We start from the raw sequence: 144,179 nt of genomic DNA, 5'->3' as shown, positions 1-144,179 counted from the left end.
GTGAACAAATTTGCCAATAGAATTGAGTATAGAAATGGGGAACAACCTGACCATAGAAAAAAACAACAGCATGGATGCATAACGCACACTTTTAAAGTGGAGCAAAGTAATTTCCCATAAAACTAGATACATTGTATGAATATAGCATTTTTACACCAATCAATATAATTATAAAAAATTCACAGTTTGATAGAAATGTCAAAATTTTAGTTTTCTTCATTTTCAAAATGCATATCATTGATGCGTTTTGTTTTAATCTGTGTAAAAAAAAAGCGTTTACCAGAACCTAATAGGTGTTTGCACATAAGGAAATAGGTGTTTGGACATAACGTAATAGGTGTTTGCACCTAACGTAATAGGTGTTCGGACATAATGTAATAGGCATTTGCACATAACTTACATGGTGTTTGCACCTAACGTAATAGGTGTTTGGACATAATGTTATAGGCATTTGCACATAACGTAATAGTGTTTGCACATAATGATGTAGTTTTTATACATAACTAATAGGTATTTGCACATAATGTTATAGGTGTTTGCACATAAGGTAAACGCTGTTTGTACATAGGGTGAAAGATGTTTGCACATAGGGTGAACGATGTTTGCACATAGGGTGAAAGATGTTTGCACATAAGGTAAACGAGGTTTGCACATAAGGTATTAGTTGCTTGCACATAGTGTAAAAGGCATTTGCACATGGCATAATGCATGCTCACAGAGAGAATCAAATGTACGGCAAAACGCATATGAATTATACCATGATGTATTATGCTTTTCACTGGAGATACATATGTATAAACGCAACATAACGCCAAAAGACCATTATATCATGAAATTTACATAGAACAAATGTGTATCAAAACAAAACGTTGAGAACAATTGACCTAACAATAACACTTGAGACAGGACGCAATTATTAACTGACTTACGTGAAAGAAGAATAGACACAACATAGATAAAATATGATAGAATTTAAAGGTGGTTGATCATAAAGTTCCGAAGTATTCACAGAATATATAGTAGTTACAGCATAATGTAATGCATATTTTACACAACAAAGTTTAGAAATGACATATCATACAATTGTTTGACCAAACAAATTACTAATTTGACATAACACAGAGATGCCATATCAGGATATAAGGGCATATGCACCTAACATAAAGAAGAAATGACAGGACGTAAAGGCAAAGCGACAAAACACATTAAATATTTACACTATAAGACAGTTCCGGCGTTCCATAATGATGATGATGATGATGATGATGATGATGATGATGATGATGATGATGATGATGATGATGATGATGATGATGATGATGATGATGATGATGATGATGATGATGATGATGATGATGATGATGATGATGATGATGATGATGATGATGATGATGATGATGATGATGATGATGATGATGATGATGATGATGATGATGATGATGATGATGATGATGATGATGATGATGATGATGATGATGATGATGATGATGATGATGATGATGATGATGATGATGATGATGATGATGATGATGATGATGATGATGATGATGATGATGATGATGATGATGATGATGATGATGATGATGATGATGATGATGATGATGATGATGATGATGATGATGATGATGTGAGCTTTGAACTTCATTCAGTGTACAGGATACGTTTGAAAGACCGAATCCACCTTGAAACTAAATAAAATAACAGCTGTCTTATCGGATAAAGTGATCCACGTAACTAGTAACCTCCCTCTTTAAAAAAAAGGTAACATCAATTATATAAGCATTAAAAAAGCTTATCAAAGATACCAGAGTTATGCCATCACGAGTTGGTTGATCGTTATGGAATAACCGTTTCACAGATGATATCTGATATGTTCTTTGTGTCGAAACTACAATGCTTTTTCCTTTTCACGAATTGACCTACTGAATAAGACTTATTACCAGATGTGTAATAACATAAGCTACACGACGGGTGCCACATGTGGAGCAGGATCTGCTTACCCTTCCGGAACACTTCAGATCATCCCCTAGTTTTTGGTGCAGTTCGTGTTGCTTAGTCTTTAGTTTTCTAGGTTGTGTCTTCTGTGTTATTATTTGTCTGTTTAATTGTCTTTTTATTTTTAGCCATGGCGTTGCTAGTTTATTTTTATCTATGAGTTTGACTGTCCCTCTGGTATCTTTCGTTCCTCTTTTGTGTGCGATTGGTCTAGACAAAAACTCATCAATGTCGCTTGAATTAAAACATTTTAAATACTTTTCAAATACTAAGTCTTAGAGCTTTAAAAGGAAAAAAAAATCCCCAAAACGGTGCTTATTACTGCTAAAGTAATATATACGTTAGCGGCAATAAGTGAAATGAGGTATTAGTCTTAAATCCTAAAACATGTGTGAAGGCATTAAGCTTTATGCCTAAAATATAAATGCGAGAAAGTAAAAGACATTTATGCATTTGAATAAACAATATATTTGTAAAATAATAACATTATGAGAACTGGGGCCTGTTTATCGAAACTGTCCTAAAATCGATCCTATAAGATATTCTTAGGTCAGAAATTATGATAGAGTTAGGACCGACTTACGATATGTCTCAGCATGCACATTGAAGCTATTTGATGATTAAATATCTTAGCTAGGATTCCTAACCGCGTATTGACGTGCAAAAAATAGCAAATGAAAAAAAATAATATTGTTTCAAATTTAGCCAACAACTTTTATTTAAAAACCGACTAATTATTAGAAAATCAATAAAAGTTTTAAATTATAATAATTTGTACATCGAACAAAACATAAGTAAAAAATACAACTACTTTTTATATTATAATTAAACAAACTAACTGCAAGTAGTTTTATATTTTACATATACTCAGTAAAATCATGCTTTGAGGGAGCTGAAATGGAAGTGTCTCAACACTCCACAAGAGACTGGAAATAAAATCACTAATAAGACAAGTTATCTATATTAAAATAATAATCTAAAAATATGAAAACTTGATAAAAATTTGTGTTCAAATAATTTTGTAATCACAAGTTGTGAAACTGTTAATAAAGAAAATTTACTTATCCTATATATTTTATTTTACAAAAATGGTGTGAGCAACAAAAATCACATTTTAATTTGTTTACCTTTGACCAGTTTAATTCATTTCGACTAGGGAAGTGAACAAATTTTCAAATAAATTATTAAAATATTTTTTTAGAATCTCCCCCTTGTTTTATTGGATTATATCAATCACTTTTTTAAATCTTTTTATTGTTTTGTAATATCACAAAAACATGAAAAAGTATGTGTAAATCTGTTTTTTAACTGCTAAAATTACTAAATAAAATACAAAATTTTTGAAGATCTGTCAAATGAATGTATATTTACACATGTTACATAAGAAATAAACTAAGAAACTCCGTTATATCAAGAATAAATCACCAAATATGCACTCATTCCAGATTTGACTTATTGACTAAAAATCTGTTCGGCAGTAGGATGAATGATCATTTTAAGATTTCAGGTTATAGCTTAATGCCTGAAAATTTCAGGCAATTACTTAATGCTTAGGCGTTAGCTTATTGCCTAGGATTTAAGCTTAATGCCTTCGTTGCAGAAAACGAACATGAATAACAATGATAACTTGTATCAACGATGTCAGCCTTTCGAAAGTTTCATATTACGGACGCCATGATTATTTGGTTGGCCGTTATTGAATATCTGTTTCACGTGATATGTTCTATTTGCCGTCACCACAAGTCCAACCTCTTTTCCACAATTGTGAAATCGCTGAATGAGAATTTTAATGAGAGTTGGATTCTCTTTAGCAACACGACGGTTGCCACATAGGAAGCTATAACTTCTTCCGGATCACCTACAGTTTTTGGTGGGGATTACCAGTATGTTACTCGGTTTTTAGTTTCCTATGAAGTCTTTCGTTTTGTTTCTTGTCGTGAAGTTGTCAGGTTATCTTCAACCAGAGTTTTGAATGTTCATTTGGTATATTCAGCATTTTTTTTATTTAGATGATGAATTCCTATTTTAAATATATTCTAATCATGTAAGGTATTGATAAGAAGGCCGATAACGATAACCATCGTTAAGATAACAACTCACCGAATTTGGTTGAATTTCTGATGGCTTTCTATATTATAATTGTAACTCACGGGTACAACTTTTATCGTTTAAAAAGGAAGTTTTGATGCTTACATTTTGTGGAGTAAATATAACTTTAAAAGATATATTTTACATCGAAATCTATAAATGATAAATATATTTTTTTTGTACATATGAACAACGCCAGTAAGCGTTAAACCATTTGTACATTAAGTTATAAAAATCTTACATTATTAAATGCTGTTAACCTGAACGGATCGATATAGAAAGTTTTTCCTGTTAAATTAATTAATCAAGGATTCAGGTAATTCAAATGTCCAATATGTTAATGGTAATGACAAAAACTTGTCAGTCAAGAATGGTAAATCTTTCGTTTCAGTTAACTCATTTTCAAAGAGTATTAATGAAGACGTTTCATGTTGTGAATGTTATAATTATTGAATGGTTATATATTAACACGTAACGACCGTGAAAATATTAAAACATATTTCTAAGAATTAAACAGAAATTACAAAAAAATAAAAAGGTGATATTTATTCTATCACTAATTGGATTATTGATGCACATCAAAGAGAAGCAGTAGTTTTTATAATTACAAATCATGATTTTTAATTAACCAACTTCGACGTTTTTTGTACAAACACATCTGGATCGAAAGGTGATTGTGTTGTTAGTTCTTTGGATTTTGATCTTTCTATCTTAATCTGCATAGAAAAAACTTTGCATAAAGATACCTCATTACATTTTTAATTTGCTCTCAAACTGGTTTCCCCAGTGCGCTTTACGTTTTTCGTGTTATTGTTTCATAGAAAAATTCATATGTATATATATTTTTCAATTTATCTCAATACTCTTCGCCCAAGGTTGCAACTGTAGGCCAAAAACGAAATATTAGGAAGGACTAAATATTTAATTACAGATATTGTTCCTATCATGGTGAAGTTTCTTTTTCTCAAGTTTAAAATAATTATGTCAGACTTTTCTAGCTGTTTTTCAAAATTCAGTTTCTGACACTATTCTTTGTTCTGCCCAAAATACTTTCTAGACTTTTAACTGTTTTTTTTTGTAAAGTTTGTATTTTCATATTTTTCTATACAGTGTTATGTTACCCTAGCCAAATACTCTCTGTTTTAAATCTGCTACGGAACCAAATGTTTCAATCGTGTTAAGAGCATTTGTTAGATTTTGTTTTGATTTGAAAAAAGTGTAGTGTCATCTGCTAGCTGACTTATCTTTTAAGTATGCGAGTGTCCATCCGTCTTGATTGCAAATCCTTTAATGTGATGGTCTTGCCTTATTTGAAAAACAAGCCTTTCATAACAATAACAAAAATTGTTGCACTACATGGACATCAGCCTTGGCGTATTCCAGGAAACATACTTTGTCGGTTTGAAATCCAACCATTGTATAAATTCAAACTTTTTGTGTTAGTACATAGAAGTTTTATCCATCTTATCATAGAATTGTTAAATCCATTTTTTTGAAAAGCAAAAATGATAAAATCCCGCTTTAATAAATAGCATATGCTTTTGAAAAATCTTAGAAAAGTAAAAACAACGACTATATCATTTTTTTTACATAATCTATGACATCTTGAATTTGTCCAATGCTATATCCTGTATATCTATTTTTAACTTTCAATTTTTTATCTGCATGAATAATTAAGGATAATATTTTGATAATTATTTGAGAAAACGAATAAGTTACACATTTTGTGTCCTCATTCATAAATGTTATTGATCAATAATTGGCTAATTCTTTTCTTATGTAAAAGAGAACCATTTTTTTTTGTGTGATTCATTTAGATTGTCACTAGGTAGTGAAGAGAAAACAGTAGAACATATTTCGTGTCGGATCGCGTCGTGTCGCATCGCATCTCATTACCTCTTTCCTCCTCCATTTATAGACAGTTTGCATTCCGTTTCATTTTTTCTACCGTTTATTAATGTGAGTGTGGTATTTCATTTTTCAATTCGGGGTGAATTTTCCATTTTCTGTATAGGAAACTGTTCAAAATAATGCCCATATAACATTTCTATTATCTTTACTTCTTATATCTGAATATCATTTATTCACATAATAACAAATCGCCGGCAACTTTTAAATTGAATAAACTTAAAACCAACAGTATATATATAATTTCACAATTTAAATGCATGGTAAGAGGTTCCGCTTTTGAATTATTCTGTAAAAATGTGCGTTTGCTAATGTGTCACACTGTCCCGATTTTTATATACGATGGATACCCGAATGCGAAAATTGTAAGTTCGTACGAAGTTGGTTCCGATCTCGTTAAAATACCAAAAAGTGACCGAAGCAAGTACGATGAATAACGAAGTCTATACGATGGTGCCGAAATTATATATGATAGCAAAAGATGGACATACGAAGGTTAATTGAAGACGGGTATTTAAGCTTCATATCTCAGCCGAAGCCTACTCGATGGATCACGAAGGCTACATAATGGATTACGATGATTGCGAGATTGCCATACGATGTCTTAACGACGTCGTGTACAGCTTACGATGCATTTAAAATTGTTATCGACACTCTAGAACCAAAATGCTCAAAACTTGGTATGGTGTTACTCGTTAAGAATATCTTAAGCGCTATTGACTTTAAAGGTCAAAGGTCAAGGTCACAGTGGCAGTTGAAATACAAGGCAATATCACTCTTGCGGACACTCTAAAACCAATATGCTTCAAAAGATTTTTACCACATTTGGTAAATTGCTCCTCCTTGTAATGATCTGTCATTTTTTACGTTCAAGGCCAAAGGTCAAGGTCGTGCAGTTGGAGTTTTTTTCCCTCCTTGAAATAGCATAAAACAGGAAATTGATTGCTCATTTTTTTACCTGCTGGTTCTAAAGACAATATTAAAGGTATTTCCAGTTACTTAATGTTTTGGTTGATTTCTACAAAAAATAGTTTATGTATCAAATATGCATATTCAATTTACCATTTTCTGCATGTGTCATATACAAATATAGTGTCCATATTTGTCCCCAATATGTTACATACAAGGGGATGACACGCTCGGCATTGCCTTATTTGAACTGTAAAATGTGTGCACTAGTCTAAATAATCACCCATAATTATGCCCATGTTTATTGATCTATCTTAAAGTTAAGGTAATGGGTTCGTTGATCCCTTTTATTCAGAAAGAGCTCTTACCAGGAGAATATCATAATAATATAGACAAAGGAAGGATGTGGGGGGGGGGGGGGGGAAGCAACAAATGCGGCAAATTATGACATATAGAAAACAAAATGGTTATGGATTAAACATTCGTGTGACAACTGTTACAACTCAGACGATACATGAAAAATCAGAATAATGAAGAAAAAGTTGGTTTCCCTCTATAAGTGTACCCGTACAGTGTTGGTGTACGAGACGCGTTTATGATTTTCATTATTATACTTGATATAAAAAATTGATAAAAAAATAACATTTTACTTGTAAAAGTAAATCCTGAGTCTGTAATAGGTGCTCTTCTTGTTCCATTTGAATTAATAGAAACAACGCTGTCGCCTTTCTAGTTCTCATAGAATCATATGATATGAGCTCCATGTTTTGTGAACGTCTTTCTTAACTGTCGTATTACACTGACCAGTGCATATCGCGCAGGGCACTTTAAATGTATTTTAACGCGAAAATTAACTTACATTTAGCTGGATTTATTGCCGTCGTAGTTCCATCTTGTCGCTTTCGTACTTTTATTCGATGGCAACACGACGGGATTACTAGGTCTTCACGAAGTCGTGTTGCCATCGTAAGAACTTCGGGTAGCTTCGTGATTCATTCGTGTAGACATCGTAATGTCAAAACTGCCCGATGGAAACACGAATGCAATACGATGTTCAAAGATGCATTCCCGGTGCCATTACGATAGTGAGGATGGTGATACGAACTCAGTACGAATCTTCAACATCGGACGCTCCTTCGGGGATTTTATAACATGTTAAAAAATTTAGAACCCTTCCCGAAGTTGTCCCCGAAGGCAATAACAAGTGGCCGATGGTTCTACGATGGTTATAGATGGCACTACGAATAGCCCGATCTGGATACGATCAGTCCCGATCTTGAAAAATTCCATAATCGTGTTGCTATCGGCGTAAAAATCGGGACAGTGTGACGCGGGCATTACCCAAGTCTGTCAAATTCAATTTACGCATTGGCCTCAGGTGATACAACAAAGAGTATAAGTTGCCTACCGTGTTTTATCAATTTATGAAATAATTAATGATAAATGCTTTTCTATATGAATATCAAAATTAGAAGATGTGGTATGAATCCGATTCTTATAGGTCCATTTATTATACTAGGGTATTTGCTTGTTAAAGCTGTAGCAGGAAGGCAATTGTTAACCTATTTAGAAAATATAATTTATTATTAATTTTAAAAAGAAATATAAGTCTTGTGTGGTATTTGAAAGACATACATTATCTTAAAAAGAGAGGAGGTAAAAAGCTCATTATTAAGTGCCCCTGGTAAAAATTTGCTACCAAGCATGTCTTTTGAAAGAATATGTTAAATGTAAAAACAACAAAAGACGCTTGTCAGTTGGAATCATGCAGACTTAAAAGTATCCAGCCACATCCACTTGTATTTTGTTCCGTCTGATGAGTTAAGCCTTTTTCCACTGATTATTATAGTTCGTTCTGATGTTGTACAGTTATATCACTGTACCAGGATAGAGGACGGTTGGGATCCCGCTAACATGTTTATCCGCCACATTCTGTAATTATTTGCCTGTTCCAAATCAGGAGTTTTTAATTTAGTAGCTGTCGTTTGTTTATGCGTTACATATTTGTTTTTCGTTAATTTTTTGTACATTAATAAGACCGCTTGTTTTCTCGTTTGAATTGTGTTACATGGTCATTTAGGACCTTTTATAGCTGACTATGTGGTATGGGCTTTGCTCATTGTTGAAGGCCGTACGATGACCTAAAGGTGTTTATTTCTGTGTCATTTTAGTCTCTTTTGGAGATTTTTCTCACAAGCAATCATACTACATTTTCTTCTTTAAATTTTTAATATATTTTCACTAACAGGTAGCATACGAATAAAATGTAATTAGAAAACTTGATGGAAAAACCTATATAAAGTATGGCGGTACATTCCTTTCAACAATGTTTGACATTCGGACTGTTATTTTTGCGATTTACAGTAGCTAATCGTTCCTTTACATCCTCTTAAAAACTTTTTTTATTAAGACACCGTCCATCCCCCCAAAAAAACAACAAATAATAAAAAAAATAAATATGAAAACAAAATAAGAATATCTGTAGACATTCATGCGTGACGTGTTATTGGTATACCAACTGAATAGTTTCTTCTCTCATACATTAAAATTCTTTGTTATATTGAAAGACCATTACTGTGGATTACTTATTAATAAATCTTAATTTGAATTTATGATGCGGTTTTATTTTCAAAGCATGTTAGCGGGATCCCAACCCTCTCTCTAACCTGGGACAGTGGTATAACAGTACAGCATAAGAACGAACTATAAAAATCAGTTGAAAAAAGGCTTAACTCATCCGATAGACAAAAAACACAAGTGGACGTGGTCGGGTACTTATAAATCCCGACACAAAAAGACACAATGAACAGATCTGAGAGTACTCGCTGTTATCTGCCAGCTAGTTCAAACCCACTAACAACTAATAAAAACATCATGCATCTAAGACCAAACAATCAATCAGTACACATCCAAAATCCAATGGATTTATTGTAAAGACGTCATAAACAGCAAGAGAAAAACATGACATTGTGCAATGCCAAGTTACATGTATCGACAGATTGTAGATCCATGAACATGTATATGTATATAACATACTAGTACTATTTAGTTAGCTTTTAATCTACTGATAACAATATCAATATTTATACCAATAAAAACAATATTCAATGATCTTATTACAGTGTTGAATAGGTAACCTTTTAGAATAACTTTATTTAAAGGAGCGACAAGTTTACATGGATCATTTCTAAATTTCCGGGCACGGTTAACAACATTTCCGTAAAAATGAGGATGAGCTATCCCGTTTGAAATAAGTTTTCTACAGGTACAACCAAACTTCAAAACCAAATCTTTATATCTATGGAAAAATTTAGTAAAGGTTTTAAGTAATTTTTGGTAACGATATCCCTGGTTTAATAATTTACCAGTTATACATAGGTTGCGTTCATTAAAAGCAAATACGTCACAACAGACACGGGCATAACGAACAAGTTGTGAAATTTAAACACCGTAAGATGGTGCCAAAGGAACATAAGACTGGTTGCCATTTATTTTCAATCCTAGGACTAGTACGATACAAATGATCATGAAGACGAATTTTACAAAATAACAGAAGGCTCACAAGGAGTACCTGCTCAACCTGCGGAAGTTCTTGCTGTCGAATATTTAGTTCAGCATGTATTGTCCTAATTACAATGCCTTTTAAACATTTCATTTCAAGCCAAAACCAATGCATTAAATGTTTCTGTGTGAGCAAACATTGATGTTCAATCACTCAAAGAATTCCATGATTACTCAAATTTGTCTATACAGTCCTGGATAAAGATTTTCCGGAGCATTAAAAGTATTGTCTTTCAACCAATGCAATCAATAGAACATACATGTTTTAAGTGTTTAAACTTTACTCGTAATGACCTACGTCATTCAATTTGTATGAATTTTGACAATGCAGCAGTTTCTATAAGGACTTGATTGTAGTTGTCTTATATGTTCAAAACGTAAATCATTTAAAGTATTAAAAAAAAATCTTTTTTTTTTAATCCTTTATGATGATAATAAAATGCAATCAATTTACCGTTCCGAAAAACATATAAATGTATGCATAGTACATCTTTTATTTTAAAGTTTTGGGTAATTCAACCTGTCCTAAAACTTTGACCTTAAATATCTATTAAATGTATGCACCCGGAGGCGCTATTCAGCTTGTCTATTATAATTTCATATTTGCTCTTTTTGAAGAAGAACTACACAATAAGCATCTAGACAATCGTCATGAAAGAAAGGTAAATTTCCAATTTACATGCTGCAGAAGGCATGCCAAAAAGAACTATAGACTATATTCTTTCATACTTTGGACTACAAAATTATTTTATATCTCTACCTGTGTGACGTTGATTCATTCTGTCGTCAAACAGGTAATTCTACGCTAGAGTCAATGTTAAAGCAATAAATGAAGTCGTTAAATATGATATATGACTTTGTGTGCTTCTTTGTCAAACATTTAGATATAGGAAGATGTGGTGTGAGTGCCAATGAGACAACTCTCCATCCAAATAACAATTTAAAAATTAAACCATTATAGGTTAAAGTACGGCCTTCAACACGGAGCCTTGGCTCACACCGAACAACAAGCTATAAAGGGCCCCAAAATTACTAGTGTAAAACCATTCAAACGGGAAAACCAACGGTCTAATCTATATAAACAAAACGAGAAACGAGAAACACGTATATATTACATAAACAAACGACAACAACTGTACATCAGATTCCTGACTTAGGACAGGTGCAAACATTTGCAGCGGGATTAAACGTTTTAATGGGCCCAAACATTTTCCCTTTTTCTGAAACAATAGCATAACATCACAACATATAAAAACATACGATAAAATATCAATTAGCAGACTTAACTCAATCAAAAAACGTATGATTACACAAAGAACGAATAAATTTGATCTGTGATTTCTGAATACAAATGCACAGTTAATTAAATATTAGAGACAAACAGTCATGACCAAAAGGCTATCAAACAAATTCAAACACACTGAGAAATATTTAACCAATCAATGTTCACTTTAGAAAAAAACCATTTTTTTATAATCTTGAAGTTTATACAAATGTTGTAAGAATAAGTGAAAAATTGAAGATATTACAAATAATCAAAGCTGGTATACAGCCAAGATCCATATAAATAAAAAATGACAAAAAAGCATTATAAACAGTATCAACAGGTCGAATTAACAAGAAAATACGATTTGAGAGTACTCGCAGTTACTGACAGCTAGTTAAAAGCCAAAACCAATTAATAGTAAAAAATCATGCATCAGAGACTAAAATCGACTAAAACACATCACAGGGATTTAGTATTTTAACGTCATTAATAGTCAAAGAAGACATGACTTGTGCAATGCCAAAAATAAATGTATCGACAGGTAGTAGTATAGTGAAGAGCGACTTCTATAGAAATAAAAGTTAACGTGGCTGTGTCCCCTATACATCTCGCCTCAAAAGATAATGAAATTTAGTTATGTTTTAATTTGCTAATGACAAAATCAATATTAGTGCCAATGTGAACTATATTCAGAGATCTAATTACAATATTGGTACGATAACCCTTACTTATAAGTTTGTTTAAAGGTTCGATGAGTTTACAAGGATCACATAGTGATTTCCTCGCTTTAAGTACAATATTACCATAAAATTTAGGATGAGAAATACCATTTTTAATAAGCTTTCTACAGGTATAGCCAAATTTACTAATCAAATCTTTGTATCTATGAAAGAATTTAGTAAAAGTTTTAAGTAATTTATGGTATCGAAATCCCTGACACAACAATTTACCAGTGATGCATTGATTACGTTCGTTAAAATCTATGACATCAGAACACACACGGGCAAACCGAACGAGTTGCGATATATAAACACCGTATGATGGAGCCAAAGGCACATCGCCGTCTAAAAAAGGAAAATTAACAATAGGAAATGAAAAATCGTCTCTTTTGTCGTAAATTTTAGTGTGAAGTTTCCCGTTTGAAATTGAAATGTCTAAATCTAGAAAAGGACAACTGCTGCTGTTTATGTTAGATTTAGTTAAAGTAAGTTCGTTTGGGTAAATTTCTGAAGTATATTTAGAGAACTCTGGATTATTCAACGAAAAAATATCATCCAGATAACGGTAGGTATTTTTGAATGTATCAACCAAATGTAACAATGATGGGTCTTTACTGAGTTTGGTCATAAACTGAGATTCATAGCAATATAGAAATAAATCTGCTATTAAAGGGGCACAGTTGGTGCCCATAGGAATACCTACTACCTGACGATACACTTTATCGCCGAAACGTACATAAATGTTATCAAGCAGAAAGTTTAAAGCTTCAATCATATCCTCACATTTCCAGTAAGTGTATCTAGCATACTTTCCTTTTTCGTTACAGAAAAAGGCCTTAAACGAGTTACAGCAAATAAAATTACAATGAGATTTTTCGAAAGACCATTTTATCAAATACAAAAACTTTTTCTTTATAAGATTGTGTGGAAGTGTAGTGTACAGAGTAGAAAAATCATAACTGTCAACAGAATTGTAAGGACCATTGAAAGCATGTATTTTATCTAAAACCTCTAAAGAATTTTTTACACTCCAAAAATAATTAATACCATTATTTTCATAAGCTTTATTACAAAAGTTAATAACCAGTTCTTTGATAGTAGTAAGGGAGGTGGTTAGAAGCACTGATAGATTAGTAGTAGAATACTTACTCGAAGCGGAGATGAAACGGAATTTAAATGTTTTTTTGTGTAATTTCGGTAACCAGTACATGGTAGGGACTTTCAAATGTTCGGAAGATGCTTTAAGCTGGGCAGTGGCAGTGGTATGCTTGTTAACGATTTGACTCTCTGTGGTGCGCACTGACCTGAATGTAGAGGAATTTATTATTTCGTTTTGAAGAACTTTCGTGTAGTATATGCGTCACACCACCACTACATTATTTGCTGCCTTGTCTGCCGGTACGAACACAAACCGCTCTGCGAGTACCTTGAGTTTGTTTTTTATTCTAGAAATGGGTATATCATGGTTCCTATTATTAATTTCAAAATTGTTTTCTAAATGAGATATTCGTTGTTTTCATTGTGAGTAAGATACTTGTGATACTTTTACATCCTGTCATTATGTCATTGTTTATGCAATTTTCTTATTCTTGTCTTTCAATTTTGCTAATGTGCTATGTCTATATGCCTTTTGGTGTTACTTCGATACATATTGCATGGCTCTGTACTTAAACAGCCCGTTATTGTGCTATGATACAACATTTTTGTATGCTTGTCGTTCATTTTTACTGTGTGGTTGGTCTTTATGCATTTTTATGTTTCTTTTATACATACATGACGTGGCTCTGTGCTTATACATCCCGTCATTTTGTTATTGTACTTAGGTGAATTTGTGTATTCTTGTCTTTAATTTTTGCTAATATGCTTGGTCAAAATGCCATTTTGTGCTTCTTTGTTACATTTTTTTCTGTTTTTTAATGATTAAGATTATAATACAATGTTGACGGCTGTACCCTTATTTTTGACATTTTTACCTAATACGTCTGTTTGTTATGTTCACGCGTCGTTCTCATTATAATAGAATTTGATGCGACTTTCATGCAAGCGAGAGTTCAGTAATTTATGTGATTTTATTTTTTTAATTATTTTAACGGACACTCTTATAATTAGAAAAGAACATATTAAAAAGGATTGTTTTAAAACTTTATTTTTATTATAATAAGGTCTATACTTTAAATAAAGTTGTGGCGAGGTAAAACATCCGGCTTTAGAAAAAATAAGAAATCAATACATATTAAATTATATTTAAAATTTAACAACAATTAATCGACAATAAAATATATTCAAGTTTATAAATTATTAACCTGTTTTTTGTCATTATAACTTGAATTTTGCCATCAGAACACTTTTTATTCTGTACACTATTAGTATCCAATGGCTATCTTAAATTAAATCTAAGTGTTTATCAAACAAATAAACGGCAAAATCTCAAATGAGTGTGGATTTAAACATATTTAGGTTTATAATCAATTTTATTTTTATTTTAGATTTTTTTAGACAATTTGATACATTAATCAACAAAGAGCTTTATATTTTGTTATAATTTTTAATAATAAGATATTATCTATAAGTACTTTGTTTTTTTTTGTACTAACATAATGCACATATTTTAATACACTTGGTACATTGTGTCATTCGGTCAATACATTTTAAAAGAACTTAAATTGCTTTCTATACAAATTATTCTGAAATGGTCATTTATTGCAGCTCTCCAAAAAGTATGTTTGACACTTGATACCTTTAATGTGTTGTTGTCTTTTTACACCACTGGATCGATTCCTCTGCTGGTGGACTATTAGTTCCCGAGGATATAATAATCGAAGTGTGGAACACAGCAAAATTTTGATTTCAGAAAAAAAATGAAATCGAGTGGACATAAGGACAAAATTAGTTTATGATAGCTTACATTTCAACACGATAATGGCCTCATACAAATTTTTAAGACAATTTAGTTTAGTTGTATAAATTTAATTCAAAATTTGATATCATATGATAACGTATCTATTAACATTACGTTTAAACTTTGATTTTTTTTCTGCATGACAAACGATGCAGCTACCCAGCCTTTACATTTAATAAAAAAAAAATATATATATTTCAGTTAATTCTCAGCACATCAGTGTTAGTACGACAGCCGTGAAAGGTACATCACTTTTAATGTCATGATAAAATTGCGCCACCTATATTATTGAAAAATGAAATGCTTTTGTTGTAGTTATAAGAATCACAGGCACGTATTATCGAAACATTTATATGATTGCACACATATGTTTTACATTAAATATGACTCTCTTTACAACCACAAGTTTATATCTCGTTTTTATTCTGCAGTCTCCGAGTGGTTCATCAGTTGAGTGGTCAGTGTTTCGCTTATATAGCTTTCTTATATTCGCGGTTAACAAACTTATTAAATCAAATATTAAGAAACTAATGGACAACTCTAACAAGCAAAGTTGAATTTCGTGGATATTGTAATTTTATTTCATTTTGTTTTGATCCTCAGATCTTTGCGTATTCATCACCAGTGTTTGAGCAGAAAGTTCATGAACAAGGGTTATGTCAAAGAACGTTTCGTCCTTTTACAAAATAAAAAGCCAGCAAAATTAAAGATATCAAGACCATGTTGATAAATATTCCGTATTAACTTCGTCAATAATACAAGATTTTCTTGAAGTATAGATTCTAGATAATGACTTTGTTTATCATCTAAATTACGTGTTGTAGTTTCAGTTTATTTGTATATGTAAATGAATGACCTTAACCGTGTGATACATTTTTGTTAATGTTATTTGATCTTTTAAACATGTTTTTATTCGAGCGTCACTGATGAGTCTTTTGTAGACGAAATATTAACTGCTGTTCCCTTATTTTGACATTTTTACCTTTTATGTCTATTTGTTTTTCTCAAACAGTGTTGTCAATATAATGTGTGTTATGGTTGTGTCATACAAGTAACAGGTTTTGCTAGCTATAAAACCAAGCTTATACCATCATATTCTACTTATTTTTTGTGATTTTACTTTATTCTACTTAAGGAAATGCCTACACCAAGTCAGGAATATGACCTTTTCCCCATTAATTTTCCATTAGTTTGATTGAAGTTTGATTTAGAGATTTGATATGGGACTTTCCAATTCGCATTTCCTTGGAATTTGGGATATTTTATGTTTACCTTATTTAAATTCTTTTCGCTTTTTGTGATTGTCTGGATAAATCTTCAAAACTATGGGTAGAAGATTTAGCTTTTATCCAATTTTCCCTTGTATTTGAAAAAGTCTCCAATTACCTTTGCAGTATATCAGATATCAACGGAGTTTCTATGAGTATAATATTATATATTGCTACTGTACTTTCATAGGTTATGTTGTGGTATGTATATATATAAACTCATCATTGATACCAGGATTGAAATTTTGTATTGACGCCAGACGCGCGTTTCGCTTACAAAAGACTAATCAATGACGCTCGAATCATAAAAAAATGTTAAAAGTTGATATGTATAATATATCATTATAACCAGTATATTATATATTCATCAAGTTTATGCATATGATTTCAACAATGCGGAAAACTCTTTTTTAGGTTTTAGTAATCAACCTTGCATTCATGATTGATTTGATTTTTATTAATAAGAATTTCTTTTATTCGCACCGATATAGACCTGTCATTTTATGCATAATTGCACACTTTCAGAAAGAAATTAAGTTGAGAAAAATGAAGAAATCAAACAGTTAGAAATTTTATCAATACGCATTCGAATTGATATAATAAACAGACCTATACACGCTTATCTCATTAATCAAATGAAGCCACAGTAGCTTACCGACATTCTAAAAGAGGGACGAATTATACCAAAGGACAGACAAACTCATAAATCTAAAATAAACTGGAAACGCCATGGCTTAAAATGAAAAAGACAAACAGACAAATAATAGTACACATGACACAACATATAAACCTAAAGAATAAACAACACGAACCCCACCAAAAACTCGGGGTGATTTCAGGTGATGCGGAAGGGTAAGCAGATCCTGATCTATTACGTGATACTCTAAAAAAAAACATCATTGAAGCAGTTGTGGAAATAACAGTAAGAAACAGCAAAGAAATTCGTTTTCGACAAATGTTTTTTAATTAATTTGAATATATTATGCTGCATAATGTTTCGATGAATCGATAATTAAGAAAAATAGGTCAATTTTGTTTAGACTCTCTTTGTTATGACACAATTACATATTATATAAATCGAGGACATACTAGTACTGAAAAGCACAAGACAATGAAATAAAAAAATGTTGTTAAGTTACTTAATTGTGGAATTTAATTCCATCTATATTTAACCGATTGACCCTAAACGGCAGATTGAGTTTAGTCTTTAGTCTTTATTTTTCTATTTTGTGTCTTGTGTACTATAATTTGTCTGTTTGTCATTTTCCTTTAAAACTTGTCGTAGTCAGTTTATTTTCGATCTTTGAGTTTTACTGTCACTCTGGTATCTTTTGTCCCTCTTATGTCATACATTCATGATCTTTTCAAAACTTTACCCTCTCTTCTGAAAATATAAACTGAACTTTAACCCAACGTGGTAGGAATAATGTGTAAAAGATCAACCATTTTATCCACATACATAAAAATAACCAACTAAAACTATTGGGTCAACTCTTTTATCTCTTTTAAAAAAAAAAAAAGGAAGGACAAAAGTTTTCGTAGGTTTTCAATTTTTGGGATGATGTCAAATGATGCAATGTTAATTTGATTTAACACTTTTAAAATATTGCATTATCAGCTTTACTCTTTGCAATTGCAGCTTCAATCATACCTAGACTAAGTACAGCAATTATTACTACATATATTAGTTCTTGAAATCTTGTAGTACGAATTGTCTTTTAAAAATGATATGATATTGCTATTGTATTTTTTTTAAAGGAAAATTGTGTCATCGATTTCTTTAGTATTAGGGACGACATCAAAAGTCAATGGAGGATAAAAAACGTCATTCAAATATTTTGGGGTTGGGGTCAAAATTGCTGCAAGTTTTGTTTAATTGACATCAATATAATGGTTCGATTGCTGTTCGGGATGAAAATTTCAGGAACTCAATTTTCGGCTCTCCCTTGACACCATTTGCGAGGATGGTCTTAAGGAAACGATGATAGTCCGTCGGAAGGGGACGATAAATGGCTAACCTGTTTCAAGAGAGAGCCATATCTCTTGCACTTTAAAGACAACCTTGTAGATTTCGAAAAAGAGTAGGCTAATGCCGCTACAAGGCAGCACTCGCACCCGCAAAGTGGAAAGGGATTGATATAAGTTGCAAAACTTGTTTCCCAATCCACTATAAATAAATATGTTTAAACTAAACTAAACTAAACTAAACTAATCAATGTTATATATATCCTTATTGGTCAATCAATTTTTCCCAAACTAAGTTAAGAAAGGGGAAGGGGGTCAGTGAAAGCATAATATGGATTAAGTTTTTTATCCTACATTGAACTTTTGATGTCATCCCTAATAGCAGTTACTAGTAGATCATCTACACAGCGCGAAAACAAACAGCACAAAGTGGAAAATATAATCTTGACGTCTACATTTAATTGTGATTTGAGTTCTTGTTTTTGATGTTTAGAGAAATCATTGATGCTTTAATGATTTATAACAAGTACGAAATCGGTCATCTTCACTGTTCAATACAATAAAATAGTTAGTGGTAATAACACATCGTTTTTATGAAACATCGTAGCACATAGTTTTCAGAAAAAGGCAACTGAAAAGATTTATGATAATATTTGGCCAAATGTCCATTTTGGGGTGAGGTGGATAGTTGTGTAATCGACATTTATACTACATCTTGTTAATTCTTATATATACGGCAAAACCCATTTGGCTTATAAAATAACTAATTCAGAAAAATTCAGATAAAAAAGTGGATTACCGAAAGCATTTTCTGATCCGTATTAAGTTGTCATATCATTTACCGTGCATTCATTTACCCCTCTTGTTATTCTTCCAGTGGTATAAAACTAAAGAGATGTAAAGTAATACTGACATTTTGTCTAATGATTCATTGAGCGTCGCCTTATCCCAAGACTAATATCTCGGATGCTCACGTTTAGATAATAACACATTCGACCGTGATTTTTTTTATTATAAATCACCTTCTCTTTATTGATGAGCTTTAACATTTTATACAGAAGTTGTTAGGTATTCATAACATTTGCACGAAGCTTTATTTAACATCACATTGTACAGTTTACGTTTAAAAGACCAAATCCACCTTGAAACCAAACAAACAAACAGCTGTCTTATCGCATATAGTAAGTGATCCACGTAAAAAAAGGTATTATCAATTATATAAGCATTAAAAACTTATCAAAGATATCAGAGTTATTCCATCACGAGTTGGTTGATCGTTATGGAATAACCGTTTCACAGATGCTATCTGATATGTTCTTTATGTCGTAACTACAATACGTTTTCCTTTTCACGAATTGACCCACTGAAATAAAATAATTAACGGATATGTAATAACATAAGCTACACAACGGGTGCCACATGTGGAGCAGGATCTGCTTACCCTCCCGGAGCACCTGAGATCAACCCCAGTTTTTGGTGCGGTTCATGTTGCATAGTCTTTTGTTTTCTATGTTGTGTCTTCTGTAATATTATTAGTCTGTTGGTTTTTTTTATTTTTAGCTATGGCATTGTCAGTTTATTTTCTATCTATGAATTAGTTCCTCTTTTTTGTGCAATTGGTCTAGACAAAAACTCATCAATGTCTCTTGAATTATAACATTTTGAAAGCCTTATCAAATACTAAGTCCTAGAGTTTTAAAAAATGGAAACATTTCCAAAAGCTGTGTTAATTACTGCTAAAGTAATATATTTATATACCCAGAAGACGCACTTTAGAATTTCGAATTATTCAAAAATGCATATAAAATTTTACAGAAAATGAACACGATTATCAATGATAATTTGTATCAACAAAGTCAACCTTTCGAAAGTTTTATATTACGGACGCCATGATTATTTGGTTGACCGTTATGGAATATCTGTGTCACGTGATATGTTCTATTTGCCGTCACCACAATCCCGACCTCTTTTCCTTGATTGTGAAATCGCTCAATGAGAATTTTCATCAGAGTTAGGTTTGTATGAGCAACACGACGGGTGCCACAAAGGAAGCTATAACGTCTTCCGGATTACTTTTACGGTTTTGGTGGGATTTAATAGTATGTTGTTCGGTTTTTAGTTTCCTATATTTTACATCGAAATCTATTAATGATAAATATAATTTTTTTTTATAGAAAGAACAACGTCAGTAGGCGTTGAATCATTTTACATTAGGTCATAAAAATCTTACATCATTAAATGCTGTTAACCTGAACTGATCGATCTAGAAAGTTTTTTTTCCCTGCTTAATTAATTAAACAAGGATTCAGGTAATTCAAATGTCCAATGGATTAATGGTAATCAAAAAAGCTTGTCAGTCAAGAATGGTAAATGTTTCGTTTCAGTTAACTCATTTTCAAAGAGTATTTAATGAAGACGTTTCATGTTGTGAATGTTATAATTATTGAATGGTTATATATTAACACGTAACGACCGTGAAAATATTGAAACAAATTTCTAGGAATTAAACAGAAATTACAAAAAAAATAAAAAGGTGATATTTATTCTATCGCTAATTGGATTATTGATGCACATCAAAGAGAAGCAGTAGTTTTGATAATTACAAATCATGATTTTTAATTAACTAACTTCGACGTTTTTTGTGTACAAACACACCTGAATCGATAGGTGATTGTGTTGTTAGTTCTTTGGATTTTGATCTTTCTATCTTAATCTGCCTAGAAAAACTTTGCCTAAAAATACCTCTTTGGTTACACCACATAACAATTTTAATTTGCTCTCAAACTGGTTTCCCCAATAACAGTGCGCTTTACTTTTATTCATGTTATTGTTTCATAGAAAAATTCATATGTATATATATTTTTCAATTTATCTCAATACTCTTCGCCCAAGGTTGAAACTGTAGGCCAAAACGAAACATTAGAATTGACTAAAGATTTAAGTACAGATATTATTCCTATCATGGTTAAGTTTCTTTTTCTCAAATTTAATATAATTATGTCAGACTTTTCTAGCTGTTTTTTCAACATTCAGTTTCTGACACTATTCTTTGTTCTGCCCAAAATATTTTCTAAGACTTCTAACTGGTTTTTGTTCTGTAAAGTTTGTACTTTCATATTTTTCTATACCGTGTTTTTGTTACCCTAGCCAAATACTCTCTGTTTTAAATCTGTTACGGAACCAAATGTTTCAATCGTGTTAAGAGCATAGTTTTTTTCAAAAGGTGTATTTTTTTATTTATTCTTTTGAGAAAAAAACTTTAAATAGTTATCAAAGGTACCAGGATTATAATTTAATTCTCCAACGATTCATTGATGACGCCCAGATCAACATAGTTATTAAGCCAAACAAGTTCAAAGTTGAAAAGCAATGAGGACCCAAAATTCCAAAAAGTTGTGTTAAATATGGCTCAGGTAATTTATTCCTTGATAAGAAAATCCTTACTTTTTCGAAAAGAGTTTTGTCAACAGAAAATTTATTTGAATGACCATATAACTGACATTCATGTCAACACCGAAGTGCTGACTACTGGGCTGGTGATAGCATAAGATATTCACAAAAAAAGTTATAATTGAGACAGTATAGATTTTATGAGGCAATTCAAGATATATCGACCAAAAGAAATTTATAGACCTCGGACTTCGTCCTCAGTCATTATACTTCTTTCAGGTCAATATATCCTTGAATTGAACTCATACGAAGGTTATATTGTGCATGATAATAAACAAGATAGTCTGATTTCTGACCTTGTGGTTCTCAACATTTCAATTATCTCCCTGGGAGGCAGTCGTTATGATATTCGATTAATTTCTGTTATATAATTTGCGGGAAATTACATATAATTTTGTCTGCAAGAAAAAATTCAAATCAGACTGTATTTTAATTATAATCATTATGAAAGTACTGGACATTTATCATGTTATACCCTTAGAGATTGGAAGTTCACCTGCAATGTTGTCGAACTTGTGGCAGTAATTAAAAATCAAAGATACTAAGGTTATTGCGTATAATGTAACTACTAATTGGAGATATTTTATGAGTCTATTGGGTTTATCAAGAAGTAGTTAGACAACGTCTGAACAATCCATTAACACAAGGAACACTACAAATTTTAAAAATGGTATCATCCCCAATTACATTTGATATACACCGGGTTTTGGAATCTACACAAAGCTCGTTCATGACGATGAACGCTATGTTGTTACATTCCCGATTGTTTAATTTATTAATGTTTTAATGCTTGCAAATACATACCTCAAAATGTAAAATTTATATCAACAATGATCAATTTATCAACACTCATGGTCCTGTGTTCTCGTTTGAAACTTTCAAAGATCAAACAATTCAGTAAACGTAAATGCAATTTTAATTTTAGGGTTCATAATTTGTATTGGTTGTGTTTTCGTTTAATGTTATATACTTAAATCTGTATTTAATTTTTCACCTTTGAATAGCTTCATTTTTGTAATGTCGATCCTCTGTGTTTCTCTATTGTGAGCGTTCGTGGGTGTGTGTTTGCTGTATTTTTGTCACGTGGTGTTGTTATTTTAACGATGTTGTTTTAACATTGCCATAAAAGAGGGAGTTTTGGCTAGCCATAAAAACCAGGTTCATTGATTCTGTTTCATAGTTCATGTATTTCCCTCGGTTTTAGTTTGTAACCCTGATTCTGGTTTCTCTCAATCGATTAATGACTTTTAAACAGCGGTTTACTACTGTTGCCTTTATTTTCTCTTAATGGTCATTTAAAGTATGTGTTTTTAGAATGAAAAAGCTGTAGAAAGTAACTGTCTATATCCTTGTGCTGTGTTCTATCCAGTATCTATATCATATACCTACATGTCCTTATCTTTATATAGTCACGTTACTTTGATATTAACGGTGTAACTGACCTTAAATTGACGGTCTTTGATGTATTAATCAAATAAAATTCGTGATCATCTTTATCGTTTGAGTAGTTACGTATCGTTATGACAATATATCAAAAGGGATTATCAATTCAAAGATGTCATTTTGAATTGATTTTTACTAATGATCTTGTCAAAAAAAAGTGAATGCATAAATTTACTTTTTTTTTAGAAGGAAAACTGTCTCATAAGTTAACCTATTGTTCTCAATCAAGAGTTATATTTCTGAAGTAAAGTTCAATAGGCGAATTACCATTATCTCTTACGAATCGCTACTCATACTTCAAAGATATCATTGCATCCAAATCTTCAATGGTTAATCTAATTTAGAATGGTTCTGAAAAAAACAAAGAAAATATTTTAATTATCATTTGTACAAGAACTGTCAGCAGTGTTGACCATTGAGAAGTACGTCCCCGAAGAAGGACATATTGCATTCAACACGCTACTACAGAGGAGTAGATATATGATACATGGGTTTAGGTCGCCATGGTATATGAAATTTGTATCCATATACTTATAGCACTAAAACGGTTCCAGAAAGGTTATGTGGAAGAAAAAATGAAAAATACTTCACAAGTGTAACGGTAACGATAAATAAGTTGACCGATACAATGCGTATGCGTTTCATCTCACTATGACATGTTTACATGGTTTCATATCTATGATAGTCTACTGACCTGTAAATTAATCAAGTGTGTCCTATTCCTCGTTCCTGGCATTTTAACAACATCTTGACTTGGGGCTGAGTAATGCATGAATAAGTCTCTCTTTGGAATTCATATATAAAATAAATTCATCATAGATACCAGGATTGAAATTTTATATTTTACGCCAGACGCGCTTTTCGTCTACAAAAGACTCATCAATGACGCTTGAATAAAAAAATGTTTAAAAGGCCAAATAAAGTACGGTGTTGAACAGCATTGAGGACCATGCAATTTCCTCACTTGTGTACTTTAAGATGTTATCTTTAAAATCAATTTGCGATATTTCATCATCGATATACTGATGTTGTCCGTCATTTGAATCTCGATTCAACAGAGATACAAGTTATCTATGATAAAGGATATTTCAAGTTGCATTTACTTGTCTGATTATGATGGATACTATAATGAATAATTGAATCTTTCCTAGATGTTTCTAAGGTGTATATGTTTTTTGTTTTTTTTTATCTAAATTCATCTCCTTGAGAGGCAATGAATGCAAATCTACATGAAAAGGGGCTATTGTAAAAAAAATTAATTTCATTTCATTTATATGTTTTGAAGTTTAGTACGACGTCCACTGATCTAGTGCACATTTTTTGTTTGGGTGCCAGCTGAACACCTCCTGATGGTGCTGGCTGCTCTCGCTGTGATAAAAACCCATCGGTGACCTCCGACTGTTTCTGTTCTTTGGTTGGATTGTTGTCTCTTTGACACATTTCTTATTTTCATTCAAAAGTTTACTTTTTACATAAAAGTATTTTTTAATGTCTACCCATAACGTGTTAGTGATTAAATCATTGTCCCTTTCAAAGTATTATTGAAAGCAAAATATAAAAATGTAAACATTAAAAAATGTAATCTTAAATGAATAATAAGCAGGATCATTCAATGTTTTAAAATAAAATAACGTTGTCTTCATAAAAAATAAATGGAAAATTAACATCAGAAAAGACAAATATATAAATATGCTTATCCTTCTTTAATTTTTTTTATACTTCTTAAGTCACACACACACACATTTATTTGTTTGCGTTTCTATTGGTTAAAGTTATCAATGCATGTACATGTTTTAATTGTCCGCCTACAGTCAGTAAATCCATAAAATTGCTAAAAACGCATCAATTCAGTATGATTGATTTTCATTATTAGTACCAACACATATCCGGTATAAATAAATTATCTCCCTACAAATCACCAAAAAAGTAGGAGTTTTACATCTTCTAAGATTGTTTCATATGAATCTTTTCAACAAGGAAAACGCTTAATGCACAAATTCAATTATCCTTTGCTAAACTTGAAATTAATTCTTTTGTTCTTATTGAAACAATGTTTAAAAAAAGGTGGTTTGAATTCTCTCTCTTGAATTAAATTAAACTCATTATATGTACCAGAATAGAAAAATTATATTTGCGCTAGACGCGCTTTTCTTCTACAAAAGACCAATAATGTGTGAGCAAAACGAACAGACGTTAAAGTTAAACTGTAAAAAAAACCGGGATGCAACTGTCAACAATGTGTTATTACCCTAACCACTGCTGGTAGAGATTTGTTTTTCCCGAGGGTATCACAAGCCCAGTAGTCAGCACTTTTTGTGCTGACATGAATTGTCATTGATATTGTTATATTTATAAATTTACTGTTTACAAGTTTTTGTATTTTTTGAACTACTAACTTAGGCTTTTCTACCTCAGGCATAGATTACCTTAGCTGTATTTGGCAAAACTTTTAGGAATTTTGGTCCTCAATGCTCTTCAATTTCGTACTTTATTTGGCCTTTTTAGCTTTTTTGGTTTCAAGAGTCACTGATGAGTCTTTTGTAGACGAAACGCGCGACTGGCGTATATACTAAATTTAGTCCTGGTATCAATGATGAACACATTTACAACCACTGGGTCGATGCCACTGCTGGTGGAGATTTATTTTCCCGAGGGTATTACAAGCCCAGTGATCAGCACTTTTTGTGTTGACATGAATTGTCATTGATATAGTTATATTTATTAATTTATTGTGTACAATTTTTTGTATTTTTAGAAATACTAAGGCTTTTCTACCTCAGGCAAAGATTACCTTAAATGTATTTGGCAAAACTTTTAGGAAGTTTGGTTAAAGCAGGTAGATTGCTGCTTAAGTAGAGGAATTTTATAATTTCAATATCTAAATCGTCTCGTTTATAAACGTTTTTGGTAATGAGATGACCGCTTATGTCTGTCAAATCGAGATATAAGTCTATAAATCAGGCTGAGGAAGCCGTGTCTGTTGTTGCTATCATTTCTGGTTTATATCCTGGATACATTTAAACTTTTGATTGCTGATGAACTTTAGATGAGCTTTCAATCTAGTGCTAGCAATACTATTAATAGTGGAGATTTTATTGCATTAGATGCGCATTTCGACAATTAATGTCTATTAAACCTAAACAGACAAAACGAACAGTACATGATATCTAGTGCAGATTTCAAGTCTAACTGATGGGTGACCGTCAGTCTAAAAAAAATGGATAAACTATCAAACCACATAATGAGTGTGTATGCTCATGGAATCATGAAAAGTAGGAGCAGTCGGTTTCGCTTCTTTTTAATTTGGTGTGATTTCTTTTTGGTTGGTTTTGAAACTTGTTTTTTTCTTCTAAAATCAATGCATTTATGATATTTGCACGTCGGTTAATAAAGTCAACAGCAGTATACCGCTGTTCAAAACTCGTAAATCCATTGACAAAAAACAAAATCGGGGAAACAAACTAAAACTAAGGGAAATGCATTAAATATAAGAGGAGAACAACGACACAACATAAAAATGTAAAACACACAGAAACGGACTAAGCATTAGACAAAATCCGCTGAGAATAACAAATATAACATCAAAACCAAATACCTGAAATTTTGGATAGAAAAGTACCGTGACACATCTTATAGTAATGTGAATTCACACTCAAACACAAGAGAAAACAAAACACAACGGAAACACACCGTTAAAATGTAATACACAGAAACGAAATATAACATAACAATAGCCATATTCCTGACTTGGTACAGGACATTTATAAAGAAACAAATGGTGGGTTGAACCTGTAAATTTTATCAAATGAATATAGAAGATATGCATGATAAAACTGAAGTATTAACTAATTATAGAAAACAAAACCCTGATACATATATAAACCAACACAAAAAATAGACACATCCGACTTCAAGGCCTCGGCGCAAAAAGTGAAAAAAAGTGACGTCACATACGAAATGGTGAAAAGGCACAAAAATTACGTCATATTTGAAATTCTAAAACAGCACAAAAATTACGTCACATAAGAATGACTGAAACTATATCTCAAAAATAATATAGAATTAGGATTGGTTTAAGATTATATTTGAACTAAATACTGATATTAAATTTAATAACAATGAACATTGCATCTAATTTGAGTTTAAGATTAAGAAATATCATAGTTTGGATACGATTATTATTATGGACTTTCATAGAGAGGAAGTTTTTAACGTGCATTCAAATAGTCATTCTAGTTGTGGAGCCAAATTACACATAGAAATGTAATGTTTTCAGTTATCTTTATTCAAGATTGAGATTAACTTCTCTGTTTGTGACTTAAACTAAAGTTCATATCATACTCGATAACTTATGGATGGTGTTACGTTCTTTCGCACAACTTAACTATTAAAATAAAAAACAATAGTTATATACGATGACTTAATGTGTAACAATTCTGAACCCAAAAATATAAATAACTTTAGCTTAAACAAAACAACATCTTAACCAGGGTAATGAACTTTAATGTGTGCTACCTTGCTCAAAAACGTAAGAATGAGTTCAGTCTCAATAGGTTCATAAGTATATGATGAACAGTAGGATTACTGACACTAAGTAAAAATGTATCAACAAAAGATAACATGGCCTTACATTATTGGCAATGTGATTTAAAAACAACAAAATATGATTAAAATCTGTTTATTTATAAGTAAAAATAATAACAATATAACAATTTCTATTTATAATAAACTTGACCCATCAGTTACAGAAGAAATATGTAATATTTCAACAATTATCGTATGCATGAAAAATGATAGAAAACAAGAATGTGTCAATAGTACACGGTTGCCCAACTTTCACTATCATTTTCCATGTTCAGTGGACTGTGAAATTGGAGTTTAAACTTTAATTTGGAATTAAAATTAGAAAGATCATATCATAGGGAACATGTGTACTAAGTTCTAAGTTGATGTGGCTTCAATTTCATCAAAAACTACCTAGACCAAAAACTTTAACCTGAAGCGGGAATGGACGAACGGACGAACAGACGGACAGAGCCACAGACCAGAAAACTACTATCATAGGTGGGGCATAAAAATTGAGTAACACAATATTTTCACGTTGTAGTATATATCAAAGATATTTTATCGGCTGTCTATCAGTCTTAAGTTTGTTTTCTATGTTGTGTTTTGCATTCTGCTGTTTGTCTCTTGCCATTGTGTCTTTTCAATTTACTATGGGTTAAGATGTAAATTTATGTCTGATCATTCTTTTATTACGTTTGAAGAACGTATTCTTATTTTTCCTAAACATTTTTCATAAACTACATCTGACTATTGATACTGAAATATAATCTATTATATAATAAATCTCAAAATCAATTATTAAAGTCTTGAATTTTTAAGCAATGACATTCTTCCCTGGAAATTATTACTATTGGTCAGGTGACTACCACCGTCCGCTATAACCGTTGTTCCTGTTAACAACTGTGCAGCATCACTGACAACATACATTACTGTATCTCCAATGTCCTGTCTAGTTCCAAGGCGCTGACAAGGTATCACATCTATAAAGTCTTGTGTTAAATGCTTTCCACCTGGAATATTAACATTGATTTAGTCATTTAAAGACGAAACATTTTTTTTGTTTGCCTAAACATGTTCAATTGGTAACTTCAGTTTTTGTCAGCAAAAACTTAGTATATGAAAGAGAATGATTATTCCTATCTTCGTGATTAATTACGTTTGTAGATCTCGTCTTTAAACTGTATTTGTTTCACTGAACTACATTTTTTTTGGTTATAGACCAGCCGAAACCTTACTCCGGCTGCGGGATGTCCTCACTGTATTCAAGAATCATTAGTGGCATTAGGCTGTTTTCCTGCTTATATCGGGTTTTTGACTCTTTGACACATTTCTCATTTCGATTCTCAATGTTATTCTTGTCTGGATATGTATGAATAACTTCCAACTGGCCATTAAGCAAACATTGGTAAATCAATCAGATAATGAATTATCAATTAAATACTTTTTTAATTCTGGTATCTACGATGAGTTTATTTATTATATCAATGTAACTTTAATAGATGAGGAAATTATTGTGCTATATATTCTGTTGTAACGATCAAAACATTGACAATGCTTGCAGATCAGTCTAAGGTATAATCAAAAATGAAATTCCAAAAGACTATTTTAATTGTTATGTTCTCGACAAATGTATATGGAATGGTGATTTTATGGAAGAAACCAAGAATCTTTTAGAAAAGGGACATAATTCTTAAATCATTCGTAGGCACTTGAAATGATAATACTATTTTACTATCTATGGACGTTATTAACAGTGTCATGGGTGGGATGTAAAGGTTATATGAAAAAAACGTGCAAACAAAAATATATCAATTGTCTGCAATTCAAACCCACTCTTTAAAAAGATTGGTAACTACAAACTAAAGTATGATACCAAGTTAGTTTGTATCGTTGAATAAATCAAATGAGTATCTGATAGGAAATAAATATTAGTAACACCATACTAGAAGATGAACCTATCTGTATGTCTAGTCGAGTATTTCTAAACCAAATCTTCCAAGGTCAATTAACTAATTTGATTTTTAAGTTGCAGTTGTTATTATCAAATCTAAAACATAATAACGAACTTTAATGTGTGCTACTTTGATTAAAAACTTACTGATGAGTTAAGTCTCATTAGGTTCATAAATATATGATGAACAGTAGGGATACTAAAACCAAGTACAAATTATCAGCAAAAGGTTACATGGCCTTACATCATTGGCAATGTGATAAAAAAACAAAGCAACACTATATGATTTATATCTATTTATATATTTTTTTTTAAATCATCAAATAATTAAATAATTAAGAATAAATTAACGATATGTATTATTATTCAAATCTGATTACTAGAAATCAACCCATTTATTACAAATATAAGCTCTTAAAATAATAGGATGACTGTATAGTAATTAAATATAATGAATAAAAGCTTAAGTGGACTAATCTAGAAGATTCATTGCTTTGAGAGTTATGCTGCTACAAATATTACAAACATTTTGAACATTATGTAGGTATATATATATACAGGAACATTGCACTTGTTTTCTATTCCTTTCATTGGTTAATTATGTTGATATTGTAGAGAATTTGATTTTGTTAGTATCTATGGTCTTCAACTTTTATAATTTCACTTTTAGTTCAGTATTTCTGTTCATACTTTGTTTTCAAATGTCTTTATACAACTAAACATTATTATGCATCAAAACAAGATAGGTATAGAAATTAGTAGAAGTTGAATGAAAACGATTTTGAAAAAATAAATTGATGGAAAAAAATGATCATGACAATTTATAACTACTTATAAGTGGAAAATAACAAGTGGTGAAAAAAGAACAATAATTACATATCAAATCAATCACATGAAAATATAGAAAAAAACTGTTTGTGAAGTTACCAACCATGGCAATCAACTCACTGTTGACCCAATGACTAACTGTCATACAGTAGTCTAAGGTTGTCCCTATATCTAATTAAAGTTGAAATTTCCTTAATTACAGGTTGAAAAGATAAACATTTATTACTTATTTTAGCTTTAATCAAAAATACAAAACTTTTACTGTAATTATAAACATTAAGCACAATAGGTGTAGAAAATAACTGATTACAAAACATTGTATAAAGCAAATGTTCTTTTAATATTACACTTAAACAGTTGCAGATTTCCAGCAAGATGTGGACAATTGCAAAATCTTAAAAGGCAAATTTCGTTTTTGGTATACTCAATAACTAACTTGTAGCAATTTCTCTTCTTCTAATCTTCTATTTGAAAAAAGTTGATAAAATTACCTAGATATATGCATAAATGTTCTGAAAATATGTAGAAATGTGTTTACAAATACTATGTTATTGTTAGTGTATGTACTGTTTCCAAAATACATATAAATGGCAAACATTGTTTTATTCATAAATATTTTAGGAATCAATATATTCTCTTCCATGCATGTGTTAATTTCCCATTATAATCATTCATTTTTTTAAAAACTTAATCAAAGTCAATCATTTTTTATCAATCATTTTGATCTATTTAAATACTGCTAAGAAACATGTCACATTTTAGACATTTTTTTAACCATTGCCATTCTAGCTATAAAGTTATTGTCCTCAGTTAAACAACTTCCTCCGTCAGCTATAATTGTAGTACCAGTAAGTAGCTGTGCAGCATTGCTCACCACATACAGAACTGTATCCCCTATATCCTGTCTGGTTCCGATACGTTGTATTGGTATTACTTTTACTATATTATCAGTCAAATTCTTTCCACCTGAAAATCATGAAAATTTACAATAATTCAAAAAAAAATATTTGCATAGAAAATTTTCTCGAATACAATCTTTTAACTAACTTCATTAAAGTGAGAGGGTTAATGCTATAGAACCAGGTTTAATCCACCATTTTCTACATTTGAAAATGCCTGTACCAAGTCAGGAATATGACAGTTCTTGTCCGTTCGTTTTTGATGCGTTTTGTTATTTGATTTTGCCATGTGATTATGGACTTTCCGAATTGATTTTCCTCTAAGTTCAGTATTTTTGTGATTTTACTTTCAAAAGTTTTGTTTTTGAAATAATCTTAACTTAATAACTGTCCCTCTGGTGTCTTTCATCCCTTTTCTTTAATAAATTATTCAAAATAATTGGTGAATCATTTCGTGAATGATTTTGATACATACAATATTTCTGAGCATTCACATCAATATGACTAGCTATATGTATATTTATCAGAAGATGTTTACTCTTATTTAATGTACTAGTATCTATCAAGTTTGTGCAGTTCACCAAACTATTCATTCAAAAATAGTTTATACAAATTATTCTGAATAATAGTAAATACAAATAGTTATGCTTTGTAAATTATTTGGCAGGAAAAATTATTCATTTGAATTGACCACTTACCATTTAAACTGTCTCTTTAATGTTGTCTGTATACCATTTTATATCAGTCATTTTGTATTAACATTTTTACCAGTTCAAAATTAAAAAAATCTGCTACAGCAGTACACAAAACTTTGTTTGAGAACTATTTATATCATTGTAGAAAACCAGATTATATCAAGTGACAAATTTGAAACTGTAAACTTTAAATATAAATTAGGTAGCATATTGCAAGTGCATGTTATTGGTACACAAACTTGTTCAGAATGTAATTGCAATAACATTACATACACCATTTTAGTTATTTTAGAATTGAGTATTAATTAAATATTCCAAAGAGTTTAAATCATTTCTGTTGTATCTTTACTTTAGCATCACTTCCACTAATACTCATCATGAATATCTCTCTTCCTCAAACCTTATTCAAACCTGTGAATCAATTTGTTCAAGGAAACTGGTGTCAATTTATCAATATAAAAAAATATCAATTTATACATGGAATGTTTCACCTCTGTTAAAAACAAAAGTTTTTAATGTGATTTGTATATCATATAAAATATAGACACACAACTGCATAACCTCACAACTGTGCATCTTGCACACACATAATAAGTTATTATTACAATTAGAATTACCTAGTCTATTCATGCCCTCTGTATCACCTATTGGGCCAGGAGCAACACACATCACACGAACTTTATCAGGTCCCCATTCTACAGCTAAATGTCTGGTCATTGCCTCTGTTCAAATTAAAATACATTGTAATAACAAATCCTTTTAATATACCAATTTTAACACTTATTAAAAAGAGTACCAGATTCATGAGTAGTTCTCTTTAATCATTCTGAAACAACTGATATAATGAAACAACATGGAAATCCTATTTTAAGTTATAATCATGCTCTGAAGGTATGCTTTTGCTTAACAAATTTATAGTTTACCTTTATTTCACACTTTTCCAATTTCATAAAGCTTTATATTTCTGACAATTTTGATTATTCTGAAGATTAGATTTCTTTTACTTCAAATAGTCTATTGTTTCTATTTTCTTGTTTCTTCCACATATATTCATTAGAAACGTTAATATTTTTAGCGATTATTAATAAAAGGATGGTAGATAGCCTGTAAAGATAGGTGACTTCTTGGAATCATCCCTTGTCATGGTGCTTATGATGTACTTTAGAATCTTTTTATCTAATATCTTTTTCAGCTGATAAAGGTAGCCAATGCAAATAATCAATATGGATGAATGCAACGTCGTGCTGCAGACCAATAATTTTGTCAGTATCTCACATTTTCACTGGTATCTTGAAATCATGAGATTTTGTTACACTGTCCACTGTTAATTTATGTATTATTCACATTAATATGGTGACAGTAAGTATGCTTACCAATAGCAGCCTTAGCAGATCCAGCATGCGTCTGTAAAGCTGTTCCCCTCATCTGTAGTGTGGCTGTTATATTGACTATCATACCTCCATGGTCCTGGGGTTAAAGCAATGTTCATTAGTCGTTTCATAAAAGTTTAAAGACAAGAACTCAACTACTTACTTGCGACTGATGAGTCTTTTGTTGACCATAGGCATGTATGACATACAAAACTATAAGCCATTGTTGATGAATTTGTTTTACAACTTACTTACTTACTTACTATTCTCCTTGTCCTAAAACAGTAAAAAGTGATACCTGAATGATTTAAGTTCTTATATTATTTTTCGCCATATACAAAAATCCATAAAAAGTCTGTTTATGTTCATATAATGTGTTTGTATCAATGTTCAGTTGAAGACTGTACCATGAAGTTGTGGAAATATGACAGAAATATACATAACAAAAGACTGTGTGCTTGCATCATACATTTGTGTTAAGCGGTAAAACACTGACAACTTGTACAAAATATCTGTACAAATTATAATTTGTACAATATTACAACTTGTACAAAACATATACATATTACCTTGAAATACTTTTCATACACGACTTTGCTGACATTAAATGTACCATGAGCATCTATTTCCATCACAGTTTTAAACGCATTGAATGAGAGTGAGGCTGCAGGGGCAAGAAAGTTTCCAGCAGCACCTACAAAGAGTTTTGTATTTAGGTAAAAATAAATCTACCTTTTCCTACATTTATAGATTATCATCTATGTGAAACAATTTACAAAGTGTCCAATAAATGACTAATCCTGGAAAGTGCTGAAACATACTTTTGAAAACTTACATAATTTGACAGATAGCTATACTGAGCTAGATCATTAGAAGTTAAATTTTAATAAAAAAAATCATTTCAGGACCAATTTAAATTAGTAAAGCTTGTCAAATTTGTCAATATTTTTTCTTAAATCTTCAAAATAACATATGAGCACAACGGCTCAAAAGTGACCCAACAAAATGACTTTTAACATTTGGTCCGGACTTTTCAAAGTGAAATATAATAATTATGTTTTTTTCTGCTTTGTTCATTACATGTTGATTGGTTGTGTATACATGTATAATGTTAAAACAATTAGTTTCGTCCCCGAGGGTATCACCAGCCCAGTAGTCAGCACTTCGGTGTTGACATGAATATCAATTATATGGTCATTTTTATAAATTTTCTGTTTACAAAACTTTGAATTTTTCGAAAATCTAAGGATTTTCTTACGCCCAGGAGTAGATTACCTTAGCCGTATTTGGAACAATTTTTTGGAATTTTGGGTCCTCAATGCTCTTCAACTTTGTATTTGTTTGGCTGTTTAATTGTTTTGATCTGAGCGTCACGGATGAGTCTTATGTAGACGAAACGCGCGTCTGGCGTATTAAATTATAATCCTGGTACCTTTGATAACTATTTACACCACTGGGTCGATGCCACTGCTGGTGGACGTTTCGTCCCCGAGGGTATCACCAGCCCAGTAGTCAGCACTTCTGTGTTGACATGAATATCAATTATATGGTCATTTTTATAAATTTTCTGTTTACAAAACTTTGAATTTTTCGAAAATCTAAGGATTTTCTTACGCCCAGGAGTAGATTACCTTAGCCGTATTTGGAACAATTTTTTGGAATTTTGGGTCCTCAATGCTCTTCAACTTTGTATTTGTTTGGCTTTTTAATTGTTTTGATCTGAGCGTCACTGATGAGTCTTATGTAGACGAAACGCGCGTCTGGCGTATTAAATTATAATCCTGGTACCTTTGATAACTATATACCATTGTCTAACTTTCCTAAAATGCCTTAGGATAGAAATTCATATACTAATACATGTACTAACCATTTATCAAAATATCAATTCTTCCCATCTGTGCTAAAGCCTCGTCCACAGCCTTAATAATCTGTTCTGGCTGAAAGCATCATGAATTTATTAAATATACATGGTATGTGTTTTGGTCAATTTTAAAGGCCATATAGATGGTGACCTGTAGTTGATTGATCCCTGGGAGAGATTTGTCTTGTCGGCAATCATTCCTCATTTTTCTTGAATTTATATTGTATGTGCACAGTATTGATATTAACATCCTTTTTATAAATACAACTTAATTAGTAATCATAGCCTATTTAACCAATATCTGAGAATAACTAAAGCTGGATTGAAAGCTAACCTGTAAGTGAATAAAGTTAAGTAATCAGCTTTGAGGCTGTTGAACTATTATTTGGACATATGGCCACTATTTATCTTACTGGATTAGACTCATATCTCATGTAAAGTTAAATGAGGTTAAGCTGCCACTGCAATTATAAATATTACACGAAAAATCGTAATAAAATAAACAATTATTTTGCAATAACATCTTCCAATAGATGATTGTTAACTAGAAACATATGAGCAAGATAAAATAAATGTGTGGTGTGTATTAAAATAAAAATTAAAAAATGCTCACTAATTCCTATATATTTAGCATGTTAAGATGTAAAAACAAATAGTTCACTGTGTGATCCGTTGTATGATATTTTTTTAATGTGATTTTCCTCTTGGCATCTAAGAGATTACATACTGAAACAGTAGATTCCAGCAACTATCATCCGCAGTAAAATGGAAGACAAAAAATAAAGACAACAATTTTATAAAGAAATAATCCCTTTTATTAAGAAACAAACTAATAAATTATAATAAATATTCTTGTCTGCAAATTGTTTTTTTCGTAAATCAAAGCTTCATAACAAAATATATCTGACAAAACATAGTTTTGATAGATTTTTCATGTATATTCCTATATGATGTCTGCTTAAATTATGCTGTTACTTTCCTATTACACTTTAAACCTAACCAACCTTTCTAACATCCATCTGTATAGGAACACATCGTCTCCCTGTAGCTTTCATCAATAAGTCAGCTGACTGCTTAAGTTTGTCCATACGTCGACTTACTATAACAGTATCACAACCATGCCTGTAAATTAAAGAATAATAAAAATTCATATAAAGCAAACTCAGCTTTTTAGACTTATACTAATCACATGTATAGAATGAGAAGATACATTTTGAAATTTACATTTGCCCAGCAAATTCACCAAAGTAAAACGTTGTTGTAAAACTTACATTTTAACTTTAAGGTCATAATACTAATTTCATTAGAAGACATGCATTTTTTTGCCATGAAAACGTAAGCTGTTGTCAGGAATATTTGGCCAATTGATGTGGCAACCAACATAACTTCCCTTTTTCAGTGTGAAAATAATAAGATGTAACTTTTTGTGAACATTTTGTAAAATTACTGTAAAATATAAGTATTCTCAAAGGTATGAGGGAGAAGAGTAAATAAAAAATAATATCATCATGGTATTTATTTACCTCATGAGAACCTCAGCAATGGTAAAACATATTCCTGAAGCTCCACCAGTGACAAATGCAACCTTCCCTCTGAAAAATAAACAATCTAGATAAAGGATAATATAAGACAGAATAAACAAAAGGACAGTATTACTGTTGGATCCTTTGTTCTGTTCAACAATTCACTGCATTCGCCTTACTATTCAGTTGCATAAAGAACTTATGAGTAGATTCAAACTCTATGGAATCTGCAACTATATATTTATAGTGCAACCTGATATAACAATTATTTTACATACATTAATACAACGTCAATCAGCCAGCCTTCAAAGGCTTACGAAGCACTGTCAATTAATATCTATAATTTGCGCTAATATAGAAGATATGAAATTAATACTTCAAGAACATTTTAAAACAAGATTATTTAAATATCACAATGAGAAAGTAACTGAGTTCTGATTTTTATATATAAGACAATAAAAACAATCAGAACGACCAAAAATAAAGCCAAACCAAAGGATCTAAATGTGTATCATTAATGCAAAAGCGTTCATGTTGTAAATGATAGGATATTTCTTGGTTTATATATGACATTACTAGAGGGTTATAATTGTCTTTAGATATAAAAAGATTGGGCATGAGTGCCAATGAGACAACTCTCCATCCAAGTCGTAATTTGTAAAAGTAAACCATTATAGGTCAAAGTACGGTCTTCAACACAACGGACAGCTAGCTATTTGGAGATGTACATGTTATGTTTATAACTGTACTAATCACTGCTCATAGTAAACACATGCTTTGGAAACAGTCACAGCAGCAAAAGTAGGAAACGTGATCAGACCGGTTATATCAACAGCTGGTATTATTGAGGAATGAATCACGGTGGTCCGATTATATTGAAGCTACGAAAATTGCTGGCCGTTACAAGGTAGTTCAGCTTGTTGAATGACGTAATGAGCAGCTGCTATGCAAGGACATGACACAATCAGCAGTCGGTTGTCTAAAAACCAAACATATTCAAGAACTGAATGCCGAAATCGAGAAACTTGCTGTTCGTGAGGAGAATACGATGGTGGCCAGAGTCACTTCATAATATGCGCCGACGACGATTCAGATGTCGTTCGTGTGCACGTTTGCGAGGACAAGCGGCGTGTGCAAATTCTTTATAAAGTGCGCCCTACTTGTAACACAGGTGTGAACTATATAGACACCATTATTCGGGACGTTTTTGCTCGAGCATTTCCTATCCAGGAATCCAACTTGATCTCCTGGGTGACAAAATCAAAACATGACCGTTGAAGAAGTCATAGCAAAATAGTCGAGAAAACGTTCAGCATCTGGTAAACTTGATTCTCAAATGATTCTTGCAGCTCTTATGAAACTGCAAAGCAGACAGCCGTGAGTGACAAAAATTTAGTTAGTTCATATTGTGGAAAAATGGGAAAGGGCAAAAATGCATAAGCTAATCGTCGGAAATCAGATTGCCCTGCATATGCCCATTAGTGTTGATAATGCAACCTCGAACACCTTCATAATGTTTGAATGAGTAAAGAAAAACCAAAAAACTTGTATATATACTCACATATATATAAGTACGTCTGAGTCAGTGACAACTCTACAACAGATATATCCATCGGATCACCAGCAATGATGATAATACATGGCTGTGTACATTATGTATATATGTCGTGTACATTTCATTATTTTGTACAGGTTATTTATTACTTGTTCAAAACTTTGTATGAGTAATTACTTGTATGGTGCCATCATATAAGTTATTACCTGTACAAAAATAATTGTACCAGCAATTACTTGTACAATTTTTGTTGAGAAAAAGATAATAACTTGTACAACATAATGTCTTTGACTGGTGTGTTCTTCTACTTTTGCACATTTTTTTTTTAGTAAGTCTGGGATTGTTTTCTCAATTGTCGGGTATTATTTTTCTTTAACTGTTTTCTCGTATTTATTTATTTGTTTGCTTATTTTTGTTGAGCCTTCGTTTTCAGTCGAAAAAACAAGACAGAGCTATTATACATTACGACGGTGTCGTTGTTGTCATTGACGGCAGCGTCCACAAATATTCACACTGTGTTTAAAATTTTTGAAATTTTGATAAAAAGTAAAAATCACAAAAATACTGAACTTAGAGGAAAATCAATTCGAAAAATCCATAATCACATGGTAAACTCAAATAACAAAACGCATAAAAAAAAACCAAATGAACAAGAACTGTCATATTCCTAACTTGCTACTGGCATTTTCAAATGTAGAAAATGGTGGTTTAAATCTGGTTTCATAGCGCTAACCCTCTCACTTTGGTGACAGTCTCTTCAAATTCCGTTATATTTACATTGATGTGGTAACTAAATAGACACAATAAATTAAATAGTCAAAATATGGGTACATCAGTCATCATCGTATAACAATTTTTAATAATTTTCTTAAACTATGCTGGAATTCTACCAAATTTGGACAGAAACTTGTTCATGATCATAAGATGGTATCCAGAAGTAAAATTTGTAAAAATAAATTCCTATTTTGCCGTATTTTACTTGCCCTCGCCGGAATTTGAACCCATGCTACTGAGACATCGTGACACATCAAATCGCCTGCACTGTATCCGGTGCGCGAGACCACACGACCACCTTTGCTTTTGGTGGCCGGGTGTTACCTTTTATCGTCAGTTTTAATCTAGCGTCGTAATACAGTACATGATATATAAGGCATGGAGATGTTATTGTTACAGATCAACTCAATTCTCTATAGTAAAGGAACTTACAAATTAATGCAATATACAATCACATAAAATAATTATATGTATAAGTACGTCTGAGTCCGTGACAACTCTACAACAGATGTATCAATCGGATCACTAGCCATGATGGTGATATATGGATGTATACATCATGTATATACAACTCGTCTAAACATCAATCTAACAATGTTAGATCTGTAAATTTGAGAGAGACGATTGTGACGATGTTTGGTTTGATTCATTGATAAGCATATCTAGCGATTTACTTAAAGAAAAATGGCAGATTGTTAGCCATAGACCATCAACTTTATGATAATCTGCCCGATAACTGGATCTGCAAGGCATTACAAAAACTCATCATAGAAACCAGGATTGAAGTTTTATATTTGCGCCAGATGCGCATTTCGTCTATGATGAATGATGATTGAATTATAAAAATTGTTAACCATTCGTCCACCTTGTTTTGAGAATATTACTAGTACTATAATATTATAGCATTTGGTTTCAACATGACAAAAAGAACAAATTATGTTGATATCTCTGCTATGGCGGATACAGGCTAGGGTGCAGATTTGGATTGCAGGTATCAAGGTCATCCATAGACTAGGAATAAATCAGACTGGATTAATTCCTGTCAATATAAAAATACATGCTGCCAACAAAAAGATACCACGATCATTGGTGCAATAATACTCCGCACCTCCAGCAAAGATGATCGAGGTAGACATGTTGACACGAGACAATTGACGTATATTCCTGACAACTCATTAGGACGTCCGACTTGGCGTATGTGAACATGTTCTAGTTGGGTAACCCCTTACATTGTGCCATAGAATGGTTGTTTGTTCAAAGAAAAATTGAAAACCACGTCATACTGTTGATTTTCAACCCCAGGCTAGATCAGTACCTTATGGAAAGAGAGGAATCGTTTTTGACGCATGAAACGGTTATCATAGTGTGCCAATATCGTTATCGTAATCGGTACAGGACGGCTTCGCAAGAAACATAGCTTCAAGCAACGCCTATACAAGACGAAATGATGAAATTGTTGCCGATACTGGTTCAATTGATGAAAGCTTTTTTCAAGCTGCACAATGGTTCGATATATGTGGTTGTCATGGCATTACTCTTAAGCCTAAGAAGTTCATATTCGGTCAAGTTTTTGTAGAATTCATAGGATTTGAAATCACGTCCACGTCTGTTGCTTGGTCCGTTTCTGTGTGCTGTTGCGTTTCGGTGTTGTGTCGTTGTTCTCCTCTTATATTTAATGCGTTTCCCTCGGTTTTGGTTTGTTGCCCCGATTTTGTTTTTTGTCCATGGATTTATGAGTTTTGAACAGCGGTATACTACTGTTGCCTTTATCCAACACTGTCCTTGCTTGTAATACTTAGAGTGAACCTAGATTTTCCAACTCCAAGAAAAATCACGGATGTAAGATCATAGTTTGGCCTTTTTAATTAAGTTTCATCAGCCTACAGTATGGCTGATAGGATGCTTCCCTTCAGGCAATTAGTGAAACCTTGAACAGCGTTTTTCTGGGAGAAACACATAAACAGATTATTGGAGGAATGGATATCTGCTATCATAAGCAATTTCAGAATTTTTTCCTCCATCGGAAGAGAATTATGCTATTGTAATGCAGGATCATGGCAAATAACACTTGTCTTGAGTAGATTTGCCTGTCCAGCTGAATCACGTTATGCGCCAGTAAAAGGCAAAGCTCTAGTCGTTGTCGACGCTTTGGACAACTCAAGGTAATTTGTACTGGGATATGACGATCTTATTATAGCGGTTGATCATAAACCACTCCTGAAAATATTCCGTTAAAGATCTTTAGAAAACATTTCCGAAATTTGAAAGAGAAAACATTCAGATATCTTTTCCGAATAATTTATGTATGATATCGGATATGTTCCTTACGTCGTAACTACAATCCCCTTCCCTTTCATGAATTTGACCTACCGAATTAGACTATTTACCGGATTTGTAATCACATAAGCAACACGACGGGTGCCGCATGTGGAGCAGGATCTGCTTACCCTTCCGGAGCACCTGAGATCACCCCTAGTTTTTGGTGGGGTTCGTGTTGTTTATTCTTTAGTTTTCTATGTTGTGTCATGTGTACTATTGTTTTTCTGTTTGTCTTTTTCATTTTTAGCCATGACGTTGTCATTTTGTTTTAGATTTACGAGTTTGACTGTCCCTTTGGTGTCTTTCGTCCCTCTTTTATGTACAGAGGCGTCAAATATCATGCCGCTGACACGTTATCTAACTGCGAACCTGAATTAGTCACCATCTCAGATGACATAGCAGTCATCAAGAATAGTACAATGTCGTTGCCACATCATTCTTATAAGACATACATCGTTCAGATTTAGTATCAGATCCTACTGAAACAGTGTCTTTATATCAGCCGTGTCTTTGCTTGATTCGCTTGCAATCAGCTCTGCAACTTTGGACACAGTGTTTACCGGCACAGCAACTGACGATAGTATGAATAAACTTATCAATTTGATTAAGTCTGTTACACCTTAATTTTTACATGAATTTCCTCCACAACTGCGGGAATACATTTAATTCCGTAAACACCTTTACACTATTGAAGGTTTTGTAATATACAATTATGACAGAATAATCATTCCCTCTAGTCTCCGAGAGGAGGTTGTGTCTGCTTTACACGCAGTCGACCCAGGGTAAAGCAGCAATGATTTCTGGAGCAGAGCTCGAGTCATCAGTAATTTTGACCAGGTTCCACTACCGCTTCTGCAGCACAAAGAGCAAGATGCAACCATTGAAATCGGATAGCACCTTTTAACCCCAATGCTCCACACACACCTCTGATGTCACCGGATTACCTATGTAAATGCATCTATTCTGACTTCTTTCAATATAAAGGGGATGTGTAACCTCGTCAGAGATGACCGATACTCAAACTGTCCACTGTTCAGATCATCAAACGGAGCAGCCGGACTCAAAACCTGCCTTCGACGTACATTTGTCACTTTTGGGATTGCCGACGAACTCGTATCTAACGGCGGTCCTGAATTTACTACTACAAGACAGTTTCTTCAAGACTGGGGTGTACACCATCGGTTATCATGTCTTTCCCGAGCTTAGCAACTACAAGGCTAAAATGGGGAAAAAAACGTTAAACGCATAATTGCTGATAACGCTGATCCCAAAGGTGACCTCGACAAGAACGCATTTCAACGGGTCATGCTTCATTCCAGACACAGCATTGTCACCTGCAATGTGCTTCTTTTGTCATCCAATCAGGGATTTCATTCCGATTCCGCCAGAAAGATATCCTCCTCACAATACTTGGACGGAAAAGTAAGCTGCCCGCGGTGAAGAAGCTTTAAGAAACCGCCACATCCAACAGGGTGAACGCTGATCATAACACACAAATAAACTAACTCAACTTGCAACTGGTGATTGTATGCGTATTCATTACGAAATAGGGCATTACCCGCTCAAATGGGACAAAAATAGCATCATCATTGAAGACATTGAAGTCCGCCAATTTGATCAATACACCATCAAGGTTGGTGGCTCTGAAAGAGTGACTGTAAATCTTTGAAAAAGTGTTATAAGAATGTACAGGTTCCATCAACATTCGACACCAAACAAATACTAACACAAAGTTTTGATAGATTTGGATAATGGAATCCCCAAAAACTTCTTCTCGGAAAAACAATTAGCAATTGGTCAGACATCTTCAGACTCTAAGAACAGTTCTACACCAGAACTCACCTATTAGCAATATTTGCCTAATAATCGAAAAGGGCACATTCCAGCAACGTCCAATACAGGTCTTTCATCATCTGAAAGTCCTCAGGTCATTTTCAAGGAAAAAGTATCATCTGGAAACCTTTAGTACAGGTTAGAGATATTATCTTAGGCATACATGTACATTTATGAGTTTGACTGTCCCTCTGGTATTTTGCCCCTCTTTTGTAACTCTAGAAAAATGAATTTAACATGCAGTTGGCTAGCCGCTTTGTAGAATTTTGTGATTGGGAATAAAGGTCCTACTCCAGAAGAAAGATAATCAAAATTCTCATCCGGAAGGGACAGATTCACATTTAGTATGTGGCAAAGGTATGATCTTCCATTAGCATGATTACTTTATGATATTTTAAAATAGTAATGTTTAAAATTTATATATTATAAATTGTTAAATAAAATTGAGAATGGAAATGGGGAATGTGTCAAAGAGACAACAACCCGACCAAATAAAAAAACAACAACAGCAGAAGGTCACCAACATGTCTTCAATGTAGCGAGAAATTCCCGCACCCGGAGGCGTCCTTCAGCTGGCCCCTAAACAAATATATACTAGTTCAGTGATAATGAACGCCATACTAATTCCCAAATTGTACACAAGAAACTAAAATTAAAATAATTCAAGACTAACAAAGGCCAGAGGCTCTTGACTTGGGACAGGCGCAAATTTCACTTTTGTCAAGTTCACTTTATTATGAATACAGTGTACATTCCACATTCTCACCTTGGGATGTGTTATCTGTAAATAAGTAATTTCCCAGGTCAAAATGTGGAATGACCGAATGAAGCATGTCATCCGTAGATGAGGAAATAGATCCTTAATTAGCACCTTGCATGCACCATGATAAAAAAAATACGTTTCTAAACTTTACAAACGTAATCATTTGTTAAGTGGTGACTCAGATTACATGTGGCATTGTGCATTTATATTTCTCTGTGGATCACTAGAGTATCATTTGACTACCTAAATCCCATTGTCACCTCTAGGAGTAAAACCTAGAACCATTGTGTTTCAAGTCAGTACTCTATTTGACTAATGAAGTATTTCCAGAGCTCACCCAATTATGACTTGCTAAGAATCTTCTTCCGAATGGATATAATCCTGTCACATTTCCCTCACCTCAAGGAGTTATCAAGGAACAAAGACCCTGTTGGATATTTCCTCTTACAATAGGTTTTAGAAGAGAAACGTATTGTTACAGTTAGGAGATAACTTAATGTGTCTCCCTAAATCATGTTGCCACCTTCATGGCTCCAATCTTGAGCTTCAAGTCAGCAATATCTTACTGAGTTGAAAACTTCTGACCTAGGTCACCTATAGTTATGACTAAAAGGAAGAAATCAAAAACCCTGTCATTTCTGATGCATGAAACATTTTTGGTATAACCCATAATTCTGATTCGTTTGTTTAAAATTCGTAACTTATTATTTTCCAACAAATCATGCCAAAAATAAATGAAATAAACAGTTGTTCAATTATAATTTAGAAGTCCTGGGTAAAGGTCAATATTTGGAACGTGCTAAAATGCTTCATTAAAAAATGTTAAAGAATTGTCAGCGGTATCTTTTAATGGAAATTTATCCTTCTTACCTTAATAAATCTTTCTGGAAAGTGTATTTGTAATTTTCAATACATCTCTCAGGGATAGCCATTGTCAATGTTCAGTCACTGAGTTAGTCGCTGCAAACGGCGAGGAAGATATGAGTCACGTGATCGCAGTTTGTTTACTTCCTGTTTTAAAAAACAGACACGCCCCCTTGTTATTTAGTTATATTAGATCTGGGACATAACATGAGACAAAGATTTTAAATATGATAATTATAGATTTTATAGGCAAAATAAATATGCGCACAGATAGTTTTTTTCTTTTTCGTTTCTTCAGAATATAAATAATGTTTTTCCACGTGATAAATAACGTGTCATGTGATAAGAAGAAAAATGGCAGCTTGCAGCTTTAAAAATCTCACTGGAAGAATCCTTTCAATTTACGTTTTATTTTGTATGTACAACTCCACTGGTATTTAGCCTTTTTGCACATGGCACAAACTGCTTTTTAATTATAGATTTTATGATAAATGGTCATGACATGACTTACTGTAGCCGGGGAGGAGGGTTTTTAAGAATTAAACTGCACCAGAGGCAGAAGTTAGCAGAACAAAGTTACAAACTGCTTTTAAACTATTTTATAATTAATTTCAACGCAACAATGTTTGTATCGTTTATTTTAATTGGATAACATCACTAATTTTCATGGCATCAATTGACAATTGATGCTTTTGAACGTACGGAACGTATATGGACCATAATTTGGTATTCGGCCTTTGGTTTCTTTTTGTATCCTTTTTTATAAGTTCTAAAATTTTGACTTTTATTTTGTGGGTTGTGTTGGTGTTAGAATAGTATGAATGGAATAATTGAGTTTTTCGAGAAAAAATTAATACATTTTGATTCACTGTTTACGTGACATGAAACCAAACAGGAAACCAATCTTTATTTTCTTTATTTTGCACAATATAATTCAAAAGGCATAAATAAACACCATTACTAGTGTTACTTGCTTCATGTTAATATTTAAAATCTATTTTCAATGTTATATAAAAGTTTTTTTTAAACCTGACAGGAAACCATAAGAAACCGAAAGCATTTTTTTAAAAAATCCATCTTAAATGTAACAGTATTATAAAACTCCTAAATATGTGCTTGTTTTGAAAACAATTAGTACAATTTATTCAGAATTTTCCATATTTTCTTCATCATGTTCATTGATACAGGATACCATAATCGTTGTATCTTGATGTTTAAGCCAAAAAAATGTATTTATATTTGGTTTTGATATTCCAGTTATATACAATTTATTCCAAATCATTGGCAATGTAACATTCTTTAAATCCAGTAAAGAAAAAAACTTTTAACTTGGAATTAAAATCTTTAAAATAGGCACCATGTGATACTTGTGACCTGTACATTATCTACATGGTTTCCACATTTTAACCTACTTTAGTGGGCTAAAATCAATAAAGTATTTCCTTTCAAGTCATGCATGGTAAAAGTTTACTTCTCCTTTGACAAGTTTATTGCGTTTCTGATAAGTGTTTGCAGAACATGAATAAAAAATATTAATTAAAAACTGTGACAAAGATTCCAACTTTGTACATTCCAAGTGTAACGGTATATTAACATGTATTTTTTATTAAATTATATTTATTCACCTAAAATATCCAGTAATATTTACTGCTGAAGTTAAATCAATCCAACGAGCATTGGTACAATGATAAGAGACGTAATTTCGATTGATTTTTCCAAGGACTCTTCACGTCATTATTGGGAAATGAAGTGTGTTCTAACGTCTGTCAAATATGAAATCGATTTTGTCAAGTCATTGGGCATTTATTTTCACACAGGATCGTATGTAACATTATGCACATAGGAAAAATAACAGACCACCGGCGCAATCTCTTTGACAATTGTATTTTCCTCTTTTTAACAAGACGAAACAAGTCTACAGATTATGTTTGCTAACATCCCGTTGGAAACAAAAACAATGTTTAGACCTAGTATTTCGTACATCCGGCCATAATGGCGTTATCACATGTTAGTCACATGTTTCACGTATGACCGGAAATGGTTGGAACTTAAGGACAAAAACAATTTTAATAAATAACTGGACTTCTGTTTTGTGTGAAATGTAACGCATAACGACAACGTAATTTTCTTACTTAATTATTACGAAGATCAAAACAAGAATGTAAATCATCTCAAATTTACGTGTTTGAACATCTCGCGAGAGTTCATATTTGCATATTGTTTTTAAGAATTCTATTACAACAAAGCAGATTACATCATTTCAGTGTTCTCCCCAGGATTTTTTGAAGGCGCAAAATTCAAGGGCGCGTAACTCTTTTTTTTTTAGATTGAACTTGTGTGATCTGAAGCAATCAGTTATAAATCATGACATGCTATATGAGTAATATATGAGTAATAATGTTTTGTGTTATGGGCAAAGTAAAAAAAAATGGTCCAAATATTTTTTTTTTGGTCAAATTTCAACATAGTTTTAGTCCATTTTCTTTTACCATGTTTACAGTATGATCTTGATACATATACATTTAGGTTAATAAATCCAAAAGGATATTAAAAAGTATAAAGAAACAAAAAAGTTCTGTAACTTTATTGACATAAACCAATTGAAAAAAATTAAATCAAGTAGAATCTATACCTTTTGGGAATATGATTTCAAACAAATTCTATCAAATATTAATATTTTTTTCACCCCATTTGATTGCAGAAATCCAAACATTACTTTTAAGGTGGCTCATGGGTACAAACATTTTAGCAAAAAATTAAACCTTTATTTTTTCATTACAAATTTATTTTTTATACACTATTAGTTGTCACTTTATGATATGGTACAAAAAACAACCCAAACAATTGATTTGGTTTGGCCCCAGATGACTTTTAAAATTGAAAAAGCTCCAAATTATCTCCCTTTGGTGCAAAAATGCCATTTTTTTGCCTTAAATTTAAAATATCTTTTTTAACTCATCGGTGACCTATATTTTTTATTATTGTTTTCAAATAAGCTGTACATAAACTAAATAATTGTAAAATTTAAGCGATTTCTTATATTAGGTTCTTTTTTTATTTCGATATTTCCTCTTTTTCTCCTATTAGTTCAACAGAAAAAAGGACATTAACAAAAATGTATGCTTCTTCCAGAGGCAGATTGTAGCTTAAATGAACGGTTACCCCATTTTTTTATTGCATTTTTCTTTTAAGTATATGATAAAGTTCATTTATGAAAAAATATAGGGAAATCTTATATTAGGAAAAAAAAATCATTTATACCCAGGAGCCCCCTTAATGCAAAAATTAATAATCTCATCTTTGATTATAATTTTTTTTAATGTTTTTGGCTATTTTTTGTATCAATTCATTTAAAGTTGATTAAAAAAGTTTTAATTAAAAAATAATTCATTAATTAGTTGATAAACAACCTTCTCCTTATCAAAATTAACCCTTTTTTAAATTCAATGACAAAAAAAAATGATAGATAAATCTTTTAAAAAAAAAGATGTATCTAACAGAAAATACATGAAATACATCCAATTTCCCCTGTTTTTGTTGCACTCCTGACATATTATACACCAAACTAAAATACAGAAACTAGAACAAAATGCTCATGATTTTTCAATTTTTTTAATCATTGATGGTTTATAAGGACCTAAATCTGTCATTTGAATGTAATTTCTGTTTTACCTTATGCATCTTATGCACTTCAGACCATATTTAAATTGAATTTTCTGACACATTCTTATACAATTGAGGGTAAGTTACCAAACTATGAACTAAATTCCATTAAATATCCATCAGAATTGTTGTTTGACAGCTTAAAAAGAGGTCTGCAATCTTCAAAATTTTTCTGAACTCTTATTGTTTTTTTTAAATTATTACCTATATAAGGTACTTTATTTTACCCTATCTTGTTGCACTCCTGACATTCAATATATATCATAACAAAATAGTTTATCCATTATTAAAACATACCATGATTTCTAGATTAAGTGTTTATATACATTTGTGCCTTTCAGATTTGACATTTTATTTTCATTTAAACAATATTTTTATTAGCTATATCATACATATCACTTATTGTATAAATAAATTCACATCTCATCACATTTCGCTACTATTTTTTTAAATAACAGTGATTGCAATGTCAAAATGGGCTGAGTGTTGTGGCTTGATGTGTAGATTAATCCTGCTAAATATCTTTGTAAAATTTCGAGCATTAGACAAATTACATTAAAAAAAATGCCAAAATTGTCAGGAGTGCAACACTTTTTCTTGACATTTGAAAAAAAAATGTTTTATTTGAAAGACACAGCAACTTGTAATATGATGACATGTGCCATAGATTCTTATGTATATTAGAACTAGTATGTCTTAGGGATGATTTCAGCTCAGAATGAAGCTTATCCATTGAACCTTTTTGATACAAATGTGTTTTGAAAAAGAGTTGTGCCATGTCAGGCAGGGGCGTAGCTAGGCATTTTTGATGTGTACGCAATGCTGGGGAAGGAAATTATACGGCAGGGGTCTGGGCCGCTTAAGGCCCCAGAAGCTCTGGTGTAAATGGTGCAAAATCCTGCATTCTCGCAATTTCCGCGGACTTAACATTACCTCGCAGAAATCTTACTTTCAGGTGAAACAAGTTAACTTTGGAAATAAACAATCAGAGAAAAACAAAGAAACACATACTGTTGGCTTAACAATTTGATTTTTATCTAATGTGTAATGGGTTAAATTGGCCTGATAAGGTATATTTTATTTGTTTCCTAATCATGCTGAACCCACCTTACATTAGAAAACAAACTAATCAGTTCTAAGCCAATGCTTTGTAACTTATTAATAAATGGTATTTTTTTTATTGAAAAAAATACACAAATAGAAATTCGAATCACATATCTTTATGTTTCATTTTATGAGTGAACAAGCACATGAAGCAGTGTTTTCATTTTTTTTTTCTTTCAAAGTTAATTCTGATAAATGTAAATGCCCATTTCCTTTCTTTTTTTCTACGAAAGATGTCCAAAACGGTGTCTGCTTTAAAAAAATTCTCGGTATATGTTCGAAAGACCAAATCCAGTCTCAGATAAACCATTCGTTTTCATTGTATTTCTCAAGTAGGTCTTCACTCTTCCCTTGGAACTAAAAGACCGTTCTGCCGTTGCCGTCGAGACCGGCAAACATGCAAATACATTAAGTTCTAGTATCTGAAAGATTCCCGAGTATAAAATTTATTTCATCAATTATTTTGGAATCTTCAGAAAAGATGTTAGGGTAAGGAGGCATAGAAGACGTGAGTGACAATTGTGTTTTGATAGTCACATCCGGAGACCTCAGCCATTTTAAATTGTTTGCATCAGCAACAGAATCACGATGGTTTCGTAAATGAAAAGGGAAGTTTTCGGAACGGAATATAGCTCCAAAGTGATCATTAACATATTTGAATAATATTTTTTATTAACTTCATTACTTTAGTTTTATTCTTACCGTAGATTTACCATATTTTTATTTTTGTGAAATTTTCGATGTGTACGCAACTGCGTTTTTGCGTACGGGTTGCTACGCGCCTGTCAGGAGTGCAACACAAAAAATAATGTTACTGAGGAAAAGATGAATTTTGCTTAAATGGCTCACACCTAAATATAAACAAATAGCAATCCTGTATAACAAACATGTTCTTTTAGAATTTCAAAGCAGGATTTATAGATTTATTAGTTTTAAGTACAAATGTATATTTGTCCTAATCAAAAATTCTTGAATTTTTATATAATTTAGGAAGCTGATTCTCATAAACTGTGCATTTTTAAGAGAAATAACCATATTTCAGTTTCAAAAGTTTTATAATGGTTTCATGAAATACTTATTAAATTATTATAACTGTAATATCAAACAGTTAATTTTTATGAACTCCTGACATGAATTTACCCCAACAAAAAGTGTTTGCATATATATTCAATATTTTTATCTTAGAAATTTTCTCAAATTTTGAGTTCATCTTGCTTATCCAACCTTAAAATAAATAAAAGATGGGAAAGATAGTTGATGAAACTAAACTTACTAAACTTACTTGAGAATAAAATCAGACAGACTAAGGGACCAAAACACAACATCAAAGTCAACATCGACTATAACTTTGATGAGCAGAAAATTGAGAAAAAAATCTGAAAGAAGTTCCACCTCAAGGACACACTAGACATTATATAACCAAAGAAAGCACAAGAAATGTAAAACTTAATTCAAATACAAAGACTTTAACCTGAAATCAAAAAACATAGTTATAATAAATGGAAGAAAAAATAGAGAGATTGGCAACAGAAGAGAAAAATAAATTTACACAATCCCAAAAAAATCCAAACCCACAGAAAAATATCCAGTTGATAATTAAAAGTACAGGTTAAGATACACCATCTAGAGAAACAGAAAGAGAAGACTTAGTTTAGGAAAAATTCGTCCTGACAAACACAAATCTTGCCCTATAAAACAATTGAATACATCATAGCCACAGCTAAACCAAGGTAGTTAGAAAGAACTAAAGTACTGATGGAAGTGTGCTAGAAGTTGATGGGTGCTGAAGTGGAAACAAAGTTGAGAGATCCTTATTAGATTTGGAAACTTGAAAAGAAACGGGCATTTTCAAAAAGAATAGAGGCTACCTAAAAAACTTAGACTTAGAACTTAAAAGGAACTCTTTGAAAATGTCATTTTCTTTTCAACAGTATTCAGATATTTAAGGGGTTCCTCATCTTTGATTATACTTCAACATTTTAAAACTCACCGCAGCGTCATATCGGCCTGGGGAGAACACTGCATTTAAAAATTGCGTTATGATATTGGACACAAAAATCACGCCACTGTTCTTACATCTGCTACATAAATACTTATAGTTCTCGGCATTTTCTTCTCACTATTCTTATTGGTCGATGTTCTTTGTTATTTGAAAGCAAAAGTTACGAATTTGCCGGTGACGATTATCTATAAATCAGTCAGCGTTATGCTCTTCAGAAGCAAAAAGTAACGTGAGAAACGACACAAAAATACGGTTGTAGAATCTTTGAAATTCGTATATTTTAATTTTTTTTCTAGGGAAGAGTAGCATACACTTGTATGTTGATTATTTTATAATACTGATGGAAGGAAAAAACATTTTTTTTTATATATAAGTTAATGGTGTACATGGTAATGATGGTGAATAAGTGAATGAATATATAGAAAAAGGAGGGATAATTACACTGTACAAATTATTCATTTTTAAGTTTAGGAAATTGTTTATAAGCCTTGAAAATGAGAAGGTATTAAATTTTAATTATGCAAAGGATACATGTATATTTTGGCACAATGAAGCCATTTAATTACCATGCCACTTTGACATTTTGTTTTCATAACAGTTATTTGATCATGTTGATCATTACTGACATGACTGATATTTATTGAATACATTTTAATTTCAAAGTTGCTTCATATATACCATGTATTCAATGTAATAGTTCAAGAAAATAAAAACTAAACCAAATTTTTGTAAACATGGTAAAATAAGGTTTTCTTCCTTTAACATGTTTAAATACATTATAGAAAAATAATCTCAAACTGTTCAAAGTCTGACTTTTTATCCTGTGACTTTCTGTCATACATTCTTATTTATATCATGTATATGTTCTTTAAGTCAAAGGACAAATTCATCAAAAGGAATTGAAAAATATGAATGTGTTTACATCTGAAAATCTAATATGAATACAGACAAACTAATGCATATATTATTCATGATCTAGGAAAGTTTTAAGGCATTGCAAGACCAAGATATATATATATAAAAGTTATATGTGTAAGACTCAAATCTATGGTGGGTTCCAAATCTATGGCAGATCCCTAATCTGTGGCAAATGTGACGTCATGCCATCCCGTATCTATGGCCGATTTTTCACAATCCTAATCTATGGCAAGTTCTGTAATTTCCTAATCATGCTAATCTATGGTGGATTTTTGTTGTTTCCAAATCTATGGCAGATTTTGTTCAAATGTAGAACAAGGCAGTACATATTGATTAATGACTTTCCTGCTTCAACATATTCAAAGAAACTTGGGTTCAAATGTAGCTAATCATGCTAATGTTATGGTAATTACTACAAATAATCGAAAATGATTTTAGAATTTTAAACTAGCACCAAATTATTAAACATTTTCCTTAAATCTGGATGACCAAAAAGGGTGACTGAGTAGTGAGTATATATATATGTGAATAGGGATTGCTTATTTACAGTAATAATGATTTGCTGAATGCAACATATTACATGTATTAAAATTGAAATGATTTTGATGACATAAACATGGCATTTCTCAGGAATTGACCAAGCTGCTTGTGTCTGAGACATTTGATTAGAGATACCTTTTACCAACTATATATTATGACTGATCACTTTATCTTCAACTTTATATATAATAAATAAATATTTAAAAACCCCTGATCTTCTATTTCTATCAAGTAAAAATGGCTATGGAGTTATAGAATCATTAACAAAAAAGGAAAATATGCAGTTTAAACACCAAAAAAACCATTGCGTACGTCGATTAAAATGTCGATAAAAAATCTCCAGTTATGAAGCCCAAACTCCAGCTGAAAATTTCCTAATCTCCAGTTGTGACTTGACAACTCTGTCACATGTCTGATATATCCAAACTTAATATATTATTGAATTATAATTGTTTTACTGGGGATATATATGCAATTGATATAAATATATGAAATCAATTTGTGACATGAAATGAATAATATTTATTAAATCCAATCAAAGGGCCTGTTTTCGAGCATAAACATTTTGAACATGTACACATACAATGTACATGCCATATATCATGATATATATACAATATTAATTATACAGTTATTTTCAAAGATATATTACACGGATGCCCCACTTTCGCTATCATTTTCTATGTTTAGTGGACCGTGAAAGTGGGATAAAAATCTATTGGCATTTAAATCAGAAAGATCATATCATACTTGTCATAAGGAACATGTGTAATAAGTTTCGACATGTTCAAGTTGATTGGACTTCATCTTCCTCATAAACTACATTGACCAAAAACTTTAACCTGAAACTTGCACGTTAATTTTCTATTTTCATTGGACCATGAAATTGGAGTAAAAAATCTTTTTTGGCATTAAAATTAGAAAGATCATATTATAGGGAACATGTGTACTAAGTTTGAAGTTGGTTGGACTTCAACTTCATCAAAAACTACCTTGACCGAAAACTTTAACCTGAAAAGGGACAGACAGAAGGACGAACAGACGTACACACAGACCAGAAAACATAATGTCTCTCTACTATCGTAGGAGGGGCATAGAAAAAAAGAAAACCTAGATGTACATTGTACATTACTGCTAGTTGTCTGTTATAAAATTGAGAATGGAAATGGGGAATGTGTCAAAGAGACAACAACCCGAACCAATAGAAAAAACAAACATATTCCTAGTAATCTTATGGAAATTAATGTATTTTACTATTTTATTATAGTGTCACCATTATTGGTTTCATCAGTAATGCAGACCAATTGTAAACCAGACCATAAGATGGATAATGCTAGAGTGACCATTATAAATAACACTACAAAACCTGGAGTCTCCTCTTTAGATCTACTTGTTTCCACCATAACAGCTGAATGTTATACTGTGAGTTTTAATGATATGCTGCTAACATTTTTACATAAGTAACTTACTTTTAATCTGTTACTCCTCAGTTACTAGCATCAATTAGGAAGGTATTTCCAATCAAAATAGCTTAATTGTAACAAGTCATTTACTAATGTACTGTGTATATATACATTTCAGGTATCAGTCATCCTTATGATAAAGATTTAAACCAAGGAAGATGTTATCTCTCATTTAAATCGAATCTAAGAAAACACTAAACTTTGGGCATTTCCTTATCATATGTACCATTGTCTGATTATAAAGATATATTAGTTTTCACATAATTATATTGGTATATTAATAAGATGAGGTATGGGTACATGTATATATCACTATGACAGCTACCAACCAACCTCAATTATCTCAGGGTAGTTTGCTCACCCAGAGCATGAAGAGTATGAAGGTCTTTTGTTTAAACCTAGCTTGGTCAAACCAGAAAATGGACTGCTGACTTGTTAACAAATACTTTAAAATTGAGTATGAAAATCTAGAATGTGTCAAAGAGACAACAACCAGATGGTTCTTCAACACAGCCAGAGGCAGGCTTTTGTATGTTAACAATCTGATTCCACTAGATGATGGCCTAGCTATTACAAAATTATACATTTTTATCTTATGCAAGCAAGCCATTCACCATAAAGACTGATACACAAAGTCAGAGACTAATAGCAGTCACAACATGGAAGACTTATTATTTATTTGTATTTTACAGTGTGATCTACAGCCTACAATAGTAGTTAACTACAGTTCTAGTTGTACCATTCTACTAGACTCTCGATGGTCAATGAGAGTGGCAATTAAAGGTCTCAATCCTGCGTACAGTACTTCATCCAGCTGTAGGTCAGTACAACATAGGATCTTTACAGTAAAGTTAATAAGTTTTCATAATCTACTTGAAAAATATACCTTTTTTTTTTTTTAAATACTCTGATAACGGCAGATTCAGCTAGGGTGCAGTTTGAATAAATTTTGCCTGCACTCACTTAAATTTAGGACAAATATATGCAAAATTTGAATTGAATCGAACTTTTTAAGCTGCTTCGGAACCCTTCCCCTATGTCTTATGGATTGACGGTTGATGTTTGTCTTTCTTTACCTTCAGCATTTTTTTTTCTCCTGTAAAACCACTGCAAAAATTGGAACCTAAGTTAACAACAATCTTTTTTAGGGTTTTTAGACAATTTTTGAGCTGATAATCTGAAACCGACTTATTTAGCTGCCTTTTGCTAGGAAGGAACTAATGCATTAATCAACAGATATCTATGAACAAATTCTGTAAAATCAATTTCCAAACTTTCACGAAATGTTCTAATACTGTGGTATCAATTTCGTGGATTGACAAAAAAATTGCATTTTTGAGGATATTTGATTTTGTGGTTTTACCAATCTCTGCAAAAAAACATGTTTTTGTGGTTAACCTGTACCCACGAAATTCACAAAAATTGGTATCCAACTATTAATAATGAATCCCCACAATATCATTTCTATTTTAAAAATTAAAAATATACATGTTTGCATATATTTCAGTGAATTTAATTTGACAACACATTTCAAAGAATATGGAGAATACAATATATATGTAGAGTTAATGAAAGACAAGATTAAATGTAAAGGACCCATTTTAATGAACGCTCCAGCTGATAGCAATATACGTAAGTAGAAAAATAAACATATTACTGTGAATTCATTTTTATTCGTGGTATATCAATTTTCGTGGGTTTCGTGGGTCACAGCGAACCACGAATTTAAGAATTCAACGAAGAATAATCCTGAGAAATGTGTATGGAGTCGGATGTTTATTTCCGGTTATGTTATGCAGTTCTAGTATAGCGTTGACTAGCGATAAACATTATAACATAACATGTGTTTTTTATTGCAAGAAGATAGAAGTATTTTGATTAAATCTATAATAAATATATCGAATATCAGTGATAATTTAATTTTTAAAATTGATTAAAACTGTTCATGGAAAATAACTGCAAGTTTTTAATTACCGTGTCATAGTTTGGTTTACCAGTGATTAAAAGTCAATAGGATTAAGTACGGGGATATTGCCCGTAGGTAATATTGTTTATGACAGGAACATTTATTTTCACACCTTATACTTATATCACTGTTTATTATATCGTGATAAGGGAAATGAGCTTTCAATCACAGTGTTTTGAATGCCTTATAGAATTCAGACAAGAATTTATAAATTGTAAAACAAACAAATAATTAGTTGTCTCTGTCCATTATTGTAATCGAAATTATCAATGAACACTTTAACCTAGAATGATCAAGCGAGGATTTTGACAATACAAAACTTTTTCAATGAATTCCTTCTTCTTTGTTTTGTTTTATTATTGATCAAACCAAGGAGGTTATATGATCTCATAAATCACAAAAAAAAAACACGAATTACGTATCTAATTTTTTGTTGTTGTAATCAGCGATCCACGAATTTACGTATACCACGAAACGTCTTTTTTTCTCTATCCACGAAAATTGATACCCACGAAAATAAATGAATCCACAGTAATATAGTATTTATACTATTTAAAAGAAGTATTAACAACATTAAAAATCATAGGTAAAACTATAGAAAAACAAAAAGGGAACACTAATAATTAAAGTCAATAAAATTGAGAATGGAAATGGTGAATGTGTCAAGAGACAACAACCTGACCAACAAGCAGAAAACAGTAGATAGCCACCAATGTGTCAAAATCAATCAAACAAAATTATGATGCAGAAACTGATTATTGATGATCAACTACCTTTATGATAGATATATGTATGCAAGAACAAGTTTTATAAAAGTAGTTCAATAAATTTTCTAAAAGTTGAAGACCTTTCCTTTTTGACTTCACAAATGTAGGCAATTCATGTTTGAAATGTATGGAATATATGCTGAAGTTTGCAAAATAATATCCAAAATATATGAGTTACTATTACACATTTTTAATGAAACATATAAGAGAAATAGTGTCCTCCAGTTTAAACAAAGTCACTATCTATCCTTTTCTGATTTCGGAAATTGATAATATGATAAAAACCTAGAGAGGAAAACAATTCTGGATTAAATTTATGATGTATTAATCATACAATAATTTGCAGATCTTAACATGTACATTCATAATTTCATTACATGTATGTTTCATTATAATACATGTATGTTATTTTGATTGGCTTCTGATAATCTCATGCTATTCTGAAATGAATGTTCATTTCAAAATGAAATGTATTAAGATTCTTGAAGACACAAGCTTCCTCAATAAAGTGAACAGGTGAAAAAAAAAAGCAAAAACTTGATAGAAGTCGTGTTTACATGATCCTTGCAAAAAATATAATTAAAGGTATGGAATGCTTCTTTTCGTAATTTCGTAAACATGGTAAACATGGTAAAAGCGTTGGACTTAGCACACATTTTTCAGAACGAAGAGCTACTTTGGGCAAGACTTTTACACCCCAATAAATTTTCAAAAAGAAGCATTAAAATTCCTAAATGTAAAAGAAATTAGCTTATGATAACCTCTCTATTTCAGCTATATACATTATGCTAGGAGGATTTGTCTTTGCAGCTGCTGTGTTTGTGCTGGGTATTAAGTTTTATAGGTATAGTTAGAAATTATTGTATAAAAAAAGGAGATTTTGTATGATTACAAAAAAGATAACCTTCAACCAGAGAAATAAGAAGATGGATGTAAACAACTTGAGAGCATCAACATACTATTGGGAAATTGTGCATGTTTACTAACCTTGTGGAATTTGATTAAACATGTAAAAATGCCCTAACTGTTACATAAAGTATAATAAATAAAATATCAAATCAAAGTCTACCATGTCTTTTTTTTTTTTTAAATAATTGGAGTCAAAATTGATTAACAGAATACATTGCATGATATTATATTGACACAATTTCTTTGGTATGCCTTGTTTAACTGTTTTCAATCAAAATGATCATGATTATGGTTACTTAAAAATCAAATTTTACTCATATGGTGTTTTTTTTTTCACTTTCACATAAAATGCTTTACCCTAACCATTCAATCTATTGTCATTAGCCAGATGTGATTGCATTACACCAATAGATTTATATGTAGATAAGTATTACCATTTCAGAGGTCACTTGTGCAGTAAGCTTTTGATGCAGTCTGGAAATGAACATCTTATCGATCCTGTAAGTTTATACTAGAATTGTTGTCCAGTTTGTGCATTGATTAAATCAATGTGCTTCTCATTTTTAGCTCACCGGACCTGCGTCCGTCGTTTCGTAAACTTTTACAAAAATCTTCTCCTCTGAAACTACTGTGCCAAATTTAACCAATGGTAAAAATAAGTAAACAATCCTGTATCTGATGGTACCATTTTATAAGTTGCTGAAAGTGAAAAAAATATATTTAGGATTTTATGAAACAAAATGAATGCAAGATAATCATTACTGATACATATATCTTTTTGTCAAGCAACACAACATTTCGCCTTGCCCTTATTCAGATTTTTGGTTGATAGCTTGTCGGGTATTGGTTGATTGATTATCAATTTTTATTTATTACTTTATGTTCATCATCAATGATCATGTTCATACTATATTCGTACATTAGTTCGTTAATTTTCATTTGCTGGAATCATTTTAATTTCCTTGCAATATGTGCATGCTGCTTACTAATTATACCATTTTTTTCTCCAAGCAAAAGTTTTAGTATTGCCTGTTAAACTGCACTCATGGCAAAATAAGATTGCATCAGCACCTTATTATATTTAAACATATACCAAATTGGGGTGGTAAAGTTTAATCAAGTAAATATAGTAAGAAGTATAGGGAGCACATCAAAGAGACAGCATCCCAACATCAAGATGTTGTCATAAAATATACAACAGGAGGACATTTCAATAGAACATGACAAATATTTCATACTAAATATCAAAGTTTAATTTGAGGAAATTACTAAACCACAAGATGTAGGATATGTATATATAGTGAAACATATGCAGTGTGAATATTGGAAAGTAATCACAAGAAAACAGTGTTTGAATAGATATAAAACATACTTTAAACATTTCGCCACAGAAAAAATCAAAACAGGATGTTAATACTGATGGTGTTAAAAGAAACTCTTTGAAGGGAAACCAGATTGGTCTAAGAAAGCGACAAGTAAAATCATCTGCCACTAGAGGGCAGGTGAGTCACACCCATCTTTGTTTATTAGTGAAAATGAAATGTGTAAAGGTCTACAGTGTAAATTTTTTATATGTTTGCTTTGTTTGTATGTTGAGATGCTTTTTCCTTTTGAATATAAATGCCTTACCCAACAAACTAATTCAATACAAATGCAGCTCTGTCAACATTGTCAAATACTAAAATTATAAAGCAATGAAACTAAGAAAATAAGTTAAACACCAAATGGAATTGTGCAGAAAGCAAAGTTATTCTGGTTTATAAACTATTTTTTTTAGAAATAAATTGTAGCTTATCTTGGTATAATTTTTCTCAAGTTTTATACATATGTGTACAATGCTTCACATTAGAATTGAATGTCTTGGCAAACTGGTTGAATTTGATTGTTTAAAAAAATATTATTGAGCATCAGTTACTGTTCACTTATTTAGTTATGGCCCTTGACCAAAGTTCTAAGCATACACTAGTATCTTTTAAAATACACTTTCCATTCTAATTTATAATATTATAGTATCTTTCTTTTAACTAGGACAAACATCATGCTCATTGATCTGTTAATGTTCTTGATATTTAAAAAAATAGTTTATTGAGAGTCTAACTCGTTAAAATTTGTTATCAATAAAAGGTTTGAATTCACAAATATTGTTTTTAAGAATTGCTATTTTTTATGCCCCACCTACGATAGTAGAGGGGCATTATGTTTTCTGGTCTGTGTCTCCGTTCGTTCGTCTGTTCATGCGTCCTGCTTCAGGTTAAAGTTTTTGGTCGAGGTAGTTTTTGATGAAGTTGAAGTCCAATCAATTTGAAACTTAGTACACATGCTCCCTATGATATGATCTCTCTAATTTTAATGTCAAATTAAAGTATTGACCCCAATTTCATGGTCCACTGAACAAAGAAAAAGATAGTGTGAAGCTCAGGTTAAAGTTTTTGGTCAAGGTAGTTTTTGATGAAGTTGAAGTCCAATCAACTTTAAACTTAGTACACATGTTAACTATGATATGATCTTTCTAATTTTAATGCCAAATTAAAGTATTGACCCCAATTTCAGGGTCCAGTAAATATGTAAAATGATAGTGGGAGTTGGGCATCCGTGTACTATGGACACATTCTTGTTTCTATTTGCTATATACAAGATATTAAGTGTGATCAAATAAGAGAAGACCTCTACACATTGTATTTTCCAGGTGATGGTCCTGTAAGGCTAGTATTGTGTATGTCTCACCAATAAGTCTAGTTTCATTGGATTCTAATATCATTATCAAACTCATACGTTTTACATTAAAAATGTCATATGTGCTATTAAATTTGCATGGCTTATATATTTATATATTCCCACCAGATCTATTTTGCACTTTTATAATAGAATACTGAGGTAATGGAAATATATTTCTTCTTATCTAAATATAATAGATTTCAGTAAAACATCCTCCAAATATTTTAACCTCTTGTGAAATTATCTGTGAGTTTTGATTTGAAATACATATTGAGTAATAAAATTGAGAATGGAAATGGGGAATGTATCAAAGAGACAACAACCCGACCATAGAAGAAACAACAGCGGAAGGTCACCAACAGGTCTTCAATGTAACGAGAAATTCCCGCACCTAGAGGTGTCCTTCAGCTGGCCCCTAAACAATTATATACTAGTTCAGTGATAATGAACGCCATACTAATTTCCAAATTGTACACAAGTCAATCAGTCACCTTATAAGTCAATTCAGGTGATCTTTCAATACTTTTAGCATAGAATAATAAAAATATGCAGTTTGATAAATACAAAAGATGTTTTCACTTAAAAAGCAGGAGCATTGTTTAAATTCAAAGAACAACTTGATATGTTTTTGAACGTCAAATCAGAGCTTCATGGCTGAATCGTGTGCACACAATTCTATTAAAAAAGTGTGTACCGGTATATCCAATTAACAGTCTATATGGGTACATTTAATGCTAATAACTAATTATTTTTTTACAGAGTAGTTATGCCTCACAAGACCTTGGTTCATCACCTGATCTTGGTACTATGCAGACCAATATAAACCCAACAGGAACTCCAGAAAGCAAAAAACCAAAGAAAGAGAGGCTTAAATCACTAGATACATTTAGAGGGTAGGCATATTAACCAATACATATTTTGGACTTATTTGCCATGCCTGCAATGATTTGGGAGAATTTGAGACACTAGTTTTATTACTCTGCTGTGGTCATCAGCACCTCATGTTAAAGTTTTCCGATTAAAAAAAAACCCCAATATATAATTAGGATAGATATTTTTGTCTTAATCACATGGTTTAAACCAAATTTGTGAAATACTGAACCACTGCACTCATAGCTAAAAATCATGAACTTACTGACTATAGATAGCCAGTATGGCCACTGACAAGAAACGATACATTTGTTACTAAATGAGAACACATACAAACATGACTTGACATTTAGAGAAAGAAAAAAACTCAGTGAAAGATGATCTTCATGTCTTTTTTGCCTTAGATGAAGTTTTATTATATCATTTATAAAATTGACACATACCTCACATCTCATTTTGTTCATTTTTATACGCCCGGGACGGGACGTATTATTGTATACCGTTGTCCGTCCGTCTGTCCAACCGTCTTCCACACTTCGGACAATAACTCAAAAACTCCTTCACCAAGATCCATGAAAGGAGTAGGTCCGGTAAGGACTCATTTCGGCCTCAAATTTCAGTTTCATCTGACGTAAGATTTTGACCACTTTTTAAACACTAAAGTGTCTATTTCACTTGATTCAATTAGTATATGTCAAAGATTTCAACTGATTTAGTCATTAAAAACGATCCGATTCAAGCTAAAATATGAAAAATTTCTCAAATATGCCCAAAAACGACACTTTTCAGGTGGTTTTTGTCAAAAATGAAGGTGGCTGCATCCGTGTTCATCAACAACCTTTATACATGTTATGTATTATCATAAAATACAACTTACATTTCAATATTAAGGATGAACACGAATGCGGCCACTTCCGTTTTACACGGAAACCGTCTAAAATTTAACTAAAATGATAAAATTTTGAAGATTTCAGTAATTTAGCATGACTTTGTGGTGCTACAACTCGATATATGTGCATTGTATTGTCAAAAACAGCCGATATTTATGTAACAGAAGCATTTAACTGTCCAATAAATAACTGAAAGTTTACATTTTAACAATTTTGTAAAACTGTTATATTTTGGGGCCAAAAAGGGGTCTTACCGGACCTACTCCTTTAAGTGAATTGTTTATATCTATTGACGTAAGCTCCCTTTCGTTTTTTTATAAATTTCAGATTTTAAGTTTTGGATTTATGGGGCTTTATTCATAAAAAAGGGGGGATTTTCAACACTTCGGACAATAACTCAAAAAGGCTTTCACCAATGTCCATGAAACTTTGGTGAATTGTTTATATCTATTAATGTAAGCTCCCTTTTGTTTTTTTTTAATTTCAGATTTTAAGTTTTGGATTTATGGGGCTTTATTCATATTAAATAAAGGGGGATTTTTAACACTTCGGACAATTAATCAAAAAGGCTTTCACCAATGTCCATGAAACTTTGGTGAATTGTTTATATCTATTGATGTAAGCTCCCTTTTCAATTTTTATAAATTTCAGATTTTAAGTTTTGGATTTATGGGGCTTTATTCATAAAAAAAAGGGGGATTTTCAGTGTTCTCCCCAGGATTTTTGGATAGCACCATGGTAGCGCGTGACAAGTTCTATAAACGTGTTGACTTTTGTGACGCGTCGCATAGTTTTTTATGGTGTTTTATTCATAATATGGTTATACCCTTATGAAAGGTTAGTTTTTGCATTCTTTTAATTGTTTTCTTCTTAACCCTGTTCTAAGTTTGACATATTCTGATTAAATAATTGAAAAGCAATAAAGATTTAATATTATTTATTCAAGAATAATAAAACAAGATAAAATACATGTACATAACATATGACAAGCACTAAGGAAAGTTACTATTGTTTTCAAATTTGCAAGTGCTCACTGATTAAAATCTAATTCTTCTTTACTTTCTATATAAAACATTTAGGCTTAAGAACTAAAGTTAAAACAATTTCATAAAGTCAATTTAAAGCAAATAAATAACCAGTAAATAAAATTATTTCATTTCACAAGAAGTTTTATTATTATTTAATTTCAATAAAAAAAATACTGGAAAGGCACTGGAAAGGTTTATATTAAAACTAAGAAAGGAAGGAAAGGATACCTTTTTCATCTTGGGTAATAATTTTAAAAAATACTTGAAAGATTTATATTAAAACTAAGAAGGAAGGGATGGATACCTTTCTTATCTTGGGTAATAATTAACCAGGGATTGGTCTTCTGTCAATCACTGTCTATACAAAGTTAATAACAATTCTAAATAACAAGGGATGTTGGTGTGGGGCTTATCGCGCCCTTTATTTTACAATTTTAGTTGGTTTTTCCGCTGGGCTCCAGTCATTATGAGTTTTGATTCCCCATTTTCGGTATCGTATCATATTTATGTCAAGTGAAGCTTTGACCACGTGCTTCATAAAGAATCAAAATATGTATGATCCTTAAAATATATTCTTAATCCAACAATAATTCATCTTAATCCAACAACGTTATGTAATTGTATCACTTCCCCGTGGTGTGTACAACTGTCGGCACTGTTTGTGTACAAAGGTAAATTTGCCGGTGTCACTGGTGAATGCTTGGGTGGTGAGTGAAGCCATAAAATTATAATCTCCAGTCATAAATTAATCCAAAATCAATTAAAACACAAAGGAATTCTGTTACAAGCGATAATCAAGTGATTAAATCCAATCAACAAGTTTCATCGATCACCTGTTGTGCAGCTCAAATAACGCCCGGAATTTTAGACCGCGGATAAAATCCTACCGATTTAACGCTTTTTCGAATACAATGTCCGGAAAACTATAGCACCTCGGTCAAAAATTATAGCACCGCGGCAAGACCAATAGCACCGCGGCCCAGAAATATAGCACCACGGGGCCGCGGTGCTTTAAGGCCTTGGGGAGAACACTGATTTTTAACACTTCGAAATAACTCAAAAAGGCTTTCACCAATGTCCATGAAACTTTGGTGAATTGTTTATATCTATTGATGTACGCTCCCTTTTAATTTGTATAAATTTCAGATTTTAAGTTTTGGATTAATGGGGCTTTATTCATAAAAAAAGGGTGATTTTTAACACTTCGGACAATAACTCAAAAAGGCTTCCACCAATGTCCATGAAACTTTAGTGAATTGTTTATATCTATTAATGTAAGCTCCCTTTCAATATTTATAAATTTCAGATTTTACATTTCCGTGTTATGAATTTTTATGCTTAAAAAAGGGGGGATTTTTCCAATTTTGGGACAATAACTAACACTTTCACAAAATTTTATGTATGGATGAAAAATTAAGAAAACAAACTTAGTTAAATTTGAGGTAGCCTTAATAGTGCCAATTTTTTTGTGCATTTTTATTTATTATTTGGGGGGGGGGGGTATTTGACAGGGCTCACACTATTTCTAGTTGATCATATAAATTCATTTAAAGCATAAAAGACAAGTTAAAAGAGCAACGGGCGTATCATGCGCCTAAGCGCAGCCGCCCTTTATTAGATTATTCATGGATATTTTACGACAAAAATTAGTTTTATAAACCAAGTATTGTACCTTAAAACAAAATTCTTAGAAAGTATTAATTGATGATTCATTTTAGCATTAGCATAGTGATCATGATATTTTGTAACTATGGAGGAGGAAAGTATTGGTTCATTAAACATTCCAAATGGAATGGTCTAACAGTAGCAGATCTAGTGTTCCCATGGTAAGACAAACTGAATGTCAGATTTTTACACTGTAGTTTGATACTAACATAGCTTAGTTGCTTTTTGTTGTTACTAACAGTTTCCAGCCTTCCTGTGTGCTTTGACTCAGTCTGATTAAAATCAATCTGTGTGACACATCAGAAACAGGAGCGCTGAGAGGTTTGATTTTAATCAGACGGGATTTGACTAAAAACTGTCTCATCTGTCTTTTGATGATTGTTATATTCAAATTGTAGCATGGAGCATGTCTTTGTTTCTTTATTCTTTTGACTGATTACTTTTTAGGTGTATTAATTTCTGTTGTGATTGATATTTTAAAAATTAGATGCTGAATTTATATTGATACCATTATTATTTTAGATTGAGTTTAACCATTATGTGTTTTGTTAATTATGGTGGTGGGGGATATTGGTTCTTTAATCATTCAGACTGGAATGGTTTAACTGTAGCAGATTTAGTAATGCCTTGGTATGTCAATATGATTTTACACTGTAAATTCTGAAATTATTGGGTGCATTTACTTTTGCAAAAATATGAGATTAATTATTGTAATGTCAGGAATATCTGCATACATATTTAGGGGCCAGCTGAAGGACATCCCAGGTGCGGGAATTTCTCACTACACTGAAGACCTGTTGGTGACCTTCTGATGTTGTTTTTTCTATATGGTCAGGTTGTTGTCTCTTTGACACATTCCCCATTTCCATTCTCAATTTTATTTTTATTTAACAAATATCAAAATGCAAGTTATTCTCATTGCTAAGATCTTTTATTTGGGTTATTCACATTAATAAAAACCTCACAATAATTTCTGTATTTACAGTATGCTATTAATCTTTATAAAAGCCTTTAATTCAGCATGTTTACAATATTGTTTGCCAATCTTGAGATCTTAGAATATATATGTTTATATACTAGTATTTAGAAACTTCTTTATATTCATGTTACTAATATTATTTATTGAATATTAATTATTTTTTTGCATTTCATAAATTTTAGATATAAAGTTAAAGTTAAACTTGTTGAGAGTTGTCTCATTAGCTTCATACCACATCTTCTTTTGTATTTTTACAAAACAAACATTCAGATTTCCAAAGTTTTTACAAACCATGAAATTCAGGAAAACAGTTTTTCATGGAAATCATCTCAGTAGTTCTGTTAATGTTTGTGAACTGGACATGTGCTATTATTGTAAAATTAAATTAAGAGATGGTAATGAAAGATTTTAATATTTAATATTTATGAATATAACTGATCAAATCTAACATCAAAATAAAGTTATAGTAATGATCATCTTGGTGCAAATTTTTGCATCAATCAAACTAAACACTTTACATTCAAATAATTGCAATTAATTTCCAGTACAAGTGTTTAAAATATTGCAATTTTGCAAATTTAGAAGAAAAAAATAAAAAGTTAAAAAGAACTTCTTTTTACACACTTTTTATGCTTTATAAATTCAATGTATGAAAACATAGTCATGATAGTGTTGAATTTTATCAATTTTGCTATGATCATTGTCAATTTTTTCATATTTATTCAATGAATCTAGAAAATGATGTAAACTATGACAGCCTAAAATCCTTGCATGTTATTACATATTATGCCTACTCTTTTCCAGGTTTGTATTTATAATGGGGACATCCATGGCATACTCTTACACTAGCTTACTGAGATCTAACACACCTAAATATAAAATGTTCTTGAAGATATTTAAGAGATCTTGTATATTGTTTGTGCTGGGATTAGTTATCAACTCAGAGGGCTGCAATGGTTAGTGGGGATATATAAGGCACTCAATAGATACAGCAAAATGTGGTATGAGTGCCAATGAGACAACTCTCCATGCAAATAACAATATTCAAGTTCTTATATGTGGTTTCAGAAGTTTTTTTTATTTTTTAAAACTAGATTCTAGGTAAAACTTTTAATCAAAGAAAATAAAAGCCTAAATATGCTAAAGCATATATTTAATTAAAACTGAAGATTTAGTTTCTTCCCTGTCTCATGTAAATTTTTCAAAATGAAATTCATAATTCAGTAGGAGTATATTGACATTTTGGACTTAGGACAACTGTACTTGTTTTACCATACATATATCTATTAACAGACTATTAAGTTATTTTGCAAATAAATCCTGTTTAGGGAGACAACTTCCTGTCAAGGACAAGACAAGACAATATAATTATCCACTTGTGGAGAATACTTATGTCCAATGCCTAACCAGAAATAATTTCTGTATAGACATGTATGTAATATCCTAAATGCAGTTGCTTTTTATTAAAACAACATATAGTCATAGTATGGAAATTTTGTACCTGTTTAAAAAATAGATTGTGGTGTAAACCAGTTCTTGTTAATATTTCTGCATTTTTTATACATTTTGATTTGGAAAAGTTGATACAGACACATTTGTGTATGATATTATATGTATGTTTTGCAGCTGTTGAACTTACCAAATTTCGTATGCCTGGAGTATTACAAAGATTTGCAGGAACCTATTTGATAACAGCAACTCTGCATATGTTCTTTGCCAAATTAGAAGACGGTCCCAATACTGTAAGTGTTGAATTAATTAATTTGCAAAATCAACTATAATGGAAATTAACAAATATTTTCAAACAGTGTGTCAAAACATTTTGCTCCCAAGTTAATAAAAAAATTAGTATGTCCTAACTGCAACAAAAGCAAGATTTCATGTTTTCTGGTCTGCGTATCTATCCATCCTCTATAAGAACAAATCTACAAATCAATAGAAAAAAATAAATACTGTCCGGAATAAAGTAAAAGTTTAACTTGCTTTCAAGTAGATTTAGATTTTAATTTAAGGTAGTCTAGCATGAAGTTGTGGTTATATCAACTTCAAAATTGGTACAGTATATATTCATTATGATGTGAACTTGTAAAAAGTGTACCATATGTAATGTTTTTGACACTTTATATGAATTTCAAATGATAAGGTTTGAACATTCCTGATGAAGTTAAATCCAGAAAAGTGCTTTGGATACATCAAACTCATCAATTTTTACATACTATTTAGCAATGATATGTTCTGGAATTATGAGAAACAAACTGATGACCCTTCATTTTTTTTAGTTTTTATATATACAAGTAAATGTTTAATTACTTTAATATACAATCATTATATCTTCTTCCTTTACTTTAATCTCATTTTTCATTTCAGCCCGTTCGTACAAATCCAGTTAGAGACATAACAGATTATCCTTTAGAATGGATAATTAATTTTCTCTTCATTGGAATATATTATATTCTCATGTTTGGACTTGATGTTCCTGGCTGTCCTAAGTAAGTAGATTTTAAAAACAAATGACTATAGTACATTAAAAAAATTTAGAATGGAAATGAGAATGTGTCAAAGAGATAACAACCTGACCATAGAGCAGACATCAACCTAAAGCCACCAATAGGTCATCAATGTGAGAAACTCAAACACCCTGAGGAGTCCTTCAACTGGTCTCTTAACAAATAAGTATACTAGTTCAGTGATAATGGACGTCATACTAAACTCCAAAGTATACACAAGAAACTAAAATTAAGAATCATACAAGACGAACAAAGGCCAGAGGGTCCTGACTTTGGACAGGCGCAAATATGCGGCAGGGTTAAACATTTTTTTTTAGATATCAACCCTCCTTCTATATATTTATACCCATTTATTCTTCTGATGCCTCTAATAATTAAAATACTGTTTAGATTTTTCTATAACTCAGAAGCTTTGATTCTTCTATAATTCAGAGTTTTAGATTCTTCTATAATTCAGAGTCAATTATAATAGTTTTATATTTTATTCAGAGGATATTTAGGACCTGGTGGATTATCAGAAAATAGTAGTCATTTCAACTGTACTGGTGGTGCAGCAGGATATATAGATAGAAAATTCTTTGGCTTAGATCACATCTATCAAAATCCTACATCTAAGGTATTAACTTATTATTGCAAATATAATTATTTATGTATATGGATTTATAGACAAGAGAAATATTTGGATCTGATCATCAGATCACATCTATCAAAATCCCACATTAATTTCTTCATATAGAATGTATAGTAAATATACTTTATTCTAAAAGTGTTATTAACATTTTTTCATGTTCAACCTCTAAATTTTCTATTACCCTCAGAATCAGTACTTAAAGAAACTTAAAAGATTGTATCATATGTGTAATTTTTAGCCAGATAAAATGACACTAGTTGTATATAAACATTTGCACATCTCATTTCCCATTCTTTAGATCAATCATGGTCTATTGAATTAGAATCTTTTGCATAGTTTACTTGCTAAAGTTTGTGATTAGGTATGTTTTCAGGGAACCCACCAATGGTACATCAATTATATTTGGTATGCAGTTGTATAAGCAAATAACCGTATTGGATAATTAAATCATTTTTATTAGTTGGGTACCTTTACTAAATACTGTTACTTTTGAGCTTTATTTCAATGTGCTTAATCTTAGCAGCAGTCAGAATATAATTGATTTTTTGAATACTCAGACAATTTAACTGGTCCTTACTGTCCTCTGTACTTGTAAAAAAAAATGTCACAGAACTCAAAATACAGATTACCAAATAAATGCCATCATTTCTTGTTCTCAAAATGTAGTTGTTTCTTTAATACCCTATAAAACACTACATGTTTGTTACTACATTGATTCACTGATGTTATCAAAAGTTACCATACTGAGAGATTGATGTGCCTTCCTTATTTTAAATGATTTGCAAACAATTTTTAGGAGATCTATAAAAACACAATAGCGTATGATCCAGAGGGACTACTGGGAACACTGACATCATGTGTTATATGTTTCCTTGGACTACAGGTAAATCTTTCATTTATCATCTAAATGTTAAGTTTTTTTATGCCCAACTTATAATGCCCTAGTTAAGGGCATTATTTTTTTCATTCTATAAGGTTTTATATGCCCAACTTATTATGCCCTACTTAAGGGCATTTTTTTTTTCATTCTATGCATCTGTTCCTCTGTTTGTCCATCAGTCATTTTTCAAGTTAATAAATCAAATTTTGCTCAAGGTAGTTTTTGATGAAGTTGAAGTATATTCAACTTGAATCTTAGTACACATGTCACCTGTGATATGAATTAGATTTGCCCCCAGTTTTATGGTCCACTGAACATAGAAAATGATAGTGCATGTTGGGGGGCATCTGTGTACTGTGGACTCATTCTTGTTATCTGTAACGTTATCATTTTTTAAAGTCATAAGAAACCTCAAATTAAAAGAAAATATGCATATGTTTTTTATATCTAAATGGATAGTTTTCATTATACAACCTATGTACATATACTTTTTTCTGTCAGAGGAAAATTCTTTAATTTGTTCACATTTAGAAGAAGTTTACTTATTTTTAATTGCTTGCTTCCAGGAAGCAATTCGCCGACATATTTTCCGTATGCATAGTGACCCGAGTGTAACCTTCCTGGTAAAAACCCGGTGATCGCAATACGCATGGATTTGTCATTTGAAATAAACAAATATCTTATTATACATGTTAATATACATGTGCTCAATACCCATGCTTTTTGTGATTTGTTTACTATAAAGTGACAATCGGTAAAACTCGGCTTCAAAACACGGCATTTAATGAGCAGCCATATTTGTTCAGTTCAGTATAGGTAGAATATGACCAAAATAATCTAGTAACTGAAACAAAAAATGATGTGAAATGCACTGCAATTAAAGTGGAGATAACACGGGAAAATCATATCTTATTTAGACAAGTTTGTTAAAATGTTTAACTTTACAAAGACAGTCAGAAGCCATTGGAATTATTGTTTGGTATATTTTTTTAAATATATTCACTGTGGTTTATTGTAAAACAAAATATTATAAAATTGTTTTTTATTTCAGGCAGGGAAAATTTTTATGACATTTAAAACCAGACAACAAAGAGTAAAAAGACTCCTCATATGGGGATTTGCATTGGTAATGTTTACAATAAGACTAACTATGTGCAAATATATTACTATTCACAAAACCAGATTCAAAAATTGTTAAACATGCTACAAAATGTGTTTATCTCAATTGTAGTGCGGACATTTGTGTCTTTGATAATGGTTGATTATCTATGGATCTTTTGAAATCTTTAAAAAGTTGAAAAGAGATTAGAAATTTTCATTATAGACAATATTATTATTAATGTATCTTTCATGTTATATTTAGATTAATTCTCATGTTTAAATTTTTGAAATTAATTTGTTTTCTCTATATTTTTTCAGTGCTTTATAGCGGGAATTCTCTGTAAATTTAGTAAAAATGAAGGTTGGATTCCTGTTAATAAAAACCTATGGTAAGTTTGTAATTACTACAGCCATCCTTTGCAAAATGAAGGGGAAGAGGGTCACACTTTATAGGAAGTATGAAAAATTCCATTCCTTTCACCTTCTAGTATGTCTTTGAAATTTGTTTTTTTTGTAACTTGGTTTTTTGGTGGGCTCAACTCTCATATATTCAGAAATTATTGCAATGATCTTGTGGCAGTTAGCAGGTTCTCAAAATTTCAACTTGTATTCATTATTTGAGTTGTACTTTTCCTTCTGAAAAGGGTTTTTAAAAAAATCATATTATGATTTAAATGAGGAATATTAAAGTTGTTTTCCATCCATTTAATGTGTAACAGCTTTTTACTTTTCCATTTGATAAGGGAATTTCTTGTTAGAATTTTCTTTCAAGTTTGTTATTTTTGAAAATTGACTTTTTGCTAGGTAATATTTTATTTGAATTTTGCATACATTTATCACTTGTGTTATATGTAATATATGACTTTGACACATCACAGTAGGAACATCTTTATTTGTAGGTCAGTGTCATTTATATTCTGTACTGGAGGATTTGCCTTTATTTTACTGACATTCTGTTACCTGATGATAGATGAATGGAAAATCTGGAATGGTGCTCCATTTTATTATCCAGGTAAATACATGATTATTCACAACTAGTTAATATTCAATAGAGGGATAAATACAGATCTAGTTACTATTCCCCTTGCGATGGTAGAATTCCTACACAGTAATCAAAAAGGAGTTCTATTCATTATTCAGTTGAAATTGTCAGATAAATAAACATCAGAACAATGGTTCAAGAAACATTATTAAAAAAAGAACTTCTGCCCACCATTTACCGGTAGAAGATAATAACAGAAAGCCCTAGGTAGATGCTATTTTAGAACAATTATATAATTCAAATTAGGATTAAAAAGACACTGTCACACATGTAAAGCTACTTATTTTGGTACACTGATATAATTCTGGTCATGTTTAGATAGACACTGTCAGAAAAATACTTAGCTTAAACAGAAAAAAACAATTGTGCATATATATATACTTTGTGTCCTGATTTGTTGAAAATGTGTGTATCATGTAGACATGTATCCAGATAGCACTAACATATTATCAAATGGCTGTCAGCTCTTATGTAACCAAATTTGTAAATATATCTAAATTTTATCATTTAAAATCATATAAGTCAATATCAGACTGAAAGACTCTCAGAAACATATAACTACTTATTTTGATACATTTTTTAAAAACATTATAGACACTTATTATTTTTTTTACGTAACCCACATATTTGTTACTTTTGTCCCTCCCCTTCCTTTTACAGTAATAATAATAATAATAATAATAATAGCTTTTTTTAAAGACAGTACAGATAAGCTGTATAAAATGATGTTTGTTTTTTATGTAAAAAATACAAAGAATAAATGATATTGTGGTTAATATTTACACAGGAATGAATTCTATCAGCTTTTACATGTTCCATGAGACATTCCAAACTTATTTTCCTGTTGGATTTTATGTATCTGAGACACACAGCCGACTTCTGCCAATGGATGTGTGGGGATTTTTGTTCTGGTGCTATTTTACATACGAGATGCATGAAAGAAAGATCTTTGTTACAATATGAATAGCTCATCAGTTTATAGTAAAATACTATTTGTAATTACCCTATGCACTTCCTTCAAGTTAAATACACACGACATATTACATACAAATCCTTGCTTAGTTGACACAAATTATCCACTGTATTTGGTGTTACAGTTAAATGTTTTAATCAACAATTAGTTATATCAAAGTTTTAAAAAGTCTACTAAATTCATTGAATACTTTTAATAATGTATAGCAGAGATATCAGATATAGACTCTGATTTGAAGCAAGCAAAATATTAGATTATTTGCAAAAGAAGCTCCTCTGTCATAATTCGTACTAATGCAAATTAACATTTTTAAGAGGTTTCACAGTATGTTTATCTAATGGTAACACAATCTTTTCTCAAACCATTTTAGCCATAAACCTGAAAGTTAGAAAAGAGCTTTTGATTATTCAATGGTCTACATTTTTGGTTTACTGTGATGGAAATTATAAAGATTATACACCAAAAGCTTTGTGAACACACCTATGACCTTTTCCCTATTGGAACCAACATTGAGATTTGCCTGTCTCGGACCTTTTGAATTAATTTTACGCATTAGAAATATGAAATTCAAACTTAAAAGGTATTGTTGACTTTGAAATATAATAATTCATTTTTGGAAACATTGCCAAATTCATTTGTCTACTTTTAAATTTCTAAATCAATTTGTTAACACAGTTGTGATGTCATGATGTATTTTCTGGATTTTCATTTGTAGTCATGATCGTAAATTCAGTAATAAGTTAACATTTTTTTATGCAACTGAGTTTATAAATGATAAAATGTTGGGTATGCACTTTTCAACTCCTTCACACAATACATAAATCACCAGAGAATTGATGTTATCCTACATCACTGCATGCAAAGATGAAATAAATGCCAGGTAATAATTTAGTCCTTTTATCCAAGAAATGCATGACTAAATATGAAGAAACTATGCATTAGGGGAGATGTGATTTAACATAAATTAGACTCCAATCCAACATAACATTTAAATAAAGTTAATTGAAATAAAAAGATAAATCTCTACATTGAATGTTCGTTATTAGAACTACAAGTCTTTTCAATTTACATGTTTTATAATTAAATGTTCATCCATTATTTTTGCCTTTGTAGTAGATTCTGACTAGAAGCAATGGTATCTGCAGTATATTAAATGTGAATTAGATCTTAAAAATTATAACATTTTTTTTCTCTTTAAGAAATACAATTTATGAATAAAAACCTACTTTGATAAATACTCTATCTTTAATTTTCACTGACATTTATGCTTGACTAATATTTGTAATAAATTATTTAAGGAATGACTTTAATATTTTTTCTGTCTATGAAGAAATAACATAAAAAATTTGGTGCACAATGAATAACATGCGTAGCGATTAGAAAGAAAAAATATCACAGCCATTTCTTATAATTTAATTTTAAATTGCATTTTAAACCATAGAAAACAATGAAAAAACGTTGATGACGTCACGCTCACATGACTAAATTATGTCTATGGGCTGATAACAAAATAAGGTCAGACAATCAGAAGACGCATAACATCCAAAATTAAATTATATATAATTATTAAATAATATTGTGTTTTCAGTTTGATACTGTTAATGAAATAGATGAAATCTCCTTTGCCATAAAGAAGTTATGTCCCATTGTATGCACTTTTGAAATGTGATTAGGGAGACCCAGAGCTCAGTGGCCGTGTGGTTAAAGTAGTTGATCGACTGTTTCACTAGCCTGTCAACACGGAGGTTGTGAGTTCAAATCCAGCTCGGGATAGGTGCAGCCAAGTCCAATCTTAATTGACTAGGATTGTCAGTTTTTCAACCAAAGGTTGTTTGTTCTGCCTGCCCGTGTCTGGGTACCCCAGCTTCCTCCACCGATACAAACTGACTGGTGTGATAAAGCAAAATAGGGTTGAAAGTGACTTAAAACATCAATTAATAAATCAATCAAATGTGATTTAACCTCTCTGACACAAATTTTTCATGAAATTTAAATGTTTATTTTGAAAAGTTTTCATAATACATTGTACACAATGTATATGGTTTTTTTTCAGGTATGAACTCAATACTGCTGTATATGGGACATGAACTTTTTCATCATAACTTCCCAATAAGCTGGAGAGTCCCACAACACCATGGCAGTCTGTTAGCATTAGACATTTACGGAACTGCAATCTGGCTTGTTGTAGCATTATACTGTTTCCATAAAAATCTCTTCTTTGTTATATGAATGAATGTTTTGATAAAGAATTGTAATTTTTTGATAAAATATATACAAATATTGAATAACTGAAATTTTTGTAAGAATTTTGTGTTATTCTTTTTTGATTTGCTTTCTTGTATACACATTTTAAAAAATTGGTTGTTTTGCTGTTATTTTTATATTCAATTATTATGTACTGATAATTCAGAATCTAATGTGTGCACTTGTGTGTTTTTTTCTTCAATAAAAGACAATAATGCAGAATGAATTGAATATAATCGTGTAGAGAACTGGGGATTCATTTATTTTCATGGGTACAAAACTTGCCTTTTCGTTGATATGTGATATTCTAGTTTTGCCAAAGTCTGTGTAAAGCCTAAAAGAAAATTTGTCATTTGTTGAACATTTAAATTTTTTGGTTCTCCAGAATCTGTACCCATGAAACCATAAAAATTGGTATCTAACAAATAATAATGAATCCACATTATTCTTTAAAAAAAAAAAAAAATGAGTTTTCATAAATTGACGATCATCCTGTATTTTTTTTCATTTTCTCTGATTTACTGTTTTTTGTTATGATGTATGTTATTTATTTTATAGTTAAATTATCCCAGTGAATTACAGTAATATTAAGTGACTTCAGTATAACCAACTTTTATATACTTCTTGTGATTTTTATCTTTTAATTGCTTACATTTAAAAATGAAATAAGAGGGTATTATATTTTATAGATATTGATTAATATATTTTAATAAAGTAAAATATATGTAAATATTACTAATTAGTATTTTGCTTGTGTTTGTAAAGAAGAAAATAATTTAAAAAAATACTATTTAAGTATTAAAAATCTTTACATTTTGCAACATATTTGTATGTATGCAAAAACTGATCATGATGATAGTAAATATATCTAAATAATTCTTATATCATTTGCATATCTATAAATACGTGCATTGGATTGGTCATTAAGACTTTTTCTCTTCGTTTACACTTCGATAAACCATGTTTCCGAAACTACTTTAATTTGTAATCTATTCATGCGTGATACACATTCTTGCACGGATACTACGATTTTCAGCAAGTTGAGATTATAAAACAATTGCATAAAAGTTGTTTCTATTCTAATGCATATATGACAACAAAAGAATAAAATAAATGCACTAAAGCTTCAAAAATGTATTAAAATAAAATTTAAATAAAATTCCGGGAAATTTCACGAATGATTTGGCGAATTTACGTCATGGCTAAACATGACGTCATACGATTGAAAACTTTCAGACGGAAAATTATTTCGTTACTTGTACGCCTCAAATTTGGATAGTATCTAATTAAAATGAAGTTTTTGAGGTAGGTGCTAGTTCATTTTAGCTTTAGTAGCATTTATCGAACATTTAGGTTTTTTAGAAAGTCAAGATGGCGGCGTACTCCTTAGTTACGACATGCCACTGTGCTTCTGATGGTACATATAGTAGCCATCCAAGTAATAATTAATGTAAACCAATAATCGTGTATGTTTGGCTGAAGAATTATAAGGATTAAACACATTTTTTCTAGAGGTTATTGATGTGTAAACCTGGTCTCTAACTCACAAAGTTTGTGAGTTAACCGCCCTGGTTTACACATCAATAACCTCAAGAAAAAATGTGTTTAATCCTATAAAAGATACAAAGGAAAGTTGGAATGAAAGAGATTTTTTAATATCTTTGCATGTGCTGTGTGTTAAAAATGTATATTTGAGAATTAAAAATAAAATAAGCCCAAAAAACCTATAAAATCAAACATAGATAGTAATGCTATGTTAAAATATAGTAGTTTTTAATGAATACATGTTGTTTTACCCCACTTCAAAAGAAGTAGGTATACTGGTCTACATCAGCCTGTCTGTCCCATTAAGTTTTTGTGGAGTTATTCTCAGGAAGTACAAATTATCAGAGCTTACTGAAATCTGGCATCATGCTTCATATAAGCATGTCTTACTGCAGTTTGGTTCATTTATTTTCTGTTAACAGATTTAATACTTATATAATCTTATACAAAATAGCCATTCATGAAATTTGCATAGGATTTTCAGGGAACTTCAAATCATTAGTGAGTAATAATTCACTGTTAAACTTATGTTTTCCATGTATATTTTATAGTTCTGGACTTATTTCATGTATTTCAAGAATATATATAATTTTGTAAAAATTATCAATGTGCCATTATTTTTTTTAAATTTAGATATGATGTCATTTTTTTTTACATTGTAAACAATGTTCTGGGGAACAATTTCGTAATGGAGTGTCTCAGTCCTGAATTAGTACATTCATTTAAGTGAACATGGTCTGTTGATCCTGGTTTTACAGGGCATAGATATAAATATTAGTTATTCCCATTAGTTACAAGGAAAGATTAAATCCAATATATATTTGTTAATATGATATTTATGAAACATAAAGGAAAGGATTTTTGATGCCTTTGTATTTGTATTTACATATTTGCTAACATATAGAGAAATGTGTATTATTTCTATTTATAACTATAAAGAATTACAGAATAAATATTTAATAAAATCAAAAATAATTTCTTTGCCTATTTGCCTTTTTTCTTTCTTTCAAAGTATGTATAATTGATAGTTGCATCCTATTTGTTTTGGATTTTTTGGATTTTCTTATTTTATTGATCAGGGTAGAAGGTATTTTAATGAAGGAATTTTACAAAGCTCTTATGATTTTAAAAAACCCAAAAAACTTACTTTATATATAAAAGTCTGTCCCGAATATTACAGTGTATCAATATTTACATGTACTAGTATATCTAAAAACTGATCAACACCTCCTTGCCACATGTTTGTTCCCCTCTTTCAGGTCCTTTACTGTATTTATCTGTCATGGAATAAGTTATTGGTGTTAGATCTTTGAAAGTCATAGTTAAATCTTCTTATAACTTTTATTAGCTCAACTGGCCCTTTGAGGGCCATGTGAGCTTGTGCCATCACTTGGTGTCCATCATCTGTCGTTATAGACTATTTCAAAGAATATATTCCTCTGAAACTACTTAGCAAATACCTTCAAACTTTACTGAATATTCCTTAGTATCTATTGTATAAATTGTATCAAAAGTTTTGATCCATCAACAAACATGGCCACCATGGCTAAAAATAGAACATAACGCAAGATCAAGATTTATCAGCCCTGAATTTTTCAGACAAACTGAACAACCTTACACTAAATTGGTATTTTTTTTTTTTTTTTTTTTAATTTTTTTTTTACAGTTTTTTATTAATATCTTGAATGTTATAAAAGATAAAGATAAACTGGAACATCAAATTAAGATCTACGAAAAAAGTTTAAAAATATGGCTTAAATTGTCAATTGGCTCTTCAAGTTATTGCCCTTTAATAAAGATTTTTAGTTTACTAATTTGTTTTTTTTCTATCCATGAAAATTAAAAATTATAAACAGGTAGAAACTGCAAAAAATATAATAGATACTAGGTAATAATCTACAATTTAGCAAGCATAACTGATTGTAATAACGAGAACAACAAAATTGCAAAATTACATCTTTTTTTTAACAGGTGTGAGTGTTTTGACTAAGGGCATCTCTTGTTTTATGATATATATAATGTTGGGTTGCTGTCTCATTGATGTATATTGTATCTGAGACTGCTATAACACGTTATAGTAGTCTCAGATTGTACACATCTTGTCATCAGACTTTTGATTGATCATAGGCAGTAACTGATCCAGGAGTTTTGGAACCCACCAATTTGGGTGACAACTAATGCCCCTGTACGGGGACATATGGTGGGAGCACCACATTATAAATGACAGTCACATGTGTTGGAACACACAATTTTAAAAATGGCAAAGTAACTACCTGTAAGCGTAGCGATAATGAACGAGTTGATACAGTAGTTAAAATGGCCATAGACACGCCCGATAGTTTCTTAGCTGACAACTTTATTTAAACAAACAAAAAATATCATTTACAGTAACAAGCGACAGCCACTGAATAACAGGCTCCTGACTAGGGACAGTCAATGTAAAGTATACCCATCTCAATGATAGAAATTAAGAGTTGATTTCAATGACTGTGCATTTTCAATTTCTGTGCAGCAACATTTAAACAGCGCCTTCAAATGGAATAATCATCTCACAGTTGGTAGGATTTTCACAGGCTTGTGTTATGTATCCCGACCACCTTGAAAAAGAAAATTACTGCATCAAGGTTTCCAGAACAGAAAGCCAGAATAGTCTTCCATTCGTAAGTTTTACGGACGAAATTTAAAATAGTTAACCTTTATTGAATATCTGAGTCACAGATGACTACGTACGGGTATGTCTTTCTTGTTTCAGCAAAAATAGAAGGTCACTGTCTATATTTAATGCTTATGTGATAACTAGTACATTATAAACCATATTAATTTATGAATTTAATCAGTGTAACCATATCTTATAACAGGGACTTTCTATACTAAGTTAGTATAGAAAGTCCCTGTTTATATATACGAACAAGTTTTATTTCTTCTGGTGTTTTATCATTTCTGGTAGTGTTCATCTTCAGTTGTATCAGTTTCATCTAAATAATGTCTCGATCACACGTCATCCAGAAACAGCAGTGACGATGAGACTAGAACGATAGGGTGGTAAATTGTAAAAACGAAAAACCATATCATGATAACTTTAATATGCAACAATACAATTTTGTATCGCGACCGTTTTTTTTTTTTAAATTCTCGACTGAAGTATAGTCTTGACCGTCACTAACACACTCACCCACTTACACATTGTTACACGTGCACTTCCAAAATTACTGGGGATCATTCAAAGTAAGCCCAGCCATCCGGCTTGTATTTCTCACTCTTATCTAGTAAAAGGTATTAAAACAAATATTTTATAAAATTATATGATATCTTTCATGAGTTTATCTACTGATAGGGTATACTATTTCTCGTTATCAGGTTGAAATTTGTCCGAATATAATAATATGGTTGTTTGTTGACATATATAATATCAATCAAATGGATATGTAATTTAACAGAGATGAAATGTCGAACCATCCTTATCTGTAAGTAATCTATAACAAAAATATTGTATTTTATTTAAACATTTTCCGGTATTTTCGTCCCAAGATGTTTTAAATATTTTATTCAGTTTAATGGAGTTTCTGTTGTTAAACTTCCGTAATTGCAGCCAAAGGTTGTTGATTTTTAAAGTAAATTATTGAAAACAAACTTTTATGATGAAAAATTAATGCGAATACATGTATTGTTTAGCAATTAATATACGAACCTTAACAACCTCAATGTTTTGTAGTGTTAGTATTGTTTGATGGAGGGGTACATAGCCTGTCATTTGGAAAGTATCAGGATGATTCCAGCATCCCAATGGACAAAGCAAAAGTTACCATAACATCAGACATCGCCATTGATATTTCATCACAAAGTGAAGAATGTAATGGGGTAAATAAATCGTCCTTATATTCTGTCTCTATTGATGTTTGCATTTCATTAACACGCAGTAACTGATTTCAGCTCACCTGGACTGAAGGACCAAGTAAGTTTTTATCATCACTTCATCTTGGCGTCTGTCTTCCGTCGTCGTTAGCATTTAAAACAATCTTTTCCTCTAAAACTATGGAAATTTTACCAAATTGGCCACAATTACATTAGGCTATATAGTTTTAAAATGTGTCCGATGACCTCGCCTGCTAACAGACATGGCCGACATGGCTAAAAATAGAATTTAGAGATAAAATGCATTTTCAGCTTAATTCTTTGAAAATAAAATATTTAGATCAATTCTGACATTGGGTAAGTTTAAGATCTAACTGCACTGAAATTTTCAGACGAATCAGACAATCCGTTGTTGGGTTGCTGCTCATGAATTGGTAATTTTAAAGAAATTTTGCAGTTTTTTGTTATCATCTTGTTTATTATTACAGATAGCGATATACTGTAAACAGCAACTTTTTGTTTTGTAATTTTCTTTCAAAAATCTGCCGCTTTTGATTTTACTCCTGAGCCAAATTAAACGAAACATGGGCCGAATCATTATTAGGGTGTCGTATACTATTTACATTTGTTTTAACCATATAAGACATGATGTTTATATCCACTGCATATACAAGTGAGAGACGCCAGCTCTTTAGAGCCTCTAGTTTATAAATTTTAAAAGCCCTCTTGATATAACTTCATTTTCGATGCACATATTTGTATATATAATATAAGTTGATACACAAAATCTTTTTTTTTATGAGGCTTAGAACTTGGGGAAACCTCGTCCTTTACCTGTTTTATGCGACCGAATACTAACAAGTGTTGTTTACTTTCTGATATTGGCCTAATTTTGTGTTTATATTGTAGCTGAAAATGGCTACAATTATTGTTATGAAAATGCTAACACAAAAATCCCTAAACAAACACAGACAATTAATCAAACGTGAAATATACATTGAACGAAATATCACTTCGGTAAGGACTGATTTTGGCCTCATATTTCAGGTTTATCTGACGATAGATTTTGACAACTTTTTAAACACTTAAGTGTCTATTTTATTTAAATCAAGAAGTTTGGTCAAAGATTTTTAACTGATTTAGTCATTAAAAACGATCCGATTTAAGCTCAAATATGAAAAATCTACCAATTATGCCGAAAAATGTCATTTTTCAGACGGTTTTTGTTAAAAATGAAAGTGGCCGCATCCGTGTTCATCCTAAAGCTTTATATATGTTATGTTTTATCATTAAATACAACTTACATTTCAATATTAAGGATGAACACGAATGCGGCCACTTTCGTATTAAACGAAAACCGTCTAAAATTTAACTAAAATGATAGAATTGTGAAGATTTCAGTAATTTAGCACGACTAAATGATGCTAGTACCCGATATTTGTGCATCGTGTTGTCAAAAACAGCCCATATTTATGTAGCAGAAGCATTCTACTTTTCAATAAATAACTAAAAGTTTACATTTTAACAATTTTGTAAAACTGCTATATTTTGGGGCCAAAAAAGGGTCTTACTGAACCTACTCCTTTGGTAGATAAGTAAACACAAGGGGAACGATTCTAGCTGCAGTATAAAAGATCTTTATTGTTGGTCACTGGTGTATTTTCTTTTTATTATTTTTTTTGTAGTGCACCCTAGTTCCATTAGCTATTAATGTATCGAAAATAACGGTGTTAGTTGACACAAGATGGAAAACAAGATTGAATATAACAACAGATCTAGAGAATGTGAGGAAAACTTCAAACTGCAGGTAATTTTACTTCACAGTGATCAACACTATCATGAAATACAGAAAGCAAAATAAAAAGCAAACAAGTGCACAGTTTTAGAACATTCGCGTTTAAAACATGTACAAGTGACTGTGACTTACAGATCCAATGGGTCGGGTGTATTTTATTGTTTTCATGTACAGTATTATATCAATTTTGTATTTTTAATTGAAAAACTGGCAGTACACCTGTCGCTATAATAAATGTTTTACTTCCATACTTTCTGTAAAATTGTATAAAAAAGAGAAGTTTTTAATGATTAAATATTCATTTGACATATAATATATAAATTTCATTTGTACAATTCAAATATTTGTGCTGATCATGTCTTTTTAACATTTTAGTGAAGTGCATTTGTCAATGCATTTTAAAGAACAAGGAAGATACACAATACATGTAACTGCAACTGGTGGACTTTGGTGTGTTCTTGAGCTTACAAATTCACCAAAAAGTTCATTCATTGGTATTCTTATTGAATGATATTTTTTTCATTTGTTATACAATAAATGGACCTTACGTATATCAAAAACAGAGGAAACAGAAGAAATGAATGATGTGTAAACGTAATTTGTAAAACACCACTCTTCATCATAATCGTTCCATAAATCTAATTTCGTTGCGATAAAACATCAGTCTTTATTATAATAATGTCGGTTTGCTTAAAAAGAAAAATATGCAACCAGTAGAGCATGCAATAACGAAATTAAGTCTATTTTAAAAAACCTATTTGATGACACAAAAGTGAAAACAATCATCTGGAGGTAAGCAAACGACTATCAACTGTTGACGAGCGACAAAGTGTTTTGTACACGGTAAGAAGTTCGGATGGAATTGCAATTTTGCAGAAACTTTCTAAGACCTGTAATCATTAAATGATTAAAAAAAATACACAAACGTAAAGAAATGAATTCACGATTCAAGATTTACACAAACAAAATATCTTTTAAGGTCAATTTCCCAATGTCTTTTTTTTTTAATTTCCAAAAATTGTCAAAATGCGTGGTTCATTTATTTCAGTCTTTCGAATACACAGTAGTGAAGTTGATGCTTATTATTGAAAAAGCAGACCATAAAGTTATTAAGTGAAAATTATCAAAAAAAGTATTTTTCCTTAAACATGTTTTGCTTTCCTTTCATTTTGTCTTTAGTGCATACATGATATATATTTCTACTGTATATATTCTTAACTTGCTATTTTACTTTTTTCAATAAAGCACTATATGCAGCGGCTGGTATTTTCTTTGCTGTTGCTTTATTATGGTGGTTTTTAACAAAGTACTGTTGGTGAGTGTTATTCAAAAACTTATAATTTAAAATAACTTCCAAATAAAGAATGTTTTATAAGTTAAACTGTATACGGATGACCCATGAACCGACAGGCTTACAATAAATATAACTCAATATTAAAAAATCTCAAAAAATGTTTTTATTTATAAAGAAACCTTGATTTTAACTAGCATCATCTTTTCATTTTTCAGGGATAAGCTTTATCAAAAGATCTATCCAAACGACGGTGAAAATGAACCCCTTATTGATCAGGTAAAACGTTTCATTTATATTGTCAGGTATACATGAGGATATTCTTCTAGTGATATTCTGATTATTCCGTCCTAGCTATTGTTCCGTACAGGTCAAGTTTAGCTATGGCAAAGTTGACAACTCGTTCACGTCATGGTCGGCAATCAAACGACACAAAAAAATATGCGAAGCAGAATTGATCGACTGTTGTTGTATTGTCTTTCATTTCAACTCGAAAATTGTCATAAGTACCGGTTGACTCACACAGCTGCAATGTTGATATTGTCCAAAAATAAACGAATGTCAAATAATTATGACACAAATATCACATATTTATATACTATGCACTTTCCCATAAGGTATAATCTGTGAAAGAAATATATTACAAATTAACCCTATTTCTCCATCTTTATTGAGGTCACGATAAGCCATGATGGTTCACTGAAACATAGTCACGGTGGTTTGATATCATCAGTTAGTCTTACATCATCAACAGAAATACACGAATCAGGTAAACATGGTTCATCACAGAATCTTCAAGGTGCCCGTGAATCCCCAGATGCTAAACCAAAGAAAGAGAGGCTAAAATCATTGGACACATTTAGAGGGTAAGGACAAATTTAAACTTATTCAATACTCATGGACAAACAAAAATCTCTTTATATGGGTGTCTCTTTATCTGTGATACCCACCATATCGGTTTGTTACGTTGGTTTGTCTCTTGTAAATTTACGAAATTTGAACAATGGTGAACTACTATCGCCTTTTTAAATTGTATGCAAAATTTTACCAGTCCTTTTATATTTCCTACAATGTTTTGCTATTCAATTCAACTGAATTTGTTTATTTACGATTTAAGAGCATGTTGCTATTATGTAATCTGGATTTGAGGTCAATGTAAAAATTGCAAGAAATGACAATGCAGAAATTCTGTACATTTAACTTATCTCCACGTATATGCCTTTATATAGTCGGATAACGAACTAATCCAATGTTACTCGAATGACAATTTATAGGACAAAATTAAATAGAATGATGTTTAGCGGAACATTGAAACACAATTATTATTTGTTTAGGAACCCATCCTGTTAACGTATGTTGTTTTTGAATAAACCTTCAATCTTTGTTTCAGAATAAGCATAGTAATAATGGTTTTCGTGAATTATGGCGGTGGTGGATACTGGTTTTTCAGTCATTCAAAATGGAACGGATTGACAGTTGCAGATTTAGTTTTTCCGTGGTAGGTAGTTTTCTTTAACTTTTGTCTTTACTGTAGATATCGACCAAGTAAGTTATGTAAATTATGCAACATTGTCTAATACGATTTTATTTAAAAAAAATCCTCTTCACTAACTGAAGGTCTTCATAATTTTATCTCGAAATGAATTATTAAGCTTAGCTATACATTTGTACGTCAATGAGATAGCTTTCAAATGACACAAAAAAACCCAGTAGTCATCCAATTGTCTTTGTCACGGTTTGATTCAAAAACAAATTACTATCAAACTAGACATTAGTACAATCACAAAAATACTGAACTCCGAGAAAAATTAAAAAAGAAAGCCCTTAATCAAATGGCAAAATCAAAAGCTCAAACACATTAAACGAATGTATAACATCTGTCATATTCCTGACTTGGTACAGGCATTATCTTATGTAGAAATTGGCGGATTGAACCTGGTTTTATAGCTTACTAAACCTCGCATTTGTATATATATGACAGTCGCATCACATTTCATTATATTGACAAAGATACGTGCAATAAACAAATAGACACATTAGGCAAACATTTCAAAACTGTCAAAAAGTATTTATTTCTGATATTGCTAAGTTGACTACAATTATATCTATAATCAGATACTCCAAGGGATACACACAGTATCATAAAACAAAAAAATATGGATTTTGCAGGTTCATCTTTATCATGGGTACATCTATGATTTATTCCTTCACGAGTCTTTTGAGGAATGATACACCAAAGCACAAGATTTTTTTGAAGATATTAAGACGATCATGTATACTCTTTATACTTGGACTTATCATAAATACAAATGGAAGTTCTTGTAAGTGTTAAATTTTGTTATAAGTATTAAAATATTCAATTTTTGGTGACATACGTTCAGAAATATTGTATAATAAATAATGGTGGACTCGATGATTCAACTTTTGGCGAATATTTATTGTATCTTCAATTTGACTAATGGTGGACCAAAGTTGTAATTATCAACTGTGTGTGTTTGTTTTTTGTTTTTGTCTCAACGAAAACGACATACTAGCAACTGACTATTTCTAGTTGAAGAATTGCAACAGGTATTAGTCATAATGTGGTAGAATTGATTAGCGCAATTTACGTTTTGCTGTCTTGCTTGATTTGTCTTTGAAATTCTACATATAATAAATAGTTTCATTACACGTCTTTGTTCACTTTAGAATAAATGATAAATTTGACTTTTCAGCTATCAAGATGACAGAACTAAGAATACCCGGAGTTCTACAAAGATTTGCTGTTACTTATCTCATTACAGCCACAGTGCACATGTTTGTTGCTAAACTCCCGGATACGGTAATTATGTTTGAGAAAAATGTTTATAGAATGTCACTTTTCAGTTGAACAAATATGATGCGTGTATATTCAATTGTCTGTTTTGAATTTCCTACATTTTGTTTTGAGTTTCCTATATCCTGTTTTGAGTTTCCTTTAACCTGTTTTAGTTTAAAACGTATTTATTTATTATAGTGGATTGTGAAACAAAGTATTGCAACTTATACTAATCCGTTTCCACTGAGGTTTTGAGAATCCGTTATTCTATTTAGTGTTCTTTATTCTATTTTGAGTTTCCTTTATTTTCATTTGAGTTTCCTTTATTTTTTTTTGAGTATCCTTTAATCTGTTTGGAGTTTCTATTATCTCTGAGTTTCCTGTATCCTATTTTGAGTTTTCTCTATTCTGTTTTTGGTTTCCCCTTATCCTGTTTAGAGTTTCCTTACTCCTGTTTGAGTTTTCTTTTGTCCTGTTTTGAGTTTCCTCTTGTCCTGTTTTGATAACAGTGACTACAGAGGACATTCTACAAAGTCATGAATCTTGCTATTTAAATGATAAATAAACAGTAGTATACCAGTGTTATAAATCTGTAGAGAAAAAACAAATTTGGTTACAAATCAGAACCGAGGAAAACTCATTAATTATGAAAGGAAAACGAAGAAACAACAGTGCAACAGAAACAAACGCCAACACACATTGAAACGAAGAATTTGATTACAATTGCCACATTCCGGACTTGGTAAAGGACATTTAAGAAAAATGGTGCGTTAAATCTGGTTTAATGGCATGCCAAACCTTCCGCTTTATGCCAATGTTAACAATATCGCTAAAACACTACATGATAGAAACACACAAACAAATAATATATTACACGACACAACATGCAAATGAACTTGTTTTTTGAAATCATTTCTTTAATACAACGAATTCATTTTTAAAGTAGGTTTCAGTTATTATTTTTTTAGTGTCGATATTTTGAAACCTTAAAAGCTTAAACCTTCAGAAACTGCTGACACATTGTCATACAACAAAATCTTGTATCGATTTTATACTGATGTGTGTCTTATGTAATATTCGATGTGCATTTTCAAAACACAGCAGACTTGTACTCATAAAATTTAACTGTTTGAATACTTCAAAACATGTGGTACTATGCTTTCTGAACTGTAAAGACCCTTTACAACATTTCGTTGTAGTTAGTATGTGGCCAACTTCATTGCGGGGTATAATACCTATATCAAAGATAAGCAGAATAAATTTCCCGTTCTTCGTTGAGGTCGACCGAGCTTCTATGTGGATGTTAAGTAAGCACTTATCAATCAATTTGATATATGACAAAATATAATATTCACTGCTTTCTATTGCATAATTATAAAAATCTAAAATGAAGCATTTATGGTAATCAACATTTTTTTACTTCTGCTGATTATGCAAATTTATTTCAGATGCCAGAAAACAGATATAAAGATATATCCAACTACTGGGCGGAGTGGATTATTATTTCTTTGTTTATATTAGCTCATACATGCCTTACATTTCTGCTATATGTTCCTGGCTGCAAAAAGTATATCGCTCAATTAATATTTGTAGAATGCTCCAAAACATAACAAACGAAAACAGTGACGATGTTGTATGGTTGTTATTAACACAACTATCCATAAATATGACAGATCACTATATAAAAAAGAAGATGTGGTATGATTGCCAATGGGACAACTATCCACAAAAGACCAAAATGAGACAGACATTAAAAAAACTATAGGTCACCATACGGCCTTCAACAATGAGCAAAGCCCATACCGCATAGTCAGCTATAAAAGGCCCTGATAATTTGGCAACAATAGTCAAAACAATTACCATGTCATTACCAGTAAAAGGACCCATTGTTTAAAAAATTTGAAACATTTCTAAGATAAACCAACGTCCTGATTTATAAAACAACTATTAACGAATAACAAAACTGACAGACATGAACCAACGACAACTACTGGATTACAGTTTCCAGCTGATTAGGAAAACACATAAAAATGTAAAGCTTTTAAAATAAGTCATCACACACATTACAATCAGTATCTTTGTCGTTTTCATAATTCAATCGTCATTCTATGTATTCACAAGAACTTATTGTTTCGATTTTTTTAAAACTAAAAAAACAACTAAGCTTCGTCTTGTACATACATTTATAATTTCATACGATATAATTGCGTGTATGTTTAATAGTATTGCATGTAACAAGATTGCATTGATAAAGATATCATAGGGTTTGTGATAAAGCTAAGTTCATGTTAATATATAGAGGGTACCTTGGGCCAGGAGGACTAGACGACAATAGCACTCATCTTTATTGTACCGGAGGAACAGCAGGTTATATAGACAGAAAGGTTTTTGGAGAAAAGCATATTTTAGGATCTCCTACGTGTAAGGTACTATGATTTATTGCACTTGAAAACTTATTGCACATTGATTGTACTTGTTATTTTAGATTTGTAGTCCGAGTTTCGTTGAAAATTTCACTTACTAGTACTTCTTTTGTAGTATTTTATATCCATTAGTTGGATGCTTCATGCAAAACACTATCTGACCAAATTATTTGTCTTGTAGTGTAAATTTTTTCTTTCGGTTTTGTTGCATTTTACTTTTTATGGTGAAGTTTTGTAAGGTTTAAAGTTTTGCTAAAGTTTGTTATTTATTGGACTTTTTCACTTATACTGTACTTAAATTATATATGTTATTCGTATACTTATCTCTGTTAGGAAATTTATCACAACGTCCTGTCACATGAACCGGAAGGATTACTTGGAACCCTAACATCTTGTGTTCTTTGCTTTCTCGGACTTCAAGTAAGAAAATAATTTCGATCACTATTCAAATTAATACGATTTGAAAACAACACTGTGAGCATCTCGCTTATTAAGACATGTTTTGCAATTTCTGTAATAACGGACGGGGTCAAGATGCGATATGTACTATCTGACTAATAACCAATGCTCTACTATTGGTGTACTTTTCATTTTATGTTTTATTTCTTAATTTCAATTTTATAAATTTAAAAGAACTTATGCTTATTAAAATTGATTACAACCCACCATTTATAAAATGAAACTTTGACAGCTGGCTTCGATTGTCCGTTAGATACTTTTCTGTGTATTTTTCTACTTTGTAAATATTGGCTTTTCAAAAAAAAGTAAAATCACAAAAATACTGAACTTCAAACATGGTAGAACATATGTGGTGCATATTTCATTAATATCCTCTTTTTGTGCGCGTCAGAACTTTTGTTATTTCATACAACGGCATTTCAAATCATGCCTTTTTTTCAGGCAGGCAAAATTCTTTGTACATACAAAAGCAGATTAGACAGAGTAGTGCGATTCTGTACATGGGGAATTGTTTTGGTAAGCTTTGAAAATTAATTTGAGATCTTTACAACTTTAACATGTAAATAAAGGATTTGTTTTGGTAATTTAAACCTTACAAAATGAAAACAATAGGTTATTATTTCAATGCGTCCGATGTGTTTCTGGAAATGCCTTCAATAGGAATGCTTTAAATTCCAGGATATATTAGAACCAAAATAGTTGAAGAGCTTTATTACCAAAAGTACCTGAAGTAAAACAATTCTCAAATTCACCTACAGTCAACTTTGCCTGACTGATTGGAACCTCAGTTTTGTTAAAATTTGAAAATTTATTAACAAACAATTTGTGAATTTTGTTATAAATCATGTCAGTACCGAAGAACTGACTACTGAGCTACTGATATCCTCAGGAACCTTTAGTCCACCTGTAGAGGTATCAATTTAGTGCTGTTGAAAATAAAAACAACACGTTATTATTAATAGGGTCTGACGCGCTTTTCTAGATTTACCTTTATCTGGAAAGCTCAACAAAGCCGATTATTTGAAAGCCCAGGATATACAACTTTACCATGTTAATAAAAGAATTTGTTTTTGGCAAGCCTTACAAGTTTACCATGTTTACAACCTTCAGCAACTAAATATAGTTATTTGTTTTGGTAAAATTTACAATTTACCGTAAAAATGAGGAATTTATTATCTTTAGTTTGTAATGATATGATAACGCTTTTTCCAATATCATACACAATTTTTAATCATGATTCAGCGAAATGACGTTTTGATGAACTTATGCTTACGCAAACATTCGAACTAGAATCTAGCAATGTCTGTAAATAAGAATAACTAGTAAAATGTATCTTTCTTTTCCTATATCTTTACAGTGTCTGTTAGCAGGAATTTTGTGTAATTTTAGGAAAAACGATGGATGGATTCCTATCAACAAAAACTTATGGTAATGTTTTATCAATTGATTAATCCACATAGTTTATAAGTGTTATATTTCCTATTTTGTAAAGTGAAAAATTCATACTATATGTTTATCATATTTCCAAAGTAGTGAAATATAACACTAGCATTTGAACATACCGCGATATCTCTCTCAGTTAAGTCTTTTGATTTAAATTGTCCTTTGAAAATTTTCATCATTAATAACAATTGAATTGTTAGATTTATGTTAGAAATGAGCATGGTAATGGGGAATATGTCAAAGAGTAAACAATTCGAGCCTATCTGAAGTACACAAATGTGTCATCAACACAGCGAGAAAATCTTCTACCCGGAGGCAGGCTTCAACTGGCCTCTAAACGTATGGAATAGACAATGTTGTCGTATCAGAGGCTGATACAGGATTTCTTTAAATGGAAAAGGAATAAATGTTGGCCAATGTGAAAATATTTTCTGGACAATATTATTGTTTGAAATGATAAATTAAAACGGGCGTACACCTCTACACCCCATGGATCCGGAACTGCATCTCACTCCCAATGATGGGTAGAGAGACACTTACATATTATAATTCTATTTCTAGGTCTTTATCGTTTGTGTTCTGCCTTGGTGGTTTTGCATTCCTTCTGTTGTGTTTTTGCTATTTGATGATAGATGAATGGAAAATATGGAATGGAGCACCATTTTATTACCCAGGTAAGTAAAGGAAATAATTCAATATATCATTTTTACTTGTCGGTTGCATAAAATCTGTAACCACCAGACGGGACAAAATCTTGCACAAAACTAAAAAGGTAGCAAGATGTATCTATATATACGAGAGCTTTATCTTAAAAAAACGTGTAATGAACCAATTGCAACCATTATATTGAATCGATACAAATGAGTTCTATGATAATAATACAAACAAACTAACGCCTTACTTGTTCATCTTTTTGTTTAACATATAGATGAACACGTTTGCCTTTGTCAAAGCCATTTCTTCACAGAAGCTTATGTAAACACTTTGTCGACCTTACTGTATACATCTGTTTGATGTGATCTCCCACTAGATTTGGTATCAATTGTATTCGATATTATCTTGTTCTTGACAAAATTCAAAAGAAATATCATATCAATTTGAGATTCACAGGTAAACAAAGTATCAAACTGTTGAAAGACAGCTAAGAAACAATGATGACTGAATTTGACTAGGTATTTGTTTTGATGTAAGAGAATCCAAAAGAGTTTAAAAGGCCAAATAAAGTACGAAGTTGGGGAGCATTGAGGATCAAAATTTATGGTTTTGAATGCCTGTTACTTATAACATATTGTCTTTCAGCTATGTGATAGTTTCTTTGTAATTAGTTCCATTATTTCAGGTATGAATGCCATATTGGTATATATGGGACACGAACTTTTGCATAAGAACTTTCCAGTTAGTTGGGACGTCCCAGAAACACATGCGAGTAAACTTGCAATAGACCTCTACGGTGCAAGTTTATGGGTCATAGTAGCTACATATTTATACTATAAGAAATCATTTTATGTAATATAAAATTGTCATTAAATTAATTTTATTCTTACCATTGCAAAACATGTTGCACATGTCATTTTATCTATAGATTTATACTATAAGAAATCATTTTATGAAATTTAGAATAGTTATTAAATTTATTTTATTCTGGACAGTGCAAAACATGATGCATAATTCAATACGAAACCTTTATTTAACCAATCATTACCCATAAAGGACATGTTACATATTATTGTTACAAAAACTATTTAATATGGTTAAAAAAAAATCAATGATAAATTGCTTTTGATAATTGATTAAATGAACGTTGAAACATTTTGTTTGTTCATCAATAAAACATAAAACTTATTATTGCAACTTAGAAGTCAAAATCTATTTGTTTTGTGTGTGAATATGTTTTTTTTAACATGATGTGTGCAATCAGAGCACTATTATCACATCGAGTGATACTGCTTGTGAATGCGTGTATTTGTTCTTATCTTTTATGTTTTATTTTGTCGTTTTTTGAAAGTGTACTGTACTTATTTTATGTAGTCGATTTTCGATCTCTTTAAAGCTTATGTTATATGTAAAGGATACTTATCGGCTTGAAATAAATCTTTGGACGTTTACTTGACTTCAGTTGCCTTAACTGTCATTTATCAATAGTTTGATTTTGTTATAGTTTTAAATTAATTCAGAAAAGAAAGACGAAAGATACCAGAGGGAAGTCAAACTCATAGATTGAAAATAAACTGACAACACCAGGTTGCTGATATTAAGAAATATATTGAATAAAGGCGACACTAGTTTGACGATGTTCAAATCTGGTTAATCCTCGAAAAAATAGGCAGACACTGTGGTAATCGCAATGTTAAACTCATTTCTTCGGACACCAATATGATTTTGTTTACAAAAAAACAGTATCTGTGTCACAGATGACCATTGAACTGTTTAATTTGTCGTAACACAATCCCGACTTCTTTCCTCGATTGTAGATTACGAACAGGACGTATCACCAAAATGGTATTTATTTTGAATAACAAGACGTCTGCCACTTGTAATGCAGGGTCTGCTTACCGCATCACAGCACAAGGAATCAATTGGTTATGTTGTAACGTTTTATCTTTGTTTTTCTGTCTGAAAAATTTATTAATTCTGTCTGTTTTCGAACAATATTCATGTTCTTATACCACTGAAAAATCTGTATTGTTTGGACACTTAGCATGTGGTAAATAACAATCATTTCAGTTAGTTTTTTCAAGTGTTCTCTGGATATTTTGATTGAACCTGCTAACAGAATAATAAGGTACATGAATTGAAGTCCCCGGATCCGAAATTAAAACAAAAAACAAACTTCTACAATGGCGAGATCTGAAATATATACACTACAAACCATTAAAAGTCTGAAATGGCCTATAGCTGTACTCTATTGTACTGATTTTTACTCGACCAGTCTGAATTCGTCTGAAATTTACTTGATACTACTCGACTGTAGTCTGAACCATACTTAACAGTCTGAATGTGTACTTGGCCAGTACTTGACCATTTTATACTAGTTTGAACCGTACTCGACCTATTCTGAACCGTACTTGACCTAGTCTGAACCATACTCGACCTAGTGTGAACCATACTTGACCAAGTCTTAATCATCTTAGACCTATTATTTGTATCTATCAACTGAATTTTATCAATTTAGGATTTTTTTAATAGAAATGAAATTTGAACAACAACTTGAAATTAAAAATGTATTCAATTCAGTATTGAAATCAAAATTTCACAATAATCAATCATACTATAACTTCAACACTATATTAATCAACACTTACGTAATACTATATATCAACTTTTAAAATATAAATAAAACAAGCTGATCAAATAATCTAAAAAATGAATTGTGACTAACAAATGACTAATATTTTCAATATTTATTCAAAATTTTATGAATATTTCGGAAGCATTTTATGGTACTAGTAACTGGAATTTTTTCCCCATTAACTTAAGCCTAGTATACGTTTAGTTAAGTTGAATTGATAATGCATTGAACGTTTTTTTTATTTATTTATTTATATTTAAAATAGTATTTAAAACAACTTAATAAATAAAAAAAATATGAGAGCTTTTAAATTGTTTTGTTTTATTATACCAAGAATTTAATGTTATCATGATAAAAGAATTTCCATAGCAATCCTTGATAACCTTTTTAAAAAAGGAAATGTATTCCAAAGTAACAGTAAACAAATTTTTCAATTAATTTAAGTATTTTTTTTGTCAAATTAACATGGCATACATAAAGCACTTTCATATGTTCTAATTACCTCGAGCTCAGTACATGTGTGTTTTAAAAAGAAAGTCCTATTTTCTTAAATTTGTGTATTACTTATCTAGTACACATATGTACATTCGAAAGGCCTTGTTATTTACCTGAAACAGGATGTTGCAGATTTGAATCAATGTTTTAAAGAGATCGAGTTTGGTCGGAATGTAAAAAAATTACCGATCAGTACTCGATCATTTCGACCTTTGCTCGACTAAAGTCCGATCATTTCCAGATTAACTCGACCAATGTCCGATCTCCTCTTAGAGATCGAAGAGTGGTCGAATGGGGTGGCGAAAGGATCGGGTATTGGTCGAGTTGGTCTTGGATGAAATAAATATAGAAGTCGTAGTGATCTGGAAGAGATCGGACATTGGTCGAGTTAATCTGCAAATGATCGGACTTTGGCTAGCAAAGGTCGAAATGATTGAGTACTGATCGGTAATTTTTTTATATCCCGACCGAACTCGATCTCTACACGATCCTTTCCCGATCAATTCGACCGCTACTCGACGACTTCTCGATCTCTTCTCGAGTGGCTTGCTTTTTTGACATGTCAAAAACTATCGGATAGAATGTCAGATCGATGACGAGTAAGGTAGACTATCCCGAACATCCTTTTCGATTGAACCAGACCAGTCTCCCGATCACGTAATTTGTCTTTATCGGGCTTGATCGAGTTGATCTGATCGGCAGTGTGAACCTATTTTAAGGTAGACTATCGCGAACATCCTTATTGATTGAATCAGACTATTCTCCCGATCACGTAATTTGTCTTAATCGGGCTTAATCGAGTTGATCTAATCGACAGTGTGAACCTAGCTTTAAGTATGGGTTTAAACTGTTTCAAACTGGTCGAGTAATAGTTCAGACTATTTTCAACGGCAAAGATAAGGGTCAAGTACGATTCAGTACAGTCAAGTATGGTTCAGACTGGGGTCGAGTAATGTCAAGTAAAAGTCCGACCAATTCAGACTGGTCGAGTAAAAATCAGTACAGTCGAGTAGAGATATAGGCCATTTCAGACTTTAATGGTTTGTAGTGATAGTAAATTCTAACAGTACTTTTATAAATTTTACATGGCATTTTGATCGTTCTGTGCATTTTATTATTGATGAAATCGGTATAGTGGATTGTTATATCCTTGGAAAATTTTCCGATCCGTATTCAATGGTTTGTTGCTTGTATTATTGTTGATGTTTGAAGTGATTTTAAAATCGACTTTCATTTAATTTGACACTTCGGATTTTGCCATTAAAAACTGACTGCCATAAAAAAAATCATAATAGTGCTGAGAGTGGCATTAAATAAACAAGTATCAATTAATCAATTTAATGTTTTTGGAGCGTACCTGTTGAAGATAATTCCATAAACACGTAACACATTAAAATCGGTATTTTATGTTTGACAACTGTTTGATTTTGATATATCTGTATGATTGTAATGTATGAAACACTGACAGAGTAGGGTCCAAGAACACTTTTGAAAGGAATTAAGTATACAATAAAATATTTTTAAGGTACCAATAACATTTAAATATCAACACAAATTAAGTGACTTTTACACACAGCCTGGTACTTGCCTTTGAACTGTTTCTCCATAAACCTTAGTATAAGATATATAGGACATTTTTTCTGAGACAAGTGCCTGTGCTTTATAAAGAATTTACTAGCTGTTAGAAATCACACTTGTCTAAACAAAGTCATTTATTTTGACCATCATTGAGGAGACATGAATTTTCAGAACGTGCATATTGTGCAGTAAAATGGTGCGTTTAAATAGCAAATAACAAATAGATGCTGAACATTTGCTAATACTCATTAACAATATGAAATATGTCCGCTTTTCAGGGATAGAATTGAACATGAGTATCATTTCTGTATTTACTGTAAAGATTTACAATTAGATTTAAGCAAACATGCATATTCTTCTTGAAAGTAAGTAACAACGTGCCATCTTGTTGCCGTAGAAAAACAATTAATTCTATTTTGAAATAAACAAGCTGACAATTGCATTCTATGTGAAGCTGGAATAAACTGTATGCATGATACGAACATTTATTCAAAATAAAACTAAAGTTACCAAGACCTGTTGTACTGTTTATGTTTATTGTATTATCTAGTTAAACAGTATGACTGACCCCAGCAATATAGATTTTTTAAAATGTTTGTCAGCTACCACTGACAAATATAGACGTGTATCATTGAGAAATATGTCTGTGTACATATTCTGTTGGTTTTATTGTAGTAATTATATTTTCTGTTGTATTTTGTAAATGTCAGTTGTCATGTATTGGAATTGACACACAACAAAACAACATGGCTCAATCAACTATTAAACAAAATAATAAAAAAAAACATTTACAGATATAGGGCGGAAAAATCACACTATCTTTCGAATACTGATCATTTTTTACTTGTAGTCTTCAGTTTAAATTCCTCCTGTGTTTCTATGATGAGCGTATTTGGTTGTATACGATTTTTATTAGCATTTACAGAAATTGTAAAGATGTTACACACACAATTATATGAACATCACATAATAACATAAATTGTACAAATTGTTAAATCATTTTTTATGTCCAACTTCTTGCAGTTTTCTGGTATTCCTCAGTACTAGTTTAGTTATCTGTCCGATGTTGTCTACATCCTGCGCAGTATCCAGTTCATTTCTAATATCTGTTATTTCAGAAATCACCTTTATTCGTTGGATGGTCTGCAATATAAACATGTGTTTTAAAGAATAACATTATTCATATTATCTGAGTTGTATAAGGTATGAAAGCTTGGAGTATCGTAAGCAAACCTTGAAATCTAGATAAGTTCTGTACAATATAATGTTATCAACGGACCAAGTTAAAAGTGACTTTGTTTCGCCATTATCATCCTGATCAATTTGGTCATCCAGAAGGCACTCTTCAGATTTTTGCATAAAACAACTTTTTAAATTGATATCAAATAAACGACTATTTTAAGAAATAATTCAGTCTATGAAAGGATAACATAAGAAATGTTCTGCATATTGATAAACGCGGAAAATTGAATTATAATTATCTTTATCTTACAGTATAACTTGCAATATAAAAACGGGTGTGTTTTATATTGTTATATGCTAAAATATACGGGTTTTATGTAAAGTGTACTTTTTCGTTAGTGTTCTCTTATTCTCATTGCAACGAATAAAAAGGTTATAATTTAATATAGTGTATATCCAACTGAATTTAATGAGTTAAATTATTTTAAAAACAAATGTTGCTTATTATCAACTTGCTTTAATCGATAGTTTCGTCGATGTGCGAAGAAAATATCCCGAAATTCAATTTCAGGATTCAAAAAACAAGAAATCTTAAAAGTAACGTATGTAGTGTTTGAAATTCATTTCGAATTTTATTCTCCTGGCAGAAATAAACCAATTAAAAATATTACACTTTGAGTAAAAACAGATATTTGAGGTGAACAGTATACATGTTTAAAAACTTCTATTCTTTTTCTATGTAGACTGACATCAAAGACTTTACGATAAAACAATATATGGGACAAAAATTATAATATTTAAAATTACCTTTCCATCCATGACAACAACTAAAGTATCCAAAGAAACTGGTTGGCATAGTGTCAAATAACGATGATGTAAGTATGCTATTCCAGCGGCAAGTTGTGAGACCAGACGAATACTCTCCCGAATGGTAAGTTTCCTCGAAGCAAACAGTTCTCGAAGAGTTGTGTGTTTCATCTGAAGCATCTTGTAATTGTTGATAAATACTGAGGACATGAACATTTCATCAGATGCAGCTGAAATAGTATATTAAGTTTATTTTATATGTTTTGATTTAAAGTACACAATAACTAAAGGCTCTAAAGAGCATGTGTCGCTCACCTTGGTCTATGTGAATATTAAACAAAGGACGCAGATGGATTCATGACAAAATTGTGTTTTGGTGATGGTGATTGTTTTGTACATCTGACTTTTCTGAACATGCTTGCTTCTTACAATTATCTCTATCTTTAATGAACTAGGCTCAGTAGTTTCAGTGGAATATGTAAGTAAGAATTTACAAATTTTATGAAAATTGTTGTAAAATTGACTATAATAGACAATAACTCCTTAGGGGGTCAATTGACCATTTTGTCATGTTGACTTATTTTTAGGTCTTACTTTGCTGTACATTATTGCTGTTTACAGTTTATAGGTATCTATAATGATATTCAAGATGATAACAAAAAACGGCACAATGTCAATAAAATTACTAATTCAGGGGCAGAAACCTAAGAACGGATTGTCCGATAAATCTGAAAATTTCCAGGCAGATAAATTTTGACCTGATAAACAATTCAACCACAGTCAGATTTGCTCTAAATGCTTTGGTTTTTGAGTTATAGGCCAAAAACTGCATTTTACCCCTTTGTTCTATTTTTAGCTGTTGTGACCATCTTGGTTGGATGGCCGAGTCACCGGACATATTTTTTTTAGACTAGATAACCCAATGATGATTGTGGCCAAGTTTGGTTTAATATGGCCCTGTAGTGTCAGACGAGAAGATTTATGTAAAAGTTAATGACGACTGATGACGACGACGGACGACGGACGCAAAGTGAAGAGAAAAAAAGCATTCACCAAAAATCAGTTCGGTGAAAGAAAGTAGAAAGATTCAAATAAGACACGGAAGGTAAAAAATTAACTTACAACGTCATGGCTTCATAAAGGCAATTCAAAGATATGAATCGATTGAAAAAACAAGACCTGATTACAAAATAAAACAGAGGGAAACACTACATTACCTATAAGAAAAAAAACCCAAAGAAACAACAGGAACACTGAGGTGAAACCAAAACAAACGCCAACAAACAACAACATAGACAGAAACGATCAACGGCCATATTTCTGGATTGGTTCAGGAATTTTTGGAGGTTTTGGGTTTATGGCTAGCCAAACATCCCGCTTATATGATAATTTAAATTACGTGACCGAAACAAAAACTTACAAAAAGACAGGGAGATAAACACAAAACACAACACCAAAAAAGTTAAAGACTGAGCAACACGAATCCTGCCAATACTACGTGTCATCTCATGTGCTCTGGACAGGAACTCAGATCTTGCTCCACTTATGGTAACTGCTGTGTTACTTGTGTTTAAATAAAAAAATATGTTGAGTCTAATTCATAATTTGGGAAACTAGGACGAAATATAGGACTATTTGAACATTTTCGTCGTCAGCCTTTTTCTCTTTGAAAACTTAATTTGTCAATTTAGGGGCATACTTTAAAATATTCAATGACAAAAATGCCTCGTCAAGTGGCATTTACATCTATACTAAGAGCATTAGCAATTATTTTTGTTTTTAATGGTAATTCTCTTGAGATTTAATAATTTTTTGGCTGTCTTTTTATCAACTGCTTACACGAAATATTTTCGATAATGATAAATTTCATAAAAAAAACCCAATAAGACACCATGTGCAGGTGTTGCTGGAATGTTGCTATCAAGAAATGGAAAGTTCAAAATTGGAAAGCTGTTATCTCTTTTACTCGTAAAGTTTTGTTTTCAATCGTCCCTCATTGTCAATTTCTAAATGTAAGTCAATATATGAGGCCGACTTTACTGTAGACGAAATGAAACTTTGACATGAGTTTGAGTTCTTACCTCTACGTCGGTATTTAACTTTGGAAATCTGAAATATTTTGACAGACATCTTTGCCATAATATTTGGTTTCTACAAAACAAATTACGAAACAAATGAAAAGATAATTTCATATAGCAGAAAAAAAGAAAAAAAAAATACCGACATTGCTTACGAAGCTAAATGGCCTTTTATCTTTTATCCCGTTTATGACAATATAATAAAGAAGAATATAATTTGGCAAGTACTTTTTAGCATTTTTTTTTAACAGAATGAATATATCAAATTGGTTTTTTTTGTGTTACGTTTGTATGGCTGGTTTATTAAAACAACAAAAATTTGGTTAAATATAACAATTTTAGATTTATGTCTGCAGACATACAATAACAACAACCACAAAAAACGTTAAGCTCCTAATATGTAAAAAACTGAATAACAGTATCATACTTCTTGCAATTTAAGAGTTACTTGATTATATGACATTGTTTAATGTCTGACGAAAGAGTATGTTCCTTGTTTGACAAGTACCGAAAGCAGACTTTAAATAAATCAATTAAAAAAGAAAAACATAGGTTTGCATAAAATTGAGAAAGGAAATGGTGAATGTTTCAAAGCGACAACAACCCTACCATAGAGCAGACAACAGCCGAAGGCCACCAAATTAATTTAGATTACGATGAAAAGGACAAAAATTTCGAAAACTTTGGAAATTAATGAATAAACAAATATCAAACATCGCATTATATCATGTTACAGATAATTTTGATTATTCTCTGGGAAATTAAAAAAAAAACGGACAGAAATTCTTAAACATTAATAAAACAAAAACACATTGATAGAACAGGCTTAGGTTGCAGTGTCTATGTGTTAAGACGGAATTGAGCAAATAAGTTTATTTGAATACCTAGAATACAAGTTAAACTTATAGAAAATGTTCAGTTATCGATAAGCATAAGTACCTGCTTTAATGTTGAAAACGTGTAAAGAAATGGGTTTAAAGCTGCGTTAAGTGGCATCACAAATACCGCCACCCAGGAATACACTGCTGACGGAAATACTTGACCAGTCATTGCTAGTATACCTAACAAAGAATAGGAAAATAATATATGTATCTATGTAGCGGAAGATGGACAGATACCATATTTTAAACACTTCTATGATAAGTAAAATAACAAAAAATAACGAACTCCGGTGATTTACAATTATCTATCAAATGACACAATCGGAATTAAAAAAAATCAAGATTAATTCAATCAACATGGAATGTCTAAATATAGTCCAGTCAAACTAAGATTTAACCTCAAACTAATTGCAACAGAAAATGTTTTAGTTCTAATCTATAGTATTATGCCCTTTATATACACAGAAAATAGTCCCATAAGATTTAACTTGAGGAAAACTCAAAATCAGCATTTTAAATTTCCTATTGAAATTAACATTTAGAGGGGAGATAACTCTTGCAAAAATTAGTCTTTTTTGGTCAGTTTTTATTTGTTTTTCTTTTAATTCATGTATAGGAGAATACTTTGATGGGGTTATAAGTTTGTATTTGACTAAATTATATAATCTTCTGCTCATGAAATGTACAAAACCGAAGTGTTTTCGGTAGTTTTATTTTTTTTGTACAAATTGCAAATTTGAAGCTTTGTATCCATTTTGAAAAAATAATGTGAAAATTTGGTATTGTTTATATCTGTATATTATATTTTTTCAGCAACTAACTTATCTTAGGAAACTTTAAACCAAAAAAGAAGAATACATGCTTAATTATTTTTATTAAATTTGAGATTCTTTACCTTGACATGTTGAAAAATTCAATAAATGGTCAACTAATAAATTACGAAATCTAGATTATAGCTTGATAAAATATATGAAAACACCTTTAGAGTTGTTTGTTATACTCTAAAGACCGCTAAAAAATCAAGAATCAATACATTCTGATGAATAGAAGCGGTAAAGTTATAATGTTGTATCAATTTTTATTGATATTTCTGCCGTTTTTGCAAGAGTTATTTCCCTTTTCAATGCAAATCTCCATAGGAATTTTAAATGGTGATTTTTTTAGTTTTCCTCATTTTAGATTTTATGGGACTTTTTTCTGTGTATATTTGGGGTATAATGCTAAAGATTAAAACTTAAAAATCTTCTGTTGCAATTACTTTCAGGTTAGGGTCAAATTTATGCTAGATTGACTGGACTAATATCATGCATTTGATTTTCATAAGTATTCCTCAATAATATTTGGTGTGACGAATTTTACAGCAAATAATTATATAAATTCATACCAATAGATACCAGAATTAAATTTTGTATTAAAGCAAACTTGTTTTTAAACTGATTCCTTTTTCTGTTCATTTGGAAGTTAATGTATTATAAATGTGTATCTGGCCGCACTTAAAAAAATATTTTGGAAGGTTTATATATCCATACGGAAAGACATACATTTGAAATAATCCGTTAAAAGAAAATATATATTATGGTGTTTATATTTATTTAGTACTGTGGATTTATCAGTATTCGTTGGGTACCCATTTTCATGGATTTCGTGGCTACAGGTGAACCAAGAAATAAAGTATTTAACAAATAAAATTTTTCTATAGACTTGTGTACAGACTTAAATATCCACAGACAGGAAAGTTTTCTGTAATCCCAGAAATTTGGTACCCAGGAAAGAAAAGAATCAGCAGTATCTCGTTAATAATTAGTGATGGACTTAAATAAGATGTGAATGATATTCATAAAGTCATAAAACTTTTGATGACGATTTGAATTAAATTGATATCCGTTTATTCTATCTTTTACTTAATAAACCTTGTCAGCCGTAAACAGTTATGGAATAACCATTTCACAAATGATATCGGATATGTTCCTCACGTCGTAACTACAATCCCCTTCCCTTTCATGAATTTGACCTACCGAATTAGACTTTTTACCGGATTTGTAATCACATAAGCAACACGACGGGTGCCGCATGTGGAGCAGGATCTGCTTACTCTTCCGGAGCACCTGAGATCACCCCTAGTTTTTGGTGGGGTTTGTGTTGTTTATTCTTTAGTTTTCTATATTGTGTCATGTGTACTATTGTTTTTCTGTTTGTCTTTTTCATTTTTAGCCATGGCGTTGTCAGTTTGTTTTAGATTTATGAGTTTGACTGTCCCTTTGGTATCTTTCGTCCTTCTTCTTTTACATATTTAGATCTATATTTCCTTTTTACTGAACTGAAAAAAGCGACGCCCTTGTACAGCACAATGTGTATCTCTTCTGGATTAAAGGTCATCTTCCTTTAAACAACCGCAAATTGTTGTCGAGGGAAATTCCTTCATCTAGAATAGTGTTCAAATTTATGGGTTCCGTCATTGTTTACGGCGTAAATGATGTTATATGGCGTTAATTATATGTTACGTTGTATGTTACACTCTCCACCGCAATATAAAGATCTGACATATATTTGGAGAAAACAAAAATCTGGCATAGATTTGATATGTTTGAAGTTTGTAACGTCACATTTGCCATAGATTAGGAATCTGCCATAGATTTGGAATCTGCCGTAGATTTGGAACCCGCCATAGATTTGGAACCCGCCATAGATTTGATTCATACATATATACATGCACATACCAACCTATATAAATATATCAAACTGATGCAAATACATGGATTTTTATATTAAATACGCCAAATTTAATAAAAAAAATATCCTACAAATGATATCAATCAAAAATAGCGTGAACATTTTTGATATTCCTCACTACATAAGAAGTGCCTTTAACACATGATGGTTTGAAAATAGGATTTTAAAGTACTGAAGCACTTTTGAACAGCTTTTTGACTAAAATGGACCATCACACATAGCCAAAAACAATAATAGGAGGCAGGTGTAACCTGTAAGAGGGAACGAAGTCTGAATCAATATTTGTGTTTTAGTTCTAACATATGCGTACTTGTTAGGCTGTATAACTATTTTGATCTGAGCGTGACTGATGATTCTTAAGCCATAGTCCCACTTGACCACGATCGCATCACGCTCACCGTGATCTAAAAATAAATCAAATCGTGGTGACTTCGTAGTATGAGCCACGCTTATTCTGCAACCTCACTACGATTATCCCGATCTTTCTACGCTCATGACGTCCTCACTACAACTATACCACGATTTATCCAATTGCAACAGGATCTAACCACGCTTCTAATCTCTTACCACGACTATACAACGTTCATACCGCGATCTTACTACGCTCCCAACAATAACGTAAACATCATGTTCCTTATGAATACTGTTCTATTCCTGCTTTTTCCTCATTGAAACGTAAAGTTTCTCGGAAACAATGCAGTCTTGCTACCAAAATCTACGGAAGGGTTAGGGTAGAGTTAGAGGTAGAGGGAGATCTGATAGAAACGAATCATGATCCAGAAGATATATGTCGGACCGACCAATCAAACCTGAAACAAAACTTATTGGTGGTCAATCAGGATCAAATGACGATGTTTTTATTGAACGATAGTAGGGATGTCACAAATGTGTCAAGACTGATTGAGCCGTTTGAGAAAATGATAAGAGGTCAAAATTAAATACAGACAAACACAAGCTGGAGAGTCTTTATCAATATTATATGGCAATGAGAATGAGTATGATGATCGTAGTATAAACGTAGTCTGGTCGTAAGAACAGCGTGATGTAAGCGAGGTATAAACATGTTATAGTCCTAGTGGAAGCGTGTTTGGGTCGCGGTAAGAACGTGATGGTCGTAGTGAGGTCATAGTAAAGTCGCTGTGAGGTCGTAGCGCTGTTTTCCCGACTAGAATCGCTTTTACTACGATGATACAATGACCTTTGCTACCCTTCAGTGCTCTCACTACGACCTTATTTCGCCACGACCGCACCACGATTGTTTTGAACATGTTCAAAGTAAGCCATACTCATCACGATCATGAAGACAACAACATGACTGTACTACGGCCTTAATGCGATCTGCACGATCGTATTTATTTTTACAGATCATAGTGCGATCGTGGTCTAGTGGGACTGCGGTATTATGTAGACGAAACGCGCGTCTTGCGTATTAAATTATAATCCTGGTACCTTAAATAACTTTTTAATATTAAAAAAGAAACGGAATACCGTAAAATTGTTGGTCTTGTAGTTAGTGATAGTCACTAGCCCAGTAGTCAGCACTTTTTTTGTGCTGACATGAATTATCATTGATATTGTTATATTTATAAATTAACTGTTTACAAAATTTTCAATTTATTGAAATACTAAGGCTTTTCTACCTCAGGAATAGATGACCTTAGCTGTATTTGGCAACACTTTTAGGAATTTTGGATCTCAATGCTCTTCAACTTTGTACTTTGTTTGGCTTTTTGAAACATTTTTTGATTCGGCGTATATAAAATTTAGTCCTGGTATCTATGATGAGTTTATTTTCATAATAAACGAGACCGGAAGATAGAAAAACAATTCTGTGCAAATGCGGGAGAATAAAAAAGTAAGAAAAACATAACGATTTTGAGTTCATTAGACGATTGGATGTTTTTATTTTTTATTTTTCTTATTTTTTATTTTTCTACTATATTACTTCGTCCCTTAGTTATGTATACGTTGCTTGAAAGAGTTGACGACTTATACTTTCTGGATATCTTAATTGTTAAATGAACAACTTAAAGAAAGAATCGCTATCAAGGTGGCTCGGGTATCTTCCTCCATCTTGGATTTTGAAGAAGATAACTTGGTCTAGATATATGATGAAATGTGCAAATGTTAAGAGTTTTTTTCAATAAGGGGAGAGAACTCAGATAAAGTAACTTTTATAATAGAAAATGTTATGAATATACCTATTTTGATATGATGCAAGAAAACAAGTCCTATGACCCCGTTTTTTCATTTTCTTATCTGAAACCATGTTATTAGAGCAATCTTCTCACATTCATTTTAAAGTTCTAATAGTACGTTTTCTTTATTTTACACAAAAGTTAATTTTCCATGCATAATCTATACAAAATCTGACAATTTTGCACAACCTGTAACGTGAAAAAAGTCCGGTGACCCATACTTTTTAATAAATTTTTGAAAAAAAGCATGATAAAAACTACACTTTGACAAGTTATCAAAAGTTCTATCAATTCTAATTAAGACTCCCTAGTCACCTTAATCAAGTAAGTACCCAAACACTTGCTTGAGAACTGATGAAGTTAAACTAAGGTAAAAAAAAAAATCGCTTTTGCTTTACCTATAAATAACCCATCCTTATTCTTTATTGATTAATGGATAACTTACCCATTATTCCAACAGGAAACCAGCAAAGAAAGTCTGTCAAAACAACTAGAAATAGTCGTCTAGCTAGTGTTAGGTCTTGTTTTGTCCTCTTCGCCATTATTCTATTGCTACTTTTAGCTACTTGATAAATTGACAATTGACACCAAGCTATTACAATAAACGCAATACTATTGAAGAACACGAAAATAGCTGTTGAATATTCCCATCCGCTGAATTTCTGTCGGGAGAATGGAAGAGCCAAACAAACTGCTGTTTTCGAATAAAACATATTAGAAAAATAAGTCGTTTCTAAAATCGGAACCATAGCTATGATGACTACAAATAACCAGCAAATCAAAGTCGATACCTTTGCAGTTTTGTATGTCATCCGCCATCTACCAAATGGAAACTTTACCTTGAGATAGCAATCAAATGTCGTTAACATGACAAAACAAACAGATGCCTCACAAGAAATGGCCGCAACGATACCTGCAAATTTACATAGAGTACTAGCTCGCCATTCACGCTCATGTAAAATATAGTTTCCAGAGTAGTACATATCAGCTACAGCAATAATCCCGAGGTACACACCCATCAACATGTCTGATACACCAAGATTCATAATAAATAACCAATTTGGTTTAAATAGCAGCGTTTGTTTGTTGATGATACGATAAATTACAACTCCGACATTACCAATTAAGGCATTTATAGCAATAATCCATAGGCACACACGTAATGCATCATTCCTCATCAAATTGCTACACGAGGAAAATTCGTCCATTTTTGGGAAACAGTTCTCTACGGAAACAGATTCCGGTTTTAAACAACAAAATATGTAGGAATCAGTTTTCATTTTTGTTAAATGAGAAAGACGGGAAAATATATCACGAAAAACTTTTGTCACATCGTTTTGTGTCAAATCAATTGTTAGAAGAGATGCAAGTCCATCAAATACATTTTCTTCTACAGCTGTTAGTCCATTCCCTGTTATGTTAAACTTTTCAAGGTTTTCTAAACCATTAAATGTCCCATTAAAAAGTGTTTGTATTCTAGTTCCAGACAGTTCCAAATCTTTCACATTAGGTAATGACATAAACGCATTTGGTTCGATTAAACCCAGCATCAGATTGCCTTTTAAGTTTAAGGTTACTAGTTTGGTGAGACCATAAAACGTATAACTTTTCACAACCTTTAAATTATTATTGCTCAAATCTAAATAAAGGAGGTTCACCAATTTCTCAAATGAGTATGGCATAATATTTTCAATGCTGCAGTTGAACAGTTTGAAATCAGCCAGGTATGTATATGAAGGAACAATGAAATTGTTATTCGGAAATACTGAGCTGCTGAAATCTAATTTTCTAGCCTCAACAGACAAATCTCTGACAATTGTCTCTATCTTGTTTTGATGACATATAAATACAAAACCTTCACATGAACATCCAATAGGACACGTGACATGACAACCAGTTTCATCATCCCCATGAGGACATTGTCTTATGTTGTCACAAACCTCATCAAATAACAAACACGTGGTTGACTGTTGACATCTATATAATCCAGGACAGGTCAAATTCTCTAAAAGAAATCACATGTAAGAAATCATTAAATATATAGATGAAAACAATCCATTGTTTAATATATAAATCTTAGTCTTAATTTCCTGAATCAAACTTTACAGTTTTGTTCTTTTAAAATTCTCTGAGCGATCGATTTTAATCAAAGTTTTGTAATCAAGTGTATAAGAGTTTTTCCGAGATATTTTCTATCCTCCTACATATTGATATCATGCCTGCCTTAACTCTTATCAAACGAACAACATTGGACAGGTCCCTCTAACTCATGCATTTGTCTTGCGAATAAGCTGTAACTCTCAACTTTCCCTAAGCTATAACTCTTATACAACAAGCGGAGGAGCGATAACCATAAATATTCCATACCAAATCTTATTAAAGTTTCCCTTAAAAAAACCCATTATTATGTCAAAAAGTTTATTCCAAAATGTTCACCACAAAATAATTCATCGTCGCCCTGGTTGCAGTGTTTTATTCCGTCACAAAGTAAGCTGGATAAAATGCAGAAACCCTCCATGCATTTGAAGAATCCTGGCTGGCAAATCTCTTTGTCTGCAAAAAGAAATCTCCTTATTACGATGTATTCAAAACGTGCTTCAAATCATGTATAAGGAGTCTTCAGTCTTCGGAACATGCATGTGTTAACTTGGTCCTTTTTCTTAATCGTTTGAAGAACAAAGGCTTATGATATCAAAGTGATAAGGAAATTCACTGAAGAACTGACAGTGTCATAGGAAAAAAGTTCGGTAAATTTTATTTTCCTTACTTTTCATTACATCCTTTAAAGAGATCCTGGGGACACCGGACATAATCGGTGTTGTTGTGTCCTTGAAAACATCCGGTCGACATCTTTTTTTCTTTTCTTTTTTTTTTTTATCTTTTTATAGGTGACTATGTGGTATGGGCTTTTCTCATTGTTGAAGTCCGTACGCTGACTTATAGTCGATAATTTCTGTGTCATTTTTTGTCTCTTGTGGAGAGTTGTCTCATTGGCATTCACACCACATCCCTTTTTATATTTAAATATCATGTATAAGGAGTCTTCAGTCTTCGAATCTGAACAAAGGAAAAGCAATCCTGCTCCATATACAATGTTTTATCGTACAATTGATTGGTCTTACCACAATGCTGTAGATGAGTCATATCTCTACAACCATTCATATCGCTCCTTCCATTTACACGCATTATGCAGTGGTCTGTATAGTTATACAACTTTCCATTAAAACACAAAGACTGGCTACTAGAAACGTTTTTCGAAATTTCTGACAAAATAAAAAGATAGTCGTATACCAATCTTCACAGTTTATAGATCTGTAAAGATGACAAATCAAAGTTGAAAGAATTGTATGAACTCAAGTATAAAATATGACTTCAGGAAAAAACATATATAGCTTAATTATCCCTTTAAAACACAACGTAATTAAAACGTTTAACTGATTTTACAGAGTTATCTCCCTGTAGCGTTAGGTACCACCTTCAATGAGGTCAAAACTGTAACATCGAAAATATAAATAAAACGTCACTATATATAGAATGGTTTGTTTATTTTTGCAAACATCAGCAACGAAAATAAGTATTTATAACTTGATTTAATTTATCGCCTGCAACATTTTAAAATATATATATATATATGCTGTATTTCATGTTTTACCTGATTTACATACAACAGGTCCCACTGTCACATCATAAAATCCTTCCTCACTGTATGATTTGTCTGGAACATCATAATGATCAAAAGGAAGTCTATTGGTATTTGAAATAACTAAATCATCAGTAAACAATCTATTGATATCAACTTGACTCCAGTCCGTGCCTCCAAAACAATGAAAACTACAGAACAAGGAACTGATGTTATGATGATGGAAGCACAGTTGAATCAGGAATGTGTCGATAGTACACGAACGCCCAACTCGCTCAATCTAAGGTCAGTGTACAAAAACAACTTTGGCATTTAAATTAGAAAGATCATGTATTACATAATAGGAAACATGTGCACTAAGTGTCAAGATGATTGATTTTCATTCAACTTCATCAGAATCTACCTTGACAAAACACTTTAAAATTTAGACGGACGAACGGACCAACGAAATAACGGACGGACGGACAGATCCAAAGACCAGAAAATAAAATTCCCCTCAACTATCGTAGGTGGGGCATAAAAAGCAATTCCATATGGCATCAATACAGAATAGTTACTAGATAACCAAGTTATGCTAGCCGAAACGCTATATACAGGGAGACGGGATGGGAACAATTCAGCGTAAAGCTGGAGGTAAAAAAGTTGGTCATATAAAATTATTAACAATCAGGCTCCAGCTTATCAACATAACTTGGTTCCAGAATTTGTATATGATATAAGTAATTACCAATAAAAGAGAAATAAAGATTAAAGTTATATTGTGAATATTGGTCATGTTTTGTAAAACTCAGAACTGTCAAGTAAATTTAAGACACAATTCAAAATGTTCAGAATATGTCAAGCCATACTGAGAAAAAACAAGAATGTCGAGAATATGTCGAGAAATTTCAAGACAGTATTCAAATTTCAAGAATTTGTCAAGAAATTTTATGACCATATTCAGAATGTCGAGAATATGTCGAGTAAATTTCCTACAAGTTTGATATAAATGAGATTTTGTTAATAAAAAATTAAGACACAAGTCATACTTTTGGAGAATGTCGAGAAAAGATCATGCAAATCAAGACAAAAACTGGGCTTGTCAGACTTTTTGAATTTTGTAGTGTAACAGTGATTTAATAATTCTAGACCTTAAAAACCCTTTTTTTTAAATGAACAAAATAATTTTCAAAGAGAACTTATTGGGTTAAACAACTTTCTGCATAAACTTCCATTAGAGTTGATTGTTTGTCGACAAAGTTCCAGCAATAGATGCGTGTAAAGAGTGCAAAATCTGTCTAAAATCTAAATAATTGTGTCATCAATTACTTTTACTCAGTAATTTTAATCTTTCGGTTTGGTTAAGGTGGTACCCAACACTTTCACTAAAATTAATTTGGCTCGTTTAATTTTCATAGAGTTTTTTCAAAGTAATTTACCAAAATACAAAATTGTTTTTTTTTTTTAACCAACCATTTTATCAGAAAAATAACACTGGTAAAATAGCAACATGACAAACACCAATTTGATCATTGAGAAGCTTAACATTCCTTTTACAACACAACGCAATTAAAGCGTTTAGCTGATTTTACAGAGTAATCTCCCTGTAGTGTTAGGTATCACCTTAAGTAGAAAGGAAACGACATTTATTACAATGAAAGGGATCATACTTTTTCTTTCTTCAGAATTTAGTAAAGTTCAGTTTTGTTAAGGATTGCTCTCAATGTACACGACGTCACCGTCTATTCAGAGTTCCAATACAAGTATCATTGCATGCAGACGTCCTTATTTATAGCCCTAGTTTGTGTCTGATACAACCACTGGACGATAAGTTACTTGCCTCTCGTTAAAAGCATCAGCAACATTATCTGGATATGTTTCAAAGAAATCCGAAGATTGGAAGTCGTGGAAATAGCATGTCACTGTAATATTTTGTGAACACTGATGGTTCTCCTTCTTCATTAAACTCTTTATCATATCCTTATGAAAACCAAATATGTTCATATTTCTGACTCTGTGCCCGATTTGGCCAGAAGCTGTACCAACATAGTTATAATAAAAGAATGTTGAGACCAGTAACGTATTGCCAGTATCATAGAAGTCACAGTATACTAAATATGAATCTGAAAAAAATGACAGTGACATCATAATGTTCTGTAACTTGTTTGAATTATATTTTAATAATGTTGTTTTCAACCAAAGGTTTTTATCCATAACTACAAGACACTTGATTTGGTATTTCTTATAATCACATAATAAAGCAATTATGTTTCAAATCATCTCAATATTTAAGTTAATTTACCACGTATGGTTGCATTTATATGCACATGTTCTAAGTCAAAAGCTCGTTATTCCGTGATTGTTGTTTGTTAACTTTGTTCATAATTATTTTTTCGTCCTCGTTTTTTTTTCTGTAGATAGGAAGGTTTCCTGATTGAATTGGTTTACACTAGTCATTTTTGCACAAATAAACTTCGTACTTCATTTGGTCTTTTTAACATTTTTTATGTGAGCGTCACTGTTGACTCTTTTGAAGGCTAAACGCGCGTCTGGTGTAAATATAAAATTTCAACTCTTGCGTATATGATGAGTTTATTTATAAATTTTGAACAAAAGCTCCGTGTTTAAGGCAATACTTTGATCTGTGGTTGTTAACCTTTTATACTTTGTAACTTGTATGAAGAGATGTCTCATTGGCATTCATATTATCACATCTTCTATATATATACGAGTATAAATTGAAAACTACGTTCAAACCTTTGATTGCGTTGGATAAAAACCGCAATTTATATACGTGTGCATGTAAAAATATTCGTTGTAGAAGGGTCTAAAAACAGCACAAACAACATTTTCCAAAAGACCAAAAAACTGAAAAGGTATATTTAAACAAAACGCATTTGACTAACAGGTCGACAACTGATGTTCTTTAACCCTGCTGACTTCCATTGACGATTGCCAAATAAAATTGATCACAAGATGTAACAAAATGGAATTTCTTTTTAACTTGTCAAAATGTTTTGCCACAAACATACGGTGTCAATATTTTTTTAGTACACCAGATCCGGATTTCGACAATAAATGTTTCTTCAGTGATGTTAGGGATCGAAACGGTATTTGAAAGGCCATATAAAAAGTACCCTCATGCATTTTAAGAAAAAGTACCCTCATTTTTTTTATATAGTTAATGCGGTTATATAATATACCATCTGTTCCATGGTTGATAAAATACATCCCATTTGATCTCGCTCCAATGGCCCACCAATGTTCACATGAATTCTGTTTAACATTACCAGTGCACTCAGTTTCGTCCTCTAAGTATCTCCCAGGACAGTCAGGTATACCATCACATACACGATTTTGACTGATACACGATTTATCAAAACATTGATGGGTATTATCACTACAAGTTTCTACGAAATAGATAAATATAATTAGTTCATGTAACGGAAGTAAGTTTCTGGTTGCTTTCGAATGATGTTTAACATTGCATCCCTTATTTTATTGATTATGTATTTACATTGTGTAATAGATCAGATGTATTCTTTCAATATATGTTCACTTGTTTTGTTAATATGGCTTTTGGTTCATTTAAGACATTTCAATTGATATTTTATAGTGTGAATTATTATATTGTGATATTACACTATTAATTCAGGTAAGGGTGAAGGTAAATATGTTTAAATCCGCTGCATTTGTTTGCACCTGTCCTAATGTTTAGTGATTGTCATTTTTGGGAACCTTAATAACTTGCTATTTATGTTCTGAGTTCACTTAAACTAAGTATATTAGTATAGATATATATGTACCACAATTATTTTCATCTGATCCATCAAGACAATCGATTGTGACGTCACAGCGTTTAGCTAGAAGAACACATTGTTTGTTGTCACAACGCCATTCTTCGTCTTTACAACTTCTCCATTCTATACAAAAAAAACAGAACATTTTATAAGAAAGATCAAAGAGTATTTTCGAGAAAGGACGGATTAATATGTGGAAATATTAAGCCGACACTTCCAGAGGACCTTAATTCACCCAGGGTTTTGTGTGCCTCAATTCAAGGTATTCTATGGTATCATATGTATTCTGTTGAGTTTGGTTTTTTTTGGCTATGGCGTTATCAGTTTGTTTTTGACTAATAAATTTGTCCGTTTCGCTTCTTATTTAACACTTATGTTAATTACGTAGCAAGGACACACATACATACACACACTCATTAGAACTGAATTAATTTTATAATTATGCTATAATCTTGTCCTTTGCATAATTATAATAATGCTAAATACCGTCAGGAAAACCTCAACTTGCAGGATTTCACCTTAGACTATTTGCATTCGGTAACATATTTCATATAGTCAATATCCCTTTAATTATTACACAAACAAGTATAAGGCGACTGATAGGCTTCGTTCTCAGAAGGAATATTGTAGAAGACTTCGCAATTAAAGAAGAATACACTAGAATTTAAGTCTGACATAAATTACATTTCTCTATTTACTATTCGGGGAAAACTCAATACATATGTGTGTTTTTGTACTGATTCATTATCCTTTAATTTGTTTGTCATCGGGTATCAATAACAGTGATTTTACGCTCACTCAGTCTGTCAGATGCCTTCCAGTGGTGATTTAAATAGAAATGATAGCTAGCAATGATGGTATAGGTCAAATGCAGTTTGCCTATTCTTTGAAAAAAAACCCGAAAACATCATGAATAAAATATGTAATGAGTCATCAATCGAATAAATTCAGAAATAAGGTCAAATATAGCGATGAAAACTAGAGTGAAATGTTCGACATTAAGGCATCTGTATACAAGATATTTTGTTAACAGGTCTTCAAAATTAAGAAGCACAAAAAACTATGTTCAATTTGTATCAAGGGTGAGAACAATAAGTGCTATTTATCAATGATACGGAGGAAAATATTATTCTTTTTTCAAACAAATTATCGACAAAAATTTGCCGATACAAATATATTATAAAATCGAACTCTAAATGATACTAGAGTGAAATGTTCGACATTAAGGCATCTGTATAAAAGATATTTTGTTAACAGGTCTTCAAAATTAAGAAGCACAAAAAACTATGTTCAATTTGTATCAAGGGCTAGAACAATAAGTGCTATTTATCACTGATACGGAGGAAAATATTATTCTTTTTTCAAACAAATTATCGACAAAAATTTGCCGATACAAATATATTATAAAATCGAATGTGGAGACACAAATCAAGGCAACAAAATAAAAATCAAGGCAATTACAACAACTCTAAAAAGGACGATAGCGAATGTCTCTAGCTGTTTCACCGGATTTTAAATAACATAAGCAACACGACGGGTATCACATCTGGAGCCGGATCTGTTTACCCTTCCGGAGCACTTGAGATCACTCTCAGTTTTTTGTGGGGTTAATTTGGCTTAGTTTCAAGTTTTATATGACTGTCTTGATTTCTTTTCTATTGCTGTTTGTTTGTCTGTTTATTTTTAAGCCGTAGCGTTGTCAATTTATTTTCCGTCTATGAGTCTGACTGTCCCTCTTGATTTTGTCGTCGTTGTTTTATAAGTTCGTAACATCCTGCATGGTATTTTCTTAAGACTAAAATATGTTATACCTCTTAAAATAAATTATCTTCACACGACAAGTTGTCTCATTTCGAATAGTTATTTTACTTACGACAGTGTTGTTCGTCCGATCCATCATTGCAGTGTTTGATGTGGTCACAGTAGAAAGTTAAATGTATACATATACCATCTGAACATTGATACTGGGAACTTGAACATATTGTACCTGATAATGAGAACATAAGTCAAAAGTTAAAATTGGCTGAAAATGAAAAAAAAGACAAAAAGACAATAAAGGTTCAAACTGTTTGACATGTGAACCTCCCAAAGAATTTTCACTTCTATAATGCCGCAAAAAGTAAAATCACTAAAGTACTGAACTCCGAGGATAATTTTAAAAGAAAAGTCCCTAATCAAATGGTAAAATCAAATATTCTAACACACCAAACCATTGGACAACAACTGTCATATTCCTGACTTTATACAGGCATTTTCTTGTGTAAAAAATAGTGAATAAAACCCGATTTCATAGCTATCTAACCAAACCTCTCACTTGTATATTAGTCGTATAAATTTCCATTTTATTGACAACAATATGTGAACAAACCCAACAGACATACAATGTAAAAATGCCAAAAATAGGAGTATAGCATTCAACGTTGTATCATTATCTAAATCACTATAAAAACAAACAGATATATTCACAAAAATTCACCACGACACATTATAACACAACGGAATGTAACATTTATAACAATATTACACCTACAAAAAAAATAAAATAAATATGAAATCATATAAATTCGTAAATTTAGCATCCCTGGTTAAACATAGTTACTTTTTGTTTACATTTATGATTGTCAATTCTAAAATCCTCTGATGTATTCAAAATCTCGAGATTTTTTCATACATTTATAACCTTTGACACGGTTTTTTGTCAACGTACCAAAATGATTTTTCTTCTAGTTATAACTATTTTTTATCTTTATTGATAAACTAAAGACAATATTCCGTTAAAACAAAAAAAAAACCTGATAGATCAGATGATTTTTTCGAAATGCAAAATATATGTTTTTCACAAGGTAAAATGCAATAGTTAGTTGCATCTTAAAAGTTTACAAACTGGAACGTTTTAGACTTTCAAAGTCCACTATTTCGATTTAATTTTGGATCTCTTCAAAATGAATTTTACTATTGCTTAAAAGTGCGCATGCATGACCTGTTTAGTTTATATAAAATTTCATGTTCAACTCAACTGTTAAATTCATGCGCATGCAAGGACTAAGTTTAAAGATTAAATTCATCACAACGTTTAAACACTGCAGTGCCAAGGTTGGACCCTGCTATCGAAATATCGTCATCAACCTTAGAGTGTCCAAAAGCGAAAAAGTGTTAGTGGGGATTTTTGAAACGAGTTAGGAATAAAAAGATTTAGGTAAAACATTATATGAACAGTGATTAGAATCATGGAGTTTTGCTTCATTATATCATAATGGTATACAAATTAACCAGTTTGTAAATAATAAGGATTAAATATTCTTACCACAATGATGTTCGTCAGACTTGTCAGAACAATCATTATAAGTATCACAAACTGCTAGCTGTGATATAACCTCGCTTTTTACACATGTGTATAAGAATTTGTTATGAGTTGGTATCCCTGTATTGTCCCAAACTATAGTTCTCCTATCTGTCGCTGAAACAGAAAATAATAGTTCATCTATTGAAGTGCAATTACAGGGGTAATATACAGTAATGAGTATGCAAAAAGAAAATGTGATATTACACGCAATACAGCTACTTGTTATGTTAAAATAAGGTTGTATGTAAACCAATCATCCTAAAACCAATTTTATTAAAATTGAAACCTACAAATCGTGTGGACGACAATATGTTAAAAACCATCAATGAGTAATGTCTGTATTTTTTTTTGCCGAATTGAATGATCAGATACATTTATTTATTTCGCCTTAAAAATCGTTGAATGAAAATTTTGTGAAAATGATTAGTTGGAAGTGCTTGAATATAGTTATCAAAAGTACCAGGATTATAATTTTATACGCCAGACGCGCGTTTCGTCTACATAAGACTCATCAGTGACGCTCAGATCAAAATAGTTAAAAAGCCAAACAAATACAAAGTTGAAGAGCATTGAGGACCCAAAATTCCAAAAAGTTGTGCCAAATACGGCTAAGGTAATCTACTCCTGGGGTAAGAAAATCCTTAGTTTTTCGAATAATTCAAAGTTTTGTAAACAGAAAATTTATAAAAATGACCATATAATTGATATTCATGTCAACACCGAAGTGCTGACTACTGGGCTGGTGATACCCTCGGGGAAGAAACGTCCACCAGCAGTGGCATCGACCCAGTGGTGTAAATAGTTATCAAAAGTACCAGGATTATAATTTTATACGCCAGACGCGCGTTTCGTCTACATAAGACTCATCAGTGACGCTCAGATCAAAATAGTTAAAAAGCCAAACAAATACAAAGTTGAAGAGCATTGAGGACCCAAAATTCCAAAATGTTGTGCAAAATACGGCTAAGGTAATCTACTCCTGGGGTAAGAAAATCCTTAGTTTTTCGAATAATTCAAAGTTTTGTAAACAGAAAATTTATAAAAATGACCATATAATTGATATTCATGTCAACACCGAAGTGCTGACTACTGGGCTGGTGATACCCTCGGGGACGAAACGTCTACCAGCAGTGGCATCGACCCAGTGGTGTAAATAGTTATCAAAAGTACCAGGATTATAATTTTATACGCCAGACGCGCGTTTCGTCTACATAAGACTCATCAGTGACGCTCAGATCAAAATAGTTAAAAAGCCAAACAAATACAAAGTTGAAGAGCATTGAGGACCCAAAATTCCAAAAAGTTGTGCCAAATACGGCTAAGGTAATCTACTCCTGGGGTAAGAAAATCCTTAGTTTTTCGAATAATTCAAAGTTTTGTAAACAGAAAATTTATAAAAATGACCATATAATTGATATTCATGTCAACACCGAAGTGCTGACTACTGGGCTGGTGATACCCTCGGGGACGAAACGTCCACCAGCAGTGGCATCGACCCAGTGGTGTAAATAGTTATCAAAAGTACCAGGATTATAATTTTATACGCCAGACGCGCGTTTCGTCTACATAAGACTCATCAGTGACGCTCAGATCAAAATAGTTAAAAAGCCAAACAAATACAAAGTTGAAGAGCATTGAGGACCCAAAATTCCAAAAAGTTGTGCCAAATACGGCTAAGGTAATCTACTCCTGGGGTAAGAAAATCCTTAGTTTTTCGAATAATTCTAAGTTTTGTAAACAGAAAATTTATAAAAATGACCATATAATTGATATTCATGTCAACACCGAAGTGCTGACTACTGGGCTGGTGATACCCTCGGGGACGAAACGTCCACCAGCAGTGGCATCGACCCAGTGGTGTAAATAGTTATCAAAAGTACCAGGATTATAATTTTATACGCCAGACGCGCGTTTCGTCTACATAAGACTCATCAGTGACGCTCAGATCAAAATAGTTAAAAAGCCAAACAAATACAAAGTTGAAGAGCATTGAGGACCCAAAATTCCAAAAAGTTGTGCCAAATACGGCTAAGGTAATCTACTCCTGGGGTAAGAAAATCCTTAGTTTTTCGAATAATTCAAAGTTTTGTAAACAGAAAATTTATAAAAATGACCATATAATTGATATTCATGTCAACACCGAAGTGCTGACTACTGGTCTGGTGATACCCTCGGGGACGAAACGTCCACCAGCAGTGGCATCGACCCAGTGGTGTAAATAGTTATCAAAAGTACCAGGATTATAATTTTATACGCCAGACGCGCGTTTCGTCTACATAAGACTCATCAGTGACGCTCAGATCAAAATAGTTAAAAAGCCAAACAAATACAAAGTTGAAGAGCATTGAGGACCCAAAATTCCAAAAAGTTGTGCCAAATACGGCTAAGGTAATCTACTCCTGGGGTAAGAAAATCCTTAGTTTTTCGAATAATTCAAAGTTTTGTAAACAGAAAATTTATAAAAATGACCATATAATTGATATTCATGTCAACACCGAAGTGCTGACTACTGGGCTGGTGATACCCTCGGGGACGAAACGTCCACCAGCAGTGGCATCGACCCAGTGGTGTAAATAGTTATCAAAAGTACCAGGATTATAATTTTATACGCCAGACGCGCGTTTCGTCTACATAAGACTCATCAGTGACGCTCAGATCAAAATAGTTAAAAAGCCAAACAAATACAAAGTTGAAGAGCATTGAGGACCCAAAATTCCAAAAAGTTGTGCCAAATACGGCTAAGGTAATCTACTCCTGGGGTAAGAAAATCCTTAGTTTTTCGAATAATTCAAAGTTTTGTAAACAGAAAATTTATAAAAATGACCATATAATTGATATTCATGTCAACACCGAAGTGCTGACTACTGGGCTGGTGATACCCTCGGGGACGAAACGTCCACCAGCAGTGGCATCGACCCAGTGGTGTAAATAGTTATCAAAAGTACCAGGATTATAATTTTATACGCCAGACGCGCGTTTCGTCTACATAAGACTCATCAGTGACGCTCAGATCAAAATAGTTAAAAAGCCAAACAAATACAAAGTTGAAGAGCATTGAGGACCCAAAATTCCAAAAAGTTGTGCCAAATACGGCTAAGGTAATCTACTCCTGGGGTAAGAAAATCCTTAGTTTTTCGAATAATTCAAAGTTTTGTAAACAGAAAATTTATAAAAATGACCATATAATTGATATTCATGTCAACACCGAAGTGCTGACTACTGGGCTGGTGATACCCTCGGGGACGAAACGTCCACCAGCAGTGGCATCGACCCAGTGGTGTAAATAGTTATCAAAAGTACCAGGATTATAATTTTATACGCCAGACGCGCGTTTCGTCTACATAAGACTCATCAGTGACGCTCAGATCAAAATTGTTAAAAAGCCAAACAAATACAAAGTTGAAGAGCATTGAGGACCCAAAATTCCAAAAAGTTGTGCCAAATACGGCTATGGTAATCTACTCCTGGGGTAAGAAAATCCTTAGTTTTTCGAATAATTCAAAGTTTTGTAAACAGAAAATTTATAAAAATGACCATATAATTGATATTCATGTCAACACCGAAGTGCTGACTACTGTGCTGGTGATACCCTCGGGGACGAAACGTCCACCAGCAGTGGCATCGACCCAGTGGTGTAAATAGTTATCAAAAGTACCAGGATTATAATTTTATACGCCAGACGCGCGTTTCGTCTACATAAGACTCATCAGTGACGCTCAGATCAAAATAGTTAAAAAGCCAAACAAATACAAAGTTAAAGAGCATTGAGGACCCAAAATTCCAAAAAGTTGTGCCAAATACGGCTAAGGTAATCTACTCCTGGGGTAAGAAAATCCTTAGTTTTTCGAATAATTCAAAGTTTTGTAAACAGAAAATTTATAAAAATGACCATATAATTGATATTCATGTCAACACCGAAGTGCTGACTACTGGGCTGGTGATACCCTCGGGGACGAAACGTCCACCAGCAGTGGCATCGACCCAGTGGTGTAAATAGTTATCAAAAGTACCAGGATTATAATTTTATACGCCAGACGCGCGTTTCGTCTACATAAGACTCATCAGTGACGCTCAGATCAAAATAGTTAAAAAGCCAAACAAATACAAAGTTGAAGAGCATTGAGGACCCAAAATTCCAAAAAGTTGTGCCAAATACGGCTAAGGTAATCTACTCCTGGGGTAAGAAAATCCTTAGTTTTTCGAATAATTCAAAGTTTTGTAAACAGAAAATTTATAAAAATGACCATATAATTGATATTCATGTCAACACCGAAGTGCTGACTACTGGGCTGGTGATACCCTCGGGGACGAAACGTCCACCAGCAGTGGCATCGACCCAGTGGTGTAAATAGTTATCAAAAGTACCAGGATTATAATTTTATACGCCAGACGCGCGTTTCGTCTACATAAGACTCATCAGTGACGCTCAGATCAAAATAGTTAAAAAGCCAAACAAATACAAAGTTGAAGAGCATTGAGGACCCAAAATTCCAAAAAGTTGTGCCAAATACGGCTAAGGTAATCTACTCCTGGGGTAAGAAAATCCTTAGTTTTTCGAATAATTCAAAGTTTTGTAAACAGAAAATTTATAAAAATGACCATATAATTGATATTCATGTCAACACCGAAGTGCTGACTACTGGTCTGGTGATACCCTCGGGGACGAAACGTCCACCAGCAGTGGCATCGACCCAGTGGTGTAAATAGTTATCAAAAGTACCAGGATTATAATTTTATACGCCAGACGCGCGTTTCGTCTACATAAGACTCATCAGTGACGCTCAGATCAAAATAGTTAAAAAGCCAAACAAATACAAAGTTGAAGAGCATTGAGGACCCAAAATTCCAAAAAGTTGTGCCAAATACGGCTAAGGTAATCTACTAGAAGAGATTGAAATATAATAACCATGCTATGAATAATACATTAAAACTGAATCGATCTTAGGAAAGATGCAAATGTATTTCTTGAAAAGTTCAATAATTGTAAAGCACTAAACTGAGTGCCCCAGACAAAACAAAAAGCTGACACAAGACAAGATTTTTTAATTAATAGAAGACCTACTGGAATCGGCACTTTCAATCAATTTGTTTATGGTTACCAGCTTAAATAAATATGTATATATCTTTATTCATTAGCGATCTGTGTCAATGTTCTTAGACAAGAAAAGATGTCAAGTCAGCACAATATTGATTTCGTCTTATCTCAAATTGTGATTATTGACTTAGGTTGATACACACGGCAGGTGATGCATATGGATGAAGGGGACCTTTGGTCTGTTTGCGCAAAAGTCTCACGACTTTTTAGGTTCATGCGATCTATGTTTTGCTTGCTTTGTATCTTCTTATAGATATATTATGTGATTTGAACATCGAAATACAACTTGCGTTTTTTTAAAGTATTTAGAAAAAATATTATGGAGATATAGTTGTACTTAATGATTTAAGGGTATACCTTCAATGTTATTAGCTTTCAATTGTGTTTCACACATAAAATACTGTATCTTGTTATAAACACATGGAACATCATTCCAACTCTGTTTATTATGAATACTGTTCAGTATGATTGCTGTACATTGTTCGTCATCAAAACCATCTGGTTGAGAAACACCTTTTATAACGTTGTTAGACCTTAAAAGCAAATAAATCAGTATTGGGCAATGTCTATTAAAGAAAAAAAAATATTTCACAGAAAACATTTAAACCCTAACCATCATAAATTGCGGACTTTCCTTTTTTTAATATTCCACGGAGTTTGGTATTTTGATTATTTTACTTTTTAGATAATAGAGAGCTGGTATTCAAATGCATTGAATTTACTTAAAAGGGCAGACAATTAACCATAACTTTAAACAAAATTCTCGGTTGCGCTTATTTTTAAATTACTTATGCCTACTAGTATTTTCGATAAATGTGTTCCTAATAAATTTATGGTTTGTTCTTCAGATGTTTAGGGATGTTTGCTGCATTATACACGAATATTACTCGATCCGAGGATAACTCCCTCGAAATCTAATGACTGATGAAAATTGTCGTCCTACTTGAATTAAAATTTATCTATCTTTAATTATATATGAATTCTTTTCACGGATTTCTCATTTCCTTTTTGTTTTAAATCTACGATTTAGTTTACATTGCTTATATCTTACAATAGAAAGTTCTATTAAATTACTCATTACCAGGATGTATAAATTAATGGTTCACCATTTAACCATTGGTAATCTAAAAACTTGTAACCTTTATTCTTTTTTACCAAACCTGAAAAAAAAATGATAAAGTAGGAGAAACTACTTTTGCAAAATAATGGGCACATAATAACATTATGGTATGGCATATATAAAATAGATATACCAATATAACTTCAATCGGTGTGCCTCTTAATTATTGGTGTTGCTTGTTGTCTGATATATTTGATGTTTGGTTTTTGCTTTTGCTTTGCCGCTTGAATTATGTCAAATTTTGCCATGTTGGTGCCCGTTTTAGTTAATGTTATGGGTTTAGCTCTTTTTCCAGGCTGCATGGTGACTGATAGCTGCTAACAATCATTTAATTCTGACTGTGGTGAAATGTGAACTTTTTAACAATCATATGACTCCTGAAATATAACTACTTCAATCAAAGAGTCACAGAGTTATGAATTATCTAATTGTCAAGGGAAATAAACCTGCCTATATAAACTTTATCAGCACGTTTTCTGTCAGATGTAAGAAGTTGATGAACAAATGTCATTTCTTCTTCCGAGTTGATACTGACAAGGTGACCACTTTCTTTTACACATTCTATTTCCGCCTTTTGCTGATTCGTATCATTATTGTAAAACAACTTATAACAACTTGTTCTAAAGTTAGACCATGTTGTAGTACAGTCTTAAATATAGAAAAAAATATATATGTTATGCAATAGTTCTAGATCTTTTCTTTGGTTTTTTCTTTTAAAGTTAAATTTTAGACCCGGATTATCGTTAAAAACTTAAACCTTTTCTTATATTTAAAACATTTACCGAGAGTGACATTTATCTCTCGAAATGACAATTGATGGTAGGTTAGATACCAAAATTTATGACAAACGCGATGATTTTAATTTTCCTACAGTCAACTTTCGATTTCTGTGTAGCAACATCCCAGCGGCACCAGCAAATGGAGTATATGTGTCTCAATTGATACGTTACTCTATAGCTAGCTCAAAGTAAGTTGATTTTGTTGAACGAGGAAAACTGCTTTCTCAAAAGTTGCTAAAACAGGGCTATGAACCAATCAAATGAAGGTCATCACTGGGGAAATTTTACGGTCACCATCATGAGCTGATTGGTCATTATGACAAAAGTGTGTCAGAAATCATATATGATATTCTTCCTCGGTCATAATAACCTTCCATCGTTACCAAACTGAAAAAAAGAAATAATACGACTGGTGCCGTTCAGGAAATGCTTACCCTTCCGGAGCAACTGATTTCACTCCTAGTTTTATTGGAGATCGTGTTGTTTCTTATTTATTATTCGTAACTGGTGCTGTAAATATCTTTTGATTTTTGTGAGTCTTTGTTTTCTCCTTGATTTTGATTGTTATGGTTTATCAACTGACATAATAAAGTCTGATATAGAGGCTAGTATTAAGTCAAATTTTCAAAACAACTGATAAACAGAGAACAACCGAAAAGGACAAGGTATTGGAATAACGAGCGTTTAAATAACCGAACAAGTATAAGTAAAGCTTATGTCTTTTTTATATTAATCTTACCAGATACATTAGAAATTGTTTCAAAGACCGTATCTTTTATCGTATATAAACCAAGAAATCCCCTTCCGATCAAGTCATTTCCAACACGGAATTCTATATCCATCATATGCCAACTAGATATTAAACTTATATGTGGCATTGTAGCCTTGGTAAATCGTCCAAGAGATTCTGGTCTTTTTCTCCAGATATCAAAGTCAAACACTTCCACATACGAATCAACCAGTGATATGATGTTCACATCAAGTTCTAGGAACTTCAATTCGATATATTGTCCATACTGACCTCTAATTTTCCACATATTTGTATCCGATGCTGTATATAACGATGGATATAAATAAGATGCTATATATGCCTTTTTTGCAATGCATGTTGCATACTTTGTGGCGTTCACTCCGCACCCAGGGTAATCTGAAATTAATTTTGTTTTTGCTTTAAATGCAAAATGATGAATTTTATTTAAATATATGGCTATTAAAGGATTTATTTTAACAGCTTTGTGTGACAGTTGGCTTTTCCACAAATGATTTCATCAATTATTTCGTGTTTTAATAAGTACGTTTGCAAATAATAAAGCCGTATCTAGATGTAAGTTGAAAAACTCGGTGCGCATAAGATCCTCTTTTTGTTCTATTGGTGATAATCGTACATGACGCATTATGATTTTTGATTTTGCCAAAAAGCTCAGTATATTTGAAACGTGTTTGAGTGTGATATTTATATATATAACATTAACATTAACATTTTGATTTTTTTTTTTGGTTTTCTTTTTGATCTTTTTTATTCTAATTTTGAAGCATGTATTAACTGACTATTAAACACTAAATTTTGTTTTTAATTTCTTTATTATTATGTACACGTTCTATTCGAGATAAAGAAAATGAATGATTAAATAATTGATGTTCAGTTTGCTTAGTAAAATATCTTCATAAATATTAAGTCAATTCCAGAAAATATTAGTTTTGATTTGAATTAATTAGGCGTAGAAACTAATATACCGTATAGCGGGTTATTTTACGCTGGTGTAAAATTTCGAGATTTTTATTGAATAAGGTTTACCAAATATTTGGCGGTTATTATTTCAACGTTTCGAAATTTTTATCAATACTTTTGCATGTACAATTTTAAATTGTCGGAATTGTTTTTGGCGATTTTGACCTATTCGCGAAAATAAGCGAAAATGTACAGTCCGCGAAAATAACCCGCTATATCCTAATTACAGATGATAAATAGAGTTCGTTCAATATTTCAAAACTAAGATGATTAAGATAAGTATCTGTAAGAGCCTTTTCAAATATTTTGTTCGCAAATGCAACTTTAATGCTTTTAACATAACAAAAGAAGTGGTTCAACCTTTAAATATTTTCTTAATGGTTTTGAAAATGGCTCTCAGCAAAATTCAATTGAACTTCATTTCGTCAATGAATACAAGCAACAATAAATTTCACATTAAATTTTACCGATTGATTCAATTTTTAGCTGGTACATTAAGTTATCTGAAAAAGTGTTTGTAAAACACGATGTGAAATGTATTTTGATAGTATCCCCAGTTGCCATGAACGAAGCATATCTGTATCGTTGTTGGTTGTCTCTGGTAATTTGTATCTCCATCCCTGTTCCAATGTCTATAGATAATGTGTCTTTACAAGAACTTGGATGCATATATGAATGGCCACTCTGTTAAAGACAGAAACAATTAAAATTAAGCTAGTCCGTTTCTGTTTTCATTATAGGAACTGTGATCTGCTTTTGAAATCATCAGGTAAAAACTACATTACTGATGTTGAAATTCTCATTTTTTTTAAAAAGTTAAATGAAGACACAATCAAAATAATAAAAACCGACAAAAATAGCTTTCTTTGTTGTATAGCATAACATATTAAAAGCTTTTATTATTTCAAATTAAGAACATAACCCATCAATCGTTTTTCATTTAAAAATGTTTTGACAGTATAAATGTTTGATTTCTGTTCCATTATTTAATATTTTATTGATTTACTCCATGGTTTTTTTCAATGCACAGTAGTTTTAAAAAAAACCGCTCTAATCAGTACATGGCAGTGCGATGAGAATTGTTTTGTACCGTGCTGAATGCTTTAAATTTGCTTTGAATTTGAGATTAAGAACAACACATACGTGTAGTTCCTTTGTTTTTTGTATTTTTTCGTGTATGGATATCCCATATCCTTTCTTTTCTGTTATATATCAAAACCGAACTTAATTTGAAATTTGCTGCAAACTTTCGCGTCAGAGTTTACTTACTTGTTGCAGTGTTGCTTCAGTTTCAATTTCGGCAAATGATGCATATATAATGGTCATCTTCAAGTACATTCCCGGATGGCTAAACAATGTTGTATGTTGAGTTATTCCCTTTGGGTAATTTGATGGAAACATTGTTGAGTATATATTATCAGTATGTTCTAATGTAGGAGGAAAGAGTGCCCCTTCAATCAACTGAGACGTTGGTCTAAAAAACTTGTCTGAAAATTGTTGAAAGATTTAAACATGCACTATTGAAGGCCCATGTAGTAAACATTTTGATTTTGATGTACAGTTGAAATTATATAATCGATCTCCATTGCTTACCTGCCAGAAACAACAGAGTATTTGCCGCAACATGGAGCTATTTTGGGGTGTTTTACAGACTTTTTTTGTCTTATTATGTCTTATACCTTATTTCTGTGTTTTTTCCTCTGGGTATGTGTTCTTCTGAAGGACGACTCCGGGTGAAGGAATTTCTCGCTACATTGAAAACCTGTTGGTGTCCTTCTTCTGTTGTTTGTTATATGGTCGGGTTTTTGTGAAATGTAATCTGCAAGTCCATTGATCTATTTTATGCGTTTTGCCAAGACTAGTATGTTGTGGTAGATATTTGAATTATGATCATTGTAACATACCATATTTAAACTACTTTTATTTGTTATTTTTAACTTTATATATATATGTAACATATTATTCAATAGTTGTAGAATACATGTGATTGATATTATTTACTTAGAGACTTAGCATTACTAGATCCTTACCTGAGAAACAAAGTCTCTCGGATGATATTACATCTTCAAATTCATTTCTTTTCCAAAGATGTTTGTAGTGTCTATTTGTGCTACTTGTATTATAATAACAACAGTTGCTTCTAGATTCATCATAAACATTTCCAATGTATCCGTTATCTATAGTCCCCTGTTTGCATTCTTTAAAGGTCATACTTGAATTATCACATACGCCGTGTGTTTCAATATGTCGAACAGAAGCAAATCCCATGTCAATGCTTTTCCTAGGTTCATTAAAGATACTACCTTCTGTTTCTTTACACCATATCTTGCGAGAAGCTGTAATTAAAAAAAAACCGTCGGTGATTGTTGTTTACATATTGTTTTGATTAGCTAAGCTAATTATAACCTATACCATGGTGTATCTCGAATATGAATGACTATACATACAAACCAAGCACGAGCTGTATTGCATTACAATAACTTGGACAAATCCAACATTATATCACAATAACTTTGACAAATCCAGCATTATATCACAATAACAAATACATGTATTTTAGAAGTAATTCATTACATTGTTATTACTCATCTCAAGTAATGCATTATATAACACAATACATTTTATAAATCACATGTTATACAAATCTTGGTTACTACTGAATAGATGTTGGAAAAGTCATTTCATTGTCGCAGAAGACGGAATGTGATCAACTTTCTGAAGATTGTCATACATATTGTAACGTATATCTATGTATTAGTCTTTATCAGTTAAAATAAAAAAATGTGTCTTTCATGAATTAAAAATTTGTTGTTTAGTTTTTCTATAAATTTCTTGAAGCTTTTACTTTGAACAGTTGATAATTTGAGTAAATCACTGAGTAACTTATTCGAAAATTGAACCTGTAACCATGTTTTGCCCTCAGTCTTTTAATTCATATGTCTGATTGTGCAACTTGTATTGTATTAACTAATTTATTTATTTTATTTGCACTTCAGTGTTTCTGTTGTTTCTTTGTTTTTCTTTTAAAGTTGATGTGTTTACCTCAGTTTGAGTTTGTTACTCGGATTTGTTTTCTCTCAATCGATTTATGAATTTGAACAGCAGTATACTACTGTTGCTTTTATTTATCAGAATACCAGATTATTTTACAAAATTTGCTAATATTGATTGTTTTTCCTGGGTCAGGCTTTTTTTAAATTTCAAAGTATAAACATCTGTGTTTTCTCAATGAAAATAACAGAAATAATTCAGATTTTTTTTTTACAATTATGTTTTATGATTATATTGTTAACATTATCTCAATGTTATTATATTACTTCGAAAACGTAAACTGACTTTTGAAAAGGTATTTCATCCCAACTCCTTTATTCTAACAGGGGTGATCTGAGCCGGATCGTCCCTACCAGAGCACCCCAGTTTGAGTTTCTTCGTTGTGCATGCTTTCCTTTGTTCTGTAACATTTTTGCGGGGATGTCAAATCCACTATAAAACTTATAATCAGAGGTGGATTTAGGGGGAGGGGGGGAGGGTCAGGGGGCCCGGTCACCCTTTTTTAGAAAAATGGTTGCTTTTATAAGGAATCACTAAAGCGTGACTGAATCGGGCCCCCTCTTAGGTCAGTCAGTGGGCCCCCACTTATGTAAATGCCTGGATCCGCCACTGATAATTAATTCTACGGAAACGACTATTTACCACAGTTCACGTAGAAAAAATCCAGTGTATATGCTGGGTTTCGAACTCAAGACCTGTTTTGGGGAAAAAAATGGTTGCTTATATAGGGAATCACTGAAGCGTGACTGAAGCTGGCCCCCTCTTAGGTCAGTCAGTTGACCACCACTTATGTAAATTTCTGGATCCGCCACTGATAATTAATTCTACGGAAACGACTATCTATCAAAATTCACGTAGAAAAAATCAAGTGTATATGCTGGGTTTCGAACTCAAGACCCTTAGCATATCAAGCCACGACACATACCATTACACCATATATACACTGGATATGAACTTCCAGTTATTTTACATACTTAGAGGAAGCAAGAAGTGGGGCGAGATGTCATACCTTTATTCAGTGCCTTTTTCGTAAATAAGTGAGTTTTCAGACTGATTGTTCAATTAGATTTTACGCTTTTTCTAAAGTGAGGCGAGTCGGTAAACAAGAGTGGGGCGATTTTTTTTGTATAAAGTGGCGATACAGTGTGGACCGATTGGCAAGTGGGGCCATCGCGAGTTGATATTGTTTGATATCTACTCATCGTGTTTAGGGGTCATAAAGGCTATACATCATAAAGTAAAATATAAAGTATTTTGAAATGGTTGTGTAGCGTTCAAAGCTAGGTTTTATGAATTGTAAATGTTTTTTCGTCTAATCTAAAACAGCTGGGATGTAAAATAGTTATCCCACTCGGACTTGGTGTGTCAGTGTTAGATCACCCTCTGGCCTCCGGCCAGAAGATGATCTAACACTGACACACCGCGTCATTGTGGGATAACTATTAAAGAATAGATTGCTAAACAAACTAATCAGTGGTTTTTGACAGGTGTCGATTATCAATTGTTAAACGTATCTACTTTATTTTATATATTTATGCATAGGTGTTTAAATGAATGTTAGTGTATATGAAATTGACTGCAAAAAAGCAATCATATTTTATTATTATTGTTTTATGGTTACGTAGTTTTACAACAGTTCACAATTTACACTTTTTTATATTTAACTACACATTGATTTATCTTTAATTTTTCTATTTTCTTAAATGAAAGAATTGAACAGTATATTTCTTGATATATGTAGAAATATATTGCATTATCAGGTAAAAAGTAATGCTATATTATACCTTGTAACGCATGACTTGCATGCATTTTTGCCAATGTAATGCATTAAATTGACAAGAATCGGGCTTATTTGAGGAAATGCTATGCATTACAAGACATTATAATTATAAAAAGCCTATGCTTGATACAAACCTTAACTAACAATCTTTGAAATTCAAAAAATGGTCTTGATGACCATACTGATATGAATATTGACACCTTTCAACGTAATTCTCGCTCACCATCATAAAAAAAATAGCGATATCGTTGAGTTCTACAGTGTGCCTGTTAACTGACTCAGTATTTAAATTGCTTCTTGTTATACTTCCTCGTTCTGTGTATATTGGAATTTCTTACAAAATCTGTTTTATGAAATTAAAGTATATGTCAAACGTTTTAATTTCATATTTTTCATATAATGGTTTTACCATATACTGGGCATCCGATGAATTCTGCTTTGAAACAAGCACTTGTTTCACTGTGCTCTATGACTTTGATCTTTACATATCTTGTTAGTATTTCATGCAAAAACAGAAATTTTTGTAGTATGTAAACATCTTGGATAGTATTGACAGTGAAAATCTGAAAAAAAACCATATAAGATTTTTATATTATTTTATATTCTGTCTACCAAACAATTTTTGCAAAATATTACGTCACTTATTTTTATTTAGAAACAAAATATTAATAAAAAGTATACATGTATGCAATTCAGTCTTGAACCATTTAAATCATTTAATAATCGCCACTGTTCTATAAACAATTTTCATTAAACAAAAGTATACCAAAGTTTTTTTTCTTCAAAAGATGTTTTCCTCTCCAAATGCAATGTGTTCAAATATAAATAAAGCGTATGGAGTATATATTTCACTTCATAAAATGATAATTAATGTTTTTGACAAATATATTGATTATAAAATCATATTATATAAATTACCGCAATGTAGCTACGTCGCGTCAACATTTTTGTTGAATTTTAATTAATACGAATAGTATCCACAGAAATATATTTAAATTGATTAACACGAAATATCATTTTATAAACAAGAAATATATTTTTTATAAAAAGTATTAAATGTATATTTAAATAAAGACAAGTGACCACCAAAATATATATTCATTAAACAGAACACATGTGTTTAATATATATAAATATATATAAATACATCAAATAGACACAATAACAACATATAATATGTAAACACCGATAGTAAAATATAGAAGTGAGAGTACTTGTTGACTGAAAAAAGTATATGTGTATTTATATCTCTCATTTTTTTTCAAACTGAAGTGGTCGAGTTTTTCTTTTTTTTCAAAATTTTGACCACTTAATAAAAAAAGTCTTATTTGTTTTTTTTTCCTGGCTATTATCGATTTTCTCCGCTTGAATTCTTCGTATTTAGTGCACAATTAAACATTTCGAAATTTTTTGCACATGGCCAAACATAAATCATGTCACCATAAATTGTCAAACATGCCATTTTGATTGTTTTACACACAAGTGATTGACATGGAGCAAACTATGGAAATCCATATGACGCTGATTGAGAAGTGATACCGGTACCTTTATTCGAGACAAGCAAGATATTTTTCAACTTCTTTACCTTTGGATAAACACCATCTTCACCATAATGTATTAGACTATTTTCTTTCAGACCAAACTCTACCATAAACGAATGAATGAACATCCTTTTATTCTGATACCATCCATGAAGTATTACCCCTTGAACTTTTGTAGGTACGATGAGATCAACCTTTATTATTATCGAGAAAAAAATCAATGATCAGTATCATAAACGATACAAAACGCTTATATAAAGTTTTTAAACTTACTTAGTTATATGAAATTAGAAAACAATGTAATTCTTAACAATGCTGTTAAACCAGACATGTACCATAAAGTAATCGTTTGTTGATGTTCCTATAAATCACACGACTAATCACATGATCATAAATATAGATAACACAGCAAGTGCTTCGACTGTTGGAGTATGAATTTCTTATTTTTTCGAGGTTAAGTGCTGTCTTCATGATTGATCTTTAATTTTCTGTGAACTACTGTGTGAACTGTTAGTATGGTGTTAACATATCTCAGTTGATACATTATGCTCGTGTGTGTTCACACTACACATGTGCATATACAATAGTGTGCTTCCTCCGTAGAAACTGCTCAAACAATATTATGAGGCGGAAAGATTAAAAATGACTCTCCGTAAATGTAATGGACACATCGGCGAATTGTTTGATCGACTCGATGTCTCTGTGTCTAAACAACTATGGAAATTTTTACCACGTATTAGATTTTGGTCTTTCATTTACGCCGTCTGGTATTTTAAATATCGAACATGATCTATTCCCAAAAAATGACTGTTTTGCTGAATGTGAATTCGCATTGCTACAAGACTTACTTGTGAACCCACCATTAATGTATTTAGCTATTATGTTTTTTTTTTAAATTTTGATCGGATAGTGTTAAATGTCTTATCGTTTGTATTTGTAATTCCATATACATGTATATTTTTTTTCAATTCTCTGGTAAAAGTAAATTTATATTCTTTTAACTGTTATCAAATACATCAAATAGCATAATTCAAACCTAATCTTTTATTATAACAAGATTAGAAATTTACCTATGACGTCATTTTGTGGCGTTGAAATGGTCGTGTGACTGACAGTTCGTGGTTCTGTTTTGCTGACTTTGTGTGTTGTCCTAGGTTTTTTACGTGTTCATTGTTGTTCTGTGGTAAATATTTAGAAATGTACTATTGTATTTCTTATTTGTATATATTTATGTCTTAAATGTCCTTACATTTATTTATACTGTATTCCTGTCATGTAACTTTGTCATTTTAGTGGCATATTTAACATTGCCATACAAATGTGAGGTTTCGCAAGCCGCACAACAAGGTTCAACCGATCATTTTTATTTAAAAGGTCTTATACCAAGTCAGGAAATTGGCAGTTGTTATCATATAGTTCGTTTCTGTGTGCGTTGCATTGTATTTAGTTTTTGATGCACTTCATTGTGTCTATTGTTTCGATGTTTTCCCTTTATAGTTGATGTGTTTCCCATGGTTATAATTTGTAACCCGGATATTTTTTCTCTAAATCGATTTATCACTTTTGAACAGCGGTAAACTTACCATTAACCACTTTTCCCTGTCTCCAGGTGACGAGCACCAGCCCTCAGTTCCTTGCATTACTCTGCTCTGGTGAATATCTTTATAGTTGGATGATGTCTCTATCTGGTAATCCTCAATGTCACCCGTTATCATCCCAAGGTTACGCCCGCATCCTGTGGCTGAAAATATTGTGTATACATAGAGCATAATTTTTATTTTTATCAAAACAGTTAGGTAAGAATCAAAGCATGCTCAAACTACTTCCATTTGTAAAGGGGGATTTTTTTTTTCAGTAGCGATAGTGTCACTATAATAGTATTAAGAGTAAAACATTACTAAGGAAAGTGCATGTTTTCCTAATCAGATGTACGTTGGTGATTTCATCAATATTTGAAGCAAGAAAGTTTTCAGATGAACCACAACAACTCAGCTAAAACATCTACTAAAACAATAAAGCAAAACAATCATTCATCATAGTATTTCTAATTGATAATAACCATCATGCTTTGACAAGTCAATATATTGCAGTACACAAATCAAGAAAAACGTATCTTTTTTCATATTTTGTATCTCTTCTATTTATTGCAAAACAGTAAACACTTTCTTCACGACAACTAATCCACATTATGATACTCAATTATCATTAAAGCCTGATTGTACATTTTTCTCATAATTTTTTAGAAATAGCAGTTTTTTATGCTCTTTTATAGATGTTAAATAAAAGCTCATACATGGTTAATAATTCGATAACAAATTATTGCTCATTTTCGAGAATGAACTACTACCGTTTTTTATTAGGACTTTTTTTAAATCGTAATGTCACACCTATTCATGTTTAAAACAATTCTAACATGTGAAAACTCTACCTACGGGGCGCCAAATGGGACTCTTGTGGTTTTGTACTCGAAATTCAATTTTGTACGGACAAAAGTGAGTTTTGTTCAACAAAAATTAGTTCAGTTTAACAAAATACTACGAATTTGAAATTTTGTCATACACAATTATCTTTCAGTGGAATAAATTCATTTTTGTATCACAGACTTGACTTTCGTCACCTAATTTGAAAACTGGGCGACAAAAGTCAATTTTGTATGCAAATTAGTTTTGTTATGATTCATTGAACTAATTTGAATACAAAATCTACTTTTTTTGAAATTTTGTCTCACAAAATTGAAATGTGTCTAACAAAATTGAAATTTGTCTCACAAAATTGAAATTTGTCTCACAAAATTGAAATTTGTCTCACAAAATTGAAATTTGTCTCACAAAATTAAAATTTGTCTCACAAAGGTCAATTTTGTTTCACAAACGTCAATTTTGTTTGTTTTCTCTTTTTTTTTTAGTGTAAATTATAATTGCGATAAGACGTGTCACGGTACTTGTCTATCCCAAATTCATGTATTTGGTTTTGATGTTATATTTGTTATTCTCGTGGGATTTGGTTGATGCTTGGTCCGTTTCTGCGAGTGTTACATTTTAGTGTTGTGTCGTTGTTCTCCTCTTATATTTAATGCGTTTCCCTCGGTTTTAGTTTGTTATCCCGATTTTGTTTTTGTCCATGGATTTATGAGTTTAAACAGCGGTATACTACTGTTGCCTTTTTTTGTCTTCACAAATTTGAATTTTGTCGTCATGAAATTGAAGTTTGTTTTGTTAGACAAAATTGACAAACATGAATTTAGTCTCACAAAAGTCATTTTTGTCTCACAAAATTGAATCTTGTGTTTTAATTTTCATATCAGGTAACAAAAGTCAATTTTGTATGCAAATAAGTTTATCTTTGCGTACCTTTTTGACAAAACAAAACTGAATTTTGTCTTAAAAAAATGAATTTTGTATACAAAAATTAATTTTGTATACAAAAATGAATTTTGTATACAAAAATGAATTTTGTATACAAAACGGAATTTCGTATACAAAAAGGAATTTCGTATACAAAAAGGAATTTTGTATACAAAAAGGAATTTTGTATACAAAAATGAATTTTGTATACAAAAAGGAATTTTGTATACAAAAAGGAATTTTGTATACAAAAAGGAATTTTGTATACAAAAAGGAATTTTGTATACAAAAAGGAATTTTGTATACAAAAATTAATTTTATATACAAAAATTAATTTTGTATACAAAAATGAATTTTGTCATCACAAAATTGAAGTTCTCATACAAGACGTCTGTATCACATAGTTTTGTAAGACAAAAACGATTTTGTTTTTACAGAATTGAATTTTGTACAAAACCACAGAAGTCCCATTCGGTGCCCCGTACTATGACATCTATTCAATTTTCAATTTGATTTTTATCTATTGGATAAATCAGACAATCTTACACTTGAATCATGTATTATTTACTTACATTCTCATGGGACTCATTAGCAATAAAATTTCACTCACATGTTGTCTAAGAGACAATCAGTAAGCAATGTAAATATTACTTATTAAGAATCCAATATTTGATATTATATTATTTCTGACGCGTAAAAGATCATATTTACTTACGAAAACCGAAGACTTTTACATCCGTTAAAAACAATATGGCAGTAATATATTCCACCTCTAGTGTTAATGTTACATACTGTCCGGTAATTGGACGCCGACAACGAAAATTATGTAGTGTAACCCCAAAGAAACATGCCATAGCTCCTCTGTTTACAAATTCCCATTGGTTTATACTGACGAACAATCCGTATAAATTCTGCGGAGGATTTCTGGGAGGACCTGTGAGGAAAATAGTATTTTTGATTCATATTACCTTGCGTGTCTCTAATATCAATGATACTATCTATTAATTTGGTAGTATCTAAATAAGTTTGCGAACGTAGGGTGAGTTGAGAAGAAAAAGTTTTAACGAAAACCCTGATTTCAGGTTCCCAATTTTGAACATTCCAATTAAATGTAGGAAGCATTCTAAAACACATCCTTATATAATCCATGTTTATACAGTTTCAAGTGATTTCATTTACTATCATGCTTACTTTGATAGATTGTTGTTGCTAACAAGTTATCTATTTAACGAAGAGTTTCAAGTTGTTAAGTTGAAAAGAACTCTCTGATATAGGAACACCATTGTGAGTAACATGTTTGGAGTATCTGTATCATAAATAAATCAATATGGTGTCAAATTGTACTACTCTCCATCCTGCCTATTATATTAGAGTACCTGCTGACATATGAGTTCATGTGCACATTAATCTACTTAATCTTGAAAATATCAATTCCATCGAGACAGTATGACAACTAATAATGCAATAATGATTTTACATTACCATGCCCTCAAACATGAAATGTTTAGTCAGAACCTTAGTTTTTAAAAAAAGAAATTTTGAAAAGGAGTATAAGAAGAAAGTCGTTATAAAATCATGTTAGTACTAACAAATAGACTACTGCCTGATGATACCCTCCAGTGCAAATAGTCAATCAACAGGAGTAACGCGGCAAGTGAATGTAAAAAAAGAACACGTTAGGACTTCACGTGTACGTCTGACAGACATCATTGGATCAATAGCCAATTCATTATTTATGATGTGTTATTCAGGAGCTAAGATTTCAACTTCATAGGCAAAGTTTACCTTAGTTGGATTTGAAGTATTTCAAACTCTTTTGGTCAAAAATCTCTTTTAGAAATCAAGTATAAATCCTTGGCTATGCTTTGTTTGCTTTGACACAATCTGTTTCTGGAGAAGTTTAACTTAGAACGGTGCTTCAGATTCAACTGATATTTACATACAGATTCTACCACTGCATCGAGTGTAGTACAATATTTATCCACTCAAGACAGTTAAATTTTCAAATTTCGGCTTGCCCGAGCGTTTTAAATATTTAAAATTAAACTGTCGAGTGTGGATAAATATCGTATTTTCGAATTGGTGGTGGAATCTGTTTCTCTAATGATTAATGAAACATTATGCGGGCAAACTTATTCTTCTTTTCGAATGATCTGCAAAAAGATGTGTGCTTTCTATGTGACGTCATCAGGCATGGTCGCTTTTTTTTCATGCCGTCACAATAGAAAATTCAGAATAAATCAAGAAAATTCGACGTCATAATCGGAATTTAACCAATGAAGTACTGAGATCAAACGAACCACAAGTTGATTAATATATTTTTATACAATGGGTGCAGAAAGGGATAAATGGACGAAGAACTAGAAAAAGTATTATTTACACTTAACTAGGATGATTGACTTGTGTTTTTGTTCTTTAGAACTATTCAACTTTGATCAGAAAACAAAAATCAGAAAACTACTGGTACCTATATTTATCAAGTTCTACTTGTTTAAACACTTGAAAAGTTAATAGTAGCTGTAGGATGAAATTCATTACCTAAATTCGTAATAAGTGAAAGACTTACTAATTGTGTCTTGCGTTATAACATGAGTGACGGTGATATATTGTTGGAGATCAATCTGAAGCCATGGCCTATGTGTTTTAATGGTAGAAAACACTTTTCCTGGTAGATTTACTGTAAGGAAAAACGACAAACTATTACAATACCAAACATTTTTTTGCATACTAGATATTCCTTTACTCAAACAATAGATACCATTTTTTTGGTTTTTAACATCCAATTAAATTTATTTCATAAAATCCGTATTCTCGTGACTAAAATTTGAAAATATCATTACATTGAACATGTTTAAAAAAGATTGACTTTACCTCATGGCGTTGTTACTGCAATGCAATCAAACCGTTAGTATATATACTTATTCAAATTTAATCTTTGTTGATGATATAAAAACGCTGACTAAACTCAAGAGTAAATGTTTAAATAAGAAGTAGCATATTTTGGTGTTTTTTTAATTCTGCACTTTATAACTTTTGATAACAATGAGGGAATAACAAAGTATTGAATTTGTATTACCTTCATCGACTACAAAGTTCGGGTTGTTCATGGTGGATTCCACGTATGGTGATGAGTATACAGGCCTTCCAATACTATACAATTCTGATGACCAATACGGATTCTGGAATTCTAGAAAAAAACCTCTATAGAATTGTATCAGAGTGCGATATAAATGCCAAGATGCAGAGTTAATTTCTTTTGAATGCAAAATCTAGTAATAAATGTTTTTTTCAGCGCATAGAGGTGAGTACACATGCCTTGTTGTAGATTTAAAAAAAATGAAAATTGAGCTATCAAACTTTAGTAGAAACAAAACACAAATACAGGAAACATGTAAACCACGGAACTTAAGAATTCAAGAAAAATAATAGGGTGAGGTCCACCATGTCAAAGTTCAGCTGACAAACAGCTGAGATTACGTTAACATCATGTTTACCATGTAAGAGTTAAAAGGCAATGTTATACATTTGCTCTCAAAATGAAAGCATTCATAATTATTTCGTTCTCATTCCATCCCGGCTTGTCTTATCTTCCGTTTCGTTCTTTTTTTTTTTGCATAAATACTTAGTAAGATACAATTTTAATTCTATTTCTTTGTCAATTGGATTTTGAACATTAAACAATCTATCTATTTTGGTGAGGTTCGTGTTGTTTATTCTTTAGTTTTCTATGTTGTGTCATGTGTACTATTGTTTTTCTGTTTGTCTTTTTCATTTTTAGCCATGGCGTTGTCAGTTTGTTTTAGATTTACGAGTTTGACTGTCCCTTTGGTATCTTTCGTCCCTCTTCTATCATATATCGTTCTAATCTTCAAACGAAGTACCCCTTTACATTTTTGATGATGTTGTCTATGAATTTAATCGCTGCTGATTGTGTAATATTTAAATCAGTCTGATAGAAATGTATTTAAACAAATTAAATGTAAACGCTAATACTGTCCTGTCCTAGATTCAGATATTTCAGTTTTACACGGCAAACACTACACAAAGAAAAGGGACGATTTTTGTGTCGAAAGGATAGAACCTTTTACAATTTTGAAATATATAAAAAAAGAAGAAGACGAAGATGTGTTATAATTTCCAATAAGATAACACTCCACAAGAGACCAAACGAACTGGAAATTAACAACTACAAATTTATCGTGATTTGTTGAAACCGTTATTTTCTGCAGTAAATTCGACACAAAGTTTTGAAACATTTCTTATATTATTTTGGTTTCATTTTGGTACTCCTATATATCAGATTCTGTGTATATGTATGGATTAACAGTTGTCTTTTGAGAGATGAAATACGTACCTCCATTATCAATAGCATCATTGTAACTTTCCGGTTGATAGAAACAAAATGGAATTCCGATATGTGTATCTGTTTTTATCATATTAGGAGTCGTTCCATGAAATTCCCAATCCATACCATGTCTCAACATAAACATAATGTTTTCAGTAACAGACATATGATTAATACTTTCACAACTGTTTGTGCTTGGACCCTAAATTAAACAAACTAATCTAAGAACTAATAAATATATTAAGAATACATCATTTCCACTTCCACTATTAAAATTTTGTAAAGGATCGAAAAATTTGGGAGAAATAATGTAAAATGTTGACGATGTTCTTGCCTCGGTACTTTTAATGATCGTGCGTCGAGTTTCAACAGATTTATTCACGAATTTAAAGTATTATACAACCAACGTGATACTTCACATCTTAAAGAGCAGGGCTTATGTCTCCAAAATAATCATACTCCTTTTTCATACAACTATTAAGTAGTCAATATGGTCTTACGTCTGCTTTGTCTGAATGACCAAGTGTGCATCGGTCGCTGTGACATTTGATATTTAAGCTCGTATTGACAGCAATCTGCTTTAATTAAGGTATATTGACACTTTTATAAATCTCTAAAAAAACTGTGATATAAATATGCACAATCATTGATAACCAGTACATAACTTGTTTGAATATGGTTTTGTTTTTCTCTTACTGCTAATAACATGAAAAACGTTTTTTTAAGTAATTACATTGAATTTTGAATGAGTACTGACTGATTTGATAGTCTTAGATACATGCTTACTATTATTAGTTGTTGTTTGGTTTTAAAGTAGCTGTCAGTTGCTGTGAGTATTTTCAGATTTTTGAACTTTGTGTCTTTTGTTTTTGGGGATGTATAATTTATCTGGTATGTCTGTGCAGTGATTTTGCTAGAAGCGTTTTTCTGCTTTCTGAGCGCTCACAAACATGTTTAACTCTCCAGTTTCTTTATGTACCTGTCTAGAGACAGGACCCTGTAGTTCAATGGTTTTCATTGGGTCGTGTCTGTCAATTATTTTTTTTTGGTAAATTGTTTTGTTATAAGAACACCTGTAGTTTTTTTCAATTACATTGACTCATATTTTTCATGTAGTTGACTAAACGAGATGGTTCTTTCTCAATGTTGAAGGCTGTAAAGTTGTTTTTGATTGCTTGCATCAACTGCTTTTGAACTTGTGTGTTTAGTTTTGCCTCATATTTTTGCATAACGATGAAATGTGCTTCAATCAATATAAATTTCTACCTTCAATAATACGAATGGGTAGATATGTGGAAACACTTCGGACAAAGTGCTGTAACCGTCATCTTTGCAGCAAAATGACACAGTAGTTGACCTCTCTGGGTGAATACCGAATCCAACCATGTCAATGTAAAAGCCTCCAATAGTCATATTGCCTGCTTTAAAGCCTACCAATTTGATAAAGATGACATTTCCTTATACCAGTACATGCACTCGTGTAAAATTAATCAAGTAATGCTCAAATAATGATTGTTTATAAAAAGAGAATTTAATTTCACAAAGTATAGACAAAATTGTGAACCTAAAAGGAAAAGAGACATGCAGAACACATTTTTAAACAATTTAGCTAGAGAGAGAAAAACGTAAGCTCAACTAAACGAATCATATAAGATATTATCTGTAGAACATATTATTACTTCACACGTGTTCGATATCGTTTATATAGAAACTAACCGTTTTTATACTCTTTTGATATATCGAACACACAGAAAATTCTTTTTTCTATACTCTTCCTTTGTTGATCTTTGTTATATCTAAAATACGGAACTCACTATTTCGACATCCGGTTTCGATATCGTACATACGGAATTTTCCATTGCTTTATTTGTTGAGGAGGATATCGAAATTTTCCATTGCTTTATTTGTTGAGAAGGATATCGAAAGTACAGAAATTACCATGCTACATCTTTCTCCGAGATTGACTTTTTATCACATGATATTGCATCCATTCAAAATCGAAAAATTGAAATATTAATAGATGATGAACGATCTCATCGGGTCCCATATGTTCATATTTAGGGATGAAATCTATCTACTCTTACGATAATGCATAACTTACATACAAAATAGATATCCTAATATTGATATTGATTTTCAAATAAAAACATACTATTTCAACATTGTTCAACATCATTTACTTATATCGTACATACAGTGCGTACAATGTCCCCATCCGTTTCCGACATAGTCAATATATAACTATTACTACAACCTTTTTTACTATATCGCATATAATGAATATGCCATTTGTATATCCATTACCATTTAAAATTTACAAGCTTACCATTAATTGCTTCATCCTTTTCTGTTATCATACATACAAATCTTACCATTTGCGCATCCATTCCCTATGTCGTATATACAGTAATTTCCATGTGCTGATTGTAGTTGAGTAGAATCACTACTATCTTGAACACAAAAATTTAGCTGAAAACTTCTCTTTGAATAAGGCCCCAAAATGTGCAAATCTTTCGAATGTGGATAAAGAAACACGTGTCCAATGTTGTAATCTGTTCCACTGCTCTCCCAGTACATATCATTTGATAAAATTGGTAATGTCAAATTGATATACCACATCTCCCAATCACTTTCTGGACATCCATACATGCTTGCAGGTAGTGCATAGCTTCCTGAGGGCCAGAAACTTGGATGCTTTATTTCTGTAATTTAATTTGGTTTATCATTTAAATGTTTGTCTCACCCATCTACACTTTTAAGGAGGGTTGTTTTACCTTAAGCCCTTCTTCTGTTTCCATTTCTAATTATCTATTTCAAAAGTCATGTTATTTGACTATAGATATAGGAAGATGTGGTGTGAGTGCCAATGAGACAACTCTCCATCCAAATAACAATTTAAAAATTAAACCATTATAGGTTAAAGTACGGCCTTCAACACGGAGCCTTGGCTCACACCGAACAACAAGCTATAAAGGGCCCCAAAATTACTAGTGTAAAACCATTCAAACGGGAAAACCAACGGTCTAATCTATATAAACAAAACGAGAAACGAGAAACACGTATATATTACATAAACAAACGACAACTAATGTACATCAGATTCCTGACTTAGGACAGGTGCAAACATTTGCAGCGGGATTAAACGTTTTAATGGGCCCAAACCTTCTCCCTTTTTCTGAAACAATAGCATAACATCACAACATATAAAAACATACGATAAAATATCAATTAGCAGACTTAACTCAATCAAAAAACGTATGATTACACAAAGAACGAATAAATTTGATCTGCGATATCTGAATACAAATGCACAGTTAATTAAACAGTCATGACCAAAAGGCTATCAAATAAATTCAAACACACTGAGAAATATTTAACCAATCAATGTTCACTTTAGAAAAAAACCGGTTTTTTATAATCTTGAAGTTTATACAAATGTTGTAAGAATAAGTGAAAAATTGAAGATATTACAAATAATCAAAGCTGGTATACAGCCAAGATCCATATAAATAAAAAATGACAAAAAAGCATTATAAACAGTATCAACAGGTCGAATTAACAAGAAAATACGATTTGAGAGTACTCGCAGTTACTGACAGCTAGTTAAAAGCCAAAACCAATTAATAGTAAAAAATCATGCATCAGAGACTAAAATCGACT

The 144,179-nt window shown here is 31.6% G+C and overlaps 3 protein-coding genes across 8 annotated transcripts; 2 read left to right on the top strand and 1 right to left on the bottom strand.

The window, feature by feature from the left end:
• Window positions 1-28,136: 28,136 nt before the first annotated feature.
• On the bottom strand, window positions 28,137-45,419 carry LOC134725334 (peroxisomal 2,4-dienoyl-CoA reductase [(3E)-enoyl-CoA-producing]-like). Of its 2 annotated transcripts, none has more exons than XM_063589061.1 (8): window positions 45,280-45,415; window positions 37,166-37,234; window positions 36,647-36,764; window positions 35,649-35,718; window positions 34,351-34,475; window positions 33,785-33,878; window positions 33,029-33,133; window positions 28,137-29,048 (listed from the first exon to the last, which is right to left on the bottom strand). In XM_063589061.1, the coding sequence occupies exons 1-8, from the start codon at window positions 45,339-45,341 to the stop codon at window positions 28,837-28,839; spliced, it is 855 nt and encodes a 284-aa protein (XP_063445131.1). In that variant the 5' UTR covers window positions 45,342-45,415; the 3' UTR covers window positions 28,137-28,836. The 2 variants fall into 2 exon arrangements, with proteins under 2 accessions (XP_063445131.1, XP_063445130.1); XM_063589060.1 differs by lacking the exon at window positions 28,137-29,048 and adding an exon at window positions 31,097-31,783 and having other exon boundaries at window positions 45,280-45,419.
• Window positions 45,420-45,581: 162 nt separating this feature from the next.
• LOC134725333 (heparan-alpha-glucosaminide N-acetyltransferase-like) lies at window positions 45,582-76,587 on the top strand. 5 transcript variants are annotated; one of them, XM_063589055.1, is made up of 19 exons: window positions 45,582-45,688; window positions 54,768-54,922; window positions 55,656-55,783; window positions 56,471-56,595; window positions 58,471-58,540; window positions 59,048-59,105; window positions 59,997-60,107; window positions 62,080-62,213; window positions 65,827-65,934; window positions 67,557-67,708; window positions 68,379-68,494; window positions 69,120-69,241; window positions 69,749-69,875; window positions 70,687-70,773; window positions 71,822-71,896; window positions 72,190-72,260; window positions 72,771-72,883; window positions 73,701-73,894; window positions 75,940-76,054. In XM_063589055.1, the coding sequence occupies exons 1-18, from the start codon at window positions 45,628-45,630 to the stop codon at window positions 73,874-73,876; spliced, it is 1,989 nt and encodes a 662-aa protein (XP_063445125.1). In that variant the 5' UTR covers window positions 45,582-45,627; the 3' UTR covers window positions 73,877-73,894; window positions 75,940-76,054. The 5 variants fall into 5 exon arrangements, with proteins under 5 accessions (XP_063445125.1, XP_063445126.1, XP_063445124.1 ...); XM_063589056.1 differs by lacking the exons at window positions 65,827-65,934; window positions 73,701-73,894 and adding an exon at window positions 66,296-66,403 and having other exon boundaries at window positions 75,940-76,587; XM_063589054.1 differs by lacking the exon at window positions 73,701-73,894 and having other exon boundaries at window positions 75,940-76,578.
• A 4,450-nt stretch (window positions 76,588-81,037) lies between these two features.
• LOC134727152 (heparan-alpha-glucosaminide N-acetyltransferase-like) lies at window positions 81,038-93,442 on the top strand. Its single transcript, XM_063591534.1, has 17 exons — window positions 81,038-81,139; window positions 81,388-81,533; window positions 83,213-83,334; window positions 83,698-83,816; window positions 84,568-84,637; window positions 84,832-84,892; window positions 85,289-85,479; window positions 86,004-86,111; window positions 86,783-86,934; window positions 87,328-87,477; window positions 88,866-88,977; window positions 89,710-89,836; window positions 90,167-90,253; window positions 90,734-90,808; window positions 91,650-91,720; window positions 92,297-92,409; window positions 93,075-93,442. The coding sequence occupies exons 1-17, from the start codon at window positions 81,115-81,117 to the stop codon at window positions 93,248-93,250; spliced, it is 1,905 nt and encodes a 634-aa protein (XP_063447604.1). The 5' UTR covers window positions 81,038-81,114; the 3' UTR covers window positions 93,251-93,442.
• Window positions 93,443-144,179: the final 50,737 nt, after the last annotated feature.

The sequence above is a fragment of the Mytilus trossulus genome, chromosome 7 (assembly GCF_036588685.1).
Source record: "Mytilus trossulus isolate FHL-02 chromosome 7, PNRI_Mtr1.1.1.hap1, whole genome shotgun sequence".
Lineage (NCBI taxonomy): Eukaryota > Metazoa > Mollusca > Bivalvia > Mytilida > Mytilidae > Mytilus > Mytilus trossulus.
Note: the sequence above shows the minus strand (reverse complement) of the source record. Positions and strands in the feature narration are given on the sequence as shown.

Excerpts from the sequence above, each read along its gene's own strand:
- LOC134725334 (XM_063589060.1), bottom strand. The coding sequence starts at position 45,341 with ATGGCTATCCCTGAGAGATGTATTGAAAATTACAAATACACTTTCCAG. Across the intron at positions 37,235-45,279 it reads TTCCAGAAAGATTTATTAAG|AGGGAAGGTTGCATTTGTCA; the intron begins GTAAGAAGGATA and ends TTTATTTTTCAG. Across the intron at positions 35,719-36,646 it reads TACAGATGGATGTTAGAAAG|CCAGAACAGATTATTAAGGC; the intron begins GTTGGTTAGGTT and ends TGATGCTTTCAG.
- LOC134725333 (XM_063589056.1), top strand. The coding sequence starts at position 45,628 with ATGGCAGCTTGCAGCTTTAAAAATCTCACTGGAAGAATCCTTTCAATT. Across the intron at positions 70,774-71,821 it reads TATGTTTCCTTGGACTACAG|GCAGGGAAAATTTTTATGAC; the intron begins GTAAATCTTTCA and ends TTTTTATTTCAG. Across the intron at positions 71,897-72,189 it reads TCATATGGGGATTTGCATTG|TGCTTTATAGCGGGAATTCT; the intron begins GTAATGTTTACA and ends ATATTTTTTCAG.
- LOC134727152 (XM_063591534.1), top strand. The coding sequence starts at position 81,115 with ATGAAATGTCGAACCATCCTTATCT. Across the intron at positions 84,638-84,831 it reads TTTTTAACAAAGTACTGTTG|GGATAAGCTTTATCAAAAGA; the intron begins GTGAGTGTTATT and ends TTCATTTTTCAG. Across the intron at positions 89,837-90,166 it reads TAGGATCTCCTACGTGTAAG|GAAATTTATCACAACGTCCT; the intron begins GTACTATGATTT and ends TATCTCTGTTAG.